This window comes from Dermacentor variabilis, chromosome 1 (assembly GCF_050947875.1).
Source record: "Dermacentor variabilis isolate Ectoservices chromosome 1, ASM5094787v1, whole genome shotgun sequence".
Classification (NCBI taxonomy): Eukaryota; Metazoa; Arthropoda; class Arachnida; order Ixodida; family Ixodidae; genus Dermacentor; species Dermacentor variabilis.
In genome coordinates this window covers 286,843,636-286,987,814 of record NC_134568.1, presented here as the reverse complement: position 1 = coordinate 286,987,814, position 144,179 = coordinate 286,843,636, and the positions used below count along the sequence as shown (strand labels likewise).

The 144,179-nt window shown below is 46.8% G+C and overlaps 1 protein-coding gene across 2 annotated transcripts; it reads left to right on the top strand.

The window, feature by feature from the left end:
• The first annotated feature begins 39,400 nt into the window (after nucleotides 1–39,400).
• Nucleotides 39,401–142,499, top strand: LOC142573864 (uncharacterized). 2 transcript variants are annotated; one of them, XM_075683087.1, is made up of 3 exons: nucleotides 39,401–39,802; nucleotides 138,277–139,191; nucleotides 142,362–142,499. In XM_075683087.1, exons 2-3 carry the CDS (start codon nucleotides 138,303–138,305, stop codon nucleotides 142,403–142,405), a joined length of 933 nt encoding a protein of 310 aa, XP_075539202.1. In that variant the 5' UTR covers nucleotides 39,401–39,802; nucleotides 138,277–138,302; the 3' UTR covers nucleotides 142,406–142,499. The 2 variants fall into 2 exon arrangements, with proteins under 2 accessions (XP_075539202.1, XP_075539198.1); XM_075683083.1 differs by lacking the exon at nucleotides 142,362–142,499 and having other exon boundaries at nucleotides 138,277–139,447.
• The last annotated feature ends 1,680 nt before the right edge of the window (nucleotides 142,500–144,179 follow it).

Below are 144,179 nucleotides of genomic sequence, written 5' to 3'. Positions count from 1 at the left end.
GTGAAGCGTAGACGGTACTTTTTATGTCTGGTTTTGTCCCCGTTGACTTGGAAAAAGACTATACTAGATCAATTGCCTCCCGTGCTGATCCACGTGTGGTTCTTGTTTGCTCATTCGATATTATGTGCCAGATATGATTCCTGAGTGGTCGATAGATTGCTGTTTTTTACTTCTAAAGTTTTGTGCGCGACTCGGCGTGAATAACCTACATAAGGCAGGCTTGCTGCGAAAATAAACTTAGTTGTGAGTGGCGCCGGTTCTGTCGTTTGTGTTCTTCTTCTTCAGTCCTGGTCTTCTGCGCCTTGCCTTTACTTCATCTCTTAAGGAAAAAGTTTTAGGCGTATTCGTAAGTTAGGCGCCTTTATTTTGATATTCATCGCTACCGCCTTAATTCATTCTTTTTTATATCTTGAAACTAGAATTTAACATATTGCTGTTTCCTTGAGAGCAAAAAAAAAAAAGAAAGAAAGAAAGAAAAGAAGAATAGAATAAAAAAAAAAGTAACGCAACATAAAATAAAAAGAAAGAAACGGGATATTCTTCAATATAAATTTCCGGATGTCTTGAGCCGAGCTAGCGAAGTGTCTGTTGCTGGTCCTAGCAATCACTCCCAAATATGCGTATCACAGCATCATCACTAGTAACTCGGCTAGCGTAATATATGGAAGCGATTACACGACCGCGAATGTCTTCAACGAGCGCTGCCGGTTTTGTACTCCAATACAAGCGTTCTTCCCCTCTCTCAACAAGTTGGGCAACCACCCACCGTGAGAACAGTGTTCTAGGGAAGTGGGGCCCAATTCGCAAAACTTTTCGGTTTTGTTCGTAAGAGCTTTTTGGGGGATTTTTAATTCAGAAGGATTTGTTCCCGCAGGGCATAAGAAAAGAAGACGAAACAAAAGAAAATTATATAAATAGTGCAGCTCTGCGTCATGCAAGAACTGCTGCAGCGCCATTAAAAACTTGCTGCCCGTAACCCAACGGTTGTATTTGTCTGGTGCATCCGGCTTTAATTCGGTCATTTAATAATAATAATACGGCACGTGGGACACGTTCCTTTTGGTTGGGTGTTGTCGATCTCCACGTCCAGGTAAGGGATGGTATTCGAGTTGCTCCAACCTGAAGCCTGCGAAGAAATACTTCCTCTGCCCGGGTGAGGTAGGGTGAAGGAAGAACCGGCCGGAAATTCGCTAGATATGTCCAACATCACGATTGACTGGCACAGTTTCTTACAAACAGTTATAACACAAGAACTTTTAAACATGTGGCCGTCCTTTGCGCAAATCTCGACTATGGAGAGTTAGCCAGCGCCACTCAGGGCCATGACGGTGAATCAAGAACATACTCTTAACCACAGCCTTCAAGTACGTGAACTTATGAGAAGGCAATTGACCAATAGACCATTAATTGTGTGTTATTTCATAGCACCAAGGCTTTCGGTCAAAAATAACGGTTCATTTCCCGTATGCTTTCTCTGCCTTCATCGTCTGTTTGCTCCTATGACTTAATTATAATAACGTGTCGAAGGTAGAAGGTAAACAGAAATGTATTCTAAGCTATTTGCACGATATTTCGAACTATACACGCAAAATCGAAGGTCGTTAGCTTGCGCAGACTTAACATCGTCTTCTTCGTTCTGCATAACAATATACGTAAAGAAATGTTTCAAGTCTGTTACGAAGCGAAAGCGCGTGTTTTTGAACACGCAGGAGACCTTCATTTTCTTCAGAGTTAAAAACTTACTAATGTGAATGATTTTCCGTGCACCCATCGCTCCTCGCTTTTCCACTAATGAATTGAACCTCGCACAGAAAACTTGAGTGCTCGAACATCTGGTGCCGCCTAAGCGTTCATGCGTCCTAGGCAGTATAGTTGAACGTTATCCGATGTCAAAACAGCGTTCAAACAAACAATTGAGGAAATAAAGTTACTTGTGCGTGCTTACTCCTATACGTCGCTGTTTTGTTAAACCTATAAGCTACCCCGTGAGAATACCTCGTGCGCAAGCTTCCAGAATATGAACGCCAACGCTGGAAGCGATCGAATCTAATTGTGGCCAAATGCAAGAGCATCTGTTCTGAAAAACTTTTAATCGCCGTCATTAGTCGTCCGTGTACGGCCCACGCGTTTAATTTAATCAGAAGAACCGCTGTTTCAATTGAATTTCCCGATATGCGCAAGTGTCTTTTTTCTTCTTTTTTTTTAGCACTATGCACGTAAATAGGTTTAGCGAAAGAAGAAAGAACAAGTGAACAAAAAAAGAAAACGAAGCATTTTTTGGTAGCTAATCAGTTAAAAAATATATTAAACGGTAACCTCGTTATCAACCTTTGTATTTGTGCGACACGTGCGCTTTCCTACAATTGGGAAAACAAATCGATACTCTTCACCGTTTCTGTATGCAGATGAATATACTATGAAATATCCGAACTTCCATGGGCATTACTTTGCGTGCATAAATCGCGACAAAGAAAGGAGTTTCACGTGAGGTGAACCCGAAGCGACGGCACATGCATCCAGCGATTTTCTGGTGCAATGCCACAATAGTTGCTCACTCAGGAAAAAAAAAAATGCGGCAGAACCGAACTCAGGATGAATGTCGACGTTAATGCGATTAGCATCGAATCAATGTAGCGACACACCCTAATGCCACTGCAAGACGCTTCATGTATGAGGCGTCTATGCAGCCGGGCTCCTCCTCTCTTTGTGCTTCCCTCTGAAAAGACGCGCTTCGTCATTCAGCAGCGCTGCCATGAAGCCCGCGGGTGGCGCATGTGTGAATATACACTAAGGCAAGTTTGTCTGATTAGAACATTCGACAGAACTCGTCTCACTATGACTATCGACGGGAATGTTTTAAAATTGAATTTATATATACAGTGACACAACGTATTGTCACCATGGAAACGAGTTATGTGTGAGTCGTGTGCTTCAGTGGGAAACCACCGTGACGCTTCCCTAAGAACACTCGGTGCCGTTTAGCGCTGCCGCTGCGAAGCCCGGGGTGGAAGACGAAATGCATGGCGCACCGGTGCGTGCGAACGCTTAGAAATGCATCATGCGGCAACCGAACTCAGGTCGCGCTTGATGATGGTGGTGAATTATTGGAATTCTCTTTGAAATGGGCGGTGACAAACCGTCACCTAGCCTGCTTGCAAGTTACTCATGTATGCAATACGTTCTTTTCATTCTGGCATTTTTGTATACATCTCTTCAATTTTTTCTTCCTCAAAACTCTATCTACCTTGTACCTATGCCTGTAACGGATCCGATCGTATCAGTCTTTTCCCTGTTTTTTTTTTGTTTACACCAATACTCTAAACGTCTCTTGTTTATCTAGACTGCTGAACGGTTGATGCTTCCGTCCACTTTCAATCCAAGCGCTTCTGGAAGGTGTACGTTACTTACGAGTATGACTGGGTGAATCTCTTCGCATTCCGTTAGGATGTGCTGAGGGGTCTCCGGATTTTCGCTGCAGCATACACGTGCCTCATCTTATCGCGAATATTTTTTCCGGTATGTTTTCGTCCTTAGGCAACCAGCTCGAGTCTCAAATGGCAAGGTACTTCCCTTCGTTGTTAACACACAGATTTTCCTTTCTAATTTCTTCCAATTCTTGTAAATCTCCATGATCATTTTTGTTTCCATTCTTTGCATGCAATTCACTGTCTTTGTTTCTCTCCCTTTCTCTTTGATGACTCCTGGTTGTCTCTTTACACTTTCAATTACTCTGCACTTGGCTGCCAACTTTCTTCCTCTTCCTCCATTCTGTGTCCACGCTTTTCAGGTACACATACTTGTGCACTTCAGCCAACCAGTTATTTTGATTCATGTTCCTGAGTTTCTCTTCAAAATTTAGTTTCGGACTGTTCGGACTTCACACGTGACCCATCCCATGTCCCCCTGCACTGCCTCATTTGTCGTTTTGTCGTGGGCTCCCAAAGCCAACCGGCCTACCGAGCTTTCGTTAGCTTCGAATCGCGACAAGATATCCGATTTTAAGCGCAGAGTGGCATTTGCGAACGTTAGCGCTGGTACGATTACTCGTTTCCAGATTCCTCGCACCACCTCATATTTATTGTGGCTTCTTTCCGAGACGCTGCGCCATCTAGTGGAGCTTCCTAGAAGTCTGCGTGTGGCCTCCAAGACGAGAAGCGTGGCGCGACGGTGACTGCGAACCCTGAGAATTCTTCCCTCGCTTGCCGCACACTCAGTGGCACATACTCAGTGACCGAAGTTGACGAGAGGTTCATTGAAGAGCGGCACATACCCACTGCATGCATGGCGCAGCTCGCTAAAACGTTGGCGTGAAAGGCGTTCGCTGAAAGCGGCATCCACCCACTGCATTTGTGGCACAGCCTGCTAATACGTCCGGTTGCTGTCCTTGAGGAACCCTTCTGAGGTAGGTTTGATTCCGCTCAGCATGGGAGAAATTTACAGGATCTTTTTTCGTCATTATAGAGCGAGTGGCACATTCCCAGTCGTACATACGTAGTTACCCAAGTTGGCGCCAAAGGCTTTCATTGAAGCGCGGCACAAACCTACTGACCCAGTGACTCAAGTTGGCATCAAAGAGGTTCATTCAAGACCAGCGGGGACCGAGTGGTTCATGCCCAGTGCTCCAAGTCGGCGTCAAAGAGTTTCTTCGAACAGCGGTGCCTGCCCATTCCCGCATCTACCGTGACCTATGTCGGCGCGAAAGAGCTTCGTTGAAGAGAGGAACGTGGGTACAAGTTCGTGTATACTCAGTGACCCAAGTTGATCCGATGAATGGTTTCGAACCCTGCTACGTCAGCACAGCAGCCCGATGCGCTAACCATTCGACCATGGGCCAGCCAGTGGCTCAGGTAGGCAGGAAAATGGTTAGATACAAACATACATAGATACATAGATACAAACAAGCACACATAGATAAATAGATAGCCTCCCGAAAGTGCGGGAAGTACCCTAAGAATGCAAACGCATTACAACTCTTCAGCTTCACACGCACATGGCATAAAGGGGGGTATGCTTAGAATGATGGGATCCGTGATATTCGTATATTGCTTAATGGACACCGAAAACAAAGACAAAAGCAACTGATACAAAGGGTAAGCAAAGTTCATAAATTTCACAGACTATTTAATAGAAAGATGTGTGAAGTATTGTGCAAATTAATATAGCTGTTGGGTTCACTCCCCTGGCCATTTTGATGGCCGCCGGTGCCGTCACTGGAATCTCGAAATCCTTTGCGAAAACATTCCAACGAAAGAAAAAAATTCTCATTGTGCCGCGAGGATTCCAACTTACGACCAGTAGACTGGCAGCCCAGAATTCTACATCTCAGCCACTCTCACAATCTTACAACAGTGGAGAATAGCGATCCTGGAGATCCCGATCGCGCAAACAGCTGTCATGACTGGCTAACACCCGCTCAAGATCTGTGTACTTGAGAGAGCTGGCGTTTGCGCCTTCTTCGTGTTCTGTCAGGTGGCCTTCAAAGTTAGGGAGGCGGTCCTAGATTATGTTTTTTTCAATACGTAATGCCATGACTGAGCGCGTCTACTTCGCCTTCATTAGTCCTCTTTTTCTAGTGCTCAGCTCCTTCTAATGTTTACCGGATGGCGCTGATGTCGTCTTTTCTTTTTCCTTTCTTTTTTTTCAAGGATTGCATGAGACCTATTGATTCGAGAAAATTCGAGAAAAGTCGAACGAGTTCAACAGTAACAACTTAAAGGGTTGGCTTAGTAGAGATCAGTGGCTAAGCCTAGATAGGTAACAGGAACAAGAAAATACGAGTCTATACATACAATACGAGTCTTTCACTACCGGGAAGAACAATTTCCACGAACTAATACGACCCACACTTCTTTTACTTTTCGGATTAAGATTGCTCACGCAACTGTAAAAGATCACCACAACAGTCAAAGGCTTATTGCGCCTTATATTTTTCCAGATACTGCGTCACTGCTCGATGTTACGGCAAAACTGTAATAAAGAAAAACTTCAATAGATTTTAGAGAAACGTTTTCTGCAAGCGGGCGAAATTTCTCGCTATGCGGCAATTAGGCCCATACTGTGCAACTCGCATATCTCAGCGCGAAAATATTGACACGCGTACTTGTTTACCTTTTTCAGGCGACCACTTTTCACCGTCTAACAAATGTTATGGCTCAGCGTGGGACGCGCTCGCATGTGTCGGAAGTTTCTCGAATGTTATCGATGGTTCTTCCTGCTGTCTGTTGTCACCGAAGCTTGCGTAATCTGACTGCGTGTGCGACGCGAATTGTGCAGAACTTTCTGGAAGACGCGCGGGCACCAGCGATTACTCTGGAACCTTCGATGACGCCTGTATAAAAGCCGACGACGCGCTTGATCGGCAGATCGTATTTCGACGATCGCCTACCGTGTTCGCCGATATCGCTGTGCCATGCTGTGCTTTGAGTGTAACCTAATCTTGTGGGCCCAAGTTCCCCAATAAGAAGTTAGTTTCATCATTCACAGTTTTGCCGCTGTACTATTCACCGTCACTACTACGAGACAATATTTAGAAAGGGCTTGAAAGCGTGTAGCCAGTACTTCATTTGCATTTCTCTTTATTTACTTCATTCGTTGGCATGTAAGATAGGACCGCGCATGTTTAGACAAGCGCTGTAAAATTTTGTCCCTTCTCTGTTGCCGGCGGTACATCGAAGTAAGCACAGACACAAGCGTGGCTCAGCAAGTCAGAAGAACCAAATTACTTGTAGCAGTACTTAGTAAAAATTTTGTCAACAGCGCTCGGGAAACTATGGGAATTCAGTAATGTTATGCTTTTGCTCATAATTCATATGTGTTATTAATTTGGAGAGAGTAATCGCAAATGCGTGTACAGTCAGCTTACGAATAAAAGCTCCTTTGGAAAGATTAAAAAAAAAAACACTGTAGCCCTATGTTAAGCTTGACATTGGCCAAACTAAAATGACGACTGTCATACGGTAAACACAACCTGTTCCTCCAACAATTCCAGATGGGGGTCGTACGTGATTTTATCGGGAAGCGATTTGAGTTCGACTAAATATGCGAGATCGTACGGGTGAGCATTTTTCTTTATGCCTTGGCAAGCACGCAACGCTAAAAGGGCACATTGTGGAATGTTTAAATAGGACTGTTTACTTTAAACAAGAAAACATGCAGGGGCGGCGTGCTTTTAAGCCTGCCAGGCACGCAATGTCCAAATCAGAGTGATCGATGCGCGAACGGTTGTTGTATATGCAGGGGTTCGCCGCAGCGTTGCTCGCAAGGTTACCGCAGCCAACATTCGCGACACGCGCAACGTGGTCTGTTTGCTGTGCGAGTATGGTATCGGTATGACGCAAAGCGAGCGTTAAATTTGGATTCTGACAAGCCGACGCAAAATAAACAAAGAAAGCATGGCGTCATGGAGGCTTTCCCATTTCGACAGTCTGCAGCTGACTGGCGTCATTAAAGAGCAGATGGGAACGCCATACAGTCGCGACGGCTGCGGTATGATAACGCTCCCTCAGTGCAACGCGGTCATATTGCGTGAGCTCTGGCGTTCGTTTAGCGTTCTGACAAGGTGATTGTAACCTCGAGTGGGACTCTGGAATAGCAGGCGAAGGCTGAAAGGCTAAAACGGTGTGCCACTGACAACGTGGTTAACCAGTCATTCGCACGAGAGACGAGCATTGAAACGAGCGAGTGCGCGCTTGATTCAGCCATGCATGCAGTGAGTGCTGTTGCGGCACTAACTAGCAAAATAAGGTAAACGTAACTTTGGCTGGTTTCCCAATTCACACTTTTCCTATAGGCATGGCGATGATGGACTTATTATACATGCAACATTTTGTCTAAAGTGAAAAGGAAATTAACTTATGGTAAATTTGGATGGCCCATACAGTCCTCCGCGTCGGATTGCCAGACGCTCCAGAACCAAATAGAAAGCACACCGCACCCGAATGGCGAGTCACTTTACGGAGCAATGAGAGGGAAGGAAGGGGAACTTCCGCTGATGTCCGACTGAACATTGCTGCATCACATAGCGTCATAGCATGACGAATAGCAGACAAAATATTGTGGGCTACAAAAAGTGACCACTACAGTGGTCGTCGCTTGGAAGACAGTCCTACGCAAACACAGCAAGTTTTGAGCACTACGATGAAGATGGTATGAATGCTTGCCTCTAGACACAAAGGAAAAACTGAAGGCACCGCTATTCAACGCAATCGTTGCCGTTTCGCTATCGTCGGCCCGACGCGCACAAAGCGCGACAGCGCAATTACGAAACCGCCTGAACGGCCGAGCCGGTATACCAGCAAAAGCGCGCTGACGGAAGCTGTATAGCACTCACGTGACCGGAAACCGGCCGGATCTAGCATTTGCTCCGACGTCGTCGGTGGGAGCACTTCTGGTGAGAGCACTTCTCAAAGCCCGATTTCAGCAATCTAAAGGAACCAACCGGAACTAGTCGACCATGTAGTCCCAATGTAGTCGACTTTTCTCTACCACCCGAACAAGACTGCCTCTGCAGCGCTCCCAATCGACCACCCGAACATACCATTATTCTTCCTTATTCTGCTGCTCCGATAGTCCTGGATAAACCTCATGTGGGAAAGTAGGACTTCATGTTGAAATATGAAGGAGTGCGTACGTTGCACCTTACTTCATGTGATCAACAGGTTATCACAGATAAGATCGATGTTGTACAAATGTAAACGCTCGACTTGCCACTTTTCTGTAACATGTTAATGTATACCAGTCGATGAAAAGCAGTTTTTGATGACGCGTTTCCTTAAGCACATCAAACATGTTTTTTTTGCCACGCCACTCCGCCAACACACACATGAGCAAACATAGATTTTTGCGAAGTGCAACGACCGTGGTTAACCTGCATGTCGAGCCATTGTTTAAAACCTGAAATTCTCGTCGCCATATTCTACAGAAGCTGAGAAAGATGCAAATACAACGCTCGTCTATCAAGTAAAGCTTTTTTCTTTGGCTCTGGCAGTCATGAAAACTCACCAGCCTACATAGGGCGTAAATATTTCGCCGAAGTGGGGGTTGGGGCATGTCATCGATGCATCGTAGCATTTTGCGCTAAACACTTATGAGCCCTGACGTAACAATACTTGTTGCTGGGATATAGTTGGTTCATCTTTCTCCACGAAGTTAAGACGCAACCAAGTGCGGAAAGAAGCTTTAGGACCGGAAAGAGGCTCACTTGCAACTGGTTTATTGAAAGCAGACCGGATCATATTTATAGGCGAAGGTGGCCATGTACGCACATACGCTTGCGCGCAATACTCGAACAAGTTTGCATCATTATTCAACCATACAGTGAAGAAACTGTCATTCAGTGCTGTTCCACGGATGTATCGCTGACACAGACATCGCGTTTCATGTTCAATGAAACGTGTCTTCGGACATCGCCCTGCAAATGTGTGAAGGCAACGAAGCCACCATTCCGACGGCGATTTGTCGCGTTTGGGGGCATCTTCTGGGAAACATGATGTCTTTCGCCCCTGTATACATGTGCACGCGCTCAAGCGAGTGTCCAGGGTCCGCAGCGACCTCTTTTCCGCGTGAAAAAAATTGTCCCATCTTGTGTCCGATGATGGACTGGTGCGCCATATTTGGGGCCGTGCCGGCACACTGTTATGGCAGATGGTCCCAGTCAACGCTGTCGTTCTGCTCAATACCTTCTGCCTCTCAACAGACCGGAGATGACTCAATAGGCAAGTCTCAACAGCCTAAGGACATCGAACCACACAATCTTACAAAATAGTGCACATAAACCTCAAGGAAAGGCAACGACTTCGGCTTTCAGCGTGCAGAGTAATGCTAGTTATTTATTTCACAACAAAAGACGGACAGCAGTACCTTTTACTAAGCAAACACGCGACAAATAACTATCCCGCGAAAGACCTCGTCTCATCCTATATAGGTGCAAGACAGCTGAACAAAAATTAGCAGGAAAATACGCACCGGAGTTTCAGGTACACAACAGCTGATTTGACGAACAATAGACCACGCTTGGGCCGGCATACGCTGGACGGGTTTCGAGGTGAGAGCGCCGGCTAACTGCAGTGGTAAGCGCAAGTGATGGTTTGAAATTTTGAAGCGAAGATGGATGCCCGCGGTAGCAGAAACCCATGCGTTATACTTCCTACGTGTTTCCGTGCCTTTCACGGCAGGCGCCACTAAGCCACTACTCGTTACCACGTACCAAACAAACACAAATGGTCCGGCAACAATGTGGGCCTATTCCTACCCAAAAAGCATCGCGCGCAAGGCCCCGCCCAGGTGACACTCCCTCCTAGTTTTTTTTCCTTCATCAATGGAGGGTGCAGAGAAAGAAAAAAAGGGACAGAGAAAATATATGCAGATCAAAATAACGTGTTTGAATCGAAGCGTTAATTATCGAAGTGGCTAATTAAATGCTATGGAACCCCATGTAATGCGCACAAGTGTTATTTTCATCCTATGCAACTTCCTATCTCCTGAAATCTTCATATTTCTGCCCCGCACAGGTCACAACTCTAAGGTCACGCATAGTTTATGCACTACACCGTTCACAAGAGAGAGAGAGGAATATAGGAAGGCAGGGATGTTAACCAGTCAAGGGTCTGGTTGGCTACCCTACGCTGGGGGAAGGGAGAAGGGGAAGAGAGAGAAGGGAGAGAGAAGGTGTAGAGACGTGTACGGACAGTACTTGAGTTAAAGCCGCTCGCCCAAACCAGACGTTCTGAGAAAGCACAAAAGTGCCTTCACTGCCTTCTGAGCCGATGATCGATGAGGACGGTGCTATAGTACTGTCTGTTCACTCAGAGGACGATCATCTAATTTCCTCGATGTGTTGGACAAAGACAATGTGTTGTCTTTGTGCTTGAAATTGAGGACAATGGCACAATAAGTGGTCAATGTTGTCCTCGCATCCGCAAACATCACATGCAGGACTATCAGCCATTCCATTTAGTGCTGAGTAGGCATTCGTGAAGGCAACTCCAAGCCACAACCGACACAGAAGAGACACTTCGCGCCGGTGCAGACCGTCCGGAGGTCTGAGTTGCAGTGACGGGTTTAGTCTGTGCAGTCTTGTGCGCCTTGTATGGGCGGTATTCCACTATGCTAAGGAGATCGTGCGAGCTAGACTGCGAAGTTGTCTCGCGGCGTCAGTCCTTGAGATAGGAATGGGGAACGCAGCGGTCTTCCTGGTTTGACGTCCGAGCAGGCTTATCTGCGTCATCATTTCCTATGATACCGCAATGACCTGGTATCCATTAAAAATAGATATCATGGCCTTTTTTTCTTAAGTGATGGAGAAGTTCCATGATTCCATGACAAATTGTAACCGGTGAGGTATAACAAGCACGCATATGGTTGCATGGGAATTGTGTTAGTAAATGATGCCATTGGGGAGGCATGATATGACAGCTGATATGTGAATGCTTAAGGAGAAATAAGGGCTCGAGGGAAGCGCGATGACGACGTTCCTATGCAGACATGGTGTCCTTGGGTTGTGTGGAAACTGTCAGAAACAACGAAAATCTCGCCTGTGTAGGGACTCAGCTTCTCGTAAGCCGATGGAAATCTCTGGATTGGAGTGAAAACTTTGCTTCATGCTACAGTCCTGATTCTTCTAGACTCGAAGGAGCCTCGGATGGCATTTAGACCTATAGTACGGCCGCGCAGCCATGCCCTGTCCACGAGTACGTATCGGCGACGGGGGTGTGACTTTCTCAGTGCACCCAACAGGGATGTCGCCGGAAGTGGGAGCGCCTTCCCTAAACTCCCCCGCCCTCCATATTTGTGAGAAGGTGCGCACGAATGAACTCAATCTCGAAGCTTCTTCCCAGGGTTCTGGAGCGATATGAAAAAGAAAACTCCAAAGTGACGACAATGCTAATGTTTGCTGGATTTTCAGGTAAAGTTAAAATAGCGTTCCGCGAGTGTCGCAAGCTTTGTGTCATAGCGCTGACAGTTCCTGCGTCAAGTGCTACATTCTCGGGCCTAGGTCGGCTCAAGACGTACCTGCGAAACAATGTCCGACGAAAGGCTCATGACTCTGGCACTTCTCGCAGCGGAAAAAGCCAGAGCAAGATCTCTGGACCTGAGTGACATTGCCGACGCCTTTGACTCTACGCTCTTAACGATGTACGGACCGCTGTAGATACCTCCAAACAGTTGTAGCCTTTATTTTATAGGTGTCTGGCAATATTCCAAAGGGTTCAAGGCTTTAGTCGTTATTTAAACGTTACGATAGACGGTTCTTCGAATGCAGATTGAATTTTCATGGCTACATTCACTGCCGCCACAACCTCTAAAGGTAATCTTTATCCTTGAATTGTTACCTCTTACTCTCTGTCTTGGGGATGAGAGAAAGGCACGGCCGTTCAACAATACGAACAAAACGCGATGTCACATAACTTATTTTTCGTGCCAGAACCGCCGCATCGGTTGGGCGCTGAGAACAGCGGAACCGGTGTGCGCAACGCAGGACGTTTTATTTCGTTTTTCGTGCGCTTTTGCGACTGTTCGGAACCTATCACCGACCAGCTTTTACAACACCTCCGGTAGAACAAGGTGTACATAACTTTGTACTTCAAAAGGAAGATAGCAGAGCGTGTAAAACTGAACGCGCATCTCTTTCAGACCTGATGTATTCAAACTTTAGAACCCTGCGTTGCGTTTTTCAGGCCGCTATGGCGGCGATGACCAACGAGGATGTTTTTGGTGTGGCTCGGGTCCGGTGCAAGCAAGACGAGTGTGACTGTATAGGTTGCCCCGCTGAAGCTGCTTCGCTTTGCACTGAATCGCCGCAAATAAATGTTTTTATTGTGAATATGCACCAACCGCACCCGGAAATCTCAATCCCTTGTGTAAGTTGACGAGTAAAATTATTTAATTGACCGCTAATATAAGCTTTATCTTTTCTATCTCGCACGGTTTTTTCCATTAAAGCCTTCATATCAAATAAAAGCTACTATCCTTTACATTTCGTTCACGTATAAACACTGCAACTATAAAATAAGAACATTGAAGCTTCAGCGCAGGAAAACATAGACGGAAAGGTACCCAGCACTGTATCTTGTCCTCTGAAACGTCCTTGAGACTATCCGCAACTTATCGCTTAACATTTTCGCGCAAACAGCGAAACGCAAGAAGATTTTCACATTCTTGTTTCCTTCTTTGCATCGCTATACATATTTGTTCGCCGGCCACTTAGACAGGCCGAGGCAAAGGCTTCTCAATCATTTGATGCCGCTCTTATAACTTGTCCAACGCATCATCGTCGTCGTCGTCATCATCATCATCATCATCATAATCATGATGATCATTATCACCATCATTGCCATCGTTATCGTAATCATTATTATCATCATTATCATTGTTATCATTATTATCATTCTCCTCTTCACTTGCCTCATGTCAGTGAATGGGCAAGAAATGAGGCCGAAAAACTAAGTCCGGCTCGGGGTTTCTTGCGCAGACATAATCCCGTGGATTCACGACGGCATGTGCAACGTCCGCGTTTTGACTGCCACACGCTCCAGATTCGAGATTACCACGAGGTCAAGAGGTGGCCTCCGATAAGTGCTCCCTTGTCGCTTCCACGCGCAAAGCAATGAAACCGTACGTTGTCAGAATTAATGGAGGGCCTATTACCTACGAGAAGACGCACCGGTTTCTAGGAGTGATATAAGATCTAGACTTCTCCTGGAGTCCTCATGTCTCCTACCTAAAAAGGAAACTAGTCATAATAACCCACGTGCTCAGATTTCTTGCAGGAAAGTGATGGGGTGCGTCTGTGAGTGCGATGCTCCAACTCTGTAACGCACTGTTCCTGGGTCTCCTACGCTATGGCTTACCTGTACTGGGTGGGACCGGTAAGATTAACCTCCGTGCCCTCCAGTCTGCACAAGTTCAAGCTCTGCGATATTGTCTTGGCCTTCCCAGATGTGCATCCACGGCAGCAACAATAGCCATCGCGCATGACCACCGCATCAATACGTATATTCAAGTCGACGCTTTAAGGATGCACATCAGGCACTTCGCCCGACTTCCATCGCATCATCCCACCTCCCTTCCTGCCGCTAGACCTCGTTCAGCGTTTAGCAGTATTATTGCCGCCAACCATGGAACTTTACCGTCAACCTTCACGCCTGCAACACGACCATCTATACCGCTGTGGCGCCTCCATCCACTCCAGGCTCTTCTTGTCATTCCCGGCATCAAAAAGAAAACGGAGATGTCACCTTTCGCCCTCAAACAAACCGTACTTTCATTCCTACATGACAAGCACAAAGAACGCATCAACGTTTACACGGACAGTTCTGTCTCCCCTAAAAGTTCAGCTGGAGCAGTGGTAATTTGCGCAGAGTCGGTCACCATCAAATTCAGGACGTCTCACATTACATCGTCGACGGCTGCAGAACTCGCAGCTGTCCGTGCTGCTCTGGAGTTTATTGGTCATAAATCATCACATTCATGGTCCATCTTTTGTGACTCGAAGGCAGCTCTCCTGTGTCTGCTGTCCCCTTTCAACCAAGCACCTAATGTGCAATTAGTCGCAGACATCCGACTACTCCACCATCACCCAATCGAGAAGGGGCACAACATCATCTACCAGTGGATACCGGGTCACTGCAGAATTTCAAGAAATCACAGTGCGGATGACGCTGCCCGATCGGCCCACGATGGTGCCCATATTATACCAATACCACTGTCAAGAACAGATGCAGCCACAAGTCTTCGCTCCCTCGAACGCGAGCTTACGCAGAATTTGTGGAACACCAGTGAATTCACGAACGCATGTCTCCACAGATTGGATCCACGTTTGCAACTCAGTTTTCCAGCAGGGTTACCACGAGCGGAAGCAACACTTCAGTGCGGCCTGTGGCTCGGCGTGGCATTCGCGAACTCCTATTCCTGGCCGACAACCCTACTTGCGACATCTTCGGCTGCGAGGAGACGATCGAGGACCTCATTTGTGACTGTCCCCGTTACCATGTGCCAAGAAAAGTGCTCGTGACCGCGCTCGAAAAACTGGGCAATCGCCCCTTCACAGAAGAAGAAAGTCCTAAAACACTGGTCCAGACGGGTTTCGCCACTCAAGGCCTTAAGGGCTTTGCTGAAGTTTTTAAGGACATGCGAATTGTGCGACCGTCTTCGAATGTAGTGGCGCGTAGCATCGCGTTACTGTGGAAATTTTTCTCTTTCCTTTTTTTCTTCTTCTTTCTCCTTTTATTCTCTTTGCCCCTTTCCCCAGCGCAGGGTAGCCAGCGGGTACTTACACTGGCTAACCTCCTTGTCTTTCGCATGGCCGTAGAGTTGGCAGACGATAGAGACAATGCGTGCTCTTTCACGTTTCCTAGGCGACACGGGCCTGGACTCGCGCTTGTGATAACATTGATGCAATGTGCCCTTCACCTCGTTCCTCCCATTATCATTCCCCGTTACGACCCTTTTTCTTCCCCTCTTCCCCTTCCCTTACGTAGAGTAGCAGGTCAGATACTCCATTTTCCGGCCGACCTGTCTACATTTTCCAATGATTAAACTACTTCTTCTTCTCCTTGTCCTTCCTCCCCTTTTGTCTCTCTCTCTCTCTTTCCTCTTCCCTCCCCTCCTTACTATCTTCCATTTCTATGTTTCTGTCTCCTTTCCGAAGAGTAGGCAGGCGTTGCGCCCCTTTCGGTGGCAGTTGCCAGCCTCCTCCTCGGTTTCCATTTCCTTCAAGCGTATATATGTTTTCAAAAAAAAAAATAATAATTAATCATCAGAAGTGCAAGAACGACAAAACTCTTCAAAGCAACGCAGAAAGAAACTGAGTAATATGAGTTTTGTTTTCGGTTGCGCGACTGAAGCTTACATGACAATCTCAGATTTTTGTTGGTAGCCTGCTATTTAGGTTTCTTGGCAGTCTAGCCATGGCAGCAGTTTTAATTTTTGAGCTACAATCAATGACTTTTTTCCTCGCAACGAGCCATTTTACATCTGTATACGCCGCACAAGTCCTTCAGTAGCTTTTCTTTTTTTTTTTGTACAAGTTATGATCTCTTTTCGGCATATATTTATCTAGCTTTTTTGAAAGCTGGTTGCGATGCACAACTGTTTTGCAGTTTTTCCCCAGTGCTTTTTCTAGGAGCTATTTAACGCCCCTCCTGCAAGGACCCACACCTTGGGCCTGGAGTATTGTAAAAATTTACTCTAAATACATGCGGATGCGTTTGACTATTCAATGTGCGATACGGTATTTCATATGTACCACTAGTATTCGATTCGTGTTCGAAAAAGTTGATATTCGCCCACCTCTGCTCAAAACCCGTTGCTTGGGAATCCTTATCGCTCTTCGGTGTAATGTCCAAAGGCGTGAACGTGAGCGCGTTGTTTATGGTGTGTCCCCCAGCTACGCACGCGCACACGCACACGCAAGCATGGATATACTTTTCTGTATGTTTCAGGACGGCGGCGGTAGTCGGGCCACTCGCGATGTCCTCGCTGCACCTCTGTGCCTCGAGGTAAACAATCTTGGGCTGAAAAGGTTCGCCGAAGCGTCTTGCTTCATTCTTCAAGCAGCCTGCTACACGTCGTGGACATCTGCGCTTTCCTTTGAGCGCATCCCGCCGTGTGGTCTTGCCCTTTTCTTTTGCAATTGTTGAGCTCGCCTTTATAAAGCTTGCGTACTGCGCGCCGGCCTCGAGGCTCTAAGTCCACGACACGTTTCTCTTTCTTTCCTTTTCCGCTAAGAAAAAAAAAACGACAGCACATTTGTTTGAAACAAAAGAGCAAGCATCGAGCTAAGAGGGACGGTTGCTGAGCCTTTTCGTAGGGCACACAGTGCTCTATTCCTCTATAAAGACAGAGCACGAGTAAAGAAAGCGGAGGAGGCAGGGACGAAAGCTTATTCCGGCATATCTTGGCATTTTTATTTCCGTATGTTATCCTTGCGACATTTAACTTTGGCCACAACTATCGCCACAAAATCGTGCATTGCTCTTGTAGCCTGTGAGGGGATGGGGGGGGGGGGGGGCAAATTCGCGAAAAGCATGTTCTCTTTATATCGTAGCTTAGCCGTTTCCGTAATTGCTTTTGTTGACTCCTGAAGCTCTTTTAGGCTCCAAGGGTGCTGCTCACTGCTGCCAGCACGTATAAGATCTACGCCTTCTAAGCCAGTTAGAAAGGGGAGAAAAAAAGTAGCCCTGCAATTTGCTCGCTTTTTCGTTCCTTGGGAAGGGTGCTATTTTTGCCTGGAAACGTACGGCGCTGTAAGAGCCCGCAAAGTATAACGGCTCTCAGAAATCTGCTTTTCCAGGACGGAACCTAGTCAGGCCATTCCGCTTCGCTTTGTGCCGCACTCGGAGGGAACTGGTGGCGCCCGGGATTCTCGAGGGTAGGCTGGCCTCCGAGGGTACTCCTGGCCGTTCAAACAAGATTCACCGTTCGCTGGCCCTCCGTTCGATTCATCTTATTTTTGCCAATAATTCTCCCTCTTTCTTGGAGCACGTACTGTTGCAATATGGTTCCAAACACAGAAAGCACGTCAGTTTTACGTCGTGTGATTCTCAGAAGCGTGGCAAATGTACGGCTTTGATATCCGCCCCGCCCCCTTCAATATACGTCGGGAAAGGCTGAATATATTACAAATAATAAAACTGTTTGTTTATAAATGTTTTGCAGTACCTTTCTCGAGGCCAGAGTTAAAGGTTAAAGAGGTGTGGCTCGTAATTCTTTCGTAACATGGATTGTATTTGCTCCTAACTTCGTTATTTTCACCCTCAACATCTCCGTACGTTCTTCTAATCTCTTCTTTCTTTTCTTTTTCTTTCAGTTCGTATTATCTCACCCCTTCTGCCTCTGCAAGCTCTGGTTGACCTCGCTGCTTTTCTATAACTTGTCTCTCTCTCTTTCAGCACTACTCGCAACGCAGTTTAAACGACCACAACGGAATGCCACACTACTTACGGGTCTTCTCTGATGAGAGAAAAAACTCAACTTGGTCCTAGTATGCAATTTTGAACAGTCACTAAACTAGCGTGGCCTAAATAGTATTCAGGCTTCATTCAGGACAGCATGTGAAAGTGGTCGGCATGATTCATGGAGAATTCGAAGCGGTTGCGAGAATTCGGTAGAAATCATCTCATGATGGCTGTCGACGCTAATGCGATTAGAATGGAAGCAATCCAGACAGACAGACGGACAGATGGACAGACGGACAGACAGACGGACATTGCGTGAAGCATTCTAAGAATGTTAATCGCATAATAGAGTCACACTTTCGTTACACATACAACGATTTCTGCTAGATTGTTGGCAAAAGAACAACATTTTATCTATAACTCTGCGATATCAACGTGTCACGGCCACGTGTCAGCGTATGTCCTGCTAAGTAAGCCTGGGAGACAACGAGAAAAATGTTTGGAGGTACGAGAATATCCACTTGCTGAAAAGACGAAATGGCTTTACCACATAAATAGTAATGGCGAGGTGAAGTCCGATTTCAAGGAGAGCGAAGCAGGGGAGAAGGTTTCGCATGAGCACGCGTTGTTCACAGAAGTTGAACTCATGAACACATGAAGCAAAATCCCAGTGGTGAAATTATGTTTGGTGATACCACAGCAAAATGATAATAATGCAAATACAATGCACACGTTGGAATCTATGTGAAGCGACGCAGTTAAATGCTTTACAACCAACGGCGATGCATACAATTCTGTTTACTTTCATCCTATACAACGTGAAATCTCATGCTGTCAGGTGATCATTGCTCCAGTTGTATGATGAACTTTTCGTACGCTACCTGCGATACATCTTATCGATCATCACCAACATTCACTCTTTCTACCTACGTACATCAGAGAGCTTACAAGCTCAAGCGTTGCGAAGAGGCCTAGGTCTGCCACGCTGAACCTCAAGCAATGGCACGATTGTGCAAGCACCCCCCTGCGAAATATATGCTTACCGCTCCTGTGAACCTATAAGAGTGCATCATCCACTATTGACCCGTCATGAACGTCACCCTCTATTGTTGTTTTGCGTTTCGCGTTCAGACAGCTCTTTTTTAAAGATCTTTTTCACATCATGAGAGTGCCGTTTTCTCAGGTTTTGCTCGGACAAAAGTAGCGAGCATACCAGCGCGGATTTTCCCAAGCCAGTGGTGTATCTCTCTATTAAGAGAGTTACTAAAGAAAGAACGTATATCCTGACGTGGCCTTTGGCAATTTACACTATCACATATCTCTCTAGAGTCTATGCACGTACATACTGCCCGGTCGGTGTTTCCAACTGCTTTCACTATGGCATCCGTAACAGCAACTTTGACGATCAGTAAGCGCTTCCGCCCTCGACCACCAAACTGCGTCAACGGTGGCGGAGACACCCATCCTGAGGCAGACAGTTTTATATTGATGAAACCACCTCAGGTCTGGACTGTATTTTGTGACGCGAAACCAGTGATACAAGTGATTGACTCTGCCCTAAAGAAGCTGTGATAGAAACACACGATTTCGCCCAGAGAACTGGCCAGCGTATGATGTTTCAATGAATGGCAGGGCAATGTGACCTTATACGGAGATGAGCCCGCCTACGAGGAGACTAAGATGGCCTGAATAATGCCGCACAAGTGTCCATCCCATTCTCTCGACCAGACGCTAATGCCCTACTGTATACACTATAGTGCATGAAAATAGTGCAACATACTGGCCGCTACCTAATCACCATCATCGCCACCTTCCCGGACTTGATCCAGACATACATGTTAACTTACCGCCCACCACCGAAAGAAATAATGCAAGCTTGTTGTACAGGCTACGAGTAGGTGTGGCGTTCACTCGGCACTGCCTACTCCTTATCGGCAATGCAGACAGTCCGCACTGCGAGGAGTGCGATCTACCCGAGACAACAGAACATGCTTTATGCACCTGCCCGCGAAATACTCTGCAAAGGCCTCTTAATCATTGGCACAGCATTTGTTCCAGTTCATCTATTAACCATTATCCAAAAAGGTCTATCGTCGGCGTGATGTTGTAAATGCTCTCATAAAATTCTTGCAAGGGAGTGGTCTGCATTTGAAACGTTGAAAAGCATTCGTTGTTCCAAGGTCTTTACCACCGTAAAATTCTTGCAAGGAAGTGGTCTACATTTGAAACGTTGAAAAGTATTCGTTGTTCCAAGGTCTTTACCATCGTATTCGTCTCCATCATTAACCCTTTTTTCTCTGTTTCTTTTTAGCCCCATTCCTCTTCCCCAATGCTGAGCCGCCGGTCAGAATTTTGATTCAGGCCGATGTGTCATCAGACCATCATAAATGTCTATCTCTCTTTCATGCCATGTGTATGTTTATCCACCACAAAGGTCACAACTTTATACTCTTGCAACTTTTATGCTTGAGCACTGCATCACTCACAAGTTATGCCTACCTGCAACCACCAAATCAGACGTCTACGCAGCGATGTCACGAGGACGAAAGCGATGTATGATACCCTTACCTCCTTTCTCCAGCACAGAGTAGCCAGCCGGTTTGATGACTGGCTAACCTCCCTGTTTTTCTGGTCATTCCTGCTTACTTCCTTCATATCGAGGAAGGATGGCGATGACAGGTGCATGCACGCAGAAGTACGGCACATATTTTAGCTACATTTGAGGAATGTGTCCGTCCCTCTTGAGCCACAGTGGAGCGTGAGCATTCTGGAAGATTGGCCAAGAATGGGCACAAAACGAATGACATATATCGCATGCCGGCTAGATCAAAGAAAATCAAGTAACTCAATAAATTCGCTCAATAGAATACGCTGTTTAATTAAGAGATCGCTACACTTGAGCAATACCTGTAAGCCTACATTATATGTTCAGGTTCTATGTAAGAATTAATTTCTTTTGTTACCCAGAACAGCATACAAGGACTATATAAGCCCGTTCTTTGGTACTTGCATTCGGCGCACACATAACCTTTGCATATATATATATATCCTCCCAAATAATGACTGAACCAGCAGCAGACAGCGGTCACGCGGAACCCGGGAGGGTAGGCAAAGAAAGCTTCACTTTAAAAAAGCACGGAGAATATATTACATTAAATGCAAAGAATACTTGTAGAAGTTACACTAAAGATGTTCGCGATCACTGGGCTGCCTTCGGAGCATGCTAAACTGAAGCCTTGAGGTAGCGAGAGAAGAAAGAACCTCATAGAATCAGGACAAAGCTTGAAATTGAAAAAAAAAGAAAAATAATAGACAGATAGACTCGTAAGTCGTGCATGGAAGCATAAAAATAAGCAGTGGTTTTATAGATAGCCTGGGGCAACTAAAGGTGCCTTTATTCCTTGCTTATGATATAGGCAAAAGAAAGCCGACTTTACCCTTCAAAATCTTGTGAGCTTGCAAAATATAGCTTAGGGTGTGTTTGGAACTGGGGAGAGCTTTAGTTAAGAAAACTATACTATACTTTAAAGAAAGGCAAACACAGAAACAAAAATTCACCGACGATTATGATAATCTCTTATGCGAAATTTGAGCGCAGCTCTATAAGTGTTTTCATTTCTTGATATATTGGCTGGTGCGGCATTTTGCAAACGGAGCGAAGTGTGGCGCGACTGCTTCGCTAATCGGGAGATCGCGAGAGACAACACGTGGGTGACGCGCGGGCGCTGTTCACAGCAGCCGCCACAGATAGACCTCCGCTCATGCAGCGCTTTGTTTCCACATATGGTATCGGTGGCGTCATCGGTGAACAGATGACGCGCGCTACTCTGGCGCCATCTCGTATCCATCGTCGCCGCAGAGCTCATCTTGCGCGGCACTACTCTTTTCTTCTCAGGCTTTCGCCATGCCCTTTTCCTCCACTTTCCGCCTCACGGTTCCGCTGCACCCTCCCCTCAGCCGCCACAGATAGACCTCCGCTCATGCAGCGCTTTGTTTCCACATATGGTATCGGTGGCGTCATCGGTGAACAGACGATGCGCGCTACTCTGGCGCCATCTCGTATCCATCGTCGCCACAGAGCCCATCTTGCGCGGCACTACGCTTTTCTTCTCAGGCTTTCGCCATGCCCTTTTCCTCCGCTTTCCGCCTCACGGTTCCCGCTGCACCCTCCCCTCCGCTTTCCTCCTCGCGCTCTCGCCGTCTTTCACTCCCCGCGGCACTCCGCGTTCGCTCTTTGATCCTTCGCTGTGCTCGTTCGCTCGGTTACGCGGAGGACGACGAGGGACGCCGACGCCTACACTCGCCACAGGAGCGGGCGCGTAAGAGCTGCGCTCTAAAAAATAAAGCGTGTCGCTTCCGCAACCACAAGAGGTATTCATAAACATGAAACGGTTGTTAGCACTATCCCCAACGTGAATTCTATAAATTGTTCTGTGGTTCGCGGTAAGTGTCCCACGCAGGGTTGGGGCTCATAGGGAAAGAGTCTGCATTATTGTCGCGCTCTTCCCTCAGTGATTGAGAGTAGACAGGCATGCTGTTGTCGCCGTCGTTTCAGAGCCAATATCTTCGCAATATGTTCACTATTCACAAAGTCCAGCGTGGCTATACGCCATGCGAAAAGCGCCGACAACACCGCCTGTCGCCAAGGCTGCGAAGCGTAGGCGGGCTTGGGCGAGCACTGTTTCCGTCAACGCCTATGCGCGTGCTGTCACGTTTGTGTTCTTGATGGGGATTTAACGCTTCTCTCAGGCTTCAGCGATGTCTTGAAATAACTATTTCGTAGTTGAGTGCTTTAAAACGTACAAAAACTCGCGAGGGGCACACTTAGATTCCGGTGCTGGTTCATGAGAAAGAGCCACGGTCTCTCGCGGCTGTTCAACGGGGAAGATAAACAATCGCGCTTTGGTTACGGCAGTTTTAGAGCGACTGCTATGTTTTTATTCTAGCTTGATGTCCCTGCGCTTTTAGTGAATGCTTCCACATATAAAGTTAGATTATATTTTTAGATTATGGGGTTTTACGTGCCAGAACCGCGATCTGATTATGGGGCACGTCGTAGTGGGGGACTCTGGAAATTTGGACCACCCGGGGTTCTTTAACGTGCACCTAAATCCTAGTACATGTATGTTTTCACATGTCACTCTCATCGAAATGTGGCCACCGTAGTCGGGATTCGATCCCGCGACCTCATGCTTAGGAGCCCAACACCATAGCCACTAAATAACCACGGCGGGTCGTTTAAACTTGGTCGCCTGGTGTACAGTCAAGAAGATACAATAAACATTAGGCTGTTGTTACTGATGAGACGGGATACCCCCCATTGGATGGATGGGTGGATGCAAAACTTTGATGAAAGTCCTGAGGTGCGCGACTCAGCGCGCTGCGGGCCGCTCCCACGTTGGGACACTCAGGCCGTGCCCGACCGCCGCATCGTGTGCCCTCTAGACAGCACATAGCTGCGCCCCGGCATAGGGGCTCTTGATAGCGGAGAGCCACTTGTTCTCATTGATTTGTTCCGTGCCTCGCAACGAGGGGCAACGCCAGAGCATATGGTCTAGGCTAGCAAAGTCATTGTAGTGCCTGCAAGAGGAGAGGAGGAGACAAAGGAGAGGAAAGACAGGGAGGTTAGCCAGTGTAAGTACCGGCTGGCTACCCTGTGCTGGGGAAAGGGGTAAAGGGAATAAAAGGAGAAAGAAGAAGAGAGAAAAAAAAGGAAAAAAAAAGAGAAAATTCACACAGTAACGCGAAACTACGCGCTACAACGTTCAAAGGCGGTCGCACAATTCGCAGTTCCTTAAAAACTTCAACAAAGCCCTTAAGGCCTTGAGTGCCGAAGCCCGTCTGGACCAATGTCCTAGAGCTTTAAATTACTGGCATAAGTGTCGCGATAAAGTTGTGGAATAAAGCCGGGCTGGGATACGAGCCTGTTTGTAATAATCTGACGGTCAATGCCTGCGCTGTATTTAACTTCTTGTGAGGAAGGGAAACTCTCTTCTGCCGAGTTAAAAGTGCTGCGTAATTTCATTGTATGTGGTCGGTTGATCTCTGTTATCCATCACTGCGGGTCGGTCCCCATTGAAAAAGAAAGCATAAAAGAAGCGAAAAGCTAAGCCAGAGAATGCGGAGCGAAACTGTGGGGAGAGAGAGGAAAGGCAGGGAGGTTAACCAGAGGCGAGTTTCCGCTTTGCTGTCCTGCACTGGGGTAGGGGAGGGTTTGTAAAGACGACAAAGAGCGAAAGGTGAAAAACGAAGTAGAGAAAAGAAGGAAAAAGGAAGACCGGTAACATAAAAGGTGTTCGAATCACAGGCGTTCACACAGGCCGGTCGATTTCAAGAAGCGAAGTAGCGCTTACACGGCCTTCTGATGCAATGTTAAGTCGCGTCGATTTTGTAAAATTATTTCTTCCGACAGAGGCTGGTCGTCCAACTGGTTCAGCACGACGGAAAGCGATTGTCTCTGCACACTGCGCTGCCGGCACTGGCGTAGAACATGACGAATGGCGAACATGGCGAAGCTGCGAAGCTCTCATTGTGTTTAGACGCTTTGAACAAAGGCCTCCGTATTAAAAAAGCAGGTTACAACGCCTTCAAAAAATCGTCACGCAAACTCCCATGCGTTTCACGGAATCGGCTGTTGCTCTACCTATCGATGACACTTAAATGCGACCTGCGGCGTAGAACGTTCGGTGTACGCTCGCATCAGCTATCTGCATATTGAGTGTACAACCTGACGTCTGTGAGCATTAAAAGCTTTTGACAGGGCATTCAACCTCGTCTTGAATGCATATTAATATCACTTCGCGCTATTGAGAAACACCTGAACTTCAAAGCCCTGATGTCTGCAGCTAATGCAGAGTCACTTTAACCAAGCTTTGTCATGCGTTGTGATCAATTCTGAAAGCTTCATGTCTATTTTTTTTCTTGCGAGTGGTGCTAGCGAATGCTTGTTCTCTTTTTCTACTTTAGCATGAGATGGGTCAATATATGTTCACGTTGCTTCCGTGCAGTTGTTTCTGCTTTGAAAATGATTTCAATGTAGCACGAGGTTTACAAGAATTATTTAATGCAGTGCTTTGTATTTGCTTTCAAACAGTTATTATTGTGTCGATGTACTCTTTCAACTAACTAAAAAGGCGCTGCATTGGCTATTCCTGCTCGGGGCACTACAACCGGCGATACAACATACTGTTTAATTCTGTATTTGGGTGCAAAGATGATACTAGTAAAAATGGTTATGACACTAAGAAGTAACATAAAATATAAAAGCATTATGCTCTTGACTAACCAGGCAGGAAAATTTTCAGCTATGGCCTCTTCCAATATCTCACTCGCGTGCTCCCGTGAAATCATTGAAATGGTCTGCTTGTTTAACAATGGAACATGTGAAATACTGTGGGTCGCCAGGATGTCGTCTATACAGTTACTAACTGGGGCAAGTTCCGACAGCTGATCTCAGAGGCACCATCTCAAGACAGCCTATTTAAACTTATGAGTGAGTGCTTACATAAACAGTACAACAACGACGGAATGTCGGCAAACCAAATCCCGATCTAAAGCTGTTGCGGTTCCGCGCATGTCGACAGCGCGCATATAGACGGGCACAGCGCTCTAAACTACGCACCGACTGGACTATATACAATCGCATTGATGCAGCCATACGGCGGCATAAAAAACAGCTTCGTCGCAAGAGCTGGAAAGCTTCGTGTAGTTCGTTGCATACTGGAAGTGGTTTTGGAAATGTATGGCGCATACATATGGCGCATACTGAAGGCTCTCCGCACTACTGAAATCTGCAAGAATCCTACGGCTACATTGAGCATAGCGACTGGCCAGTCACCAAAAGTAATAGCAGAGGCATGTGCAGACATTTTCGTCTCTCCTGCATCCAGTGACACCACAATTAGCGACCTTCCTTCTTTGACAAGTCAAGTCACAGCACCGTAACCGCTTCCTACGGTCCAGCCTGCCAGATGGACGAGGCAGATTTCACTCTTGAGGAGCTGCGACACGCGCTGAGCCTCTCCAAACGCTGCACTGCTCCAGACGCAGATGGTGTGACGTACCAAGCATTGCGGAACGTTGATAAGAGTTTCCATGACCGTATATTCGACGAGTATAATGAAGTATGGAGAACCGGTGTAATCCCTGCTGAGTGGAAATCGTCCGTGGTAATACCAATTTTAAAACCCGGGCGTCCTGCAAGGCACCTCAAGTCCTACCGACCAATATCCCTAACTTCAAACATCATCAAGTTAATGGAGCGAATGGTCTTGTTTCGCTTAGATGTCAGGCTAGAGGAGCTGAATTTTTTCCCTGATGTCACGAGTCTCTTTCGTCGCCGCCGTTCGGCTCTGGACAGGATATCAGACCTTGTCTCAGCACTCGAATTTGCTAAAGAAAACAAGCATTCCGCCTACATGCTCTTCCTAGACATACAGCAAGTTTTCGATTCAGTTCCGCATGAGGAGATTATTTTCTCTCTTGCAACCGCGGGAATTTCGGGTCGTCTGCTCGAATTTGTGCATAATTTTCTATCGGAGCGCCGGATGAAAGTGCGTGCATGTCGGAGGAGTAACTAGTGAATATCGAGATGTGAAGTGCGGTGTCCCACAGGGCAGCGTATTATCACCGCTTTTGTTTAAAGCGGTACTCGCCACGCTTCCAAGTCGTTTGCCTCGAGACACTGACTTCCCTGTGAGCATAGCTGTCTACGCATATGACATTGCTCTGTGGATAAGCGGCCCTTCGCACCTTGGTCCGCGGATTTGTGCAAGCTTGCAAAGAGCTCTCAACGCTACCTCGGAGTACTTGGGTGAAGTTGGCCTGCTTATATCACCTGCTAAGTCGGCTGCAATAGTATATCACCCTAAACAACGCGCTCGTCGAACAATGAGCCGACTGTATCTTGACGAAACGCCTATAAACTGGGTGCGACAACACCGTTATTCGGGGTTAATTGTGGATGATCGCATCTCTTGGCGTCCTGCCGTTTGATGGCCCAACTGGAGCGAGATCATCGCGTCGCCCTTCGACTAATGCTTGGATTACCTCGTGAGGCGCAATCTATTGCATTACTTACTGAAGCGCATCAGTTACCCCTGAGGCTGCAAGCAGATCAGAGAATTCTGTATCATATTGAGCGTCTGCACCGCGCATCGAATGGTCAATCGCTCCTTGATCGTCTGATTCACCGCCCGTTATCTCGCATGGGAAAAATGGCGGCATTATTTATGGATATCACTACCATTTCTGAACATGCTGCTTCAGATACGTCTCCGCCTCCAAAAGGTATCACGAAACACGTATTCCCCATTCACCTCACAATCCCTGACATGCACAAAAAGTCTGATATGGCTGTTTCGGCAATATTCCAATTGGCTCAGTCTCACTTGTTCGAAAAGTTTCCAGATTATCTTCAAGTTTTCACAGATACATCTTTACACAACGACGGTCAAGGCGCCTCTGCAGCTTTTTACTGCCCTTCAACTCAAGTACGACGTATCTTTCAAATACCTCATCCAACTTCGTCAACAACTGCGCAACTAGCGGCGATCAATGTTGCACTGAAATACGTGCAAGAGGAGTTAATTATATCGAAGGTTCTCATCTTTACGGACTCCCGTGCTGCCCTTAGCAGGTTACAACGCATTGAGCTTGATTGTCCACTTGTGCGCAGCATTACTGACTCTGCGAGCAAAATTACATCACGTGGGGTATCTCTCGTTGCTCAATGAATACCTTCACACGTAGGAATCGCCGGAAATGAAGAGGCTGATCGGCTCGCTTCGAGTTGCGTTCATAACAACTGTGACTGCCCAGAAATTTTGTGCAAGCTTGATGACGCTCGTCTGCTGATTCGTCGCCACCTACTCAAGCAGCATCCAGATCAGCGCGTCGCAAATGGAACGTTCCCGCCCCGTGTTTGCGGTCGAGGCTTGCCTCGTCGCACTAGAGCACAACTGCTCAAGCTGAGGGTTGGTTGCGTGAACGTGCACGAACGTTTATACAGACAAGGGCGTGTGGAAAGTCCATTGTGTACGTCTTGTGGCTGCTACGAGACACTTCAGCACCTTATATTTGAGTGTCCCCCTTTCAGGGCGCAGCGCATGTCGCTAGTGAGAAACTATCATCTCCTTGGCGTGCGGTGTGCGACACTCGAGAAATGTTTATACCCCAGTGGTTGTGCATCTAAACGTGATCAGGCCCATCGCGCCCTACTAACCTTTATAGAGTTAACAAACTTAGGTTCACGTTTGTAGCATGAACATTCAACATTCTGTAGTAAGCGTGACCTTCAGTGACCGGCCCTACTGTGGGTGATCAGTAGTGTGCCCTAACGCTTCTTCCTTCGAAGATGGGAGGTGGCCCGTTCAAACACCTTGTAGTGTATATTGTGAACCGACTACCGGTGAAACGGTGATTACGTGCAGCTGTACTTGGCGTCTCATCGTGGAGAACACAATTAGCCGCATAGCGAACTAGCCATGGATGTGGTTGATAATTGTGGAGGCTTTTCGACGCGGCGTCACTTTAATTCCGGCTGCAGAGTTCTACTTTAGTCTTTAGATTTGTCCTGTTGCTCTCCCTTTCCTCTTTCCTTTTTCCTCCCCTCCTTCCTATCTTCCATTTCTGTGTTGCTGTCACCTCCCTTCAGAAGAGTAGGCAGGCGTTGTGCCCCTTCCGGTGGCAGTTGCCAGCCTGCTCCTCGCTTTCCCTTTCCTGTTAACTGTGTATATGTGTTCAAAACAAATAATAATAATAATAATAATAATAATAATAATAATAATAATAATAATAATAATAATAATAATAATAATAATAATAATAATAATAAATACATGCTGTGCAGAAAGTGGTAAGACGCAAACATGAAAACAATCAACCCTTAATTATTTCCGGAGTCCTACATGTGAGATTTTTCTCAAGCTCACTGTGCTGGTTTGCAAGCTTTACCGTCGCTGGCTTCTCATGTGGCCGAACCTGTGCGAACCATTCGCAGGCGCGACGGCGCTCCCTCAACCTACTATAAACAAAGCACGGCATGTAAACGAAGCAAGTGTGTGCATAAAGAACGTTGGTTCACGGGCCAACAAATCAAGCCATTAGCGGCCGGGGCGTTATAATGAAAGCGGCACACTGGCGATGAGCTCCACTTCGTTGGCTTGTTGATGCGCATCTGCGGCAAACACTTGGTGCGTAAGGAGACAATGTCGTCCCAGATAGCCGTGAAGTCGGACACATGCCCACTATTGCACAGTGTGATTGCTTTGCGCACACTGACACTGCAGAAGTAACTGTCTGGGACGCGCACAGGCGGCGAATCGCACGCACACACTTCAGTAGCGCCTGCAGTGAAATTAGGCGTCTCCGGCACGAGGCCCTCCTGCGGTTCGAACGGGCGCCGCTAAGCGGGTTTCAGTGGCGCCCCTATAGGTGCTGCGCATGGCGTAATATCGCAGACTGCCACAGATAAAAAAAGAAGGCATACACAGATTGTGTTGACTGCTATAAAATTCCGTTTGGTGGAATCGAATGTGTCATGGTGCATGGATCTCTGACTCTGGCTGCTCAAGACATCCATTGGCTAACAAGTGAACAACTCACTCGCTTAAAATTATTGTAACCAGAAAAGGTGGCAAACACACAATAAGAGATGTTAAATTACCGAGAAAAAAACATTACCTAGCATACTGGTCATAGGATTTGGGCATCGGCAGACTACTGAATCCGAAGGTTGCTGGAAAAATGTAGGGTTTTTTCTCGCGCAGTGACATAAGCAAAATGGGCAAGTTCGGGCGCAGACAAAACTGTGCGGTGAGCAGTGGATCACGGGGGTTTGCAATCAGCTATGTATAGATCCCGCGCTTGTGAAGAAGCACTAGGAAAGTCCTTTATAGGTCACGGTTGTCGAGACTTGTGTGGTGCGCAAGCGTAGAGCACGTGCCTCGCTCTACGAAATGATCACGTGACGAAATGCTTGGCAAGAACTATGCGGTAGTAGCGGCTAGAATGTATCGCCGTGCCGGTCAAACGTATTGTTTGACCGGCGGGGCCAAGAAACAGCAGATAAGTTCTTAACAGAGATACTCGGTAGTCTTCGCCGGCCACGGCGGCCGCATTTCGATGGGGGCGAAATGCGAAAACACCCGTGTGCTTAGATTTAGGTGCACGTTAAAGAACCCCAGGTGGTCAAAATTTCCGGAGTCCTCCACTACGGCGTGCCTCATAATCAGAAAGTGGTTTTGGCACGTAAAACCCCAAATATTATTATTATTATCGGTAGTCTTCGACAAGCATGCTGTACGCGGTACACGAAGTGGTAGCCACGATAACAGAGCTAAGAGCAACATCAAATCACCCATTTTTACTTTCGAAAGCGCAAGCATACACAAAACTGCTCACAAAACTGTTACGGTGTTTAACAGGAAAACAATGCTTTCGTTGCAATGGCTACTTTATTGCGTGTGAAGCTTTCAGTTTTGAGGAATTATAAAAATTTCAAGCTGATCGACCAAGAAGGCGTAAACACCTCTCAGATTTATTATTTCTTTCTTTTTTTGCGGCGTCGTTCTTATTATAGTGTTTTATTTAAACATCAAGGCTCGCTGACCTTTACGTCATGACCTCGGCACTTCCGAGACCGTTCCCACGTGACAAGCACTGTCGGCACCATGGTCCTTGCACGTCGAGAGGGTAACGCTCCTCAAGTCTGCCCTGCTTCCTGCAACTTTTCTTCTTTTTTTGTTTTCTGTTGTGCGCGTTTTCTGTTTTGCTTGCCTTTTGATTCCACCTTGTCACTCCCCCTTTTTTTCCCCGCGGATCGCTATTGATTTGTCAGGAGAACGGTGACAGTCCTGCGATGAACCAAAAATGGAAACGAGTCGTTCTTGACGCCATATGGTTTTCTCGCACGCCAAAGCTGTCTGGCCGAATCGGTGGAAAGATGTTCGCGGGTGCCTTTTTGTGGGGCCACACGTTGCAGTGTGCTTTCGCAGGTACGCTACGGCGAGCTTGTGAGCCATTACGCCTGACTCCATCGACGTAAACGCTCTTCTCCAATACCAATACCATACCAACAAGCCCCTATAGCTATTCTCATCGACTTCATTTCTCGTTCAACGGGCTCTTTCGTACGCGTACTCCGAGATCCTTGCGGTTAGCGCTGTGTGTGTCAAATGTGCCTTTATGTTGTCCTTGTTCAGCTTGCCCTATAACAAAATAAGATATACCGTACCAACAAGCCCCTTTAGCTATCTCCATCGACTTCATTTCTCGTTCAACGGGCTCTTTTGCACTCGTCTCAGCGCCTCGAAAACATGTAATTCTCAAAATTAAAATACGGAAAAGTAATAAAGAATTGTGGAAATGCATAGGCGGGCCAGATTTGCTTTGAACGAATAGATGTTTCTACTGAAAATTGTTTGCACCGTCATATTACGAAGAAGAAATGCAAGGCGCATATAGTTCTTGTTACAACACAAGAACACCCAGGGGCATCTGCAGAAATGCACACATGCTTTGTGTTTCGGGGGACGTTACAATATCCTACGAAATGAAAGCGCCAAGGCGCTTTCGGGCGCATGAGTGTGATGTAACAGTCTTGGTTCTGAATAATGTTAGGGATCTTGCGCTTTGTCTTTTCGATTGGTAGAATTTTCTGGACCTTCAATAAAAGTTGCACAAAAACGACGCTTATGCCTTCCCCCTAAGCTTCGAGTTTATAAGAAGATCGATTGGCTGGATCAGCTGCGCTGCATTTGTTGCGCAACAGTTCTGAGCTGCATGCTTGCTTTTGCTGCTCGAGTGCAGTATTATCCTATTTTTGTCCTCTTCGTCTAAACAAGCCCGGTCTGTTATTTTTTCTGTTGGTCCGCAGAAGCGTACTGGCTCACGGAATCGGATCGGCCGGACGGGTGACCAGTTTCCGCTAGGGAATCCTTGCTGGCTTCAAGTACTCGCGAAGCCTTAGAAGAAACCTTTCTCTTATTTAAAGGCTGTTGGAACACGAATCTCAAGTCAATGGAGCTAATATGCGTGATCTGCATGCGCGCACTCGTCGTAGCGCTTACGTCAGCAGAATTATAACGAAGTGCTTTGGAGAAAAACGCAATAATTCTGCCATTTTCACAGCTTCAGGCTATGGGAAAGGTAAAAACCGTGATGCCTCTTTTAGTGCTCTTGAGGGAGAGCTTGTGTGATAATATTCGTACCGATGCTCCAGAATGTACGCATGTTCTCACGCCAGAGCTGCCATCTCTATAGAAGATTCCAGTAATGTGCACTTCTGTGCCGCCGATGCGAAAAGACTGCGCCGAAACTTGTGTGAGGTGGGTCACCATTGATACTGTTGAATGTTCTACTGTAAACGCGAGACGCGAGAGAGAAACAATGCAGTGGCTTGTCATGCGCACCGTTGACGAGTTAACACTACTGTGACCTATAAACCGGGGAGGCGTGAGCGAGGTGTGCAGCAGTTCGTGCAGGGTTCATTCACAATGATTCAACTCGCATAGAAACTTGGGCCGCCACTGTCAACAAAGTTCCTTCTGGAGCAGGTTCATACTGCCTTAAAAGATTTGAACTCCCAAACTCCCAATTCAGAGAAACCAAGCATTCATGCTTTTTTTGCCATTCAGACGGCTTCACGATAATTGGGTAAAGTCAGAGTGAACGTGCCCCATCGGGCGGTACCGGAATTTGGAAAATAAACATAAAAATTGAACACGCAGTCACTCACGTATAAAGGAGTCCAGCACTCCCTCGTTTTCAGAACGTATATGCGCATTGAGGTCGAGCACTGCGACCACTGGCTAGTGTATCGTGGATCAAGAGAGAGAGAGAGAAATGATGCATAGAAAGGCAGGGAAGTTAACGAGAGGTAGTTCCGGTTGGCTACTCTGCACGGGGGGAAGGGTTAAGGGGAATAAAGAAGGAAAGCGAGTGGAAGGGGGAGATATATAGAGAGAAAGAGAGACTAACACAAACAAACCGCGTACACTAGGGAGCGGTAGGGGGCGGCGTTCTTAAAGTCTATCGTGAAGCCTCGTAGACCACAGGAGTGTTAATAACGCTAGTAAGGCCTTCAGCGCGGATGTTCTTTGGGAGCACTGAACTAAAGATTTTAGTTCTGATAGGGGACGATTGTCCACTTGGTTTAGCACTCTGCACATCACTTGCCTCTAGGCACTATATCACGTGCATACACAGATAATGTGTGCGAGCGTCTCATCGCTGCTACATGTGTCGCACGTGGGGCTGTTGGCCATTCCAATAAGGAAAGCATATGAGTTTGTAAATGGAACGCCTAGCCACAGATGGTGCAGCATGGTCTGTTCACGTCGTGTTAACCCAGGTGATAGATGCATCCGTATATCCGGAGACAAACCGGGCTACCAGATTTATTCACTCTTCATACTCATACGACGTTAACATATCATCTCTGAAATTGCAATCAGGTTTCTGTGATCTTTCTGCTCGCCGTCGCATTGCCAGTCTTGTTTTGTATCACAAGTTCTTTTATTCGCCCTTAAGACAAGAACCCTACATCTGCGCACCCCCACCACGCAGATCCCATCGCATCGGTCACCCTCTTCAAGTTTCGCGTCCACGAGCCCGTACTACTACCTTCATGAACTCATTTTTTTCACGAACGGCAACTGACTGGAACGGCCTTCCCCACCATATCGGTGCCATAGCCTTTCCATCCACATTTTCGACTTCTGCAAACGCCTGCATCTTGTAAACCCCACCCCTTATGTAACACCCCAAAAGGGGTCTTGAAGCTAAATAAAGTGCTGTGATGTGATGTGACGTGATGTGACGATGAACGGAAACGACACAGGGTGAAAACGTTAGAATTTCACAGGGGCAAAGTACATTCATTGGCCATGAATCGCAGCCCAGCCGCAGCGTCTGTTCGCGAAAGTGGAACCGAGGAAACTGCACCATTTTCATGGGCAGATCGGGCGGCTTCGTCGGCGTGGTCATTCTCGTTGATGTTACACTCCCCTGGAAGCCATTGAAAGAGTATGTTGTGTCCCTCATCATGGCTGTGATGATACATCTGTCGAATTATTAGGCCAGTTGTTCATTGGGCCCGTGGCGCATTGGGCTTTGCATGCACTGAGGGGCTGCCTTGGAATCACCAAAGATTGTCCATTGTTTTGGTGATTCCTGATTAATGAAATCAATTGCAGCATGGAGTTCCGCAAGTTCTGCACTCATCGAGGTGGTAACACATGAAGTCTTCAACCTGATTTCTTCAGATTTTGCCGGGACGATGACTGCAGCAGCAGATCTGTTAAGTTTCACTGACTCATCTGTGTAGACATGTTGCCGGAATTTGTGCACGTTGTAACTGTGTTCCAAAGTTGCTTGCTTAAAAACTTGCAACGGCGCTCCAGCTTTCTTTATGATGCTAGGAACTGTCAATTGCACTTGCGGCCGGTGCAGACACCACAATGGGTCTGATAATCGAGTAGCAGGCGTGAATTGTGAGGGTAATTAGGATTGATGTCTTACAACACTTTTGGTAAATGTTGAATGTGGCCTCTTTGCTGGCAAGCAAGGTGGTGTGAGGTAATCCTAGTAAGGTGTGAGATTTGTGCTCTCAGGACATCTGCAAATGTAGACTGACATCTGTAGCAATGCAGACTGTGAAATGAGCGTCTCTGGCGATTGCCACTATCGCAATCGATGAAAAAGTTTTTGGGAGACCAAGACAAGTTCTGAGTGCTTGGACTTGCACACTCTGGAGTCCGCGGATATTGGTAGCGCAAATATTTCCTAGTACAGGTAAGCTGTACCACAGGAAGCCCAAAAATAGTGCTTCATATAGTTGCAACGTTCATAGTACGGTTGCGCCCCAGGACTTCCCGCCTAGAAACGCGAGAAGGTCCACAATGTCGGTCAAACAATTTGTCATGTACGAGACTTGAGCGCTCCAAGAGAAGTCTCTATCAATGATGACACCAAGAAATCGGTGCGTTCGTCTGTATGGCACATTTTGGTCATTGATCGGCAAAGCATACGGGGCCATCGCTTTGCGAGTAAAAGCAACGAGTGCACACTACTCTGGTGAAAGCTCCAGGCCTCGCCTTTTAGGTATGTTGAAATGGAATTCTGAAGTCGCGCGCGGATTTGGACGCGTGTCACTCCTGAAGCCCATATGCAAATGTCGTCTGCCTATACGGAGAGCTGTACGGTTTGAGGTAACGAATCGGCGAGACCAACGAGCACCAGGTTGAAAAGGGTAGGGCTGAGTACTCCGCCTTGCGGTACACCATGACTGGTACACCAGACGGCGTTGGTCCGTCTTCAGTCAAAATAAAGAAAGATCTTCCATTCAAATAGCTGCGTATCCAGCGAAAGACGTGTTCACCAACCCTACAGCTTCTAAGGCGTCCATAATTGCATGATGATCTACGTTGTCGTAGGCACCTTTAACGTCAAGGAATACGGCCACCGAAATTCTTTTCCGGTGTTTCTGGTGCTGTACATACGTTGCACGATCAATAACACTATCTATTGACGAGCGTCCGCGTAGAAAGTAAGCCATTACCTCTGCATAGATGTTGTAAAATTCCAAGTACCAATCTAGCCGTGTAAGCATCATTCTCCCCATTACCCCGCCGACGCAGCTGGTCAGTGCTATTGGACGGTAAGACGACAATTTCAACGGATATTTGCCAGGCTTAAGGAGTGGAACTAGACGACTGGACTTCCACGTCGTAGGCATCAAGCCGTCACGCCTTGCTGTGTTGTATAGGCCAAGAAGCGCATGCCTGGCCTCTTGACCAAGGTCAAGAGAGATGCTGCTTTAGTGATGCAGTATCTAAATAAAGCATCAGCTGTCACGGTTGATTCCTTTGCACCTGCCCTCCACTGTGGGCGTATTGTAATTACTTCTCACCAACTCGCAAAGCACGCGGGTCTTGTTGAACGGCGCTAGCAGATGCTGTAGAATTTGAAGCATCAACTCATATCGCTTGACCACTCACTAATCATTACCGCGGTGTTGCGCGAAAGCGGGTGAAGCATGAGCGGGATATTTTCTTGTCAGTAAACAATAATTAGCCCGGATCATTGACGCATCGATGTAACTCAAGAATGCTGACCGCGAAGAGGGCCCCATTTCGTATAGGTTCTTTTTCAGGGGTAAAAATAGTTGCGTCAATAGTGACCTGTATTTGTGCGCGATAAGTGATGGCACGTATGTAACGCCGCACACTTCGAGCAGGTTTAGTGTACTTAGGGTGGCCAGAACAGATGCACTGATGGAGAAATTTTTTTTCTGCATCGTTTACCCCATGACTTCAAATATATTGGATACTTGGAAGACCACGAAAATAATATTAATCCGTAAGAAATGAGACGTTAAGAATGATGCAATTATGGGCACACGAGCTTGATTTCTGGATTGTATAAAATTAAAAAAAAAACACGATTTTTTGGGGGGAATCTGCTATCAGGAATCTGTTACTAAATTTAAACTAGTTCAATGTCGCATAGATATGGGAGTAGAAGGCATGCCATCTCCTTACGAACTAAGCTCGCTCCTTCGAGGTTTATGATTTGCTCCACACACACGTTTATAAGTTCCCTTGTTTGTACGTAGTCAAGTAGATTTGCCTGTTCGATATTGAGGCGCTGGCAGAACCAAATGAAGTGTTCCACGTCACCAATTTCCTGACATACTGCGCATAGCGGAGAGGTATCTAGCCAACTTTTGAGCGCCGATGGTAGATTGCAATCCTATCCTGCTATTCTATATATTAGAGTGGCCTCCGATCTCTTAAGCCCCTTCACTACACTCGGCTGATGTGGCCGCGTTAAAAGTGACCGAAAGTGGTTGCGAATTACATCTCTTGGGAAAGAGTGGGTTATCGGTGCTCCTACTATTGGTGGTCTTGAGAGCGCTTCATTAACAATGGCGTCCGCTCTTTCATTTCCAGAGATAACAACATCGGAATATATCCACTGGAAGACAACATTAAACCACTTGCTTCTCAAATTCTTTATTAAACTCAACCAATTCCGGCAAAATTTGTGAGGAGGATCGCCTATGTACGACGTTTAGAATGACATCGAGAATCAGATGAAGTTTCTTTTTTTTTGCTAGCGTGAGTGCAGCTTCTATAGATCAAAACTCCGCGTAATCGAAAGGCACGGTATGTCTGCAGCCGCGGCTGATTCACGTCAACTTTGGTTGCCCAATTTAGTAACCTGTTTTATGAAGTGGCCTTAGACATACCATTGTAGGGAGCACTGAACATGTTTACCACATGCTACCGCTGAAGCGCTAAATGGTAAACGCCGTAAGCTTAGGCAAAACTCTCTTAAACCAATGGTTATGTCTGAACACTGCCAAGGGCATTACTAGACGTTTACGACGAGGCAACCCCTTTTTATTCATCAGCGCCTATCCAGAAGTCCAGAAGTCAACGCAGCTTTGACGCCAACGGTTGACGGGTCAACAAAAGACCCCTCTACCTGCACCTGACAGCTTGAACTAATGACGAAAAGGGCCAACGTCGAATGCTAACGTGGGAACGGCTTCGACCTCGGGTTCCCAGATTGCTAAATATGCGGCCGCATATTTAGCAACATCGGAGGCGCAGTTCGGCAGAACGGTGCGATATCATGGGCGGGATATTGCGACCGATTCGACGATTGGGATTGGCCGCGATACCGTCATCAGAGTTTCTAGTCTTGTCGTCTAGGGAAGACGACGGTATTAAAAAGCGGAAACTTTTGGTGCAGTGAGTGGCTGACGTCCCCTGATATGAACTCAGATGTTTAATATGCCCCTCCATCGAGTGGGCTTACGTATATGGAGCCAGTGTAACTAATGTAAAACCCTTTTTCGTTCATTCCTACTACCGGACGTACCGCCAATGGGCTTGGTAGATTCCTGGCCCAGACACCCCCACGACCCGCAACAGAATGTTTACATGCAAGTAATAATTTAGTTTTCTCACTGCGATGAGCTTTCGGCCATCCACACTGGCATAGTTAATGATCTCGTGCTTGCAAAGTGTGCCGTGTTATTGCGGCTCGCACTCGTCGCGGTAGCCCAGTGGCCATGGCGTTTCCCTGCTGACCTCGAGGTCAAGGGTTCGATTTCGGCAGCGGCGGTCGCATTTAGATGGGGCTAAACGAAAAAACGCTCGTGTAATTTGATTTACGTGCACATTAAAGAACCCCAGGTGACCAACATTAATCCGGAGTCCGCTACTACAGCGTGCCTCATAATCGTATCGTGGTTTTGGCACGTAAAACTCCCGAATTTAGTTTGATATCGGCCCGTGCGAGCTTGATTCAGACGAGAACCCGTGCAAGCTCCTGCTCACGAAGATTAAACTAATCGGCACTGAGAAATATATCTAAAAGAAACGTTTTATAACAAATATAACAACAAATATAACAAACAAACGTAGTCTCTTAATTACGTATATTATACATTGCCTTGTATGGCTTCGGCGCACTATGATGAACTAAGTTCATGGCACTCAGAAATGGCTAAAAATTGGCCCATAGCCTCACGGTATTTTAAGGCACTGTTTGACTAAACTATCGTTGTTCAAGTTTACAATGCGATTTTGTGCACACTGTCTGTAAGTACTGATAAGCAGGGCATCATGAAACAACAAGCAAACTACTAGGCACTTTATACGCTACGAATTTTATTCTTACCGGTTTCACTCTACATACTTTTTATTCCCCTTTGCGAGACGCGGCAGGCTTGCCTGTTTTTATTGTTTGTGCAAAAGCGCAAGCTTCACCGATTTTCGCAGGGAAAAAGAAAGAGGAAATGGGAAGGAACTACTGCGTCCCACTGCGGGAAATTGGCGCAGAATTGATGGTATCTCCAACGGTAACTCCCAGAAACTAGCCGCCGCTGTTCTGGCGGACAGCGAACGCCGTATGTGCATAATGATGCATCCTGGTCCTCCTTCGCATGACTCTGCCGCCAGACGATTGAGCGCTGCTAGAAAGCGCTTCAGTTGGCGCAACGATATCCGGAGGCAGAATGAAGATGGTAGCGGATCACTGCACCCCACAGCGAACCCGATTACCCTTTCCCGCTGTAAACAGAGCGCGTTAGAAGGGCGATCTGCTTTTCCGTTCTTCTTTTTTTTTCTCTTTTAACTCGCCGCGCACCGCTCTGCTGGCGATACGGGTGTCTCAAGCTGCAAGCACTAAAGGGAAACTAATGCGAGCGCTGTGTTCGATAGGAGGCACTGCCTGAACTGTACTGCACAGCGACGGCGCGTCCAGCGAAGCAAAAAAAAAAAAAGAAAGGACGCCGGGCCGATCTTCGTCCACGATAAGCAGAATGCGAAGGAGGCGTGCGCGCGCGCGCGCCGGGGGCGGGTTCGGCCCCTGTTTCCGAAACTCCGGCCTCGCCGCTTCCCGGTACTCGCTCGACCCGCGCGCTCACATCGGCAGCGACAGGCGATCCAGGACCGGCGGCGGCCCGGGGCGCTTCCGCGGCTCGTCTCACACGCGCCGCACGCCGCGCTCGCGACTGACGGTCGTCGACGGCCCCCGCTACGGCACGCGCCGCCGCACGCGATTCGTTTTCGTCGTGGATGGGAACGCGCGTACCCACGTGGACTACGGCTCCTGTTCTGAGAAACTGAAAAAAAAAAGAAGCGTTGGTCGTCCCTGTTTCTCCTCCGATGACATGAGCGACGACTCTTCCAAGTGTTCGGCTCGAGCTGGCAGTGAATCCGGGAATACGGCCGCGCGGGAAGTGACGCGAAGGCTGTGCAACCCCTTTTAGACAAACTTGCCTCGCAGCCACCTTCTTTCTACACCGACAGCGGCGGATCTAACCGAAGGCCCAGACTGCGAAGCGCGACGGCTCCGTGCGCCAACTTCCCACTGACACCTGTTGACGAGCGGTAAGTTTGCGCTGACGTCGACGCGTCCAGGCTGACAGCGGAGGAGGGCGCAGCGCAAGTGTTGACGTGACTTGCTGCGAGAACTGCACGGAGGTGACGCGATAATTTCTTCTGGAAACGTATCGTGCCATCTCCGCGGGAGATTTCTCACATTTGTCTCATTCGCCCGATTCTTGGCACTTCTTGCCCTTGCGAGAGAAAAGGCAGCGTCCTGCTTCGTTTATGTCATACGGCCTAAGAAAAAAAAAAACGCACGAAGAAACTCGCGGGAACTGCGCAGTTAAGAAGGGTCGGTTGCCTTTATGGCCACTTTTACTTGCCGTTCACCCGTAAGTAGACAGTACCTTTAGTGTGTCGACTGGGTGAGGCCAGCATCGCGAAGCAGGCGACAGACACTAGTGGGTTTCTCGCCTCCTTCGCAGCGAAGTTTTCAGGTTGCTAACTACTCGTAACGTAAATTAAAGAGCCTAGTAATAAATGTTACAGAGTTAATTCACATAGTTCTGTTTTTCCCTGAATTTGTGCTTCCAGAAAAAGAAATAGCATCCTGTATCAAGGCCTTGAGGAAAGTGACTTGAGACACACTGATGATGGCCTTCTTGTGCGGATATGCTATTTTCAATTAGCGACTAAATCAAAGGCACGTAATCACGCTGTTTCCTAGAATGCCCTCTTTTACCCCACTACAGCAATTCATAAATATATTATCTGGGTAATAAGGGCATTCTTCAATGAATATCATTCATCACTTATTCCCTCACTGAAAGCATGCTAATTTTTTTTCTCGTTTCTTTGATTTTCATGGATATATGGTTCACTGAATAACGCCAGCTTCGGATCAATGGCAACCGCAACTTCTGTAGGCAGCGCCTCTTAGCCATGGCCTGTATCACTCTGGTTGCTTGCAACGTCGAATATGGACGCGCCTATATATATGATCACCGGTTTGTTAATAGTACGGGACTGCTTCATATCTGTTTTTTACTTAGAACTGACTAAAACAATGTATGAAGTGAAAGGCCCTTACTGCTGGCGTAAAGCGTTAAAAACTGCATATCCGGGTTGACCGGGTACGAAAGTTGCACACAAGCAATGGGCACATAGGCACGAAGAACGCCTGGAGGTGGCTTATATTAAGGAATATGGTGAAGAATGGGTCAATGATATAGTATTTCTTTGTATGCCTCCGTATGGCGCATCTTTGGAATCAGATTTGTGATACCACTATGCCTCACTTCGTATCGCTTCTTGCGCCTTTCTTGTACAAAGCACGCATGCGCCCACTTCACATACAAGATGACTTTCTGTTCTAAATTAAAAAAAAATGGCGCTTATTCGAGTCCGTGCGTTTGTTGCTTGTGCGTAATCCTTGCACCGTGGTATGAAAGCAACAATTCAACCAACAAGTTTTGCACATGCGGTATTTTGCGAAGCCGCACCTGGAGCAGTTTAAGGCTACGCTCGGAATAATGGCGCCGTAACCATATCAGAATTGCACTTCATTCCCATTAGCTATCTTTATGTGATGACTTATGTGTAAATAACACTGGCATCATTGCCTATACTAGCTACTGACCTTTTATTCACTATGCATCAGTTATCATCACCTAAATTACAGGTCCAGGGAGACAGCCCTCATTTATTCGACATTGTGCTGGCAAAAACGTACCACAAATGGAAGGAAATCGAACTCAACTGATCTTAGAAAGCTTTCAAGCATAGCTGAAACTCATTCGTTGTAATATTTAGGCAGAATGAAGTACTTTCTGCCTAAATGTTTTAGGTGTGGTTAGGTGTAGTTGGGGCCATGCTCGGAATGACGCTTTCGAACATACATGTTAATAAAATCAGTGAGAATTGCGATAAATGGTAGCCATATTTTTCTACGTCATGAGTATATGACGTTCAATTCACCCCGTGTGTACTGCCGGTGTTACGTGCGTGGCGGCCACCAGCCACAAACGTAACAAGCTTTTCTCGAGCATACAATTAAGTGTATGACAAGAATCCGTTTATGAAACTAATAGAAGGTTCAGCAGCAGGGGACTAAATCACAAATTTGAAATTGTTGAGGCGAATTGGAGGCAATCCTCATGCTGGACATATCATTAGCGAAGGCGGCAATACAATACAAAGAACACTTACGAACGAAAAGGCGTGTGAGTTTAACCCCGGAGTTTTAGCGCCCGCATTCGTAAGTGCCAATTATACGCTAATATTTTATCTTTCGTGTCCCCTCTAGTGCGCCAAGTGACTGTGCTATTTGTTTTCTCGCTGTTACTGCAAACGCGCTGAACCGTGGGTCGCACTTTGCAAGAATTATTTTTCTTTGATTTTATTCACTTCTCATTCACGTCCTGCCGTTCGGCCGATCATGGCGAGTGCGGTGGCGCGGTTTCAAGTGAGCCGATAACGCACGGTGAAAATAATGTAAAGTGAGTTGAAACGTTACAAAATACCTTCCCGGACGTAAAGTCCTTATAATGTTCATTAAACGTCAGTCCCAATAATTCGTAGTTCATGCTCAGTTGCCATGATAAAAGCAAGCAAATGCCGTTCGATTCCAAGAACATATTCCCGATTGCCTCGGTACCGTTCTGAAGAAGTTGTGCAACACGATGGCTGTACTACTGCTGGGCACTGCTGTCAGCATTGTAGTACAAGTATCAACTATCAGTACAACTATGAGCAGTGCATAGTGCTCGACTTGCCTTTTCAGGGAGTAAGTATTTTTGATTGTAATTGTTGTTTTCACGTGGTATACATCAAACAAGCGTGCAATGTTCGGTATTCCGAGGTCAAAATACTCCTGTATAATGGAATAAGACAACGAATTTGTAACTTTCATCCCCTTACAGCAAGTGCAAGTACTAAAAAATGAACACGAGAAAAAAGTGCAACAAATGTGCCAGCGTTCTTCATTAGAAAATATTCGTAAATAATGAGAAACAGCCCGTTAAGTTAGTTGGAATTCTTCACTTTCCGAAATAAAGTACAACACCGTGTGGTTCATAGCTGTTGTTTCCATCGCATACTTTCGGCGTTTGCAGCAGGAAAAAAACTGAGAGAGAGAGAGAGAGCCTCTTTGCCTGAAAACATTTTCGAAATTCCTGACGGCTTAAATTTTTTTCTGACGTGCATTAAAGGAAAACGGCGTATTTTAGTGTCTCGGGCAGGCATACTTATGAGAGGTTGTCTGGTACGCTTTTCGCGGATTTGTTGCTTAAAATGACTCCTGTCATTTTTTTAAGTTTATTGCCTCACTTTAATGGTTTAATGTCCATATTAGTTTTTCAACCATTCGATGCAGAAGAGCAGGCGGTGCTTCTAGATTTTGCCAGTCTACCTTTCTAAATTCCTTTCCTTTCTAAAATATGTTGAACAATTATTACTTTTGCCATGCTGACTGCTGCACGCCGAGGCGAACGGCTATGACAGTCATGCTCTTCGCTTGCGGGACAGAAATTCACCGCATGTTGCCGACCTTCACTGACCACTCATAAGCGAATAAAATGCACCTTCCCAGATGCTTAGTCCACATTCTGCGTTTTGCACTAGTAAAGCCAAGCACGAATTCGACTTGTCGCAGCTAGTGAAATTTACTTCGGCACTAAAGATGGCGCAGTTTTGGAGATTTGATGCGTTGGTACAGAACTTTGATTAAGCGCTTTTGCTCGTTTAATCATTTTTATTTCATCCGTTAGCTATTCAACTATAATTATTGATAAAAGCAACGCCATACCCAAAAATGAAGCGCGAACTAAGTGCGCTGAAGAAGTTTCTGCAAAGTGTGAGACATTGCCTTTCGAGAATGCATTGCACTGCGCTCTGTCCCATACAATGTCACGCTCGCCCTCACGTCCCTCTTAATACAGTAAAAAGAAGAAAAGTGACGTTGTGATTACTTTCCAAGAAAGGAAGGAAAGATATGCGATTGAAATTCAGTAGACTGTTCGTCTCAAAGAGATGCGTCCGGAGCAATTTTCTCATAAAATTATGCAGCAAGTTCACACTAAGTGCAATAGCTGTCTGTACATGAATGCGACAGTATAACGTATCGCATCATTTTCCAAGTGCGTCGCATTACCGCCAATGGGAATGGTTCACCACGGGAAAACTCATCGCGTTACTGTACCAGCCGGAGGTAGCTTGAGTCGATGAAGTCGCCTCTAACGAATTCATGTAAGGAAATAGCGCCCGCTAATAAATACGCTATCGCACGAAGGTTAATGTCCTAAATGATGGCGCATTGCACTGTTATGCATTAGGACGTGCGATACGCTACTGTCGCATGCACGTAAACAGGGCTAACTGGAACGCACTGGAATGTAACTGGAATCTAAGAGCACGCCCCACACAGCATTATCGCTCCACTCGCAGACGCAACCCACCATGTAGGATGAACATGATGTTAGGAGCAGCTATCTTTAACTTTGATCTTCCCATTCAGTCCAATTATTACCATCGGTTGGTATCAAAGCTCAAAGGTGCCAATTCTAAACCGACAGTCCCACATGCCAAAGAAGTAACACAAAGAAATGTGAGCTTGATTTCCCTCGTCTATCGCTGTCCCGACAAACAACATCATCCTATGGTCAGCTTCATGAGCTTTGCATTAGCGTCGCGTTCCTGGCGATCAGTTCTTGAGAAGTGTAACCGACATACGACAACTTGTACCGCCACTGAAATTTAAATGCGACCAACTGGGAAACGCACGCGCGCTAACTGCGTGCCTTTCGGGCTTGATATTGTTATATCAAATTTTGCTCCCTTCTTCCCAATGTGGGCCTGCCCGTGCTTTGTCATCTCTCTCTCTCTCTCTCTCTCTCTCTCAAGCTCTCATTCTACAATGCTGAAAATAGGTTTAATAGCAGCTGAAAAAAAATATTGGAAGCAAACTAAAGCTTTATTGTTCTAGGCAATGCGCAAATCCAGTGGTTCCGTCACTCGGATATGAAGCCATTTTGAATGCTGCACATGCGGACGCTCAAAGAAGACACAAGCGAGGTAACAAAGATGTGCATGGTGCCGAAACACCGAAACGTAATTGCGTGCCACATGATGCGTGACTTGCATTTGCCGGCGTGACTACTCTGGTACACACGAGGTACCTTCGGGTCCATTATGCCTTTGTACGTGATGGGCGCTGAGCTCGCGTTTCAAACAACAAGCCCTCGTCGCTGTTTTTGTTCCTCGTTTATTACGTTTGAGAGCTTTGTCACCATCTCGTTAATCGCAGTTCACTTTGCACACTTTCCCCTTTTATTTGTTGCCGTATATACGCTGCTAATGAGACTTGCGCCTAGTAAGGAGGTCACTTGAATAAACGAACGCCTAGGATCGTTCATTCTCATGGTCACCATGAAACTGCCTAGCTCTTCCAGCACTACCAGCAAACTACCTGTGCGTTGAGCATCAAGCACACTAATCATCTCAACATCACTGATTCTACTCGCTCTTGGCTGCCTTTGAGAGGTTAAGGCATTGTTTGCCTCATCTACTCCACGTAGTATACGATGTTTACAGCTGGCAGGAAACGAAAACAGCAAAAAGAAAGAAAGAAGGCTACACAGGCGGTAACTTCACGGATCTCTTGCATAAGTTCACCCCACCAGTCAATAACATCGAGTATGCATTGAAGACCTTGCCACATCGTTACAAGAATACGCCCACATGCTATTGGTTCAGCTGACAGTTTTTGCATCACTTCTCGCATTTTACGTAAATGAGTCTTGCGCTGATAAACCATCTATAAAGTGTACAGATATATGATAGAATTTTTGAAAGAACATCAGTTAGTCTTAGCCAAATTTGAATAGGTCAACCTGGTTTAATGAAAACACTAAGGAATCAATTCTTTACAAAGTGGACCCTCAACTCAAATACCAGCTGGATGTAGAACTTTCGAAAAGTACCGAGACACTCATTCATCGGCTGCGCCTTGGAACAGCATAGACCAAACATTTCCTATATATCGCATAAAACGGGCTCCTTCCCCGCCTTGCTCCTGTGGCCACGACGATGAGGATGTCCTCAAATGTCCTCCTCTCCTCAAATGTCCTCCTACTCCTCGAATGTCCCATATACGCGATGCAAAGACGGAAGCTAGAAAAAGAGCAACACTCCATTTGTCCTCACCGGCCTGTTTCACTACCAAATTTGCTGGGCCCATAGGCATCGAAAATAGCACAGCGAAAAGCATTGACCGCACTTGACTAGTACTAGAACGCACAAGTAGTGGATATTGCACTGAATAGTCACATGACGTTACTATAACTTGCTTCTATTATTTGTAATTATTAATGCTTGTATATTACCTGTTACACTTTTTTTTTAATTCTGTGGGTGCATTATTTTCAATCTGTGTCATTCCTCATCTGTTTATATGCTCATCGCAGTCTACATCACGGCCGTTTGTGTGTGTTTGTAACTCACACAAACTCACACATACTCATTGTGGCGCAACTTGCATTGACTTTTATATTGTTATGTGCATGGGTATATAGGACTGTGTGTTGTGGATTTCTGACCCTATGACGTGGTTTCTTTTCAATTTCTTACATATATCATTCTTATTTTGTTGTTTCCGCTATGCGAAAAGGAGCAGCCGTCACCATTATAATATGACTACGTCTCTTTCTTTTAATTTCAATAAAAAAAATAAAAAAAGGTAGTCCCCATTTCCGCTTTCATTTGCGTGCCCTCTTTGCGCGACTATCTTGGCAGGACTTAGTTCTTCGGATGGAGAGCGGAAGTGCGGAAGTGCCACGATTCAATAATCAGAAAACAATAAAAAAGTGAGACGATTATTACTGAAATAACGAAGGCAAGTCTTCAAGCTTCCGAGGAAAAGATAATGCAATAGTGCCGGCTTTATATGAATTTTATACGAACGTCCTATGCATCCACGAAAACAAGTTATCGATTATATATGTGAACCTGTAACCTTCTATATTCTCGCGTGTTCTATAGAAGACCGCGCAAGTAACCCGCAGCAGTCGGCGTTCGAGGCTCTGCACGTTACGGAACTATATTTGTCGAGACGCAAGCATGGCTGAGCATAAACATAAACGCAAGGAAGTGGTGCGCTTGCGCGTAGCATTTAACCTTTCACCATATATCACTCGCGCCATCTTTAAAACCTATTTTGTTATGATCTGTACGGAGTAACATTGGACACATTAGCGCCTAATGGAACGTGCCAAAGTATTGAGTTGAACTTACTCTATTAGCAATATATGGATCAATTAGCGCAAGAGCTATAAATGTGAATTAAGGGATTATCTCGGCAAACGCTGAATTCCTATTTATACAACGTAGCTGTTCCACAGGACTCTGTGTTTCCGGTGTTCTTTTTTTTTTAACAAAAGAAAAAGTGCGTGAACTTCGTGCAGACTGTCCTGCCATCTGCTGGCCTGTCGCCTTTGTCGTGTCTCTGAGGACGTGCTCTGCATGAATGAAGCGCGATCCAAGCGTGGCAGCACTTATTTACCTTAACAGTGCCCCATTGCAAACTGTAACCTCTTATTCTTACTGTGGTGTTCACATTACCAACACCCTTTCTTGGAAAATACACATAGAACATACAACACCGAAAGGTTTTGCTACATTCGCATACTTTCGTAGGAACTTATCTTTAGCGCCCTGATTCTTGAAACTACTATTTAAACCACCTATGTTCGCCCACAGCTTGAATTTGCAGCATCCATCTGGGACCCAGGTCCCACTAGCCTTATTCAACGCTTTGAAGCTGCGCAATATCGCTCAACTTGATTCATCATCACTACCCCAGGACCGCCAGTGTCACAGAAATGAAGCGAATTTTGCACCTCCCTTCGTTAGCCTCTCGAAGCAAACTATCCCGTCCTTCCCTTTTTTTCATAATCTTTTCTACCACAACAGTACCCTGGGTTCACGTTGTATTCAGCCGGCGTCATTTAATTCTTCACGGTTGAACCATCCCCACAAAGTCGCCATACCGCATTGTAACACCCAGTCACGTACTCGCATTCATTTTTTTCCTAAAACACGTAAAGAATGGAACAACTTGTCACTATCGTTAGTGGACATAACACATGCTGTCCTATTTAGGACCAAAATATAAAGCATAATTTAGTGATTATGCCCTAACAACTCAATGTTGTAATTATATTATGGTGCGTTTATGTTTAAATTTATATTAGTATGCACCTGTTAAGCTCCTTTACCTTGTGTGTTAATTTTTAAGTGTTTTTCTTTTGTTATGCATTCTAATGCAGCAACTGTTGTAACCTTGTCCCTTTTTGCTTATGTCCCTCCCCTCTGCAATGTACCTTGAGGGCATCACAAATGAATAAATAAATAAATAAATAAATAAATAAATAAATAAATAAATAAATAGTGTGACGCTTCGCGCGACAATACGTTTAAATTTTAAGCACACACGTGTAGTTCATGGAAGTGGTTGAAGATACGTCACAACATTGCTGTGGAGGAAAGAGCGCAAAGCGGGCGGTCATACCAGCAAGAAAAAATTTCACTGAGCAGATGATACTCCAGCCGCGATGTAACGTAGTTTGTTTAGCGCAACGCATTTTTGGCGACGGCGGATATCAAGGAACGCGTGGATTGTCCTAAATAGCAGCCTAAACTGATACTCACAAATAGGTTTTGTTGCTTATATATCTCTGAAGCATGGGTTGTAATTTCCGAGTTCAGTTGACTGATTGGGCTTAACGTTCCATAGAGAGAGAGAGAGAGAGAAGTGAAAAGAAAAACGCAGCGAGGTCAACAAGGCTGAGCTCATTTAGCTAGCTTACACTGGGGGACGGGAGAGAGAGATAAGAATAGAGGAGAACTATAAAAACATAAAGAAAAAACATAAATCTTTATGTGTAGATAAAATTCAGTTCAATTCGAAGAAAGGCGGGGAGGTTAACCATGGTCGCGTCCGTTTAGCTTCGTATGAGCGCCACTCCTGTGTACTTCTCTGTCTTCTGTTGCCGTTATTTTCGACCTGCTTGCACTGTGAAGATCAACCAACTCGCTCAGTTTTCCACACTGCTGCAGTTTCCCTACACATGGGGAAGGCAACAGGGGAAATCTTAGAAAGTAGAAGGAAAGTCAGTGTGCACACACCTTCAGTTGAAAATTCAAGGGGGGAAGCGGAGAGAGTCAAATGTGCCAAAGCAACCTTGGAGCAATTTCAGTTTGTTAATGTACAACTAAAACTCTGTGTGTGAAGGTTTTTCGGACCCAGACCTCGTTGTCGGGGGCAGAATGCCATAGCCACTGAGCCACGGCTGGTAATACAGTGTGTTTCAGCGAACACTGTCGAAAATTTTAAAAAATTGCCCCTGGCAGATAACACAATCCTAGGCCATGAGCTGGTCTCCTCGAAGAGGCGGGCATTACTTGCACAAAAACGTGAAATGCATAATCGAATAAATAATAGAAATGCAGTAATTAAATTTTCAACTAATTAACTTAGGTTGTATATTGCAATGTACAAATTCTAGCCGGGGAGTTCGGCGGATCCGCTTGGAACGAGTTCTCAGCATGACACCAGTTTCGATATATGAATTCCCCAACTTTGCGGATAAGTGCATTGGTGTTCCAGTTACTTTTGTGCTTCATTGCATAAAACGACGTTTTGTCAAGAAAGTAAATGAAACGACAGTGCATTTTCACCGCCAGTTTGACGGTGTAATAACGGAGGGTTCGATAACGGGGGAAGTTGCGAGGAAGCGAAAGACCGCGCAACGGGCGACAAAATGTAAAATTATAAGCGTATCGTTGATAGGAAAACGGCAGTATGGATTAGAGATTAAACGCAGTTGGATGATTTTCTGATTTATATAGCCAAAGAGAACTTGGGCAGTCCATATAGCGCGTTGAATAAATAAACGGCTGCCAATTAGACTTTTCGTATCCCGACCAAGGGAAGCAAAAACGCAGTCGAGGGTGGCGGAGGATCACGCGGAGGGAGAAGATTAGGAAACTTCCAAGCACACAGGATGGGTATAGGGATGACGCGAAAAGGGAGTGGGGGTATCGCTACAGGAAAGGCCTTCGTACTGCAGTGGTCCTACCACTTGCTGATCATGATGATGGGGTAGTGGTATTGGTGATGAAGATTGGTAAGCCGAAAGCCACACATGTGAGCTCCGGCAGAGCCGCATCGTGTGTGGTTCTAACAAAATAAGTGCATAGTGATACACTCCATGACTTCTCAATGCTCAGGTCGCGACGCGGCTGTTTAATATGCTCTCCTGCAACCACCGTCAGCACCAGTCAGCTGTACAATGACGTTCCCCAAGATGCCTTTCTCGCCCCTTAATGTAAACAGAAAGCGATCTAACTTTTCTTTTCGAGGAGTCCGCTTCCCATGGGCAGTCTGCTCGGGGCTATGAAACCGTAAGCAACTCAATAAACGTTTCTCTTCTGCCTTCTAATGCTGCCTTCGCGATCTACGACAATGGCGATGGTATATTAAGGATGAGAATAACTGGTCGCGTTGATAGTTACGGTAATGGTGGCGATGGTGATGATCACAGCCCGCCTTGGTTTGTGTTTACCGCCTGCAACGCAGCACGCCTGAAAGGCACTGCACTTGAGGCATAATTTCGTGCTTCGTTTGCCTGCTCCACGTTTCCCTAGGTAAATCAGAGGGACCAACACCAAGGTGTGAAATAGTACACAGCAGCAATTTATTTGCGCTATTCTGTGCGAGAAAAAATGTCACGTTTGGGTATCTTGCTTTTTATGACGTCGCGTGTCTCCGGCGACGCGTCCCCATTAGGCCTCAGGGCGCTCAAAATTACGGTTGTTCATCAAACAAAAAAGAATTACACGTTTCATCCCTCAAACTTCGTTGTCAAGGCGAGATGAGCGAATTCGAAAGCCTTTTACCCTTTTCATTTGTTGTGAGCGTATAGGACGCTCAGCATATTACCGAAGATAATGTATGGCGATGAAAACGCAATGGGTTGCGCCATGTTCTCTGACGTAATTGGCACTGCGCGCGCGCTATTTCTTGACTTCTGGATTTGGGTTTGGTGCAAACGCAAGAACCAAAATGTGTTTTGCATTGTGTCCTGGTGCAATATCGACCAGCTATTGCAGCGTTATTATGTGTAGGGCCACTATATTATTGCATGGCTCTATTTATTTTCGCCTTTTGCCGGTGGTGAGAGCGCTGCTTCGCCAATACTTTATCGTCATGATCTTTCGCTTGTGAGTGATGGGTGATTAGAAAAGAATAAAACCAAGCAAAATGAATCCTTATACAGTATACCGGCCAGGATATCCTGATACTTCGCACTCACTTATTGTAGCGACGTCTTCGACTGCGACCTTGCAGCGTGAGGCATCTACTAAGCAGTCGCCTGCTCCAAAAGACCATTTTCCCCTTCGTAGGTTCCAGTAATGAATGTCACACACCTTCTGCTTAGGTTACATGCAGCTGTAGGTAAATATTCACTAGGGAAGCAGGAATAGCTGCCGTCGTAGTACAATTGACAAAACACCGCCGGCAGCCCGTGGTGCCCGCGGGTTCGACTTTCGCCGGCGAAAACTGCATTTTCGTATGCAATTAGTTTAATTGTTCATTTCGTTTACCACAAACACGAAAAAGAAAAAGAATTAGCTATGTCACATAATCAGTCGACACTTTGGTTATTTAAAAAATGACTCTGCTAGCGGCTGATGAGTGTGAGCTAATTGACGTAGACTGCCAGACATTCTCCGACTCCGCTGATTAGAGTGGTAGCATTATGCTCCGAACAGTACAGTGAAATAACCTTGCTCGCAAAATGCCGACGAATGTTGTTCAGAAAAAATTGGGTGCCTAACAAGGTGTCCTATTGTAGTAGTAGTAGTAGTAGTAGTAGTAAACGACTTTATTGGGGTCCTGAGGAGCTAAGCGGGGGCCTGCAGGTCCCTACCCAGCCGTTGGTTAGTCCCATGTCGGAACAGAGAGGCATGGCCTCTCTGCTCGTTCACGGGCCCTCTGGACAGTCAGGATCTGGACGTCTTGTTCCGGGTCTGTGATGGCCTTCGTCCAGTCTTCTTCTCGGTTAAAATCCTGTAACACAGGGTACTGCCAGAGCATGAGCTTTAATGAGCTAAATTCAGTGCCACAATCTGGGCAGAGTGAATCAGTGTCCGGGTGGAGCATGTTCAGAAAGCCCCTAGAGGGGTAGGACCCCGTCTGGAGCATGCGGAGCGCGCTAGCTTGTGGCCTGTTGAGATGGGGGAAAGGAAAACTCTGCCTGTTCCCTTTGTAATGAGACGTGATTTCATGAAAAGTAACTAGTGGACCACTGTGGACGAGCTCTTCCGAACTCACCCGATACACCATCCCGTCGCGGCATACGAAACCTCGCGCACGGTCGGGGGCTATCTCATTGGGGTTCAGTTGACCCGGTAATACGTCTGGTCCCATGTGAGCTGGGAACCAGACTATGTGGTGAACAATGTCAGAGGGCTGTTTGCCGTTCAGAATCCTGGCTGCTTCTTTGGCTATCAGTCCCAATGCGGACGCTCTAACGGCTGCTCGGGAGTCCGTGTATACCGTAGTGCGTTTTGAGACAAGTAATGCGATAGCTATAGCAGCCTGTTCCGCCACATCGACCGAGGAGGTCTTCAGCGAGGCTACCGAGATGAGTTCTCCCCTGTCATTGACTATGGCTACGGAGAACTTGTTGGCATTGACGTGTCGCGTCGCGTCAACAAAGGTCTCTGTTCCGGATATGTTCTTTAAGAAAGTTCTAGCCCTCGCCAACCTTCGAACTTTATTGTGTTGGGGGTGGACATTTCTTGGAAAATGCAATACAATAAAGGAGTTCCTTATTTGAGTATCAAGTTGCGTGGTATTTCCCTGATTGAAGCTAGGACGGAGGCCTGCCACATCCAGCAGTCTTCTGCCTGCTTTGAAGTTTGATAATCTAATAATTTGTGCTGATCTTTGTGTTTCTATTAATTCCGAAGTTGTGTTGTGTACTCCCAATGTCATTAGTTTCTCTGTGATAGCCGTGATTGGCACGCCGATCCTTTTGATACTTTTGCGCATAAGCGTGTCTAACTTATCCATTTCCGTTTTCGTCCAATTGAGGGCCGCGACTATGTAAATGACATGGGTGATGAGGAAAGCATGGTGAGCCCTAAGGCGTATATCCTCGCCTATGCCGCCTTTCTTGTTGGACACTCTCATAATTAATCTAATAATGTTCTCAGTTTTCGTGGTGAGTTGGGCTATAGTCTTAGCGTTGCATCCCTTTGAGTTTATTGAAAGCCCTAGTATTTTGATAGTCTACTCTCGGGATGGTGTGCCCATCTCTGGTACGAACGCTAATGGGCACCCGATCGAGTGGGGTGAGTCCCCTAGCACCTCGTCTAGCCTGTCTGTACAGCAGGAGTTCCGACTTTCCAGGCGAGAGTGCCAGTCCCGTACCTTCCAAGAATGACTCTGTAACATCCAGAGCCTCCTGTAGAGCTCGTTCGACCGTAGCCTCCGATCCTCCAGGACACCAGATTGTAATATTGTCAAGCATATAATGCATGTCCTACGTAAGGAATTGCTGCAAGGCTTTCCGACAACTTGCGCATGGCTATATTTAAACAGAAGGGGTGAGATAAGTGCCTCTTGGGGAGTTACCCTTCTTCCCAGTGTGAAAATTTTCCGAGAGTGATTGCCTCAACTTTGTGGCCGCCTTCCTGCTCTCGAGGAAGGATGCAACGAAGGAGAAGAATTTAACTCCTAAGTTCAAGGCCGATATCTCTTGAAGAATATAGTCATGTGCAATTGCATCGAATACATTGGATAGATCCAGTGCGAGGACCCCTTTTACATCTTTGCTTTCAGAGTCGATTATTTGCGTTTTGGGGAGCAGGAGCATGACATCCTGCGTTGAAAGTAAGGGCCTGAAACCAACCATATTATATGGGAATAGTTCATTGCGCTCAATATGTCTCGATATCCTGTTATGCACTTCATGTTCCACTACTTTGCTAGTGCAAGAAGTAAGGGAGATAGGACGGAGGTTCTCCAAGCTGGGTCCCATTGTATCTGCATTTTCCGCTGCTTTTGTCATCTGCGTGATTTAAACACTCGTGCACTTAGCTGGTGAAGCATGTTCAATAACCCCAGGTTTTCAATATAAATCCGGAGCCCGCCACTACGGACTTCCCATTGTGAAGTTCATAATAAAAAAAATCGTTATTCTCATATTTAAAGAACTTTCGACTTACTCTATAGCTAATTAAATTAATTAAATTCTGGGATCTTACGTGCCAAAACAACGTCATGAATATGAGGCACGCCATAGTGGGAGACTCCGGACTAATTATGGCCACATGGAGTTCTTTAAAGTGCACCTAAATCTAAGTACGCGAGCGTTTTTTGTTATTTTTCACCGACCGAAATGCGGCTGCGGCTTCCGGGATCGAACACGGGACCTCGAGCCTAGCAGCGCAACGCCATAACCACTGGCGGGTGTCGGTTTATATGTATTCTGAGAACCTCGCCAGCGACGTATGCGAACGACAGCGTTCCTTTCGTTGGAACAATTAACCTGGCAGCGCATGCGTACAAAGCATAACAGTGATGAAGGAGAGCGAGCAGACCGGATGGACAGCTATCGAGAGAAGTAATTGGGCTTGCTCGGTATTCGCGCTGAAAACTTTCTGCGTAAACACTTCTTTGCCTTTCAAAGAGGCAGTTGGGCAAATAGCTCTCGGTGAAGTCGTGTTGCTCTTAAGCGTCTAAGGAACCCTGATTTACGGAGCACTTAATCAGATGCAGGCTGCGGCTCGTTAATATACTCCTAGAAGAAAGAAAGTGCCAAATTAGCGAACGCGTTAAGGGAAGGAAAATTTATGTAAAACCTTAATTGAGCCACCTACAGGCTACCCCGCTGCTCTAAAGCGTTGCTCGTTCCACAAAGAGAAAGGAAAACAAGGAGGCAGGCGAGGAAGGAGCGGACAAAAGAGACCCGATGAATTCGTTATAGCAGCGTTAGCCTTCCGTGATAAATAGCTGCCGTCTTTTTCGGCCATGTTGAAAAGGACGCACACGAAGCCCCTGAATACATGAAGAGCTTCCATATTCGCGGAGGGACAAGGAAAGCGAAATATTTGGGTGTTCGTGGAACTAGGAATACGAACTGGTTGCTCGTTCACATAGCGACAGACAGGAATGATCGCGCTTTGTTTTGATGCCTTAGGATCTCGCATTTCGATATTTTGAGCCACCTATTAAGACTACGTCAATCACGCCAGTTCTGGCCCTATGCGGGAGCTTATTCCGGCCATTCTTGGAACTCGTGATGCTAAGAACAGGTTCAATTTTAATTAATGAACGATCGAACCATCTGCTATGCTTTCAAAATCGTGTGGTTTGCATTGCACAAGCTTTTTGCACCGTGTCGCATCAGTTACTCAGGAACGGTAATGCTGTGCACACACGAGAATCCATTGATCTGTTACTCTAGCACTCCTGTTTAGAGAAAAACCCACATGACGCACCCCGCCCCTCCCGCCGCCTTTTTTTTTCACTTTGTTACTAGAGTTCTGTAGGCTAGAGCACGATGTATGAGGACTGAGGGATAAATTGAAACGTCTGCCGGTGCTGTTCGAAAGCCAGGAAACATATTCTAATAAAATGTGGCATATTTATCTGATTATAGTTCCTCCATGAATGTGTTATGCCAACCAACTAGGTTCAGAGCCCCCACATGCTGGTAACAAATATTAGCAATCGCCAACCGTTATATTCGAATAAACAAAATCTGGGATCAGTAAGCGCATACCAAGACGGTAAAGTGAAATGCCCCTGGCACCATAATGCCCGGACCAGCACGGCAATAAAATTAGCTGCGTGCCTAAAGTTTAAGGCTTCATGCATTTGGAGCATCTCAACACTTCTGAAATTAGCCTACATGTAGTCTGAGTGTGTATCCGCAATACGCATAAGTGGGTTACGATTATAAAATTGGACCCGCCGTGGTTGCCCAGTGGCTATGGTATTGGGCCGCTGAGCACGAGGTCGCGGGATCGAATCCCGGCCACGGTGGTCGCATTTCGATGGGGGCGAGATGCGCAAACACCCGTGTACTTAGGTTTAGGTGCACCTTAAAGAAACCCAGGTGGTCGAAATTTCCGGAGTTCCCCACTACGGCGTGCCTCATAATCAGAAAGTGGTTTCGGCACGTAAAACCCCACAATTTTAAGCTATAAAATTGGGTAACTGAGGGAACGGCACTACAAGGGTGTGCGTTCTGCGACAAAGCTAAACTATTGGATAAATGCCGCTGATAGGGCCCTTTCTCCGCTTATGCAGCCATCTCTAGAATCCCTTGAAAAAGGAGAAACCAGCAGCTCGGAGGGATTTTTGGGGGGTGACGAGGTTTGACACGTCCGCTTGCGTTTGTAATCTTTGATAACGGTTATAGGTCGACAGGCTAGTTTCGCACAATGTTTTTCGAGAAGAAGGTGGACATATATTTGAATAATTACAGCAATTTCCTTCGGCCCAATATATACGAGGCAGTGCCAGAGATCCAGGAAGCACTGCTATTTTAAAGCCGTCAGTGGAAGATTATTACGCAAATGTTAAGTAAGCAGAAGCTGGAGAATGCCGGAGAAAGGTGATGTATATTTATTGGGGTGTAAAGGAAGTTACGTCACATAAGTTCTCCTCTATATCAAGGTGACACCTGTCACCAGCTCGATGCAATGGGGCGGCAGCTAAATATGGCTTTCGCTTGCCGCAGTGCGGCGAATGAAGCGCCGCGATTTCAGTTTTAAGAATGCTAGAGCGGTGACTTCAAATATGTGAGAGATCCCTCAACAGGCTTGTCTTATCCAAGAATGAGGTCACATTATGCTACATAACAAACTTGGATACGGCAGAAAGCTTAGTGACAGGCAATAATTTTTAACGGACGCTGGGTAATGCATACATTTGCTTATTCCAGCATGGCTAAAGCATTTAACATCATGTAATCGTAACCCACAAAATGGGCAGTAGCAATTGAGTGTGCCAATAAGCAAAAACAAAGAGAGAGAGAGAAAGGGGGAGGGGCAGGCTATAAGTTATCATGAATTGTGTTAATGAGATGTTATTTATATAAGTGGAGGTATACCAACGCCAGTTTAAGAGTAATCGCATTTTAGCAGTGCACAATTTTGAGTCTACGCAGAGAGAGAAAGAGAGCGGTTTTTCCAGGCTAAAGATGAGAGTAACGACGCGAGCGTCCTAATTTAATACGCAGGCCTACAGAAACTTTCCGGGGTTTGTTAGGTAACTGACTCGTTATTGCGAGAAGTGGGCGTCCATTATTTAGCGAAAAGCGCGAATTCCAGAGGCGCGCGCAGTTTCTCGCAAGTGACCCAAGGAGGAACACGTTTCGAAATTCAGTGATGCAATTTGTCCCAATGTGATATTGCCGCTGTATAAGCACGTACGTGACCTTCGATACCATGGATGCTTGGCCTACGCTTCATTGGTAACTTCATTACTTCAACCATCGCTGTCCATTACCGATTGCGTGCTGCAGCGGAATAAATTTTCGTTTCTCCCGTCGACTTTTTTTCCGGCAGCCTGGCCCGCGTCTGAAGTGGGCGAGCACTTCGGCAAAGCTTTAATCGTGCTGGAGTTTTGACCAGCCCGGGACACAAAACGCATGGCAACAATTTATGTGGCGCATTTGACTGTGTAAGTGAATAAAAGAGGTGGACAGAGGCATGATGCTCTCAAGCAAATGTTGGCAATGCTTTGCTGTATTTCTCCTGTGACGTGAATGTCAGAGAGAGAGAGAGCAAATAATAAAGGAAAGGTACGGAGGTTAACCAGGATAGAGCCCGGTTGGCTACCCTACACTATAGAAAGGGAAAAAGGGACGGAAAGATTAAAAGAAGAAGAGAAAGTGTACTGGGGATATCGTTCGGTCACTCAGTCCGGATCACAGACGCTGTCTCAGTCCGGCTTTCAAATATTGCAGCAGCGCTTTTGTGGCCTTTTGTAGCTGCGATATGCGAGGCCATGGTCCCAAGATCTTGTTCAAGGTGAACGGTGTTCTATCTAGCTGAATGAGAGCTGTGCAGAGGTCATGTCTTTCGTTTTCAAAAGATGGGCAGTAGCACAGTAGATGTTCTATAGTTTCCTCGACACCGCAGGCATCGCAGTTGGCGCCATCAGCTATTCCAATCAAAAACATATATGCAGTGGTGAATGCGACGCCCAAGCATAAGCGGCACAGTATTGTTTCCTCATTTCGCGGAAGCCCTGGTAACAGCCGCAGTTGCATAGAGAGCTCATGCATGCCAGAGGTCACATTATGAAAGTGGCGGCAAAATTTGTTACTAGTAAAGAACGCTCTTGGGTTAGTTGGTGCATTGTATTTAAGAAAAAAAACAGCCAAAAAACACGCACACAGGAAACATAAAAGAAGACAGGAAAGAGGCTGGACTACCAACTGTTTATTCGGCAGAACGGGTCTCTAATTTATGAAAGGCACTCTGTCCCGTGACCATCGCACAATCGCCTTATCGCAACCGACCGTCAAGAAAACACCAATGAATTCCATAAGCCGCATGCACCTTCTATCTTTCAAGGGATCTCACCTCCATCTTTGCCTAAGTCCAGTGATGTTAGCTAGCTAGCTAGTTAGTTAGCTAGCTTACGCTAGAACTGTTCGTAAGAGCAGGCGCCAGCCAATCGTGATGTTGGACATATTATTAGCCAAGGTCAATGGAAAAGAGTATTTACGAACCGTAGTGGCGACTATATACGGAATAATTTATACCACTTGGGATTCTTTAATGTGCATCTAAATCTAAGTACACCGGTGTTCTCGCATGGCCGCCCCCATCGAAATGCGGCCGCCGTGGCCGGGATTTGGTCCCGCGATTTCGTGCTTAGCAGCCCAACACCATAGCCACTAAGCAACCGTGGCGGGTGGCCCCTTTGTACCCCGGCATGCAGATGTAAACGCCGTACCAAGTCATTTAACAGTTTCACCTTAGAGGGAGAAATTCAACGCTCATGCTGAACAAGCGCCTGCCCCCTCAGATGGCGTGGGGTGCGTCAACGTACACAATCCGTTATTTCGATAATCCGGGTGTCAAACTTTCGAGTTCGCTCACAAGCGCCGACGGGTGACCTTGTTGGCGTGCTTTGTATAGGCCGCTTTTTCTCGGCGCCTGCCGCTCTCAAACATTATCATTTTGCCGCGTCGTATAGACAGTAGGATAACAGCGCGACCACTTGGCCTGATTGCTGTGCCAGGCCCGCAGGAGCGCGACCGGCGGCGCACCGAGTTTAGGGAATTTCTTGCATGCCGTCGTCGCCGCTGCTGCTGCTGCTGGCGCAGCATGAGCTCGCGTACGGGCGGCGGAGAGGACGACGTTGCATGATTCAAGACGCGCGCCCCGGAGCCGCTCGCTGATGGCAAAAACGCGTACGCGCCACGCTCGAGTAAACCGCGCGCTTGCTCGAGCCTTTCTAGTACCTCGGCGCGACAGTGGCCCTTGTGCCTGGGGAGCATGCCGGGTTGCCGAAGCATGCGCCAAGTCTGCACGCATTCCAGCCCGCATATAGTATGTGGTGTAAACAGAATCTTGCGCCATAGAACATGCTCGCAGTATGTTGCGGCTTAGCTTCCTTTCTTTTGTTCTTTGTATCTCGCAGAATACCGTCACTGAACCGAGCTAGCACATACTTTTTCTGCAGTGAGCAGCAGATAAACACGTAGTCTAAGTTCACGCGACCCTTACTAGCTACCTTAATCCACAGAAGCCTTGTTTTATGTCTTTCCTAAGTTAGAAGTCTTTCTGTTAGCTCAGGGATTTGTATGTGAAAGATTAGAATTTGCGCCTCGACACTGTTAGCTTCCTAAGGTGCTGCGAAGTAGGCATTGACTGATCTCATGCGTCTTGACTTGTCTACAATTTGGCTGGAACTACAAGGTGTGTAGGCGGATAGCGACCAAGTATATGAAAAGGGTTCAGCGTCTCTTTTTTCTTATTCTCGTCCTCGTGTTTGTCCAACCTGCTTGCTCTCAGGACGTGTACTGTGGGACCACTTCTCGGCATTCCTTATTGGCGCCCGACATAATTATTTCCTTAGAACAGCGGACAGCTTTTCTTGCTGCGCGAGAAGGACTAGAATAGGAATAAAACCACTGCATTATTCCAGCCCAGGGTTCTTCAAAAAAAGAAAGACATATCTTACTCTTGATCACGCGCGCTAAGCTAACGGAGCACAGAAGCGTTCCCTTACATTTTTTCATTCTGCTCCTCTTTCATTCGTGCGCGAATTTATAAAAGTACTGGTGCTAATTCTCAAATCCTTTCAATCATAAGAGTCGTTCGCGTTTAATTGACCGGCCGCTTTCTCTAGTGTGTTCAACGCTACGATTGGCTGCAACCATGCATTCATGAACAGTTGTGGCATACGAATTTTCTTTTCTTCTGGATACGGGCCCTAGAATTATTATGGATAGGCTACATGTCGAGAGATTGACGAATAAAATATCTCGGCTACTCTAATGAAAGCGAAAAATCGTGATCCACCCGAGTGTAGCACGAAGCTGCAAAAGACGCCTATACGGGTGTCTCAGAAAGGAAGCTTGGAAGTTGAAAAAAAAAGTCGTCGTAGATGTCGTGATGGAAGCTGGTGCCAGTGCCTTTTCGGGCCTGTCACTCTATTCTACGTACATGAGCTAACCAGGATGCTCAGATTCCAGAGCGAGGCCGGAGGTCCGGTCCCTGACAGTTTATTCCTTTTCGTGAAACTTCCTCCCTCGCATTTCCACAGTTCCCTGTTCTACAGAAACAAAATAATGATACTAAAGATCATTACAATAAAGGCCAGGCTACACGACGTACGGCGTAAGCCTTACGTTTACAATGCAACAGCACTTATTAAAACGATCAATCTAACTCTGCGTACTTTAAGAATCATATTGAGATGTTTGTAGTTTCCATCAGTTTGTCTGTTTTTGCAGTTCTGGTATTTTTAACATCGTACAAGGAAACAGCTGCAGTCCTTACAACAGCTTGAATCGAGGCTGCGCTGGATGTTTGTTTTGCTCGTTGGCTCGATTCTTACGCTCGCACGCCAGGGAGCGAGAGGCACTGTATTCTTGACGCAATAAGGCGTGCATAACTACATTTTTGTACTAATTTGCTTAATTCTCGGCTTAAGAAATTGCTGCGTTATCCGATGCTCAAATTGACTCGTTAAAGAAAAGAAACAAAGCACAGCGTGGATGTACAGTATAAGTTGGTCAAGATATGTAGCGCAAGATAACAAAAATAAAGAAAAAGTTATAAATCGAACATCATATTGCTCCACATAACGAATCACGCCATCGTGTCTAAGAACCCACTGCGTGCATCAGAGACTCGCCTTCGCCGTTGCACGAGGTTAGATTTACCCAAGAAAGAGAACTCGGGCCGTTTCTGTCAATTTAGGCTAGCGATAAATCGATGATATATCTAGCGGCAAGTACTCACCGATCGTATTCAGCTGTGGAGACGTACGCACAACGTTCGCCGAGACAACGCTATGAGTGACCCTCCCCAACGAATGGCAGTGGCAGCGAACAGACACTATTACCGTAGGGAAAAGAGGCGCGCATTGGGGAGGAAGGGAGAGGCCGAAACAAATGAGCTGGTCACTCGGTCGGCCACTGCTCTTCCCGCATTCTCACTCTTCCTTTTCTACTCCTCCTCCTCCTGGGTTCTGTATACGCGCGGGGAAACGCTGATTCTTTTGGTTCGAGAGTGATGTCCCTAAGAGCTTCTGCTTGTGTTCTCTTGCTTCTCGTCCTCCTGCATCTGTTCTTCAAGACTGCTTGAGACAGACGGCAGTTTTCCTTCTGTTGGCGCTTTACTCCGGCATACGGCTGCTCGCACAGCGTCGTGGTATTTCAAGCATCTGACCGCGTTCCCCTCTGCCATTCCCGGCCAGCCCTGCTTCTGCGCATTTTCTTTTCTGCCACGAATCGCAATGCGAAGCCCAGCTAGCCACCGCACACCTGTATAACTACAGCTGTAAGCCAAACGGACGGTGAAAACTTTGCGCCCGCGCTGGTCAGAAGAGTTAGCGGCATGTCTGCTTCGGCTCCTGGCGATCTTAATTTCTGTGTTTTAATTTTCTATTCATTTTTCTTTGTGTCGCAAAGGAACTCTAATTAATGACGCTGTAGCAGAAATTGGGATTGGGAAATTAGCTTTGGTCAAGTGTTTCCTGAGCAGGATAACGTAGTTGGAGGCGGTAGTGTACCAGATGTAGTGATGAGACTGGGAAATCTAGGAGCACTGAGCATAACGTAGGGCGCAGTAAGTGGAGAACATCAGTGGTTGGCGAGCTTTGAAACAGAGGACTTTCTACTGCAGTGAAAAGCGGGGGGAGTGGAGGGATGCATCAAAGGGCTAGTGTTGGGAGGAACGGGTAACTATTTGTACCGTATTTATCGTTGATTTTCCCGGCCAAACTCATCTGGCAGCGGAACGTCGCCTTGAATATCAGCTATAGGCGCCCTGGCAAGCCGGTTAGTCCTTCAATATAAGTAAACTGTACGACTCACGCGAAAATTGTTTCAGTAAGGTAAGAATAGGGCAACCAAGAGGGCACTTCGCCGACTGCCAGCTCAATCCCTGTATGACTGACACTTCAAAATCTTATTTCCATTTTTCATTGCTTGATAAGCAAAATAAAGGAATTCAGTTGATTTAACAGTACTCGGACAGTGGAGGCAGTAAAACACTGAGAATTGAACCCCCATTGTCCACCCTGTAATAACGGCCAAGCGAAAAACGGGCTGCATGCTGTGCCCGCGGACTCAGGTTCGATACCGGTCAGTGCGAAGTTTTATAAGTATTCTTTTTAATTATTTATTTGAAAGATCGCCGTAGAGAAGAGGCTAGAAACGCGATACAAACCACAAAGCGGGGGAAGCAGGCTCAGAATGCTAATTGCACTAACACTGGCACATAACCACGGTTCAAATTAGGAAGTATTTGCAACAGTGGCGCAGTTAGTGTGCGTTTGCGAACACGTAGCCACGAGATCACAAACGCTGAAAGAGCACACTTTTCGGCGGAATGGCTTCGATTGAACATACTTGTACCTAGCTTTGTAGCACTTACTAAGAAAGAGAGAGAGGAACGAAAGGAAAACATCATTTAGATCTAGGCCTCGGGAAACTGCTTTAGATGTTTAAAGACCACTCCTAGTGAGCGATAGGGACATTAAATATCACGCTATTTGTGTTAATTTGATCTGCCTTTGCACACATGCTGTGTAAGTATCAACTCATTTGTTTTACCCTCGGATGCCTACTAATTATTCCTAGCTTTTTGCCTAACTCTGCCTTCCATGCGTATTGTCCCTAGGCTTGTTTACCACTCGAGCTAATTCATTTTAACCAGCGCCTGACAAACCTGCTCGAAAGTTATCGGCGCAGAACTCCCAAACTATACTTTCTGGCGCCCATTTGTCGCCATAGGTTCCCCAGCACCACAAGTCTGTACGAGTGATTCCGATCTACAAATGTTCCCCCTAAACGTCCCCACCGCGCAATCCTTTCCGTGCACTCTCAATATCGCTGAAACAGTCAACCATGCACTGCTCACCCGAAAGGACTGCAATCGCGTCCGTATACATGCCATGGACGGTGAGAGTGCGCCGCGACCAAAGGTCACCGCGCACTGCACCGCCCGAGGGAGTCTTTAGTTGTTGTTCCCGCGTCTGGAAGCCTGCCTTTGTTCCCGTTGCCGTTCTCTTGTTTTCGTACCGCAGGAAGATTAGCATATTTATTGGGCGGATCACTGCCGATCACCTAGTGCCCACGACAGCTCTCGTTCGTTCCTCTTTTTCATTTCCGGCCACTTGGCGCTTTGCGTGCTGTCCGTCCGCGTTTGCGCAGCGCATGAGGTAATTTCTCCTGTCTTGTTGCCAAAGATGAGCAAGGGCGCTGCGCTATTTATTTCTGCCACCGTTTATTTCCAACTGCATGGGCGATAAGACAGACACGAGAAACTTAAAAAGCAGTGCGCCTTTATGCGCGGACACTCACATGGACAAGCCCTTATCAAATAACGTATTCTGTGGGCAATAGGCACTGACAGAGACACTAGAGCGAGACATACAATGCGGAGAAATGCCGTGAGCAAGCAAATGCTGGCATAGGAAAGTTCCAAAGCTGCGAGAGTGCGGCTTGCATAAGGCATACGACCCTTTTGTTATGGTTATTCGCTGTTCTGCGCGCGCGTTTGCTTTAAAGGCCGTTTCGTAAACCCTGTCATGTTAAATGAGAAAAAAGGTAGTCTCAAAGCACATCTTTTGTTTCTTGGACACAGCAAAAGCAGAAAGGAAAGAAGAGCGTGGAAAATCCGAATTTGTTGCCTCTTTGTAAGGGTGTTTCTTATGTAAGAGATATCGGATTGAAGCTAGGGCCAGGGTAGGATTGAAGAGGTATAAATTCACACTCGTATCACGTGATGGGTTTTAAAGAAGCACAGCGTTATTTTAGAGCTTCTCAGTCAAACTGAACTGGATATACACATAGGACCGAAAGTGAATGGAGAACCTGTTTCACTTTTCCTGGACAGCAAAGGGCTGAATTTTTCTCACCGCGCAGGCGAACCTTTTGTGATTCATGTTTTGTGATTCATGAGTTTCAAGGCCGCGCGTACACCCGTCTACACCTGAATGAACACTGCCATATTCGACAGAATGAAACGATTTGAAGGGTACCATCGGCCAAAGCAACTCGAACGTGTCACTATATGCCTGCTGAAAGTTATAACTATGAAGTCGTTGCGCTTATCAAGAAAGTTATCGCACTGTTGAGCTCGAGCTCACGGGCTCGATCGCGGTAGTGGCGGCCGCATTTCGATGGGGGCGAACTGCAAAACCGCCCGCGTATTTAGATTCAGGTGTACGTTTAATAGCTTCAGGTGGGCAGAATTATACAGGAGTTCCCCTCTACGATGTGTCTCGTAATCAAATCGTGGTTTCGGCACGTAAAACCCCAGAACTAATTAGTCTTTTTTTTTGTCAGAAAAGGTCGTTCATGATAATCGTGACGCCTCTAATCATGCTTCACGTTTTTAAAGCCGGGAATCGAAAGCTACCATGAAAGACACAACGCTCGCTGTACTTGGATAAAAGTGGAACGTTCGGCATGAGCGCTGGTTAAGGGAAATAGTGCTCTTTAATCTAGGCATTATGTACAAAGTGTTAACCACGCAGCTAACTAAACAGGTCCAGTACGTCACACAGGTTAAAGAAAGGGGGAACGCTGGGCGTTTTGCCATGTGCCTTGTTATTAAAGCAAGAGGTACGCCGGTGAAATACTTTCCGGACTAGACTGCCAGGCTAAACCCGCCTGCAGCTGCCACCGCCACAACCATACGAAAAATAAGCGCTCGCACAAGATCGTTACGGGTCGGAAAATGGAATCTTGTATAGCAACGTTTGTGGACAGTACCTTCGACTTTCGTAGCATGAACGCGGTGAGCCTTTTTTGATACCTCCTCTGCTGCGCATGGGCATCAGCGCCATTCCATCCTGTCGAGATTTCCCAACGCTACTTAATCGCGGTTTTGTTTGTCCGTCATTTGCAGTACATGAAATGTTTGCGTTCACAATAACAGTTGTTCTTCAAAGTACAATGTAATTTGTGCAGTCGCTTAAGCTACACACATCAATACAGCCCCGAGTACCATTTCTTACGTAACGAACGAAGCATCTACGAAGAACGGAGATGGCACAGCAGCTCGTACTGACTACAGCGAATCGCAGAGCTGGGCTAATAGAAGGCGTGAGCGAAAACGCCACCACTTAATTTCTCGCCTGTGTTTTTGCAGTATAAAATGGCGAGTCAACAATAATTGGTGCAATTTACTACAGTCGTCTGATACACGGTTCGAAAAGGAGGTGGCACGACCGCGCTTTAGCGCAGTTCAGTGCAGGTGGCATAAGTGGCGAGTTTCCATCAAAGTGTCTTGCTGTCCCGCGCAGAACGCGTAACATAAGAAAGAAGAAAAAAAAGCGAAGCACGAACGAATGTAAAGGTGCACGCGCCGCTTTTCAAAGTTTTGTCTTGTTACAAGGCGTAAGCGGTGAGCTTGCTGAGACTCTCGGTTCGTGCGTTAAATGCCAGAGGGTGGCCTGTCCGTCGGTCACCGCGGCTGTCGAATAGCCGCGTGGCCGAGTCTCGCGGCCTTGCTCCTCAGACCGAACGAAGCATCGGCACAAGCTCCGACGAGCAGTCTGTCCTTTAAACTGGGCCCGGCGGCACTCTGTAGCACGCAGATTCGTCGAGTTTCCTGCCAGCCCTCTGTACAGCCTACACGATCAGCGCGCGAAGCCATGTAATATGCCTGTACTCCATGGCCGCCAAATCTGGCCTGTGTAAAAAAATAAAAATAAAAAAGAAAGAACGAACAGAAGAGTGTGGCAAGGCCGACTGAAGAGAGAAGGAATAAGAAGAGGAAGAATAAAGAGAATAGACATGTGGGGGGATGCGGTTGTTTTCCGGGGCTTATGGAAATGAGGTCCTGTGTGGCGCGTACGGTGATTGCGCGGCGACTCGCTTGTTTTCGTTCAGCGCGGCGTGGAATTTCCGTTCACTCTTATTGCTAACAGTGTTCCGTATCCCGGTCTGATATCTGCACCTGCGTGCAAAAATTGCGTCGTCCCATACGTTACGGTACGCCTGCGGTATACACAGGTCCAAAGCGTCCGCATCGGTAGCTTCGCGCGGCAGCACTGCATCCGCACGCGCCTGGCTCGCTGGGGTGGCTAATTTATAGGCTTCCGCACCCGTAAGCCAATACCGAGCGCGGCCTGCGCCTATTCACGCATTGTACCCCTCTTTGTCTCGTCACTTGCTCATCTATACAAAGCAGACAGCCAGGCTAGCTGTATTAAGGGCCGGAGTGTTGCTGAAGAGTTTGGTAACTTGCAAAGCAGTTGTTTTCTTTTGCCACGGCCGTAGATTTCGCCCGCTCTGATAGGATGACTCTGAGGAAGTTCATTCCAGACCAGCACTTCATTCAGCAGATGAGTTTCTTTACTCGCACACTACAGTCGCCGGGACAAAGCGAGACGCTATTTCTGCAAGCTTGGTAAAGTTCATTGTTAGGCATGGAATTGCTGCAGGTGGTGTGTCTGCAAAGCTGCACACCAAACATTGCAGGGTCATCGTGAAAATTGGTAAGGGTAATCGGGAGCATGCTTTATAAACCAGATAAGTTAATAAATTTTTATCTGGCGAAATTTCTGAATGGTGCCTCTGGCTGCCGAGCAGCGTTGAACTCTACTCACATTTCTTTTTTTTTTTTTGCACGATGTTATATAAGACTGAATAACCGCTGCGTAAATGCTTTCACGCTAACATGAAAGTGAACTGTGATTACTCCCTCACTGGCGCTGCAATTTGAGCTGATTAACTGCTGTTGTACATAGCGTTTGAATAAGTGCGTTCGAAATTCCTTAGACATAGGGAAGATGCGAAAATTAGGCGATATCTTTGAAATTGTTTTCACCAGATAGGCAAACATATTAAGGCCACTTCAAGTAGTTATTAGGCAGGTAAGTATAAGAACTTGGCTAATTAATAATCTAGCCGAATGAGCCAGACTTTTGATTCTAATGAAATAATCGAAGCTCGTTATCCGATGAATTCATCATCCGTACCAGATATGCAAGAAGCTGACGGTGTTAATTTCTGCTACAGAATGAATCCAAGCCAATTTCACTCGAATAAACCAAATTGGGCTCCTACAAGGCCCACTTGTCAGGCATTCAACAGGCACTCAAGCGTTAAGTGACTGTTTACGCCTCGCCATCGGGCGAGCGTAAACAGCAAGCAAGATCGGGCAAGCAAGATTGCGGCTTGATAAGGACGTCATTTGGGCGTTAAAAATGTAAGTATACCGCACAAGACGGCTTAAAGATTTCTGAAACCTAGCTACTCCAAGCTGCGCGTAAACAAGTGCGATCCGTATGAAATCACCCATGTGTCTTGCGTGTCCTTGTGCAATGGGAAACTGCAGCTCAAACGCCTTCCACCCACCGGTATATTGCGTAGCGCTGCTGAGCATTAGGTCACGGTTTCGATCCCCAACGGGGCGGCCGCGTTCCAGTGGAGCGTACTCAAGCGTTCCAAGAACGCTTGAGTACCGTGCATGGGGGGCACGTTAAAGAATCCCGGGTGGTCAAAATCAACCCGGATTCCCCCACTACGACGTGCCTCATAATCAGATCGTCGTTTTGGCATGCAAAGCTCAACTGTCTAATTAATTTAGATACTCCTTAACAGCTCTAGTCTATGAGCAAGTGTTGAAAGTGAGAAATTTGCTCAGAATGGCGAAAAGGGGAGCCTGTTTTCTCCTCAGACTGCTTTGACGCATGAGAAGACAGGGAGTTCTAGAACGAAAACAACAAATCTAATAGGGTTTTGGATTGTATACATGGGCCTGATACCCCATTTCAGAGACAGCTCTTCATAGGCGGTAATATTAGCTACCGATCTGAGCGACACATCCCGAAATGCTTTGTCATCGCTGGGCAGTCATGTTATTTTGACCGCTTTTTTCTGGATTTGAAAAGACAATGAGAAAATACGAGATAAATTTATTCAGTCAGAGCGCTAGGGAGAACAAAGACACAAGGAAAACAAGAACGGAGATCGCTCAACGTGGGTGATCTATTATTCGAGAGAGAGAGAAACGAAGAGGGAAAGGTAGGGGTTAACTAAGCACGTGCCCGGTTGGTTACCCTGCACTTGGTTCGAAATACCACATAAAGGTTATGGTCTGTGCATGCTAAATGCAAGACAGAGTTTCAGACTAAGGATACTATAGAGGAAAATATGCCTGCTATATGGTGTCTACGAGCACCGCCAATAGAGCGCTCCATGCAGAATGGAAATGATGTGCAGCGCATGGATTTTTCTAAACATCGCCCTCGTGGCTTCGACCAACTTTCTGATTTCGGATTTACTATCACAAATATGGCGCTTGGCAACGATTACCCTCATCGAGCCTCTGATTTCTGCCTTCGTACACATATCAGAACCCTCCCCCCCCCCCCCCCCCCCCCAGACTGTTAAGGTACCAAAAAAAGAAAAAAAGTGACCCGCCATCCCGGTCCTGCGAAAGTGGATGTACAGCGAAGCTGTTGCAAAACCATCACTACAACTGCTGAGGGGGCTGTGCAATGCTTTATTGATGGTTTGGATGCTTGTTTTGAGCTTGTTCTTTATTGAAATGTAGGCTGTTCTGCGTGTTGTATTGGTGATTTCAATGAATGCATGCACCGTTCGCTTTACTTCGGTGCGCGCTTGTAGCTCAGCATTTCTTGCTTGCATAGGGGCGTATGAGCCATTGCTGTTCATGACGATTTCAACGCGATAGTGTTGTGTTTAGAAAAAAAGTTTATTTCAAGAACACACGATACGCACACTGCGTGACAATCACGGCACAATCCCACCAGGACGATAAGATATACGAGCCAGTAGCGCAGAAAATCCGGTGTTGGCGACGAGCATCGCTACGGCTAAAGTATTTTCCAACCACACATATCCTGGCCTTCCACGTGACGCAAGGAATTCACTGAACTAATTGAATTTCTCAAATTCAAATGCGTGGGAAAATCGTAAACTATGACTTACGCACAACTTACAGACATGATGGCTCTCGGATTGTAATTTGAATTTAGGAGAAAACATAATTTTCTTACGCGAAAACTCAAACCTCTTTTCGAGCGTTTGTACAATGCATAGACCGAACACGACGGCCACCATGTGCCCACGCCGGCGCGTAAATATCTCGGTCCACGGAGCGGCGCGCCCGCTTCCTTGAAACAGTTCCAGCTGGCGCTAACCTCCGCCGCATCGCGGGGCGGAGGCGAGGTTTGTGGCAGGCGGACGTGTTTTTCTCGGGCTCCGTGGCGGCGACGAAAACACAAGTTTTTACAGCGAAGCTGTATACTTCTGCAGAAGGGCAGCGGATTGGGCGAGTTGGTGTTCCATGGTAACAATAAAATTCAAACAGCGCTAGGCGACAGGACCAGAAAGAGGAGGAGACAAACACGGCGCTGAATTTCTTCAATTTGTCAAATTTCAGCGCCGTGTTTGTCTCCTCCTATTTCTGGTCCTGTCGTCTAGCGATGTTTGACTTTTATTGTTACCATGTATACCTCTACCGTCCAAGGAAATTTTCGTGTCGTTGTAAGCAAAAAAAAAAAAAGAAAAATACTCCCCATGTGTGCGCCGATCCCGGAGATAGTGCAATACCGGGCCGGCCCGCCGCGGAGGTGAAGCAGGCGTTAAGCACTCCCCATATGTGGGCCGATCCTGAAGATAGTGAAATACCGGGCCGACCCGCGGCCCAGGTGCACTTCGCCATGAAGGGGCGCAGATACACAGCTTCGCAGGTCATCCTTCCGCACGGAGTGGAAGAGCACTGAATTGTTTTTTTTTTTGTGCATGCTTTCAGCTTGCTTATGTTTTTGATTTGCTGTTTTTTTAGCCTTTAAGTAATAATTGGCTACCTTTCTTTCTTCTTTTTTTTTTTCGTGTGCGCGGGTGTGTTTCGTGCATATTTGGTTTTGCAGGGTAGTCGGAGTGTCCTTTCACGCTACGTGTTTCAGCGCGTGCAACCGTGTGGGACGTTAAGTCATTATAGCCTTTAAATAGTAGTTTGGAAGTGGCAAGACTTATAGCTATTAGTGATTTTTCTGTGTGTGCATTGGTATCGGGAATATTGCTTCGGTTGGACAGTGAGAGCGTGGCCGTGTGGTTGTACACGTGCGAACACGTGTCATATACCTTAAGTCTGCGCGGCATTTATTGCTTCTAAAACATTGTTGATAATCACTTTGCGGCATTTTAAAGATTTAGATTCTGTGCGTATCGGCTTTTGCAAAAAGGCACGTGCGCTGAAAGCTTCGGCGTTTGCATTAGAAAAAGCTAAGTGCAACACATGGCAAAAAAGACGGCAAAGCGTGAAGTGTGTGGGGTTCCCTCAAGGTAGACGAAGGGAAAGGATGAGAATGAAGAAGAAATCCAGTCAATCGGCAGACACTGTGATGTCGATGCAAGGCTGAAGAAAATGGAGAATTTCCAGGATGAGCTTGTGAAACAGGTCGAAGAGCTCAAAAATGACCTAAATATGGAGCGTGAAGCACGGAAGGCGGTGGAAAAAAGACTTCAACTAGTCGAGGAAAAGCTGAAGAGGGCCGCCATCGTGAACGAAAATGGTCGCGACAATGGAACGCAGTCTACCGACGTGACAGGAGAGGGAGTGTCAACAAAGCACATGGAATGCGTACAACGTGGGGAGGGGGTAGCTGGAAAGAGCTGCACCTTCCTTGATGTGGCCACAAAAGAAGAGCAGGAACGCAGGGGTCACGGCCCCTTGTCAAGTCCAAATTACACAGAAAAGCATGATAAAGGGAAGCAGGGAGAGGCCTCGGCTGTAGGAGAAAGTGAAAGGGTGATTATCGCCGGTGACTCAAACCTGGCTAGGTGCTCAGAGGCAATTCTAGAGAGGGTGGAAGGTGACAAAAGAGTGGCGGTAGGTACATTTCCAGGACGGACATTGGGCACTGTCTTAGAGCGATCAAAATCAAAGCTCGCGGAAAATGCCCACGCACGCAGCCTTGCCGTAGTAGTAGGTGGGCTAAATGACGTCCTAAATAAAGAATGGACAGGACTAGCCCAACGCTTGTCGAATGGGGTAGACGACTTGCGCGAGTTGTCGCCTCAGGTGCAGATCGTGGTGTGCATGGTGCCGGAGGTGCCTCTACGTGGCAGTAACGCACAAAGAGCCGTTGTGGCTGCTAATGAGGCTATATGGATAATGAGCCGAGGGAAAGGTTTCGAGGTTATCGAAGTAAACAGGGAAGTGAGAAGGTGTGGTTGTTTTGCACGAGATGGGCTTGGACGAGAAGTGGGCTAGCCACTTGCTGGTCTCGCGGTTGCTTTTTTAGAAGACCCAGGGCGCTCAGGAGGCCAGTGTGGGTAGTAATGAAAAAAGTCCCCTAGGGTAACCTCAGAACAGCATCGCCGTCAATAACAAAAAAGCAGGAAATCCAGAAAGAGAGTTCGCCATGCTTAAGCTACATAAACATGCAGGGCGGCAGAAGAAAGGAAAAGTGTGCAGATATTGAGGAGCAGTTAAATAGCAAATAGGGGTGTATATGCGGTTACAGAAACGAACCTTAGAGACTCGGAAGAGCCGCCAGTGATTGACAATTATGTTTGGGAAGGGTGCAACAGAACTAAATCGGAAAGAAAGGGGGGAGGGGGGAGTCGGAATGCTCATCCATCAGGGAGGCAAATGTAAAAGAATAAATTGAAAATGTCAAGAGCATATTTGGTTATCAGGTACAATGAGTGGGAAAAAAACTTGGCTGGCCGTAAGGTATTTCTGGGCCCGAAATAATCGCACAGACAAGAATGAAGAGCTAGTGGAATGCCTAAGTGCTGGTGTTAAGGGTTTCGGAAATGATGCCGAAATTATCCTGTTAGGTGACATGAATGCCCACATACAGGATCTAGATGGCTATACCGACAACAACGGGTAGTCAATGCTAGATCTTTGTGAGTAACATAACCTCGTTATTGTGAATACAGGGCCTAAGTGTGACGGGCAGACCACGTGGCAAGTGGGAGGCTGGCAGTCGACCATTGATTACTGTCTGATGAGAGAAGGAATTCATGATAAGTTGAGAAAAATGGTCATTGACGAGGAAGGGTATGGCAGCATAGGGAGTGACCATAAACGCATGATTTTGAAAATGGGATATGCAGTTGGGAAAGAGAGCAAGGAGTGCAACATGGCCCCTCCAAATTTGAACACTGAACAAATAACAAATATAGTCACAAGAGTTGAGGAAGAACTTGGCAAATGACCAAGCAAAGAGTGGGAATATAGTGAGCTTCTAGTGTAAGAACGAAAGAAATACGGAAAGAGAAGCAACATGTTCGTTGGAAAGGAAAAAAGAAACCAAAAAGATGGTGGAACAGGGAGATACGAGAAGCGACCGCTGAATGACAGAAACATCCCGAGAGCACAGGCACGCAAAAAAAGCTGTTGCCGCAGGATGAAGTAGCCAGAAAATGGGACATATACAGGGAGAAAAAAATCTATGGTTCAACTACTGGTGCAAGCAAAGATAAAAGGTGAAAGTGAACGTTGGTTGTCAGAAATACGTGAAAAAAAAGAAGGCCGCACCTAGAATAGTTTGGAACCATGTAAAATTGTTAGGCAGGAAGTCTGGAACAATACAACAACCTATCCTAGACGAAGATGGAAACAAACTGGAAGGAAACAAGGCATTCAATTACATCCGAAAAATAACAGCCGAATCTTTTCAAGGCAGTGACGAGGTTCTCGTTGAGGGGAAAAGGGGCATGAAAGAGAACCAGATGGAAAAGGAACTGGTGCTGACAAATTTCAACTGGAAGAAAGCCGAAGAGAAAATTCCTAAGCGCACATCCACAGGGCTAGATGAGGTTCCAGTTAGACTGATTAATGAACTAGGACCAAAAAGTAAAGAATCTCTGTTGAAAGCAGTAGAAAAAAAGTCTTTTTTAAAAAGATAGACGAATACCATACAGTTGGCGACAAAGTAGAATGAATTTAATTTATAAAGGTAAGGGGGAGAAAGATAGAATTCACTCGTATAGACCGTTGACCATTACATCGGTAATATACAGGTTAGCAATGCAGTCAGTTAAGGCTGCAAGCATGGGCAGAGAATAATGACATTTTGGGAGAACTTCAGAATGACTTCAGAATAGGTAGCAGTTTGGATGATAACTTATTCGTTCTTACTCAGTGTATTGAAATATCAAGAGTAGAGAGGAGGCCATTATATGTGGCCTTTTTAGACATTACAGGAGCGTATAACAACGCAGACGGCCACATTTTGTGGGATATTCTGGAAAATAAAGGCTTAGGCGGCCATCATACCTTGCTGGTGAAGCAGCGCACTGACACGGACAAGGTGAAGACACACAAGAAAAGACGACACTCGCTGCACTCGCAACTATTTTATTTTCGAACACATACTTCATATTTACATACCTGCGCACACTCAGGCGTCAAAGATAATCAAGGCAAGATTAAAGGCATTTTTTAAATTCATTTGCCCGCTCATACTCGGGCGTCGAAGATATGGCACCTGTCTATCATGGGGTGCAATCCTATCGTATTTGTTGCACCCCTCACAAACATTTTTTATTACACAATTTTTTTCATCCTTTAGTGTTCTTCCAAAAAAGGGAACCTCACCATGGCTTAGAAGTACAGATGGCTGACTGATACAACCGTCTCCCCTCTTGTGAATGTGAAAGGCTTCGATTATTTCCCTGGTCAGCTGATCCGTATGGTGCGATAAAACTGTAGTATCAATGTAAAGCGGCCAGCACCCATGTTGTGAGCAGTGCCCTTTAACTTGGGAATGAGTGTTTCCCCCCAGTGACCTTTTGTGCTCCAAAAGTCTTGTGTTTGCACACCGACCCGTTTGCCCGATGTATACTTTTCCACACGATGTGGGCAAACAGTAGAAAACGGATGACCTGCACTTGACAACTTTTTCCTTATGCTTGACCGTGCACTTATGACCATTTACTTTTATTTTTGTTGAAACTCTACGATCCACTCCGGCACATATCTTTCCGAGTTTGTTAGGTGCTGAAAAAAACTACTTGTAGACCATATCTGCCACCTACGTTTTTTAAGCTATGCGAAATCTTGTGTGCATATGGTATTGACACAATGGAAAAGTATACATTGGCCAAACGGGGCGGTGTTTAAACACAAGGCTTTTGGAGCACAAAAGGTCCACTGGGGGGAAACACTCATTCCCACGTTAAAGGGCACTGCTCACAACGTGGGTGCTGGCAGCTTTACAATGAAACTACAGTTTTATCGCACCATACGGATCAGCTGGCCAGGGAAATAATCGAAGCCTTTCACATTCACAAGAGGGGAGAGGGTTGTATCAGTTAGCCATCCGTACTTCTCAGCCATGGTGAGGTTGCCTTTTTGGAAGAACACTAAAGGATGAAAAAAATTGTGTAATAAAAAATGTTTGTTAGGGGTGCAACAAATACGATAGGATTGCACACCATGATAGACAGGTGCCATATCTTCGACGCCAGAGTATGCGCGGGCAAATGAATTTAAAAAATGCCTTTAATCTTGCCTTGATTATCTTTGACGCCTGAGTGTGCGCAGGTATATAAATATGAAGTATGTGTTCTGAAATAAAATAGTTACGAGTGCAGCGAGTGTCGTCTTTTCTTGTGTGTCTTCACCGTGTCCGTGTCAGTGCGCTGCTTCACCAGCAAGGTATGATGATTAATCACCAAATAGCCCAACATTCCACATTACTGAGCTTTGGCGACGATTCTCTACAGCTTTTGAGGGAGATTTACCTAGAAAATACCATTTGCGTTGAATGGGAAGGGATCAGGAGTGACGGGAAAGTTGATATCAACATGGGACTGAGGCAGGGGTGCCTTTTATCCCCACTGCTATTTATGATGCACCTGGTGAGGATGGAAAGGGCGCTAGAAGGAAGCAAGATCGGGTTTTATTTCTCATACAAGCAGGCGGGTATAGTAGTAGAGCAGCAGCTTCCAGATTTGTTTTATGCGGACGACATTGTGCTGCTAGCAAACAAGCAGAGTGATATGCAACGGATGGCTAATATCTGTGGACAGGAAAGCGATAAGTTAGGTCTGAAATTTAGCGTTTAAAAAAAAAATCTGGTGATATCGTATTGAATGAAAACCGCGAACAGACAGTGACAATATAGGGCCAGGAAATACCTCGCGTACAAGAATATACATACCATATGGATAAATAAAGGCAACAGATATGTGGAAACACAGGAAAAAACAAGACCAGTAAAGGGGAGACAAATGTGGCCATAATGAAACACATAGCGGTACGGGGATACCATAGGCACAAGCTAGAATGGGCTTGTTGGTTTTTCATCCTGGTGTTAATAGCGCAAAACGTTGGCGGGACACGAGAGGAGCTTTTGGTGTCGTCTTCTCATCTCGTGTCCCGTCTACGTTTCGCGTTAACACCACAATAGGTGCGAGGTGCTCCGAGGTATGTGGAAAGGTGTAATGGTTCCAGGACTTGCATTTGAAACTGCGGTTGTTTGCTTGGAACCAGGTGTATAATCAGGACTCGATGGCAACCAAAGGTCAGTGGGATGCCTCGCATTGGGCGCTCACAGGAAGACTGCAAAGGAAGCTGTGCAGGGTGATATGGGCTGGACAAGTTTTGAAGTGAGGGAAGCTCACAGTAAAATTAATTATGATGAACGACTGACGAATATGGAAGAAAGTAAATGGGCTGTGAGAATGTTCAGATATTTGTACAAGAATAACATCAATTCACAGTGGAGGAAAAGAAGTAGGAACTTGCCAGCAAGTATGCGGCCTGTATGGTGAGCAACACAGCAATGATGAACGTCAAGCGGAAAGTCAGAGAGGCTGAGATAATTTCATGGGTGGCGACAGTGAAAAAGAAACCTGCCATGAGTATCTACTTGAGAGGAAAAAACGAAATCACGACAGAAACAATTATGATAACTCAAAGGGAAGCTCATTATTTTTCGAAGCGAGATCAGGATGCCTTAGAACACGCACTTATAAAGCGAGATATAAGAAGGGAGAACAAGCATGTGCTTGCTCTGGTAAAGCTTAGGGAAACGATGGAGCATGTTTTGTTAGAATGTGAATATATCTGCCCAGCGGTCGATTTAACAATCACTGGCCTCCGAGCAGGGGGAAGGTAAATATGTCCGCAATAGTGATTAGTAAGAGGTGATTGGAAGATTGATGGAAGAAAAGTAGGGAAACGACAAACAGCGGAAGCGTACAAGAACAGTTCACAATAAAGGTTCAAAAACTTTGCTTATGGGAATTCAGCCTGTTCTTTTTCGTTTTCTGTGTTTCTTTTTTAACATGAGTAGGACGTTAGGCAGTATAATAGCAAGAGCCTGGTGGCGCGACCCACTGCCCCGTTCCAAAAAAAAAAAATTACCACTTTCTGATTATGAGGCACGCCGTAGTGGGGGACTCCGGAAATTTAGACCATCTGGGGTTCTTTAACGTGCACCTAAATCTAAGTCCACGGGTGTTTTCGCATTTCGCCCCCATCGAAATGCGGCCGCCGTGGCCGGGATTCGATCCCGCGACCTCGTGCTCAGCAGCCCAACACCATAGCCACTGAGCAACCACGGCGTTCCAAAGCAAGCGTTCCAAAGGAGGCGCTCATAACATACATACATACATACATACATACATACATACATACATACATACATACATACATACATACATACATACATACATACATACATACATACATACATACATACATACATGCATGCATGCATGCATGCATGCATGCATACATACATACATTCACACATACATACATACATACATACATACATACATACATACATACATGCATGCATGCATGCATGCATACATACATACATACATACATACATACATACATACATACATACATACATACATACATACATACATACATACATACATACATACATGCCCGCCCGCCCGCCCGCCCGCCCGCGGCCCATGCAAGAGGCCGCGTCTCTACCAGAAAGCACGCTTTCGTGCACAGCGTTCACTGCGAGCGTTTCCCGGTAACCATTACGGTTACATACGCTGCAGTTGCCGGGAAGCGTGAGAAACAGTCTGGGATCTTTGGATGCTATTGCGTTCCACTCTTAAAGGCGAAGCTTAAGCGTCCTCCAAATTTTTGTTCACTGAAGGACACGGAAAATGCCGATCACTGAGTGGCCAACAGCTTCGCTGTAAAAATAATCGCCAACGGCGAGTGCAACTGCTAAAATTTCATCTGCAACCGGCGACACGCATATTCAAGAAGTGACGATTCATTATGTTCTCGAAAGTACGTGATTTAATGAATTAGCTGTGAACGCAATGCTCTCATTTAGTCTAAAGAAATGTGCGGCTGCAGGGTGACGAAGCTGAATTGCAAGGAGCAATAAGATAAGCTACAGTGTGGTCTTTTAGTGGAACCAGCCAAATCACGGAAAAATTTTTGCGCTACATATCATTCCCACAGTGTTTCAACGAGTGCTGAGCCAGGTTTCTTTCAAGTATTTCCTAATGTCACAGCCTATAGGGCAAATTTAAACAAGACAAGTGTTGTGACGAAAATGGAGAACTGAAGTAATCAACACTGGTAGAACAAAGGATCGGTTCGGATGGAGCCAACCTTTCGAGAAAGAGCGTTGCCCTCGTTAGGCTCTGACAAAGACAAGTCCCCTTGTCGAAATGATGACTCGGACCTGAAACAGCCATAGATAGACCACTGCAGGTGACTGCATGGGCTGGCCGCCGTCTAAGGGAGGGGCGTGAGAGAGGCTGTCTCCCACCCCGCTGGCCGCCGTTGACCCCATCAAAGGCTTAACAGAAAGTTGTTTTTCTCGCTATATAGGACAAGGTAGCGTTACTTTGACTCCCTCAATTTGAGGCATCTGCATTATTTCTCACAGAACCCCCGTTTGAGTTTGTCTCATAACTAGCTACGAATGCACACCCGGACGAATACGGTAAAAAGCATACCATTCACGCTCCCGTTCAAATTGCGGATGCAAGAGGGACGTTTCTCTGGAAATGAGCATGGTGATCATCAAATGGGACCAGGGCCAGTATGCATGCGTATGGCACTATCGAAAGAGATGGTACTCCCAACTCTTGCCTAAATGTGCCCCAAAACGTGCGAAATGTTTCATCCAACCGCCTATTTAGAATGCTTTCTGGTGTCACTATTATTTCGTACATTACATTTGCACGCAGGTTTTGGGTCGTTGAGTTCGTTAATCAACATCCCAGAAAGTGTGTCAGAAGCTCGCTGCCGTCATTTATTATGGCCGCTGTTACGTTGCTCTTCTCGTTTCCAGCTGTAGCTGGGCATATAAATGAATGTGCCAGTCCACACTTTAGCAAAAAATGGGTCGCTCGGAAAGTCTCATGACAGAGAGAAGCGCACTTTAAATTATCTTCTTTTTTTTTTAAAGCGCGGTAAAGCAACAAGCGAGTGCGGGGTAACAATGAGTCCAAACCTGCTTAAGGGAAGCTCGTCAGCCTGGTTTAAGTGAGAAACCATCGGCGAGTGTTGCGCTGCTTCTATTTACAAACACGCATTGTTTAGGAAAGAATGTTTGCCTTTCTTTTCTCTCTCCGGGATAGCATAAGCTAGCCGTAAGGATTAAAAGAAATTTGCAATAATGACTAGCGAAGTATATTCAACATATAATCCTGAAGCAACGTTTCAAAATAACATGTGAAAATTGCACTTTAGAAATTGAATTTTAATCCTGGCAATGTACCTCCTCTTCTTTTACCGTGGAAAGATACATTTAAATGAAGGGATGCAACTAGCGAGGAGCAAGCCCCGAGAGTCTTGGAGCAATATCACTGAAAATATTGCAACGTTTGGAAGATAATTTCAGTAATCACAACATTGGCAACAACAACAAATGAGCATTTACTTCGCTGACAGTGGAGCGTGCCTCTGTTTGCGCTGTAAGTATCGTGAGCCCTGTGTGAACTCATAGGATCGTCTATGCTGCAAGGTTAATTAATGAAGGGGAGCGAAACACAGGAATTCATTTGCCTTTGATGTGCATTTTCGTGACAGTTGTTTTTGAGAGTCCTGCAATAGTGACCATGTACCGAACGATTATGATAAAAATTTCTTGTACCTGTGATTTAATATGGACAGCGTTCGTGGAGCAGTGCCCAAATTAGCGTAGACTAGTTCATGGGCATTTACCTGCGAATTTTGTTGTGAGTAACCGGTATGTTATAAAATGAATGTAGTGTGTCGATGGCCTAGCGTATAAACAAATGCGCATATCTGCTATTTAATCATTACATATGTCTTAACCATATGGTATCATGTTTGATGCTGACTAGTTTTCTCCTCTTAACAATAACATTATTTAAGTGGTTTTCTTTCTTTGTGCAGGTTATTCACGTTGTACAAGCATTCAGAAATTTTTTTTCCATTTCTTGCTTGCCATGCAAGTATCTCAAACGGAATAAGAAAACTTGGCTACTCAACGTATTCTAAAATTAGGTTTTATTTCTAACAAGATTGAATCATTCTACTGTGTCTCGATGTACAAGAAAATAGAAAGGAAAAATGCTATTGTGATGATAAACGATGGCAATTGATTTACGCTATGGGCCATGGAACGGCGCGTATTAAAAAGCAGGGAAGAGACTGATACGACCGACTCCATTACAGGCATAGGTAGCGGTACAGCGTAGAGAAGATTAAAGAGATGTATACAGGAATACTAGAAGGGGAAGATCATTGATAGCGCATCTGAGTGACTCAAGCAGGCAAGGGGATGACTTGTACCCGCCCCGCGCCAAAGGGGACGCTAACAAATCATCATCATCTTCATTTTCATCAGCGTAAATAAACAGACTGGCGTGGCACCGACAGTCACGCTCGGTTATCCAGGCAACAAAGAGAGAGAGATAAACGGGTTGGAAAAGGCAGGGAGGTTAACCCGTAAAGATTCTGGTTTGCTGCCCTACATTGGGGGAAGGGGAAACGAAAGACGGAAATAATAGGGCGGAGAGAAAAACAAAGACACGGGAAAAAAAAAGTGGAGGAGGTTGGGAACGTTCGTGATAACTATAGGCAAGCTGGTCGTTTGTGCTAGCGAGCACGTTATAATTGCTAACAAAAACTTTCTCGCAGTTTGCTATGCAACCTCCAATTTAGAGCTACTTTGCGCCTATGTATTTTGCTGCTGTAGTGCATCCTTCTAGTACAATGTACAGAGTTCCCATTGTTTTGTACGGCTTTGTGGGTGATGGTTAAGTACAACATATGGTTTGCGCAGCAGGGAAATACAATTTATTTTGCCGAAACATTGAAAGCGCCGTCTCTTCAGCACGTCACTGTCCCGTGGGACCTCATTTGAAAGATTCAGTTTGACTTCTTGCGCCTCAGGTAGCTTGATTAGTTTCTCGATACTGTTATATAGAAAAAAATTTCCTGGCGCTATACTTACTACGTGTTGCGGAACCCTCCTCAATATTGTCTTTGCGAGAAATTTCAAGAGGTTAAAGCGCAAATGCCGCTGAATCAACAAGTATAGTACTTCAGTGCACAGAAGCCATTATCTATTACAACGAACGCTCCTATAAGTATTGAAGCCATTGCAGCGCAACGAAACACGCGTAAACAAGAAAAAGAAATGCGAGAACACCCGTGCACTTAGATTTAGGTGCATGTTAAAGAGGCCCAGGTGGTCCAAATTATTCCGAAGTCCCTCACTACGGCGTGCCTCATAATCAAATCGTGCTTGTGGCACGTAAAGCCCCATAATTTAATATTTATTTTTATAAAGGAAGAGGACAGGACACCATGGGCGCTAACTCACAATTGGTTTATTGGGTGGTCGCCCAAGAGAAAAAGGAAAGAAAGAACAGATATCTATTCTTTATTTCTTTTTTTCTCTGGGGCGACCCAATAAACCAGTCGTGGGTAAGCATCCGTGGTGTCCTGTCCTCTTCTTTGTCCGTGTTTCCTTGCGCTCCTATGCAATGGCTTCAATACATATCTTCCAACTCCCCTGAGGAGTTTTACTTCTACAAGGGCCGGAGAACAAAAAGAAGGAAAGTCTCAAAGCCAGAAATGAAATGAAACATGCCGACAATACTCTGAGTGCCAACCCAGGGTGATTACGCTTAAAAATAATAGTCGCATTTATATTACAACGAACATTAGTGAGCGATGCCCACAGAGAGCTGATTAAGTTGTTCACATGCGGCTCCGACAGTGCAAGTGCTAGCCTTTATTCTACTCCATTCGTCAAGATTTCTTGAGCAGAAAGGCTAAAAATATGGTAGACCCAGCTACACTGACAGGACAGCTGGTCATTTTGGTTGTGCTTATACGAACTTCACTGTGCGAACCACATGCGGCTGTTGTAATCCCAACAGATTAAGTAACAGTGCGTGCACCTCAAACGTGGCTCTCGTTCAGATACGTTTAGTCTCGGCCCCTGAGTTGACTCCAGACGCTCTGCCTGAAGGCTTCCCAGTGACATTCCAGTGCATTCCCTCCCATGTCATCGCCGCCGAAAAATGACTCAGCGGATCACTTGGTGCAGAAGGCTGTGACCCGTGCAGTTTCCTATTAAAATTATTAGAAGGAACTCTGGCGCTGTGATCGCTAGGCTAGCATGGGAATGATGGTTAAGGCATGGATTTGTCTCATCTTGTGCAAGTGGTTTCAAACGCTTTTGCGGCTTTATTGACTGCACTTACCTGCATTTATCATCAGAAATAACGAAGGAATCCGACATATCTAAATACAGAAGGCAACAAACCTTGGTGCGCATGCAAAATTATTGCGAAATGTTGCTCTTAAAGTGCAATATTTCTTTTTTATTTTTTGAACATGAACAATTTGTAAAGTCACAAATCCCGTTAAAGCCAGAAAAACAAAGTTTAGGCAAACTTATGTTATACTAACCATCATTCCATTGCTGGCAGAAGCGCTGTGCTTGCAGCTCTCGCATGCACTAGCGCCAGAGTTCCCGCTATTAGAAGCGAGAGAGAGCAAATTATAAATGAGAGGTAGGGAGGTTAACCAGGACTGAGCCCGGTTGGCTTCCCTACCCTGGGGAAAGAGAAAAGGAGACAGAAAGATTAGTAGAAGAGTAGGAATTTGGCCTGGCTGGTTCATAATTACGAGCAGAAAACAGCGCTAAACAACCGGACGATCGAAGAGAGGGTTCAGAGACAACAGCGCTGTGGTCTGTGTCCCTCTCTTCGTCCTGTTCTTAAACGCTGTTTATGGCTCCCTCTAGTAATTTTTATGTGAAACTCTATTCCGTGACCAGCCCCGCGTCAGTGGTCGATTTATCTTCGTTGCATTTCGGCATTCTTCGCTTGTTCTAATTTCACAAGCGGTATGTGTCAGCAAATACGCCTTCTACGAGAGAAAGTGATCTCCTTCCACCGTGTACGCACCAACTGCGCTGATAGAACAGCTTGGCTACATTAGATTTGATGTGCACAATCGCCCCAGTCCTCTAAATTCAACGTCCGGTGGGGTTGTTGGGGACCTATTTATACAGCTTGCCCATTTCAAGGACGAGCGCCAAAATTTCGCGTGGAGGCTGAGGCGGTGCAACGTACGTTCCTTTAGACTGCACTGGAAGTGTAGTGTTCGCTCGTGGCTCACGAGTCGAGAGGCGCGTGCTGGCACACCCATTGCTATAGCATTCAAGCGACACTGCTATTTTAGGCGTATGCTAAGCTACACAGAACTGCAATGCGAAGCTCAAGGTGATGGTAGATAAACTTTATTAAAAAGTGGCCTCAGGGCTATCTTCCGGCTCCATCTCTTATACAACCTAGAATCCAAGCCAAACTCCATGACGTCGGAGAGGAGCGAGTGATGGTGAGGCCGTGATCTTACGCTCGTGGAGTGAACTCACGCAATACGCTCTGAAGGCTGTAATTACCTGTTTTTGCAAGAAACCAACTGATTAACTATCAGTGGGTCTAATGTCATACTTATTTTCCGCATTTACGGCCTGTGTCATGCGATAATTTGTAAAGCGTGCGTTAATGCGTCGCTCCGCGATGAGACAACATCATTTACATTGACATCTCCTTGATAATAAATAAAAAAAAATTGGCGCTTGATCCTGCTCCCTATGTATCGTTTCTAACCACACGTAGCACGCGTCACCATCAACCCGGTTCACTAACCCCTTACCTTGCTCGCACTGACGCATGCAAATTTTACTTTTTCCCGCGTAGGATTAGAGAGTGGAATTCGCCCACACAATAACCGACAACGCATTGTGATGCTCCGTGTTTTTGTTGCTGTTGTTTTTACTTGCTACCTTTGACTCCACGTTATCAGGTTCAGATTCAGATTCAGATTTATTGGTTCCTAAAGAAGAAATAATTACAACATGACAAATATACAGACGAGGGTCCCAAAGTGAAAGAACTGTAGTGGGACCCTCGGTTAATAATAACAACATTGATGGTGATATCAATAGTTAGCAAATTAGCGTTATTATAAACAACATCTACAGATCTAATACATCATTAGACATATCATTTACAATCAAACATGAAAAAGCACGTTATAGAAGAAAGTCGGAAAAAAGCATGGATGAAATACAAGAAATGACATGTGAGAGAAAAGTCAAAGGTACACCGCCAGTTCGTAGTTAAGTTGTCGCAGGAAATGATGCTTAAGGTGATTTTTAAAAATTTCAAGAGAAGTACACGATTTTGTAGTTGATGGCAATTCATTCCAAAGAGAAATTGCAGCGAAGGAAGATGTTTTTTTTTGCCGTAATTGGTATGAACCATGGGTAACAAGAAATTGTTGTTAGCCGCAAATCTGGTTATATTTTTATTAAAATAAAAATTATATTATGGGGTTTTACGTGCCAAAACCACTTTATGATTATGAGGCACGCCGTAGTGGAGGACTCCGGAAATTTTGACCACCCGGGGTTCTTTCACGTGCACCTAAATCTAAGTACCACGGGTGTTTTCGCATTTCGCCCCCATCGAAATGCGGCCGCCGTGGCCGGGATTCAATCCCGCGACCTTGTGCTCAGGTTATATTTTTATTCTGCAAAAGTTCAACTGTAATGAACGGAAACGTAAGGTTATTATGAAGCAACTTGTGGAGTAAGACGAGTATGTTAAACTGGAACAAGTTATTAGTAGGCAGGATATTATACGCTAAATTATATTATAGATATTATACGCAGATAAATTTCTGTATTTAATCTGCCTAGATCTGTAACATGGTCTGCAGTGTGAAATAAATAAAAAAAAATAAGTCTGAGCAGTTTGCGATGCAGTCTTTGTCATAAATCGGTCAATTTTCTCGGTGCTTTAGAGAAGCGGCACGGTCAGCACTGCGACTGGTCACCTACATTTCTGAGCGCACTTCATTGTAGATTAGCCAGAAAGAAAAAAAAAAGGAACTGAAAGTACAGTCCCGTTCGGTTGGCAACGACATAAACATAGAAAACGGCTAGACCTACCAGATTTGCAAGCTAAATGTCGCGTGCTGAGGCCCGGTTGCGATACGCCAACATTGCGCGACGACCTAGTAATAGTAGCACTGAGGTCTCTCTGCATGCTTATAGTCTTTCTGTGAGAAAGAGGCGTATTATAACACAAAAAAGGCTCAAACTTCCCAGCTTCCTTACAGATTGCCCGTTTCCTCATGCTGAACAAAGTACATGCACGCTGTGTTTCAGTAAACATTGAAAACTAATTCAGCTGAAGGGTAGTGCATCGAAGCGTGGAGAGACGAGAAAGCTTGAATATTACTTGGCCTTTCCCCGCTATCCCCTTTCGCAATTGTCCACGCGCTTTCAGTTGTCCATTTGAGTGCGTTTAAAGCAGGGCCCCCACGCTGCTTTGACTAACGAAACTTCAGCGAGGAGCAGTAGCTACAACTGCAAGTCTGGAAAGTTGCGTAGCCTGGTTCTTTTCTCTCTTTTTTTCTTTTTCGTGCCCCCTTTGTTCTCCTAAATAACCTCTGCGGGCTTTCCGGATAAATGGGATGCGTAAAAATTGTTTAGAACTAGTTACGCAATATTTCTCCCGAAAGGAAATGTTGAACCCTTTTCATCCAGCATTGACCGTAAGTATGCAGCAAAGCCGTTAATTTATATTTCATGCACAGGAGAGGAGATGAAATAACGATGCAGCAGCATAATGACCCTCCGTGTGCAGTAGAGAGCGAGAAATAAGAATATTGAGATGAAAAGCAGGGAGGTCAACCAGCGTAACTGTCGGGTTGGCTAGGCTGCCCTACGGGGAAGGGATAGAGAAAAAAAAAGCACTAAAAGAAACGGAGATATGAAAAATTATATGTCCGTGCAAACACAATGAAGGCGTCTGACAACTACTACAGTATTTAATACCGTCTCAGTGCCTTTAGCAAAACACATCAGCGCTTTGAAAGAAGCTCGGGCTGCCGTCGGCTGCCACCAGGATTCAAGGATTCCACTTTCAGCAAGGGGACGGTTGCCAAGTTTGTCGAGCGTTGTGCAGAGCGCTGTCCTTTGTGCTATAATCGAACACATTCGGAGAGAAGGTTCGCAATCGTCTGTTTGAACCCACAAACTTCATAGCCGGGAATGCTAGCCATTCCAATGAAGAAGTAGGAATCGATACTACTTATTTATGTGACTCGAGCAGAAATAAACGAAGAAAAGGAAACCGGCACACTTGTGCGGCCTTCTTGAATCGCAACCCAAGTCCCTCTGAAGCAGAGTGGGAAATATGTATCTTAGAAGAATTTCTTGTTGGGCGAGTTGGTGCATATTAGCGAACAGTCTGTGCCTGTACTTGTGTGCTCTCTCTCTGTGGACATTTGTTTGCGCAGTCATAAAGCTATTTGCAGAGTGGGAAAGAAAGGTCCAGGCACCTGGTGTGCTTCTTGTTGCAGACTCGGAGTGTTTTTCAGGCGAAGAGGTCTTAACATTTCCTACCGCACTTTTCCGCAGCCGTCGTTCATTTTCCTTATTACCTCGCCCCGCCTCGCTCCCCTGCAGTAGTCGCGCAGGCGCCTGCAGCCTTGAGTGACCGGCGACTGCGAAGTACGTTTTTAAATTAACACTTCAGAACGTATGCAGACATTTTCAATGCTTAGTTCTTAGTAAAAAGTGTGCAAACATTCAAGCACGAATATTGAGCCTTTAGCTTACAGTGTTTGCTTTTCCAAATATCAGTTCCAAATTCTGGCGGCGGTTGCGTGTGGCGCGGCCGAGCGCAGCCGTGCAAGCCCCATCTTGAAAGCGACCTGCGATGGGGACACGGTGCGCCGAGTGCAGACAGCTTCGTGTGCGCTATGTTCTCGCCGCTTAGTTCCCGTTGAAGCGAGAGGCAGCACGCAAGTCAATTCGCTCGCTGCTGCTGCCGCACTTCCTCACGCCAGGGTCTTGGCAGCGAATGTCCGCGGTCATCGAGTGAGGTATGTTCATGTTTGCTTGTGTGCACGCGTAAAACGATGCTTGTTAATTTAGTTAGTAAGCGAATGTTTACAAGTTTATGCGTCCGATAAAACTACTGTCGTTACTTCGTATAGCTGTCAAATAAATGCGAGACGCGTGCTTCATACCAATAGTGGAGCGTCGTGGCGTTTTTCTGTTTTTCTTTCCCCCGCACAGCCGCCGCTGCCGCGGAACCGCGTGGGTCTTTCGCTGTGTTTGGTTGGCCTACTCGGCTAGAGAACAGCCACGCCGCAGCGCCCACGGTCACGAAAATCCGGCGAGGTTCGCAAAGAGAAGCTTCGCTTTTATGCGTCCTCTCTTCGCGCCTCCGAGGCGCGATGGAAAGGGTTTCGAAGGAATGACGATGGACACCTCGCTGCGGAGTTTGAAGCACAGAGTCCCGTGCGAGTAGTGTATGGGTTGTAAGGTTTTGGCTTTCATCCTAATCACGAAGGTCATGACATGACCATACCCTACAGCGTTGGCGTGAGAAGCGAGGTAGATTATCGCCTAATATCGTTGGTTTATTATCCCTCCTCTTGAGTGATCGGTCATCCCTTCCTCCCTTTCTCTTTTATCTATGTAACGCGCGTACCGCATGGACTGAACGTCGGCGCTGTTGCTGTCATCTCAACGCATGTCACGTCTGTGCACTGGTCATGCTACGAAAGAATACTACGCGCTATATGAGAATTCGCCACTGTGACGTTTATGCCCTAATTTTTTTATTGCTGATTTGTGACCATTGCAATGCATAGGAGATGAAGCGTTTCGTCGTATGTTACAGTATAGAAGGGTTTGGGCGCGAGCTAGTTGGTACAGATCATTCATTTTAAACAGCCTCAAAAAACACGCGGACAAGGAAGAGCACAGGGCCAGCGCTAACTGCCAACAACATCTTTATTGAAGCCTGTACAAATGTATACTATTCGCAACCCGCATTTAGATGGAGGCGAAATGCGAATCCACCCGTGTGGTGCACATTTTGGTGCACGTTAAAGAATCCCAGGTGGTCAAAATTTCCAGAGTCCTCCACTAGGGCGTGCCTCATAATCAGAAAGTGGTTTTGGCACGTAAAACCACATAATTTTTTTTTGCTATTCGCAACGGCCTGAAAGAGAGAAAGGAAGAAAGGGGAGAGCGAGTCATCGTCAATGAACTCTTGCTGCGCATGCGTCCCAAACGTAAATCTATAGAAATGTAAAATACACAATATGGACACAATCGAAACTGATTAACCTTTAAGCAAATCAAGTTGCTTATCGCAAAGAGCTATAGAATGGGTGTTTACGCAAGTGGCTCCTAACTCACAAATTGAAAAGGCCTCAAAGATTTCCCTGGCCATCTGACAGCTGTGCCTTCTAAGCACACGTGTGTCTTCTATAGGCGGGGTGAACAGCCACACTATGCACAATGAACAGCTAGATTACTATCAGTCTTAAACTTGACACTGTGCGCACGCTAACGTAAATGTTCATTAAGGTAGCATCCTGTTTGCCCTATGTAAGTGCAGCCGCAAGAGGGGGGAATGGCATAAACTACACCGGTTTTGCAATCTACAGGCTTGGCGGTATGTCGCTTACTACACAGTCCACCAACCGTAAGCCAGCTATCGTTCACTTTCTCGCACAACCTTCCCAACTTGTTAGGTACGGTAAGCACCACCTTAACACCGGCCCGGCCCGCGGCTTTCTTGATGCGGTGGGACACACAATGTACATACGGGATCGCAACAGACTGCGTTAAGTCATTTGCCACTTCGCGCGGTTTCACGGAGGAATGAACCTCTTGCAGTAAGACTTCCGTCAAGGAAGACAGCAGTTGTAGCGGATAGCCACTTGCCTTAAGCCGATGGACTTGGTTGGCGAAGCAGCTGGACATCAAGTGGGGCAACAGCATTTCTGGGAACCCCTATGGCTATGGAACCACTCACAACTTTTGAATGTTTGGAAGTGTAAGGGATAAGGTGTTTCTTGGAACGTGGGGCATACATACACCACGTGTGCTTCTCCTGGAGGTGCAGTGCAAGGTCAAGGAAGTGGATTGGGCTTTCTTCAGACAATTCCCTTGTGAGCGTCAACCCTCGAAAAATGCTCTTGAATTTTTCAAGAACATGGTCGAACAAAGATATGGCTTCATTTGGGTGCGAAGAAAGGATCACCGAAAAAGCGTCAACGTAAGGAAACACTTTCACAGGATCTACTGTGCTGAGGTGATCCTGGAGGAGACTATCGTAGACAGAATAGGAAGCAATTTCTTTCCTTTCACTGAAATGTTATAAGTTGCTGCCTAAACTTCTTTAAGAACGCATGTAAACATCCTCAGATTGATTTCTTTTTCAAAACCATTGTTTGTTTTAAGATGCAGTTACTGACCGCCAGTTCATATCGTGTCCTGCGCTTAACGTTTCGTGTTCCGTGAGAAGGACATAGGAGATGGTTCAAACTTCCTGAGGTACAACATGTTAGAGTACCAGCAGAACACAATTTTTCCGTCTCCGTGGAGAAGCGCAAGAGCCTGAAAGGCGAAGAAACTGCCAATATTGCCCAACCATCTTGAAAGTTCTTCGCGCTTGGGAAACATGTGTTGCAGATGCAGCAGGAGCAGATCGCATTCTACTTACTTTGCCACCACTTTGCTTTTCTTTCGACCTGCCTACATTTTTTGCTTGTAGTCATCCTCTCGTCATCTTGTCTGCCCTCAGCGCGCACCATATTCGTTGAGAATATTCCTTGCCGGTTTCTTTCCGTTTTTTTTTTGTATATAGATAAGACACGAGTGGAGAAGCTTCAACAGTTCACCCGGGCGTAGGAGCCCAGGGAGGCGAGGAGTGGGGAGCCTAGGGAATAAAAGATAAATGGGCAGAAAGGCGACGAGGGTGAACGTCGGGAACGCCCGAGCGTGGTGCGCATCACTCTGCATCCCTATTAACGAGGCAGGCGTGTATCCGACGCGTACGCACGGGTCCGGAAATGCCAAAGGCTGATGAGCTCCCTCCAGGTTATTCCTGGGCCTCCCGTCGCGCGAATGTCCTGGCGACGACGCACGCTTAGCTTGCTTGCGCCCCCCTCCCCCACCCACTTCTCACGTTTTTACTTGCTTGCACGCTTTCCAGCTGGCTTCCTCTGTGGTAGCAGTGTGAGAAGAAGAGCACAATTCACTTGAGCGTATCCGGGGCTGCAGCGAATGACGACAAGTTCGCCACACACGTTATTTTCTTAATTAAAGCTGTGCGTTTCTATAATCAATACAGCTTGACAGCAATTAGCGGACGCCGCTGTTTTCTTTTTCTTTTTTCTCTCTCTCTTCTCACGTTTACTGCCTGAGAGAGCATGCATCGTTGAGCTTTCAACAGGCGTCTCTACCAAAAAGATACTTAGATACCGTTACCCTTCGCTGCGTTTTAGACGCTGCCGTTCTGACCTGATTAGCACCGAGGCGCTGTTTTGGAATAGTTATGGTTTATGCCTCCTCTCACGCACCCCTCACCACCTTTCTTTTTTTATTTTTTTGCCTTTGCCTACTCGTTCTTGCTGTAGTGGCTGTTTACCCTCGTTGAGCCGCCTGTTTGGACAGGAAGGCGAATAAATAGCATTTCTGCCTCTTGGCTGGCGCGGCGCAGCCTCCGGCCTTTCGCCCCATAAGCGCCTTTCGAGAGCGCGCGTCTTAATCGGACGCGGCTTTCGTGAGGAAGTCACGTTGGCCAGCTTGGCAACGCTGGTTCCCCTGCTCATACTGGCCGGTCCACCCTTCACAGCTGGGCCCACTGTTGTCTTTGCTATGATTATTATCCCTGATGGCGGCCGTCTCAACTGTTCGCACTTTCTTCTGTCTCCCTCTTGCTTTTCTTTTTTTTTCGCAAGAGCGCTGACTTGAAGCGGGAGTTACACACGCTTCGGGTGGCGATGAGTCCTCTTTTCTTCTCGCTGTAGGACGGCACCACGGCATTCCTCGCGGGCCCCTTCCGAGCGCTGGGTTATTATCGTCTCTTGTCTTATTTTTTTCCCCCAGGAAGTCAAAGCTAGAGGAGGCGCTGCGCGCGAGTTCTTCGCGTGTGACTTGGTGCGTCGGGCGTCCCATGCATGTCCTCAATGAGGAGCATTAATTCCCGGCATTGTTCTGGCTTGGTTCTTTTCCAAACTTGCCTGGAGAAGAAAACAATCGATCAAGAATCCGCGAATCTGGAGTGAGCACACTACTATTTTTTTTTTTTTTTGCTTGAGCCTATTCTTGCGTCTTTCCTGCGCATCTTTGCCCGTTTTCTTATCATACACGTCTTTATGCCTCCACCGCCTTCGGCCTCTCCCCCGGCGCAGCGCTCTTGTCTTGCACAGAAGAGTGGGCCGCATCTTCATTAACATACCATGAATACGTGATTGAGCGGTGGCAAGCACCCGGGGCTTTCCTTGCAGCCTTGTGGCTTCGCACTGCACTATGGGAGAGGGTACAGCTCACAGCACTGCTCTACTAATGGGCGCGCCTAGAATGATAGTCTCTGCAGCGAGCGCGGCTTGATCTCTGTGTGCAATGACGCGTTGACCAATTCTGACCGACTATATATAAATGTTTATCGTAATAAACGCAAGACAGTTGCTTAAGCGCCGGCAGTGTTTATCGGCAGCTTATCGTTCGCGCTCACCATGGTTTCTAATGCCATTCTTTCACTGCTTGATAGGTTACGAGGCTGTTTGACGAAACTGACGCGCTCGCAATCGTAGTATGTCTTGCATCACGGGTGCGGTTACTAAACGCCTTGATGGCTTTCTGCTTAGGGGGTGTAGCGTTGAAAGATATAGTAATATCGTATCATGGAGTCGTTGGTCTCTAGATTGTTGGCTAACTGCGACCACACGTGCGACGTTAAGTAAATAAACGTTATCAGACTAATGAAAAGGCATGACGTTACTAAACATTATGAAGGTAAGTTCAAGGTCAGTCAACTTATATTTGGCTCGATGGAAAGTTCGAGAGCTACCTAGCGTGTCCTGCGGTTTGTGATGTGTATATGTGTGTGATGTGTGATGTGTGTGTTCGCCATAAATGTTGTCACACGGTATTTAATTCAAATTTCCTTTGAGAATACAGAAAATTACTGGAAGTTTTGCACACTCGGGCTCTCAAATGCCTTATGAATGAACCACGAAATTTTTACTCCATATCGCCGCCTTGGCTGTGATCATAGGAAAAAGGGCACAGCGCAAAAAAGACAAGGACACGAGAGAGCGACACGTGCACAGCGATGACTTACAACAGTTTATTCATAAAGCAATGAAGAAATAAATATATAAGGTGCTACCATGTGCAATATCTGTATGATCGGTAAAAACCTGGAATATCATTTGCAGTGCTGCTAATGATAGCCACGTACCTACAGAGCACACGAAATTCTTGCCATTCAAACCCTGTCAAGATACGCCATTTATCGAGATGAAAGTGCAATCGAAGGAGAACTGACGCACGAGCTATCAAACTTCATAATGAAATCTGCCTCAATGATTTCACGTGTCAGCTGTGAACTATGTTTAGCCAGCACTTCGCTTTCTTCAAAGTAGGGTTCACCAACAAGCCCAAGCTTCGCTTCATGTGATCATAGCCTTTAAACGTTGACTGTACGTTTTCCCCTGGGCCCGCAAGATTTCCTGTGGAGGACGCCTCCGCGCTCTCTCCAGTGGCTTCTTGAGCGTCTTAATGAAGGAGGGGGGCGGGGTGGAGGGTACTTGAGTGTAGCGCGCTCGAGATTCCGGGGGTGCCATTTTGAGGCAGATTATAGCATGCATGTTACTGCCCTTCCACACTACTTTTCCGGTGTCGAATTGGTGGAGACTATGTAGGATGTGTGATTTATTTTAAGCTGTTCAAGTTTGCTTCCAACTCAATCAACGAGCTGAAAAAATCACCAATTTGTCTAAAAAACGTAGACGGATATTGTCTACGCTTACTTTGTGGCTGTAGTAATATTTCATTTAATATGGAACATTCTGAGGAGGAAGAAGTGTAACTGCAGCAAGGCTAGTCAGGCACAAGAGTGGTACCTTGAAAATTTTTACGCCTTCGAGGACAACATCAGCGGCGGTCACTGATACCGGTGAGTGTCGCGACGGTACCAAACTCTGTCGTTCAACTGCCACCGTGGCAAGGCAGCAACGGGGATGTGCGAGCGTGGCAAGGGCCGCCATTACCGCAGCATGGCTTCGGAACCGACGAGCTTGTGAGCCAACCTGGAGGGTCTTGAGGGTCTTAGGGCCTTCAGGGTCTCCTACATTCGACCGCCAACACTCGTCCTAGAAGCGACGAGGAAAACTGAGAGCATGTCAGACGAAGCATCGACCTACTCCCTCAGCGAAGAAGAAGACATTGAATGTGATGAGGAGAACAATTCTTTCCCTCTTGTGACTTATAAAAAAAGAAGGTTTGAAGGAGCTCCTGTGGTACTCCGACCAATTGAAAAAATGAAAACGTTTTGGAAAGTAAACCCAAATGTTGTAGCCTCAGATATCGTTGCGCTAGCAAAAGAGAAAGTAGGTTCTTTCCGAGTGAACAAAGATCGAAGTTTCTCAGTCACTGTGAATTCACTCGCCTCAGCCAAGAGTTTGTTGTCATGTGTACAGGTGGTTGGCTCACTAGTGAATCCACTTATTACGGAGCCACACAAACGAAATGTTGGCAAAATCAGAAACGTACCTCTACAATACACAGAAGAACAGTTAACAGAACATTTAAGAGAGGCAGGAGTGACATCAGCTAGACGCCAGACCCTTTACATACGTCAAAAAGATGGCACCGTGGAATCTCGCTCTGTGAGATTTGTAATTTTGCAATTTCGCTATGACCGACCAATCCCACAGCGAGTGTATCTTGGCTTCACTAGCCATGCAGTCGAGGAATATCTGGGGCCAGCCAGACGCTGCTACAACTGCCAGAAATTTGGTCATTTAGCGAAAAACTGCCTAGAAACAAGGCGCTGCAAAATATGTGCAGAAGACCACCATCACAAAGACTGCAAATCTATAAGACAACCTAAGTGCGCGAATTGCAACGGGCCTCACACTGCATCATTTTCTGGATGCCCGCAGAACAAAGCGGCCTCTCTTCAATACCAACATGACATTATCTGTGGTCGCACACAACAGTGCGGTGCACCAGAACTAAACATGAATACAATGAACCCAGCGCAACCATTTCGACCACAAGCGCCTAAGCGTCAGGACACTTCAGTGCAATATGCAAAAATCGCAAGGGGACAACAACACCGAGTGCAAAGTTTTGGGACATCGCCAAGCCAACATCAAGCTCGACAAGAAGTTCAGGAGGGATCTCGTCAGAAGAGCAACCACATGGCTAACATGCGACAGAATACAAGCACACCGCGACCAGTAAGTGTAACGAAACAGATGAACTCCTCTGCGTCTATTGCTGAACATGTAATACCGATGTTGTTTTCTGCTTTAAAAGCCATACTTGCCACGATCTCGCAGGCTAATAACCTCCCTGAGGTCCACGCCGTATTGTCGATGGAACAAGTGATATTGCAAAACACTACATGAATCACTGCGCAGGCGGGGCATGAATAATTGCTATGAAAATGTCGCCATATTCTAGTGGAACGCGAATAGTCTTCGCTCTAAGTGTGCGGACTTTAGAAAACTGGTGGCTCAGTTCTCCTTTCCAGTGTTATGTATTACATAGGCCAGTGTAGACAATGCTTTAGGCTAGCTAACTACGTTGTTTATACGCCCTCTAGATCTTCAGGACTAAGCAGAGCGATGATATGTGTTCGAAGAGACCTGCCGTCAGCCTTATTAAGTGCCGCAGCGTCAGACGTCCCAGAATACGTAGCGTGTGAACTTCGGTTTGGCCGAGTAAATATCAGTCTTGTCAGTGTTTATTTACAACCATCTACAAATATTTCACTTTCCACATTGACGGGCCTCTTTCAGAAATACACAAAAAGTAATATTTTACGGGGATTTCAATGCGCACCATGTCATGTGGGGAAGCGCCTACTGTGACCGTCGTGGAAATGACCTAGAAAAGGCAATTCAGAAGAGTGGTCTGTGTTTGTTGAATGACGACGCAGCGACGTTCCTAAGGGGCTTTAATTATCCCAGCTGCCTGGACCTCACGCTATGCTCAAACGATATTGCATGGGGAGCAACCTGGAGAAGAGACATTGAAACAAGGGATAGCGGTCATTTTCATATTCTAATACAACACTCGAGACTACGATTTTCAACTTATCGTCGCTCTGCAAAGATAACAAACTGGCAGGCATTTCGATATCACATTACAAGTCACGCTGATGCGGTCAGTGATATAGATAGTCTATTATCGCTTATAGAAGAGAAATTAAGCCTTTCTTCAAAGTTATTAAACCTGAAGGTTACGCTGGTGTAGACTCTGAATACGAAAGGCTCAGAGCTATACGCCGCCGAGCTGAAAGAAAATACCGACGCGCAGGCCTTATTGAAGATCACCGAGAATGTCAAAAGATGTATTATCGTATGGGTTGGCAGCTGGAGCGCCTAGGTACAAAGCGCTGGCAGGAACTATGCCCTTTACTTACTCCCCTTACACCTAAATAAAAATTATGGAATGTTCTGCGCGCTTTGAATTGGCCAGTAGCGCACCAACAACCATTCAGAGCTCTAGCTTTAGTTAGAAAAGTATCACAAACGACCATTGCAAACGACTTCTGTCAGCTTATTACACGCCCAAGTGCAGTAGTAAGCACACCTGAATACAGTAGGTCTGTCGAAGAAGTCAAAGCATCGATTAATTTATCTATCAGTAGCCATCATCGTGAACTAGATCAGCCGTTTTCATTAGAAATGAATAACGCACTTGTATCATGCCGACAGAAGAGAGCGGCTGGCCCTGGCGAAGTCACATATGCTGCACAGAAAAACCTGGGTGCCGTGGCCACAAAAAACAAAACAAAAAAAACGCTAAAATTATTGAACGATGCGTGGATATCGGAATGTCTTCCTCCTTCCTAGAAAATTTCATGCGTTGTTCCGATACTAAAGCCGGGTGAAACTGCTTTATCGCTTGATTCTTTCCGCCCTGTCAGTATGACATGTTGCCTATGTAAACTTATGGAAAAGATGATAGACGCTAGGCTCCAGTGGTGGACAGAATGCACCAACGCACTACCCGAAAATATGGCGGGCTTCCGCAGACGCCGGTGTACGATGGATGCTATTTCAGACCTTGTTACATACGTAGATCAAGAGAAGAGCTACGGAAGAATCACTATTGCAGTGTTTCTAGACATAAAGCGTGCATTTGACACAGCCAGCCACACTCACGTACTACATGGGTTAATTCAGTTGGCCATAGTTGGCCGAACACTGAGATGGATTGCTGATTTCTTAAAAGACAGGAAAGCCATTTATTGAAACTGCTGATGGCAAAAGCACAGAGCATAAAGTGAATCAAGGTGTACCGCAGGGTAGCGTACTCAGTCCATTTCTATTTAACTGTGTTATGGCTGAATTACCCCATATCCTGCCTGCTACCTTGAATTACTCACTATATACAGACGACTTGTGCATATTGGCATCTGACTCGAGTACTCAAGCCGTTCAGCAAAAGCTACAAGCTGGGCTAACACTAATTCATGATTTTTTTAAAAGCAGAGGTATGATTATTTCACATGAGAAAACTGCTGTAGCTCATTTTACAACGAAATGCCTAAAAAGATTCATTAGACAAAGGATAACATACTCTGCTCCTGTGCTACATGGAATATCCTGTAATCTAGAGCGAAAAATTCAAAGATTGCTGTCCAGAAGCCTTCGCATATGTCTTGGTGCTCCGCGTGCATCTGCCAGTGCTTTGGTAATTGCTGAGTCCCGCCAACCAGCTTTTCCTGCACTAAGATTTACAGAAACTTGTCACCACTTTTATCGTTTGGCTACACAACATACTAATCATCCACTCTGCCAAGACCTTCAGGATAGAACTGCTGCACGCATACATGAAGAAATGCGGCGGTGCAGGAACTTACTGCCTGCTTACGAATACTGACTTACTTGCGCAAGTTATCCCCCATGGCGACTAGCAATTCCAGAAATAAACACTTCAATTCCTGGAGTAGATCGCATATGTGATATGCCCGCAATTGCGATAAAGCAATTAACTTTACACATCGTTACAATAAGTACGTAGATCGCATACACGTGTATACCGATGGATAAACGAAGCTCCACATCTGCGTTTTGTATACCTCCATACCAAGAAAAAAGAGTTTATAAGCTTTGCCACTTTACCACGTCCACAACGACTGAGCTTTACGCAATACTTTCTGCTTTACGTTACATATGTCAACAGTCAGAACCAATTCGCTGGGTCATTCTGAGTGACTCACAAGCCTCATTGCTGTGCTTAAATCAAATCAGCTTAAGAAAAGCAAACAGCCCACTGACATAAAATACAGAAGACATACGCCATAACGAAAGATCTACAACAAGACATAACTTTCCTGTGGATCCCAAGTCACTGTGAAATCATAGGAAAGGGAACAGCTGATCACATGGCACGTGCAGCACATCAAGAGAATGAATTAGCACTACTTCCTGTATCGGCGAGTGATGCGCGCTGTCTATTGAACAAACTATGTGGTAGATTGTCCAAAAAAACATGGTTCATAAATGAAGCGCAGAATTCTCAATTATATAATACAGATCCTGGAATAGAATTCAATATTCCGTTGAAAATTAGTCGATCGAAATAACAGCTCATAGGCTTCGACTAGGCACTGCTTATACTAAAAGCTTTCTGCATAGGGTAAGAAAAACCAACAGTGCTACATGCTCCTAGGAGGACGCTGAAGAAGACATGGAGCACCTTCTTCTACACTGTGAAAATCGCGATGCTCCCCGCAAGAACCTTTCGAAAAAGTGCATGGCTTGGATACATGGCCACTACCCTTAGGAAAGATTTTAGGTCCATGGCCAACAGAAGAACTTCAAACCATCGCTGCGCGCGCCTTAGTACATTTTTTGGAGGAATCAAAAATATCACAAAGCTACTAAGTCATACAATAGTTATTGCCCGCATTATTATTAACAGACTCCCTTAATTACATGTTCATTGTGTCTTCGTGTTCATGTAGCTTGTGTATTTGTTGCATTCTGAGTGCGGCAGTTAAGCGTCCAGCATCTTCTTGTGAACATCTTGGTTTTGTGAACATTTATGCTGTGTGAACTCGTGTTGCGTGTGGACATTTGGGTTTTGTGAGTATTTATGCTATGTGAACTCTTCTGTTGCGCGAACATTTATTTATATTGCAGTACTGAGACTTAGTACCTGAGTGTTTATTAGTCCAGTTTGGTGATTGTTGACAGCTTTCCAACGATAACTATCATGTAAGAGAAGAAGAATAGACGGCGCCACACATAGGCACCAACCTCTCCTCAAAAAAATTTCATTAAAAAAAAAGGAAACGAAACGAGATAAAAGTTCACGGGAAGATGGAGGTTAGAAGGGATTTAACTGTTCGAACCAGAAATGTCGCTAGGGCAAACTTTTCGACAAGTCCTCTTGTCGAAATGTTGGTTCCACGGATATTTTTTGTTCGACCGCTGTTGACTGTTTATTAGAAAACTCACTCAGTAATATACGTGATTTTCGGATCACTGATGTGACACGATTACTAAGTAGCGTCGCCCACGTTGTGTCCTCATTAATTATATAGATCCTATTACTAGGCTCCTTGGCCGTTTTTCCGTAGAGAAACGTACAATCAACTAGTTGAAAAGCCAGATCGCAAAGTCAAAAAGATACTAACAATCCATGTACTTTTTCTGTGCAAGAATTGTTTGACAATTTTTGCAAGACTTGTGTATTTTTCTGCCCATGTAGTGCCAATATAGGTGACAGCGAGCGTCTTAGTTTCCTTATGTCTATATGACATTCGCTATGACGCGTTCTCTTACAAAAGATGCTTGTTTTCCAATTGCCTAAATTTTCAACAAACGGAGACGCTGGCACTTACAGAAATTCAAATTCCCGCATTCTTTAGTTTCCCGTTGAGCCCCGTGTTACGAAACCAAGTGAGTCAGCTCCCTAACGCACGACATCGACCGAAAGGCCTCCCGTTTCCTTCCCCCGAAAGCAAGGCATCTACCGCATTCAATCAGGCCTCAAAATCACGAAATGCGCTTTTAATTAGATTCCACTGCCTGGCCCTTCTGCAGTGTTGCGAAACGTTTCGAAGCTGCGCGACGCCTGCAGCTGACTCGACGATCGGAAACCGCGCGAAATGCCCGCGCCGAGGGCATTCCGCCGAGCCTCCCGCCACTCCGGCAGGGTCGTGGCTGAATGCCCACTCGCTCACCGGATGCGGTCGGCGGATCCTAGCCACACCTGCGCGGCGCCAGCGAAATGCGCGAAGCGCCGCGGTCGCGGCAATGGTGTGTGCGCGCGTACAAGTGCGACGGCAGCCACTCGAATCCCACGCGGGATGGCGATAAGGCACGCCACAAATCCGGGCTCCGCGTTTATCAGATTACGTAAACACACCGCGCGCAGGGCGTGCAAACATGTCACGTTGGCGGCGGCGCACCGTTCCGAAGGCTCTCGACAGCCGCCAACCTGCCGTAGGCCGCCGGCTCGGCACGGACGAACGACGGGGAAATAAAGGGCCGCGGCGTTTGTTCGCCGGCCGAGGAGGAAAGCCGCTTCGGGATGCGATTGGGGAGCTGCCCCGCGGGCTAATGTCACCCCTTCGGAGGCAATTGGCCCCGGCAGATTCTCGCGCCTTCGGTGTGCGCGGCTGCACGCACGGACGTCGCGGCGCATAGGAACACGCGCGCTACCGCCATGCCGCCTTTTCCCTAGTTTTGATCCCGCAGCGCCTCTCACTGCGCGTGTCTTGTTCGAGCGGACGCGTGGTCGTGGCAAAAGCAAACGAGACGTGTTGGCTCTAATGGTGACAGATGGGCCAACGTGCAGTGCAGTGTATAGCACTCGGAGTGGCTTCCTCGTGAGCTGAACAACGAGGCACGTTCCTTCTCGCAACAACGAAATAATACTTGTGCCTCCAGTGACGTCACTTAGCTCCATTTATTCGCTTTTTATTTAGCTACATTTTTTTTTTGAAGTCGCAATTTTCAGTTGGGTTAGAGCTCAGCGGGAGGGGGCCTCGAAGAGTGCATGTAAGTCACGTTACAAACAGATCAGATACGGCGTTGTGTCCATAAGTTACTGCATCACACATCACAGAGAGGCTGCGTAGCCGCGCTGCATTTCCAGCATCATAAGTTTAGCACAAATTTGGCTGCCTGTGCGAACGTTAGAGCCTTTGAAGAGCATTTCTTTTCCTGTAATTTACCTTGGCCACACGCGAACAATGCGCACTTTAGAACTTCTTGCATCCCGCTATTCATTTTCGTCTTTAACATATAGAACGGCGGCCGTATTTTGTAACGATTCATCAATTTTTCTATTCTCTTTTCATCTTCACGCCGAGTGGCCGATGCCGGTGATCATGGCGATGAGGTAGCGTCCGAGCCACGGATGAAAGGCGAAAATAAGGAGAAATAAAATGGATAGTTACATAACGCGGTTAAATGTGTGCTTCTGATATGTAATAGTACCAGCGTTAAGTCAATATCACAATGAATATCGAAAGCGTGTAGAACAGTGGCGAAATCCATGCAGTCTTTAAAACGGTGTTCATGGAGCAGACCATGACAGTCATTGAGAAAGTTAGATCATCAATATAATAGAGGCTTGCCAGTGTTTTGGTTTCTATCTTACATTGTCGAGATGTACACTGGCCCATAAACGACACACGCAGAGGCACGAGAAGAACGAGACCTCTGTTGAATCCCTCCAAATGCGTAAGCATTTCTATGCCTACCCGACGAGCAGACCCCTCCGTCCGTTCATCACGAAAGACGATCGCTTTCAAGATATAGGGCCCGCAGCAGTGAGCGAATTGACCTTTGTGCTGTCTCTCGCTTCAATGCGAACTAAGCGGCGAGAACACAACGCAAACGAAGCTATCTTCCCGCGGCGCACTGCCCCTCCATCGCAAATCGCTTTCAAGATGGGACCAGGAGAGGCCGCGTCATACGCAGCCGCCGCCGGAGTACGGTTCATCACGGTTGACAATGGTTCGTGTCGCCACAGCGCTGTCATTTATACTGGTCGGATCAAGTTTCATAACATTGATAATGACACTGGGCTGCGTGATGATGGGCAAGTGGCTCAATTCTGCTTACGCATACTTAGACGACTCCCAGATGAGTTTCTGTATGAATTTTTTTGAGCGCAGCTTTAATGGCCAGTTCCCGCGGCGAACTATACAGTCAGTTACTGCGGCGAACTATGGGACTATACACTCTTAAGCAAAATTACACCCTTTTGCCACACAACGGTAATCGTCATCTGTCTTGTTCACATTTCCTTTCTCTAACGCGGTGAGCCCGGTACTTACCAGCAACGAACGGCATGCGCGTTATCAGCATGACGTAGGATTCCCGACAGGAAAGTAGCGGGCGCGGCTTTTTCAAGAAAGGAAACGCAAGCAAGGCAGATGACGATTATCGTTGTGTGGCAGAGATACAGCCCAAAGGGTGTAACATCGCCTAAGAGTGTAGATAGCAAGAGATGCAGTTGAGGTCTGCAGCGTTGTTTTGAATGCAAGGACTTTGCTGAATGTTTGGGAATCACTTCGCCATTGAACACAACCTTACACGAAAAAAGTCACGATCTTAGAAGCAGAGCGCAGAAAAGTATATATATATTTTTTCCAACAAAGTAGTATAAAAAAAACTCGAGCGCTTTTCAAATAAAGCGATTGTTGGCAATTTTTATGTTCTTAGCTTAAATTAAACTTCGGATAAACGTAACATATTTTTCTATCCCTCCTGGTTCCGTTTAAGCGGAGTCTACTGCCTAAATATTCCTTTATTTGCACTTTTTGATATTATTGAGCATGTGAACTGCCGTCATTGCTGCTCACCCACAAGTGAGCGACGAAAAGCGGACACTGTAAGCTATCACGTCAAACTTGCAGTTTACTTGGAACGTAAAATAACGTGAACTTCATGTTCGCTTTAGCAAATCATATAGATGAGAACAAGGAGAGAGGGTGAGTATTTCGCAGCGTCTTCCTGGGAACATTTTGGCGCTATTACTAATACCATACCATTAATACCGTAATCGCAAATTCAGCTACGTTCACATTTGATTACTTTATGTGATTGGTCTTTAGTCTGATGGCCGCTGATATCTCCGTCGGAGAGCCAGTATGAACGACTTCAGGTCATCCATAGGAGGGCTCTACTCTTGTCTTTGGGTGTTTCTCAGCCAGCGTAAAAGAACAAAGTTGTGCATGAGGCTACCGCTTAGCCTTTCGGCCTCTCAAGCGCTGTTGACCCAGCTCCTTCGACTCGGCGAGTCCCTCTTTGGCAAAGCCTTTCTCCGGAGGATTAATATTATGCCACATTGTAAATTTTTTGTTGCACAACAAACTCTACGCAACGTCGGTGCCAGCCATTTGAAACACAGAAAACGAACTGGTCCCCTTGGTTGCTGGAGGACATTGTGAACTCAACATTTCTGGGTTGTGCTCTAAGAACTTCACACCTTCTTCAGAGGCACGCTTTTGGGTGTTTTAGTACCTAGACGCAACTACGCTGTCCGACCCGTCCGTGTACTCTCGACGGATCGGCCAGCGCGGCGGAAGGCGTCTGCGCCGCTTCGTTTTGGATCCCTTTCCTTCCGGTTGCATAGTGAGGCCTGTTACACCGCCTGATGTCATCGACGATTACAGAGAGGGCTGTTACTACAGCGGCGCTCCGCAGGCTCAGACGGTGTCCTGCACGGAACGTCGTCGTATTAAAGGACTCGATGCCTGGGCCGAGATAATGTAACCTACAATTCTATTTTGATGCTATTTCTTTTGGTGTTTACTTCCGTGGGCCAAGTGGCGCTTCGCTCACATTATCATTGGCATCGGCCGGCCGTGAACGGGGGGTGATAAGAAAGGAATAGAAGCGAGCGATAGGAATCGCTACGATATACCAGCCATGCACTTAACGACCCTGGCGTGGCAATCCTATACCAATAAATTTTGCCGGAAGTCTCTGCCAATCAAGGATTTGAGAAGGAAAGGATATAATATTGTCTTCCAGTGTATAACTTCCGATGCTGGTATCATTGGGAATGAAAGACCGGATAACATATTTCAAAAGAAGCGATCTCCAGGTCACCAACAGTCATAGCACCCATCATACACCGGTTCCCGAAGGACGCAATTCGCAGCCACTTTCGGTCGCCCATGGCATCCGCAACATGAGCCCTGTAATTGACCGATTGTAGGGCACTATAATGCATAGAATCAGAACAAGATCGGCCTACACTCCAGCATGGGCATTCAAAAATGGGCGAGCTGCCTCTCATTTTATGCACAGAATGACAACAGATTGGCGAAGTAAACCACTTCATTTGATCGCCGGCGATTCAATGTCTAAAGCAAAATTCTTGACCAGCGTAAGAGGCTTAGAATATATGCTCTGGCGGTGTTCTGCGTTAAGCAGCGACAAGGACGAGAGGCTAGGCCTTTTTGTCCCGACGTGGGAGCGGCCCACTTCGCGCTATAGCAATCTAGCGCGATCTGAAGGACCTGAATAAAGTTTTTCATACCATACCATACCTGCAAACCATATGTGCAAGAGTTAACGATCCTCGAAGAGCCGAGAATAGTGTGAAAGGAGACCTCACGCCTTCTACACTCGTATATCCGGTCAGGTCAGTTTATTTTCTTAAATGCCCCTTTATCAGTTGCATTACGTAAGAGGGTGGGGTACAAATAATGATCAGTTTTACGTAAGAACTTTGATGCATAGAAAGCAATGACGGTGCACTTCAAAAAAAAAAAAGAAAGAGAGGTTACAATAAAAGGCAAATACACATGTTCCATGATGCCTTCAAAAAAGTACGGACAATTGATTTGGCAATACTGATGAAACATCACCAATGGACAAAGGGCCACAAGTAATAGCGTCAACATGCGACTACGCAGCACTGAACTTTTCGACATGTGGCAGCAAATTCCCGAACAGCGAAAGAGACCTGCATGCGGAGCAATTGCCGGCTTGGACTGTCAGTTTTACCAAGCCTGTATAGCAAATACCTTAACCAACCTACCTACCTTGTGCGACTTGGAATCACTTTTCGTTCATTTGCTTTTCATAATTCGAAAGTTCAAATGCCGCTGCCTCACTGTAGGCCACTTCATGCAATTAGTCATACATGTATTAACGATAATTATACACATAATGCTCACTTATGTAATTAGTGCGTAGAATGCTGACATTAGGTAATGGTGAGCGTAGTTAAACTGCAGCGTTATTCAAACGAGACCGAAGTACACCCTCGACCCCGCTGCGCCCATTCCAGCCCCACCCCCTCCTAAGAACAATACGAAAACAAGCCTTTGGGGAACCGATTGGGACTGCGTGTCAGGCGTAAGTGCCGCGATCAAACGGATCAATACTAGAGCTGCCAGTGCCACTGAGCCCTCGTTCAGACTTATACGTCTACCAAAAATACACCTAACCGAAGCATTCAGTTGAGCCAGGGAAAAGTTTTTAAAGTGATCGGCCGGAACACCTTGTAGTAGTAGCAATCCTTTATTTGTTTTCTGAACATATTTACATTGTATAATAATTTACAGAACAGGAGGTTTCCTATCAAGGTCATCAGGGAGACTCGCGAGCTCTTTTTTGCTTAAACACTCGCTAACGTTCCTTTGTACGGAAGTTACGACAGCTACTTAATCTTCACGTGGCAATCTGTGACTCAGTCACGATTGCCTTAACCGGAAATTGCATCTGTCTGAACCACGCAATCGTGGTCTCAAAGTTCAACTCTGTTGTTGGGTTAAGACCATAGCGTTTGTTTTTCCTGCTAAAAACTAAAGAAGTCAATGTTACTGGCTACAAGCGCCATTTTAAAACCGTTTCGAAACCTTTCCTTAAAGTTTCGTCATGCAAATCGTATATATATATATAAAAAAGATATACGATATAAAAACAAGAAATAAATCATTGTACATGCAACAAGATATATAAGCCTATTAAGAAGTTTAACTGTTTAGTTTTCCTTTACGTTTGTATAAATGGACGTTGTAGCCTGAGTGGTCAAGGCTGTTAAATTGTTCGATGATTACACTAGACTCAAACATAAAACAAATTTTATTTCAATAAACCCTGTACGGCTTGCTTACCGAAAAATGGCATAACTCCGCAAATATACCCCAGTGTCTGTGTCGCAATCATTTCTCACTGCCGCGCTTTGAGCACGCCAGAAATTCGGACACCAAAGTTCATTGACTTGGAATTGTGATTTCCGCTGCTAAGATATAGGCGAGAATACTATCCTCCCTCCCATAAAAAAAATGTAACACGAAAGACTGCACTGATAAATTTTTATGAGCGCAATCTACTGTAGTCGAACCTTCAATAATCCTTTAAAGCAGGTCACGTGTCATCGAAAAAACATACTAAACCCATTGTTGATGAAAACTGCCCGAATGTTGCGGTGCACCCCATAGTTTTACGGCGATAAGTTTCGAACAGACAAAGCGTGCTTAAAGTTGGCTTTCGCCCCTCTTTCACTCTCTCTCTCTCCTATTTCCTCTCTTTCTCTCTTTTTATCTCCCTACACCTTCCCCCCGTGCAGAGCAGCCGCGGAACTACTTCTGGTTAGCCTCCCTGCTTTCTATGCAACCTTTTTTTCTCTCTCTTTTTTTTTCATGTGCCTCCAAAAGCTAGGAAACCCTTGTTAAAGCGAGGCTACCCTAATGTCGGAAGGTCGCATGCGTGCACCACAGCCCCGTCCTCCACGAACCGTCCCGGCACATCTCCGAGCGGTCAACCTCCGGAGCTCCAAGAGCGCGGTCGGCGATCCCCGCGGCCTCCTCCCCCCGCCTTGCGCAGACACGCGGAGTCCGGTGGTCTCCTCGGCGCGCCGTCGTCGCCGCCGCTTTCGGAAGCCATTTGGCGTTGGCCGCCGCGGCATCGTATAAGGATGATGCGCGCTGTCGCGATGACGGATACTTGGCGGGCATCCCGCCGCGGCTCTCCCGAACTTTATGTGCGTGGGCCCCACTTGTTGGATTTATTAGTTGGCCGCAGGCGGGGGCGACGGGGCAGCCCTGGCGTCGCCGGCGTTAACTGCCTTTATTGGGCCCGCTGGCGGGACAACCCGCTCTCCATAAAGGCAGAGGAGGTGGCGGCCAACGCCGCCTTTGTTTTTCTAGTGGTCCCCGGCCGCCAATGTTTGCTCGGGCTCGGGAAGTGCAACGCGGTCGGACAATCGGAAAAGTGCATTGTCGGCCTAGATGAGCCACGGGAAATTGCGGCTCCGAGAGAACGTCGCGAAAAGTGTATAGCGGCCCTGCGGTCGGGGTCTTCTTTTTCCTCTGCCTTTCATATCTCGAGCCACTTCTCTTGTAGCCGCTCTTTCTCTGTTTGTCTCGGACGAGGGATGGCGTGTTCAGGTCCGATCAATATGCCACCACAATGTCGACGTGGTTTGTTCACCTTCACCCGATGTGCCATTTCAACAAGCTTCTCGCAGGGAGCTGAGGTCGCAGCGGTACGTGTGGCGACGTGTCATCCAGCTGCCGAGAACGTCATGCAAATCAGCCTGAAATGGCACGTTCAATACCAGCACTCATATCAAATGAGTTGCTTCATCGACCTTCTTGACCCTCGAGACCTTATCCAACCCTGTGTTCTGTTGCTCGAAGGCATCATATAAAAAGTGGCCGAATCCGTTCGGAGTCATTTATTAAATGCAACGCTACCGATAGCGCCCGATGTCACAAGTGCTGTTCCTACTTTTTTTGTGTGTGAGCCTGAGGCCACGAACTTGATGCCTGACCGCGGCAGCTCCATCTCGATGGGGGCAGAATGCAAGTAACGCTTTGTCCACGGTGCTTTTGGCGCACGTTAAAGAAAACTAGGTGGTCTAAGTTTATTCTGAGCACTGCAATACGGTGTCCCTCCTGGCCCGTGAGTTGCTTTGAGACAGTAAAACGCGGAATGCATTTTTTAGTTCCTGATTTACAGAAGCAAGTAGTATCGGCACGGCGGATAGAACGTGGCAGCGACGCTGAAAACCGGTTTGCAGCAAAACACGCGCAAGAAGAACGATATTTTGTTGGCGAAAATACGTGCTGCCTTGGAGTCAACGTCACGGAGCGACTTACAGGTGGAACTATTCATTGAAAAAACGAAAAAAAAGCTCGTATGCTCCAAAGAGGACCGGAAAAGCTACAAAACATCGACGCAGTGAAATGTTAAACTGTAGAAAACGTTCTACCTCCGCAAGTGTATTATGATAAGCACCTAGAGAAGTATCGTATGTCAGATAAACTACGGGACAAAAGCGAAAGGTAGTGAATAACAACAACGACGGTGTACCACATGCTGCATTCTATGACGCAAAACAACAGCAACATGTAGTCAAGACTATATATAGGAGACGACGTGGAGTGCGAGTTGCCACCACAGGACAGTTCAGCAGATGAATCAGTGACAGCGGAGACCACTAATGTGTGGGAAGCTTAGGCTCCTGTAATGTGTTGGCACCCGCCGCGGTGGCTCAGTGGCTATGACGCTATGACTGCTAAACGCGAGGTCGCTGATTCGATTCCCGGCCAAGAAGCCCGCACTCCGATGGGAGGGCATGCAAAAGCTTTCGGCTACCTGGCGTTTGTTATACTGTAAAGGACTCCGGGCAGGCAAGATTAATCCGGAGCCCTTCCGCTACGGCGTCACTCCTTGATCGCTGTGTAACTCAGTTTCTGCGGACAGCAATTATGAGCCACCGTCTCCATCCTGCATAAGTTTAGACATCTACGTGACCATGAGAGAAAACCCCAGGACCCCTGGTAAACAGTGAGAGATCTCCAGTGCCAAAGCAAGAACTGGATACGTCTCGGCAACGCCATAACGCTCCGCCGTAGTGTGAAGAAGCCTGCAGCTCAGATGCAGCATCCTGCGCACGCGTGCGGGCTGCAGAGCCAGCAATTCCCAAGTAGGACATGTGAGTCCTCCGCGAGGTGGCCTTTAGGGAGTACCGTCTGATTCTTGACCAATCTCCTAAATCGGATATACGTCACTTGTAGATGGAAAGCACATCAAGTCAAATCAAATCACCGCGTCTCAATGAATGCGCAGTGCCCGATTTTGTATAGTAGAGCCTTGTGGTAAGTTGCACAAGATGATCTCTGCAGAAGAGCGTCGGCGTTTGCTAGCGCTCAATGCAAATATTATCCGTTCGCGTGCGCAAAGTGGCCGTGCAGTAGTGGTTAGTCTGCTTGGCTTATAAAAACACAAGTGGGTTGGTTCGCGTCGAATGCCCTTTTTCAGGTAAACATTGCGCCGTGACTGCATCGAAGCGACAAGAGCGAATGAACGCGATCAGCCCACTTGCCTGCTCATAACATATGCTGGTCACAGTAAATAAGGCGGCAAACCTGGAACACTAATTTGCATCTCGACTACATGCACCTCAACCCATGCAGCGTATTTCGAGTATAGAAGGAGATAGAGAGAGAGAAACGGGGTGAGAAAGGCAAGGAGGTTAACCGGAAGAGATTCCGGTTTGATACCGTGCACTGGGGGAAGGATAAGGGGAAATGAAAGACGCAAGGAATAGGGCGAAGTATAGTCGCTCAATGATGGTAATCGATTTCAGGGCTTGGTTTATAGTATAGCCAAGGGGAAAGTGAATACTGCATCTACTGCAAAAGCAGTTAACAGCTCATAACTGAGTTTGCAGTGTCTATTATTTCCCTAAACACTGGCCTCGTCGTCGCCGTCGTCGTCAGGGCACCTCCTTATGCTCTATTTCAGCCTCACCACGTGGCGAAGAAGCAGAAATCCTCACCCTCAGCCTCGACAGGCGATCGAATTCATGCTCCTCCGTCAATTTGCAGTTAGGAGCCGGACAAGCTAACCACTGAGCTATTGGGAAATACTCGTTTGGAAGCTTGTACGGGTTCTCTTGTGTCACCCAGAGCGGGGTCGTCTGTGCATGTATTTCCGAGGCCACGGCATTCAATACTCGTCTTGTAGCGGAGTTGGACGACGCTTCGCGCATCGCACACAAGTTGTTCCAGGGAAGCTAAGGGACAAAAACTGGGCTAGTTGGTGTGAGTATTCGGCCGTATTTACAGCGCTGAAAGAAAAATTGACACACAACATGAATGTTGAGCGAAACGAGAACAAGGTGAAAGCAGGAGCCAACGTTTCTACAAGTGGACTTTTCTTCAAGTCACAACAAGACAAGTCCACTTGTCGAAACGTTGGCTCCTGCTTTCACCTTGTTCTCGTTTTGCGCATCGTCTTGAATTTCCAACTCCCGCCTTCAACACGAATGTTGTACGCCACCTCGTGCACCCGTCCTGTCTTATTTATGTTATGTGACCGTCTTTATAAGCGCACCCGCCAAGATAGTTTAGTGGCTATAGCGTGACGTTGCTGATCTCAAGGTTCTATCCCGGTCGCGACGGCCACATTTCGATCGGGGCGAAATGCAAAGACGCTCCAGTGCTTACATTTAGGTGCACGTAAAAGTACCCTGGTGGTCAAAATTAATCCAGAGTCCCCCGTTACGGCGTGCCTTATAATCAGATCGTGGTTTCCTCACGTTAAACCCTAGAATTCATTTCTTTTAATGCTTTAGTTTTCTAGGGCCATAAATATCTTAAGATTGTTCTTGAGAATGGGATGGTGTCCCTTGTGAAGGTCTGCTGCTGTCGATGTAATTTAGTTCAAAGCCGGAGGAATTGCTGCAGCATGGTGTTATTTTTTCTTGCTTTCTTTTTTGTGGGGAGGGGGGCTATTTTTTGGTCACACAAAATTCAGTGAAACAAAATCCGTGGTGTGCACTGTGAGTGTTTCCTGAGGTTTTCTTTCCATCTTTTCTTATTTTTTACGGGAAAATAATCTTCACCTATGCCTCTTCCCTTCAGATATCGTCCGGTTATAAACGATGCCGATGCAAAGTACTGTATTTTTTGCCACTGCGTACGTAAACCAGTGCAGAACGCAGCAAACGCGTTGCACGCCTATGTGCGAAGTGCCATGCGTATAGCGTCAAATTCATAGGGGAAGTAAACATACTCCCGCTGCATGTAAACCTTTGGCAGTGAAAAACGCTACCTAAAACAGACGCTTCATTGCGGCGCTGACGATTTCATCCCCATTAGCACGAATCTAGCCGGCGGCAACGCATTTGGAAGCCGTGTATATTTCTGCTGTCCTCGTGTCACATTAAGTCAATAAAAAAAAGAAGACTATCGTTTGTGTCGCAACTCACGCGTCGTAACGCTTTATACGCGAGGAAGAAATTAATTCCAGCTCCACATGTTTTCCGTCCCGAATGTTGCGATGGCTTTTTAAACTCTTTATGGCTGAATGTTCTTCCTGCCACCGAATCAAACGTCGCAAAAACCAGGCAAACATCGCCAAGCTTTCAGTCAAAGTGACATTATATTCTGGAAGGAAATATACATCGTCTCATATAATGCATGAAATCGTTTGACTGCGAAATACCGAAACGAACAGTAGCACAGACAAGGGGGGGAGGGGGAGGGGGAGGGGGGAGTGACGTCTCGTCGTCTTATGTGAGGAATTGACTCCATGACGAAACAGAGCAACATCAGGTCAGGCGTGTTAAAAATAAGAGAACCACGGAGGCAACCCGGAATCATTTTTTTCCCTATGCTATATAGCTATAAGCTCGAAATCCGGCTATTTCTTAACGTTGCGCTAAAAAATTTCGCCAACGTAAACCAAATAAAAAAAAAAGTGCTATTCCACGGAATGTGGGAATCGGTGGCCGCGAAGCTTCTTCATGTTAATGCTAAACGTGTTGACGTTATGGGATGTTATAGTTATTTAGATACTGTGTAACCTTGTGTAGATGTAATATTGACGTTCTGTAATGTTATCTTAATGTCATGAATGTGATCACATTGCTTGCACTGAAAGAATATATATAAATGAGCTTGGTTGACTTGATCGGTTGAGCCAATTAAATGATCATCACTGCTTCATATTCGAGTATATCCATGCCCGTAACACCTTCCATTACACCGAGACGCTGTTCTTCTGGCGGTGCGGAGGTAATAATAAAAACGTAATAAATTTTACCTCCCAATTGAGACATTGGTAAACGTTCTTTTGGGTCTCATTAAACTATATGAACGCCATTTGTGACATATAAATAGGCATCATTCCGCAATTACTTCCTCTCCGAACTCCTCCACGCTAACGTTAGAGCTGCTTTCCATAAGCGCGCCTCAGATCGTTGGGAGATCTACGTCTACTTGGCGAGACACGATAATCCAATAAAAGACGAGGTGCTTATCATGAATCACGTCTCATTAGTATTATTCCATCGTTCCATTTCGGTTTTACCAATTCACCTCTAGTTTCCTCCACAATAAAGGTTGTAAAAGGAAGCTCATGCTAGCCTCTACTGCTCAAAATAACCGAGGCTGCTCGGAGAGGCGGACGGACGGACGGACGGACGTACCGACGGACCAATAGATAGATAGATAGATAGATAGATAGATAGATAGATAGATAGATAGATAGATAGATAGATAGATAGATAGAAAATACACTCGAGATGTCACTGTATTTCACTTCTATTATGGGCTAAAACGCAATGAGGGATTAAAATTACTCGAAAAGAGTGCTGATTATCTTGGAAAAGAAAAAGAAAAACAACCGAATAGCTGATAACGTGATTTCACAATCGCACGCGCTATTGGAGCAACTCGTAGCTGGGCCTGTTGAGGGAGCGGCACGTGGCTCGAAGCGAGACGGCCCCCCTTCCACCCTTGGCTGGCGACGAGCCATTGAACGCGGATACATCTGCGCGATTAGAAGCAGTCTGGGGGCCGGTCCCGCGATTCTCTGAGCAGCAGCGCCGACTGCTCCCAAGGGCCCATGGGCCGTGCGTTGACCGCGCGTCGACAGGGAGCTGCAGTCGGCCAGGGGTGGTGTAGCCCCCTCTCTCAATCTCCTCCGGCAAGCTGTCGGTTGTTTTCGGTGGCGCCCCCCAACGGGACGAACACACCCTGCCGCGCTCTGACCTCTGTCGCAAGTCGGTGGTCTCAAGGAGCATAGAACGCGCCAGCCATTAATCTCTCAGAAGAAATTTTAAAATTACCGAGGTAGCAGTATAGAGATACATTGTGTCGATGATATTATGCGCGCAGGTATTGATGAAAGGGAAAAATGAACGATACCGATAGCTTCACGATGTTCTCGCTATTCGGTTCCGCGATTTCGTGGATGTGCTTTCCTCACGCCACTCGTAGTCACAGCGTCACCTTGTTATCCTCAGCGAGTCACAGAAGATCGTACGTTCAAGCTGCCTACTGGAGTAGTCAGTCTCCTGAGATCTTATTGCTCTACCCAAACAATACATGAAGTTCAGCTTGAACAAGCACTAATGCCTCCTAGGCGTTTGTTGCTTGTTTGGTAGTAAAATACTGACGCTTGTCCACCACGGAGCACCGTCCAATAAGCCGGCGACAGTTAGAAGGGGTCGGGGGGAGGTAAATGCTTAGAAGAGGGGCTAAGGCGACTAGAAAATGGGTGGAAACACAGTAACTAATATTAAATAACAGTTTCGGCTGCTGCTCTTTCATCGCCTTTCAAAAGCTAGAAAGCGTTGGGATATGGACTTGTTATTATATTTTAGAAAAGTTTACAACAGCACAGGTCGGCGTATATGCAGGGTGTTTCGCCCATCTTGGACCAAGCATTAAAAAATAAAGGCACAGGCGCTACGCGTCTCGAATTGTTCTGAGCCATATGGAACACGTCATAATATATTTCCCGATCCTCCACGCTGGGTAATTAACAATGATTGCTTAATTAACTTTATTGAATAGTAACTCCAGCGAAAAATCTTCAATACAAGAGTTGTAGCACTTGTTAAGAAACATCTAATTATTTCATCTATGCTAAGACAGCTACCCTGCTAAATTTTTTTCCAGCCTTTCTTTTAAATCCGCGAAATTTTAAAAAAATACCACGTGACTGCTGGCTAACGCGCCGCGTTTTTAGTGCCGTCAAATGTAAGTCGAACGAATCAGCAAAGGCTGCTCTGCGCGAAGAGATCGATTGAACAGGCTGTCGGTGACTGCAATGGACGTTAAGTGACACAAGGGGCGTTTTAAGAAAAAAAAAATTCAATAATAAAGCGGCTTCCGCATACCACTGCGATATGGGACCGGAAGCAGCATTTGACGCAGCGCGGGCATTTTTTTTTTTTCTTTTCGGACCAATGAAGAAACGCGACGGAGGGGCCGATCGAGGCTGATGGTGTAATGAAGGACGGAGATAAAAACCATGCTGCCTCCGGTCCCATATCGCATTCGCATGTGGCGGCCGCGTTTTCGTTGAAGAATTTTCTTTCTTAGAACGGTACGCCTCTTCTGTCACTTGACGTCCATCACAGTCACCGACAGCCTCTTCAATCGATTTCTGTGCCCGGAGCAGCCTTTGCTAATTCGTTCAACTTACATTTGAGGGCACTAAAAGCGCGGCGCGTTAACCGGCAGTCACGTGGTATTCTTTTTAAATTTCGTGCACTTTAATGAAATGCTCGAAAAAAAATTAAACGGGGCAGTTATCTTAGCATAGATATAATACAATGTTTCTGAACAAGCGCTACAACTTCTGTATTGAAGAGTTTTCGCTGCAGTTACTATTTAAAAAAGTTAATTGAACAATTCTTGTTAATTACCCGGCTTGGCGGATTGGAAAAAAAATATGACCTGCTTCATATGGCTCAGAACAATAATGAGCCAATTCGACATGCGTAGTGCCTATGCTTTTCTTTTCTTTTTTAATACTTGACACAAGTTAGCTGGAACACCCTGTATATTTTTATTATATTTTTTGCATCATTTGAAAGAGTCGCCATGTGTTAGTATGGTTGTCATGTGTTGCCTGTTATCATATGTTAGTATGGCATCAATCGCGCTGTCCAGCAAGAAACTGCATATATTGAGCTAGATAACGTTTTTTTCTTTTCATAAGTTACAATTTCGTCCTTTGCTTACTAATCGTGCTTTACATCTTTAGATCGCTTTGATGTAAGATGGTATGCATTTGGTCCCTTTCCAGGATAAATAATTTTTAGCCCTGTATTCATGAGTTTTGCGTGCTTTTGTCCTGTCTTTTGCTGTTAGTATAACTATGACCTTAAAACCATTGCCGAGTTTCGTAACACTGATGACCTTGGATCAGCTAGAACTTATTCGCAAACAATTTTACGAAGTGAAGAAGTAAGATGGAAATCTGAAAGAAAGACGGCATTTTCTCTTATAAGGTCGAGATTATGAAAATAATTAGAGATGACACGCGCGCGAAAGAGCGCGAGTGTACTTCTCTAGCATGCGCTTGCGCGTAACGACTGCATGGCCGAACGCCTGCTCTCACAAGCCGTTGTCAGTGCTCGAACTGTTTTTCAAATACGATCCCTGATCAGTGAGAGTCTCTCAGGCTCACACCGAATGAGCCCAGCTGGAAACTCATTGGGATATACGTATCTCCGTTATACGGCGGTCAACTGGCATCAGTGCCAGTACTTTCGAATGTTCCTCACACAAGCACCGTTGTAGAACGTGGCCGGTACGTGCACGGCACGGACTCAAACTGGCGCTCAGATTGGCGTGTGTCGTCGCGAGTGGTATGCTTCGGTATTGTCGCCACTCGCTGCAGCGATATGACGTCGCCTACGCTCAGAAAAGGAAGCACGCCCAGCACGTCCGCACGCAGCGCGGTGCAGGCGTCTATCATGCACACGTGTCCAAGCGGATATGGTAATCCTTGCTCTCAGCTCACCAATAATAAACAAAATTTCCGGCTACACGGAGAAACGGAACGGTATCGCAGGTACTCCAAGCAATTTCGATGCTTCTTTGCGTAGGCGTTTCCATTAGGGCTTTTCGTCCACATGTTCTAAGTGCACGCTAAACTACGGCGAGTTTTTTTCCCTCTGCAGGGCGTTAGTTCGATGGAAGGCGTCGGGTTTCTGTCTACTGCTCTTAAGCCCAGATTAGAACTCGGCAAAAGCCTGGTCCACGGCTATTATTACGTAAGAGAAGGCGCCTTCCCTTTCCTAGCCTGTAAAATAGATTGACCAGAAATAATGTAGGATGAGGCTGTCCCACATGACCTTACCGATAATTATATTTTCTTTCCATCAGTAGGGTTCTTTGAGTTTCTCAGGTCGGAAAGATTAGATGTGATGACCACCACTGCTACATTTTCCTCTGTTTTGTTCGTGCAGCACATCGCTGGGAAAGTCAGGTATACCTGACTTTCCTATAGCGACAAGTTCGAGAAATTCAAGTAAGGATGAGGTGGCTCCTTCTTTTTCTTCCTCTTCCTTCTTGTTTGTTTGTAAAAAGCCGGATGTTTATATGCCTCGTCAAGCAGGCTTTAGTTTAATACAGTTCTTGTTCACTGCAGTAGTCGTTTCCGAATGTCACCATTCTCATCCATGTTGCACAACTATGTACGCCAGATACCGCGCACGATCGGCCATCAAGTATTGAAGCAAAGCAAATAAAGTTTGCACCACTGGCGCACATACATTCGAACTCTCTGCTTCCCGATTCGCGAAGCCAGCGCTTTATTGACGTTTGCGCCAGAAGGTGTCACTGTGAAAGTAGTATGATGTTCATTACCTGGAGTTCTATTGCGATAGCAGTTCTATTGACACTCCAGGCGCATTTCTGCCGTCGCCGCCGTCGTCGTGAGGTTCCGTATGAAGTCCGAGGGCGACAACACCGTCGCCGGGCGCCGTATGCTGTATGTGCGAGTTAAAGCTTGCTAGGGTGAGCCGAGGATCGCGGCTCAATCTCGCGCACGCAAGGAACCGGGGGGAGTGGAGGTATAGAGGCGAGCGTTATACTTCCGCAGCAATTGCGTGCGGTTGCGCGGGCTATATCTTGAAAGCGATCTGCTCTGGAGGTAGAGTCTAGGTGGACCGATGGCTCGTAGCTTTGCGTGGGCTGTGTTCTCGCCGTTCAGTTTGCGTTGAAGCCATACACAGCACTAAGGTCACGTCTCTCACTGCTGCAGCCGCGCTTCCTCACGCCAGCGACTTGACAGTGAGTGTCCGCGGTCATCGAGTCTGATGTGTTTATGCTTGCTTGTGCACTCGTGACACCATGCTTGTTAATTTAGTTAGTAAGCGAGTGTTTACGAGTTTATGCAGCCGATAAAGGTACTATATCCTTACTTAATATGGCTGTGTACTAATTTGCTATCGCAATCGATGCTTCGCCTTTCGTGCGAAACGGCGACCTTTTGTTTGTTTGCTTGTTTTCGTGTTTTGTCTCTTATTCCTCTTGCGTTACACAATATAACTGGTAAAGGATTTTGGTTTTGTTGGTCGTTTCAATGTGAAGAGAGGAACAAAAGTGTAATACACGATAACTTTTCTTCTTGGACAGGTTGGTTGATTCTTGGTGAAACCATTGCAGCTGTCATATCAGGAATAGAGGCGCAGATTGCGTGCGCGATACTTCTGTGTGTCTCTGTGAAAGCTAGATGCGCCTTTTCTGAAGCGAAGATTTCTTTGCCTCTTCATCTTTTCCACTGCTGCTGCTGCTGTTGCCTTGCATGCCGCGTCGGAGGGCGGTTGAGAGCTCACGGCAGTAGTGCGGGAGACGAGATAGGAGACTTCAACGACGTTTCGGTATAGAGCGGGGTCTCAATTCCCTCCTATGCGCCCTAGGGGACGCAACAATGCCCTCTAGATGCCGTAATTAGGCGTGACTCCCGCAAAAGGATTGCTGGGGCTACCGCGCTTGCCTCCGTGCCCACGCGCAACAGCAACGACAGTCTTAGGAGGAGGTAGGAATGATGTCAAAGAGAGAGAGCGGAAAGAGAGGTTGCAGGGAATTGGTGCAACCGAATCCCGTAGCGACGCATTCAAGAAATGGGGGATTAACCTTACCCCTCTGCTCTCGTGGCAGTTCACCTAACATGACACGGGAGAAAGAAAATCCGTCGTCAGAAAGCATTGCTCCTTTGGATTCTCTTCAGTAAAGGAATGAGTGAATGAATAAGTTGTCTCTCTGTGTTCTTTGCCAAATTAAGCATTGGAAAACGCTACATAAATACAGCCAAAAGAGATGTCTCTGACGGCTTAATCAACTGCATTGTCGGCTTACTAAGGTACATCGAAACTAGCGAGAACGGCGACCCACAAAGTCTGTGGCTCGAGTTTCCTAACGCGTCACTGGTTATCGTCGCAAAGACCAAGGCAACACACGCCAGGGTCCACCAGGCTGCAGTACGACTCCAGTGGGTGCGCGTAGACAAGCGCAATGTGCCAACCTTTGTACAAGCGCGATAACGTTACTTGCAAGAGGATTAACTTTTCTCTCGTTCAGGTTAAAGCAACGACCATACACAAATCACAGGGTGGCACGCATGCGCAGGTTGTGTACGACTACGATAAGAGGCACCCTTTGCGTCTTACGCAGGTCACACTATCGCATCCGACCGCTGTTGTAGCCTTGTAACTAAGAAATATAGACGATGATTTCACATTTAAGCGTCGCGTTGGTATCGCGGATCTAACTCTGCATGATGATGGTTCTGCTGAATAAGCAGAAATTAAACGCTTGTTTTGATCACACGATCGACAGGCTGGAACAAACCGCAAGGAGACGTCTCAATCATATCCTTCAATGTTCAAAGTCTACACGCCTGCGCGTCGGACATTGAAGCGGATTGCGTAATGCCGAAAGCAGACAACATCGCCTTGTCGGAGGCGTATACAGCGCCGCCCCCGCAACAGAGCGCCGGTTTACAACGAGTTTGCCACTGGAAGCGACAGCCTGTCAGGTGCGCCGGAGTGGCCATTTACAAGAATAAAATGGCTGCCCATCTATCCATTGGACCGGCAATGTTGCCCTTAATTACTACCAGATTGCGAAGCCAGGTGCGCACTGGTTGACGGCGTTGCTGACGCATGCGTTGTGCAACTCAAGTACGGCGACATCGACGTTGCATTGGCCGCTGTCTACATTAGTGCCTCGGCGACACAAGAAAAAATCAGACTTCCTTGCGCTCAGGTTCGCTCAATATGCACCCGCGGCATTGATCCCTGGTTGTGACAGTACCAGTGTAAATACGATGCCGCTGGTGTTCAACAGGGACTTCAACGTCGATTTGAGGACACCCGAAAACCGCTGTCTGTCAACGTTTATGGAGGAGGTCTTGGGTATACGCCTCGCTAGCTGGGACTGCAACACACCATTACCAACTTCCAGAACTGGTGGTGCAATTGATAACGTTTTTGCAAGGGGAATTCAGACAGTCAACTTTCAACACTATACGTTCCGGACTTATCCGTTCACGCGCCCTTGCTTGCCATTCTATCGACGTCGCATTATCAGGAAGACACTACGCAAGTGGCTATTTAATGTACATGAACACTTCTGCTACGATGTGATGCGCGGGGTAATCCAATCACAGCGTTAACCTTCTCGTTGGCTACGAACCATGGCGCACAACAACGCCTCAATCAAACACGTCCATCTGTGTGTTCAGTGTACTAGGTGGACAAACCACAAGTGGTGCAGGCAGGGTAACATTTACGTACCACCTAGACTGTCAAATGCCGTCCACATCCCCACCAAATACAGTCAATGAACGCAAACAGCTCAGAAAGCTTCACTTGCGTCGATTCCCACAGTGCGTGGGATCTGCATGTTTATTTAAATTATTTTTCTTTGCCGCGAGGAACCTGTGCGTATGCGAAATTATTTTACGTTTCCCCTGGTCTTCTAGGGGGCTGTTATAAACCAGCTGTGAGTATAAAGTCAGCATACTCACTTGGAGTACCATTACTCATACTCGCCCCACACTCATTTCACAGGCGGGAGATAGAGCGTTGGCGAGGGACGACGGCTGTGAGTGTACGTGAGTATATGAACGGGAGTGAGCGTCGGTGAATTTGAGTGGACGTCAGTGTGAACAGAAGTGAGTGCCGGTTAACGTTTGTGGCAGTTAAATTCAGTGACAGTTATTTTTTGAGCGATCGTGAGCATCAACTTCAGTGAGTGTCGGTGAGTGCGAGTGGCTGCTGGCAAATGTGAATGGAAGTGACTATGAACGTGAGTGAACGTGAGTACGAACGTGAGTGAGTGTTCATCAATCTGAGCACATGTGAGTGTGAACGAGTACGTCGTCTGCGAATATATTGGCGAGTGAGTGAGTACCCGCTTATTCTGCCAACCTCAGGTCGCGAGTGTAGCGCCCGTGTTTTGCAGTCGTGTTCTTTTCACTGTTTCTTTTATTTACACTACAATGACTTCATCAAACCAGTCATACCAGCGCCACCTTGCCAATGCAGGAATATTGAAGAAATAATTTCTCACGCGTGTTATAATCACAGGTACCGTATCCCTTGAGGATGTGAAGCTAGCGCGAAACAACAAGAACAGAGAGGTAGAATGAAAACCACAGCGCTTGCTCGCAACTAACAGTTTATTCAACTAAACCGTGTCATAGTGCCGAAAATGGCAACTGCGATTAGAAAACAACGGCGTGCAGCAAGTTCAATGCATGCTTTTTTCTTATTTGGGAGTGTCGCATGCTTTGAACGGTCGCATAGTCATTATGCATGCTAGTTGACGTTTCGCTCGCCTCATTTGAAGGCCTACTTTCCCAGGAACGTGACAGGGGTTCCCCCCCCCCCCTTTTTTTTTCTTTTTTTTCCTTTTTTTCTGCTTCTATTTCTTTTCTTTTCTCCCCGCGTGCCCACTCTCACGCTCTTGTCCCCTCGTCTTGAGAATGAAGCTCACAGACGTCGGACGACAGCGCTTGTTTCCTCTTGTAATCTCTCTCTTTAAAACCAGCCGCCAGCGACAACACCCGCACGTGACGTCACTGCACTAACCCTTAAAACTGACACGCCGAGGATGACGAGGCCGCCTTTGACGAAGATAGGTCCTCCTATCGAAACGTTGGCCAGCCTGTCTGAGGCACTTCATCCCTGTTTACAAACTTTATACCACAGTGTGCTTGCTATTCCATCTGTCAGCCCCTTTCTTGTTTTTGGGGTGTACCATTGTATCAGTGTGACGGTTCCGGATGTTGGCATCTCTAGCTCTCACGGGGATTGGGTCGTTCGTACCTTTGTTCGTCTCCAAGGCTCGAAATCGTTGCATGCGGAGATGTGAAGTTTACAAATTTTCCGGTGGATCTTCCTGTGCAATTCGTGTTTTCTCTAGCTCTACAGTCAACGCGTGGCCGAAGATTTTTTCTTTCGAGGCTGTGTGCCATGTCTTTTGCGTGACAGCAAATTGTGCTTTTGCGCTGTCAATGCTCCTGGTGAAAGTAAGTCAGTGTAAAATCTTAAGCTTGAGAAGTAACTGTTTTCCTTGCGCAGGTCACGTAATGATGTTGATTACTGGGTATCCCTTCGTATTTATTTTTGAAATATTAAAATGAAACTATAAAAAAGGTTACCTAATCACACTAGAAAGGTTAATTTTGCGCCTTTTCTAGAAGAGTTTAAGAATTTAAAAGTAGAATTTAAAAGTAGAATGAATTAATGAACTTTAAGAATACGACGAAAAGACAGAAAGAGGTATAATCTTTGATGTCTGCTACTTTAATTTCTTCACAAAATATAACTGTTCCCATTAGTGGTTCTAGATCTTTCCCAGGAGTTTCTCAAGTTCTTCCGGTAAGATTGCGTTATCTTATCTTCTGGAGTGACCACTCAGGTCATATTGCTTCTTCCCCATTAGTACGACCTCCGCTATTGTCTGTAGGCTACTGTAATTTTGCTTGCAATTCCGCAATCCGTGTGTTTCGAGGAAGATTCGAAGAAATTTGCTATTCACTGACTCTACAATTTCTTTAACTAAATGGTTATCAAGTCGTGCTCGAGTACGGCAGACTGTACATAACTGCGCTTATGCATTACTTGTGCTAGGTGTCGGGCTGTGTCGGCCCCGGCCGTTATCTCTGTACCTTAGAAGAAACACTTTTTCGTGTGACGAGGGCATGCGGATGGAAGGCACTGTAGCGTCAGTGCAGCTGAGTGTTCACTGTAATACGATTTCTCGTTTCGGGGCGTTTTTGTTTGTTTGTTTGTTTGTTTGTTTGCTTGTTTGTTTGTTTGTTTGTTTGTTTGTTTGTTTGTTTGTTTGTTTGTTTGTTTGTTTGTTTGTTTGTTTGTTTGTTTGGTCACCGCGTCGCATGGAGCCTTTGATTCCGACACCATTGCCTCTATCTGACGTCCATCATCGAAATCACTGTATTTATGTGTCTGTGTGTTCCTGTTCCATGCGTTACGCTCGATTAACATTTGTTCATGACTATGCTTGGGGGACAACTCCATTATCGGAATGATCGTCAAGGTTTCCTTCATTTTCTTTAATTTTTACCAGTAACACAAAGGAAAGATTGACGACTCGGGGCAAGCAGAAAGAAATGCTGCTCTTGCTTTGGCTTCCTATTCCATACTATAAGGTATGTCGTTAGTGAAACTTTAAACATGTTCTTTTTTACCCGGAGATTGTTTCAGAGAAAGAGAGAAGGAAAGAAAGAACGAGAGAAAGAGAAAGGGCGAAGTCCCAACAAAACCGTACCCAGGCCAAAGTAGTGCGGCGGCCAAACTGCACAATGCCGTTGGAGAAAGCAACGCTGCTTACATTTCTCTTAAATCCTTTTGCCAGGATAAAACGCGCGGCCTGGAGCTCGTGACGCCGCTTGGTTTCAAGAAACGCGCGCGCGACTCCACTCTCGTTTCTCTTCTTTCACGGCGTTCGCTTCACAGCATTGCACCGCGGGCTCTATCATTTAGCTTAATTCGATTCCGCGCCTCATTGAGACGGCGGCTCCGGTGCGGTAGGGTGGGAGACGCCCTTTCGAGAGTGCACGAGCCCTGTGCGCCTCGTGAATTATGAGCAGGTTTCGCGTTGCTTGAGCAGCGCGCGCGCTTTCTTTCGTCGGCGCTAGTGGAGCGGCCATTTGCGAACACCGGCTGACCTAGTTTAGGCTGGTGGCCATCAGCCGGCCTCAGGTGAGGGCAGGCGCGCTCGAGTGTGCCTGGGCCAGAGGGGAGACACACTGGCCGGCGCACTCCAATAAACAACAAACAGCGGAGTCGTCTCTGGAGCGCGCCTGCGCGTCTAAGGCGCTCCATCAGGCGGAGACAGACACAAAAAAAAAAAAAAAAAAAGAAGAACGTCCTCGCTCAATGACAACAGCTCGTCGCAGTAATACATTTACGCACCGTTTCATGTTTCGGCCGAGAGGGCTCACGACCCGAGCCAAGAGGAGCTACGGTTTCACTGCACGTCTCCGTTGCGCGGTGCAGTATAGTGGGACTTCGCGCGAGTGAGAAGCCGTCCGTTCGAAAGCCTTTGTCGCCAACAAGACCGGCGGGAGAAGCAAGACAAAGGGGTCGGGAGAAGCGAGAGGATCTGCGAAGGGGTGGACAGTTAGCGAGGCTCGTCCGGAAGCGTGCCGCCGCTTTGTTCCAACATGAGACACGAGGCGCCACTTCTGCCGCCGGCACGCGCGCGCAGTTCCGGCGCGCACTCGCGGCGCATACAAAATGCAGCGACAACGAGCTCCGCCGCGAGGACGGTGCCCGTGACGCTGCGTGGAAGACGTGCCACGCTGAACGTTGTTGCGTCTCTTCCTTCGCAGCCCTTCACACGCGGGGCAGCCGCAGTTGCCGCGGAGAGGCGGCGAGCAGCACAAATTCGGCGCGCTGCATGCCGCCGCCGCCGCCGCCGCTGCCGGCAGCAGCGAAAGCGTTCGTCGCATATCAGGGACCCGGCTGAAAGCGCACAAAGCGTGAAGAGTCTCCCAAGTCGAAGAGAGGATCAAGTAACTCCTTTTCGCGCGGACGGGCGGTGGCGCGCGCTTCCCAAGGCGCGCGCAGGACGGCGTTGGTGTTCAACCCTTCCCAAAAAGCGGTTTACGCCCGCGGGCAGCCTGATCCGGGCGGCTTTTCGAGGGGCGCGCGCAACTAGCGCGCCTGAACCCGCCTCGGGGCGGTGTAAACAAGTGGCGCGCCAGCCCGCAGCGACGGCGCAGTATTTAGAGGCCGAGGACAGGTGAAATATTCATCGGTCTGGCCAGAGGCCCGAAAGAAGAGCGCAGCCGCACTAATTAACTAAATATGCGTCGTCGCTGGAGCGGTCACTTTGCTTGATCAAGGCCGCAGGCGTCTCCGGGAGCGCGCCCGTTGCGTCCGGCTGCCGCACGGATGCGCAGAAGCCTTGCGGTCGAGCAGTGCGCGAGCGCTTCCTCCGCCGGCTATCTCGACTCCTCTCGCGGCGCTCGTCTCGCTGATTACTGCCATTTTTGCGGAGAGCAGAGACGGGCGGAAAAACAAATGGCGAAAAGCGGAATAATAATTTTAAAAAATGCTATACCGAGCTCTGCTAGAACGTAGCAAGTATAAGTATGCAGTGCGCGAATAAGAAGATAGGCGCATGAATGCGCCTGTGTATTGCGGCTGATTGCACGATCAGCCCTTAGCAGTCACCGGCTAAGCGAGACTGAGGGCGGCGCGTTAAATTGAATGCAGAGCAGCACCTCGGCGCAAAGAGATGGCATAAAAAAAAAGGGCAACTGTTATTAGACTAACTTTAGATAACCGTAATCACGACAGCCCTGCAGGAAGTATAGAGAAGGATTATTAAATTACGAATGCATGATGGTCATTTATTAAAGAGGTGCACATGTTTTGCCCGGTTCTATATGTTTCTGGAGGGACAAATGGTGAATGGAGCAGCAGTCTCTGGTGCTTCGATAATACTTCCAACGGTCAGTAATTGCGACGTGCTGACGGTGAATATCTAAGCCCTTGTAAACAGTACGTACACGGTATGTTTACTTATCCTGTGTCCATAGAATATGCAGCGGCGGCGACCGCGTACTAGCGGAAATTCTCCGTTCCTCTATAAGCCTTGCACAGGAGAGTTGTAAAATTGGGCAAGGGTTTCAGAATTCATGACGAATTGTTTGCTGGTTTCATCGCTTAATATTGCGAAAATCATGAGCGACTCCGGACTGGAAGTCTCAAAATAAAATGTATCCCTAGTTCTTACAAATGTACAGAATCTGACAGGCTATTAATCTCACCGTGCATGTTTGTATCATGCTTACGCAGCCCACGATTCGTAACTGCCCTTACGGTGCCGCTGCACTGCCATTTTGTTCATTTGTCCGTGGTAAGAGAGAAATTAAAATATGCATTCTGCGAATTAAGAAACACACCCGTGTGCTTAGATTTAGGCGCACGTTAAAGAACCCCAGGTGGTCAAAATTTCCGGAGTCCTCCACTACGGCGTGCCTCATAATCAGAAAGTGGTTTTGGCACGTAAAACCCCAAATATTATTATTATTATTAAGAAACGACAGAAGGAGAGATGAACATTCTTAAATAGATGCCAGAGATATTTGCCATGTCATATTCACTGTAGTATTCTACTCCAGATGACTAGCGCGACGTATGAAAGGACGTATTCATACATGCACACGCGCATAACATACACAAGCACACACAGCAGCAAGTAACTGAAGTGTCTAGTCCGCACCAGTATATCGTAGGAAGGTTAACAGCGCCTTCGCTGCGCGCAAACCACTACCAGCGGTACTCCACGGTGCAATTCTAAGGAACTGTCCCTTACATTTAAAGCAGGTTTTTGAGTGTACCCCTTTAAGCCGCATAGCGGACGCATGCACATAAAAGAGGAGCATACAAAGTGAGACCAAATGAAGGAACGGCACTAAAGGTTTTGAATTATCGTGTACCTCGGCTTAGTGGGTGTAGAGCCACAAACTTATTTTGTGAGTGGGAACAAAATGTCTGGAAGCTCTATCGTACATCGTGTTGCGTAGGGAATGGTAGTAGTGTTGCGACTCGGGGTCCGAAGATGTGGTATATCCTTTCATCGTGGAGGAGTAAGGGAACGTAGGGCTGGGCCCGATATCCAAGACCTTTTACACACGCGTTTATATTACATATTTACAAGAGTTTCAAAGAAGTACAGAAAAATAAGTTCATGAAGAAGTGGTAGCAGCCGATCACTCCAGACGTCCGTCGCCATAGCTGCGTGCTCATTGTTCAGTCGCCTCCCCCAATCCGGCGTCAGGAAAAGGATGACATCAGGTCCCACCAATCCGGAGGTTTGTTGCACTTTCCTTTCAAAGGGAGCTTGTCGGAAACACGCGCATCACTGGGCACAAACAGGAGATAGGGCATAGCACACTGAGCCCGTCTCCGGCGTAGACGCACCAGTTTGGGCGGATGACAGGTGAAGGATCGTCGCCTCACTAATTGCCCAAACCTCGACTGACAGAGGTACTCCAATGATGGCCATAAATCATCCCATTTGAGCACAATTTTGACGAGGCCGTCGGCCATTTCCTTATCATAGCGGTATCCGTGACCGGCGGTTGTCGCGGGGTGAAAGGCCGATCACAACAGTAGCAACTGTACTTTTAATGGTTGGGATTCAGGACGTCTCCTACAACAGACGCCATAAATGACTACACATGTGTCTGTAGTTCCGCACATTACTAAAGGAAGGCATTCACAAAGGAGAGTACAAGGACACTAAGAGACAAACACAGTTTACGTAGTGATGCGGTTGCGTTAGCATTCGACTCTCGGCAGCATTTGTCGCATCTGAGGCTGGCCCGGTACGCGAATGTTTGGTATGCCATCCTGACTCTATCTGTGCATAGTCTGTAAATGTATCGTGCATGCACATACTGTATCCCAGTTACATATTGGTGAAGGAGGTGGATATCGCCTCTCCACAGCGGGCGTCGCTTCGCTGCCCTCATTACGATAGATGGCGTGACATCTGATCAACGTCTCCCTTGATCAAAAAATGCAACTATTGACCCGACGAATTCTTATGAAGTGGATTGCCGTCGCTGCAGAGTACACGACGCGCTACGCGATCACAAGAGCATTGCCAACTAGTTTCCCCATTGTCGTCGGGGGCTTTTTTCTTCTGCATGACGTCATCTTCCGCCACTGCGCGCCACGCCAGCTGCGGACCGCATGCTCTTTTCTGTCAAGAATTTCGATCACCTTCTTTGATCTAGCTCTACAGAGCACAAGCTGTCCACCACTTATCACATGCAAATGAAGGGCCTCACTGAGCGGCTCAATTGCGCGATCATGCAATGTATAGCTCCAGTAATCAGAGACTGGGATCACGCTGGCCTATGCAACCCTTAAATATATACTAATTAGTCACGACATAACACTGCGGCGTATTCACCTTCTTTCCTTTTGCCTGGTCGCCACCTTACCTTGTCATTTGACGCCATCCTGCCTTCCGCGCCACCCGAATATACTCATGATACTATGGATCGGGCACACGCGGCTCACCAGATCGCCGGACATTATCACTTCACCTTGCAGGAATTACAAAAGGTGCGCTGTGACCGCTGCCAGCGAAGCGCCATCTTCCCTCCAGGCTTCTTGGTTAACCTTTGGTCTTGATGTCTCAGTGTTGATCGGCCTATCCAGGAAACTTCTATCGCGTCATACGGAACGGAACCAAACCTTACACCAAGTTAATGACGCGAATTATGCGAGACTGCACCACTACAGGCCCAAATCACCCTTAGTCCAGCCCCTGTTGAACTGTTCATGTTTTCCGGCTCAAGTTATACTTCTCTACCAACTCCTCGCAGCCTTGCGACAAGACGGTGCTTCAGCGTACGGGAGCCCTGTTGCTAGTTGTGCCACCATTCGCCTGACTGAAAAAGACGACGATCTGGGGCGGGCCTAGTGTGCGAATGTGTACATGTACAACTGCTCCAACCATCTTCCTTACTTCATCAACACTATAGTTATGATTTGAACGCGCATGAATTTGCCGTGTGCGGCGTTCAGCACTAACGTAATATCGAAACTTGACATTTTATTGGTCTGTTGCAGTTTCGATGCCACGGTGTGTATTTGGTTTTCTCGTGTACATGCACTATACTTGAAAAGCATTACCGGTTGGTTATCCAGTCTGCTGTTTCATTCAATGCCTGGAGGTCATGTAAAAATGAAGAAGGGCCTTGTTGACACCCCGTGATATATCTAGCGACACCAGAACTGGTGGTGCAGTCTGTGACACAATTATCCAGTATTAAATGGCAGAGCAAAGGCGGGAGCAGTTCTAAATACGGTTCCTACTTTATTCTGAATCAGAGAAGAGGTGTCATACTGCTGTACCCTGGCTTCAATAGAAAAAGAGCGAAAAAGAAACACGGGAGCGTATACAAGAGTTGCTCGCTTATGCATCATCCGTGGAAAGCACACACGACAGCTGTCATCAACGTCCTCTATAAAACTGCGTTCTTCTCTTCCACCCGTGAGCCTAAAATCTATGTTGCGAAACTGCCTTACCACTGGAGCAGCTAGTCTATCGTTAGGCGTCAGCACTCCGCGGAATTCCTGTCATTTTGCGTATTCTGTAACCTTAGTAGGGTGACTGAGGTCGCGCTCACTTTCTCCGCGCATGAGCGAGAAGAGGAAACACACAAATCAATGCTGGAACCTAAATGACGCGAAGCTAGTTTGAATCAGCGAGATAGCAGCAGTAGCGGATGATACGAACACAATTTTTAATCGATGCGCACTCGTTCGGTTGCTCTACCGTGGCTTTGCCTGCAGAGCGGGAACACTAAAACCAACCTGGAGCGCTCGGACGTTTGCCTTCAATAGTGTTGCGCAAGGATCCCTCCTATTCTATAGTTATCATTGCGATAGCAATTATATGGAGACTCCAGGCGCAGTTCTGCCGTCGGCGTAGCCGTGAGGTTCCGTATGAGTGAAAAGCGTGTGGGGTTAAGCCAGCGAACGCGGTTCAATCTCGCGTGCGCGAGCCAGGAACGCGGCCATGACGTGTGCCCTCTCTTGTGGCTCGCGAGGCAGGGGGGTGAGGCGAGGAAAGAGGAGCGTTCTTCTCCGGCGGCTGCTACGGTGCCTTGATGTCTTCCTCGACCGCCGCTCCGTACAGCCGCGGCGTCTACTACGTAGTTGGCCGCGCGAATCGCGGACGCCCTAGTCGACGCTTTCGAGGACGCCGCAGGGACGCGTTGCCGGCGCCTGTGTGTCTTGAAAGCGATCTGCCACGTGGCTGAAGTGCGCGCCCGCGCGGGCCTCATCTTCAAAGCGATCTGTGATGTTTGAAGAGTGCGCGTAGTACCGGTAGCTTCGTATGCGCTGTGCTTTCGACATTTTTTCTTTCCTCTATACGATGCCAGATGTCTTCTTTTCTTCGTTCTTATTTGATCGAACAGTTTCTTTTTAAATATCAAGGGGCATATATAATGCCATTCGACCTGTAAAGGTGGACTACCTAAAAACGCGGACATTTGTTGCACGATGCAAATCGCGGTGTCCTAATAGCTAATTGAAAAGATTCACTGGCAGGTATTTAAATTTATTTATTTAATTGCGGGCAGTTGTTGCAATTGCAAAATTGAAGCCGGTCAGTATTCAAGTCATGTCGGATTAGGAATACTCAGACTTTATTGCACCACTTCTGAGATGTCCTTCCCCAAAACTTTTGAGTAATGCATTGGCGTTCCAGTTAGGGTCATCGCGAACTGCTATAAAAGGACTTTTTGAGGAAGCTGTTAAATGAAATACCTGTTCCTTTTTTCATGGCATATCTGAAAGACCCATATCTCGAAAACTTAGTGCTATGGTCCTATGGGATTTCTGCGAAGGAGGCACGACTTCATTAGTGTTCGATTTCAGCTCAACACAGAGCTGAGAAACGGCGAAAGGGCCGCTCTCTTGGCTTTTCAGCCTCAAGCTGACGATATAGTCGTCAGGCGGGTTCAGTTGTCTCCACTGTCCCTTCGCCACTTCCTCACCCGGCGCCCGCGTTTCGGGCACTGCGCAGACTCAGCCTAATAATTCGTCCTGGCGCGCTCGCGCGCATCGGTTAGCCGCGTTCCACTTACTCGCCCGTGAGGGCGGGAAGGCCGCGGCGAATGTTTCTTCCCCTTTCTCCACCGGGTAAGGATATAAACTTTCGCAGTGGGCTTTGTTTTTTGGGCACGGCCCCAGACGCCTCCCATAAGTGGACGCGCCGGTGAGCTAGCGGTCCTCCTATACACTCCCGACTAAATGCGCGCGCGCAGCCAGGAAGTTAGCGCGAGCGGCGAAAGCTGGCCGGTTCCCGAGTGGGCCCGCATTTCCATCAGCCGCTTATTACCGAGAGCCTTCCCGTGCACTCTACGCTCCCGGGTCCTCGGCTCCGTGCCGAGGCGCGCAACTCGGCACCCCCAGCGTATTGCCGGGGGTGCCGCAAGCTGACTGAAGAGGGCAGGGAGGAAAATGTTTAGGCCTATAGCTGGCACTCGAGCTCAATTCCGCGCTATGTCGGCAACTGAAACAGGACTGCGTCGGCGACTGGCGGCAATGATTGCCGCAACGGAATCGTGTTTGTCTTTGACACGCAGCACCGCTGGCCGCCGTGGCACGCTGCCCAGCGTAGAAAAATGGGGAGCGCTCGCAGCTGCGATGCGGGAGCCGAGATGAATTTTCTTGAGGCTCGAAAATAGCGTTTGTATAGAGAGGGTGACGGACCGGAAGGGCTGCTTGGCGTTGCGGCCCTGTCTTCAGACGCATGCTGTCAGCGTTCCTTCAGGGCCATCCTTGGGAACAAGCGTCTCAAGAAGACACAGCGTCACAGATTATAGACAAAGAATAGTTTCTTCAAGGTCACTTCATCTTGGGCGAGTTGATGTTTACTGTAAGACATGATTTTTGAAGCGAAAAACTCAGAAAAGGAAATATAAATGAAAGAGCCGACAGAAAGACAGTGGTAGAAACGTTGTCACAGAAGCTCAAAGGGAGCGAGAAAACCAATAAGGGCGAAGAAGTCGAGCGCAATGCTCGAAATAAAGCACAAACTGTGCTATACGTATGTACGAGGTTAGCCACAACCTTAATAATGCGGCGAACAGGTATGGGGATAGGTGAAGTCCCCCCCCCCCCCCCCCCCCCCCCCGAACAAACTCGCCCGTCCCTATCCCCGAATCACGGGATGCGCTGTGCAAGGGTACGCAGTGAAGCACGTCAACCTCTATATAAGTGCATGCAGTATTCTGCAGGAGTGGTATAACAAATACCACTAAGCTGTAGTAGAATCTACTTCCGGAAGACTGGCCGCTGCGTCAACGATCGAATGAGGGAGCATGCGAACAGTTTTGGAGACGGATTTGAGTGCGATTCTTTCAGCGCGTTGCCGATCTTGCCCTTGTGAACCGCGGTTTTCAGATGTGGGGCTCCTGGGCAAAAGCAAAGATAAAAGTGCGCGGGAACAGAAACTTTTCGCATTCGAATCAATGGTCACGATTGTGCTAGACAAACCTCAATTTCTTTATATGATGCCGAAATGTGACTGATAACTTCTTGCCGCTGATGGCGTCTTCTGCGCTTCATCGCCCCTCGCTATGACGCGTTTGCACTGTATATATGTAGCATGGTTTCAAAAAAAAATAATTTCTGGTGCTTTACGTGCCAGAACCACGATATGATTATGAGGCAAGCCGTAGTGTAGGACGCTGGATTAAATTTGACCACCTGAGGTTCTTTGACGGTTACCCAATTCACGGTACACGGGCGTTTTTTGCATTTCGCCTTCCATCGAAATGCGGCCGCCTTGTCTGGGATTTGATCCCACGACCTCGTTATTAGCATAGAATGGCTTGCATCGGAATGAACAGTTGTGAGTGTAGCGCCTGTTTTTTCTGTCTCCACTTTCTTTACACTGACTTTTTACTTTTCTGAATTTTCGCGTGGCTGAAATCATGTTTTATAATATTTTCTTCGTCAATCTGGGAAGACTATATGTCGTTTACTTTATCGGCGGGCCGCTCGATCTCGCGGTCTATACGGTGTGAAATCGAGCAACTGTAGTTTGTCATCTCCTCAAGTACAAACGGGTACTGATGAATACTGCATCTGGCCACCTCAACTATACTCTTATCATGTGGTGCAATGGAAGCAAAAATTACGCCGATATGGTTTCTTCCGTATTTTATGCGCACTGACCTTTCTTCATTCCCTTGCGTTGGTGGCGCCTCAAACGCGAAGCGCACCAGTTTTTTTTTTTTTTTTTTGCCAGCATAATTGCCTGCTTTCGGGGGTGAAAGAAAACAGAGGAAATAGCCTCTTTCGCAGAGGAAGGAAAAGTTATTATAGGAAGGGTAACAGTGGCCGCACGCTTTCCGCGAACATTGTTTCCCTGACCAGCGTCTACGGCCGATGGTCGCTGCACGAGGGTGGTACAGGCGCCGAAATTAGATTTCATCTGCGCGGCAGTCTTGACTTTGTTTATCCGTAATCAGGTTCCCGTTTTAAAGGAATTTTCTTTCTGCCACATTGCGGCCTTGCCGCGGACAGACTCTATGTTCTGCCGTCCATTTCTTTTCCTTCTTTGTTTTCCCCTCTAATGTAAGTTATTCTAATCTACGCAAAATCATTAACGTGTCGTAATTTTCACTTGCCTATCTTTCTAGTCTTGTGGATTTCATTTACATGCGACGGGACGTGTACAATTGGAAACTCAATTTCGTCACTCTTATATGCGTGCTTTGTCACCGGTCTCAGGCTTTAAAATTTTGACTTTTATTCGCTCAACATTTTACTGATGCTACACTGCCTATTTATTGTACGCGCGATACACTTACGAAAAAGGGGCCGCGCCACTGTGCCGGCCGAATGGTCATTCTGTATCTGCAAACTGCGACTGCAAACTTCTCGTGGGCGGTTCGCAATAACCGACCATTGTTTATGGCCACCTTTCATCATCGCGATTAATATGGGCCGATTGTTGTCATCAATAAGTGCGAGACACCTGCGCAAAAATAGACAAAGACACTGCTTATCGCACATTATAGCAGGCCAGATACCTGTAGGAAAAAGACTTGGATCAACAACGAAGCAAAAAGAATAAATAAATAAAGTGCAAATAAAGTGCTTGAAGACTTGGATCAACAACGAAGCAAAAAGAATAAATAAATCGACGTAAGTGGACGGAGAACCTGGGCTCTTTTTAATACTTTTCTGGTCACCAAGCTTGTTATTATACCAGTGTGGCGAATCGCATGGAGCAGTTGGCGGCCGGTACAAACGTTATTAGAGTCGTCGGACGATCCCACCGCTGCCACCATTTGAAGGAGTTGAAGGTCGTAGAGAGGAACTCGGTGAACAGGATTTATTTACATTTACATTTACAACTTAGACAAGACATACACCTACAGTCTAGCGTGACTCCCATATGGAGCCCGCAAGACTAACATACAGCAAACAGCCTACGAGCACACAGCTCACGAGTACATTTCTAGCATGACAACGAGCACTCAGCTCCTGACGACAAGCACCCAGCGAGCACACCCCAGCAGCCGGCAACCGCTCCTTATAAGCTCTCTGCTTGACGTCATAGTTTGACGTCATTCAAGATGACCCGCCCTTTTGGAGGATGAGGGATGTCATACACGTGCCGCACACACACACAGGTGTAAAGGTCCGGAGCCGACGTCAGAGGGGCTTCGTAGAACTCCTTCACTCGCAACGGCGACGAGGCTAGAGGTTGGCGGCGGCGTTCCAAGATGAGGTTACCACCGCTGGCGTAACTGGCTGGCAAACTTGCACTGCAGCTGGCCGTTCTTAACAACGTGTGCAGCACTGGCGACGTAAACGTCTTTACAGTTCCTCGTTACATATTCTCACAGAAGTCGGGAGACGTGGGCGAAGAACTACGCTGCGTTCAAAGTAGAAACAGCTCCAGCGTGGGTCGGAATAAACAGCGAAGAGAAAGAATTTGCGAGCAACCCGCCGAGATAGTAACTGCCGTAATGGACGGGAAAGAGAACAAGGAGCGCGCGGTTGTCAAAGTTTTTTGCTTAGCTGTGCGGCGGCAAACACGAACAAATTTGTCCGCTGATGTGGAATAGGCATACATTGCTGTTCGTTTCTTGAAATTTTCCGCACTGATTGAACTGGCTTGCAGTGATGGCGCATATTTAGTTTAGAAGGTGATGGGAGCTTGCTGTACTGTTATGATTGGATTAGAGCTTTCATGTAGAATATTTTCTTTCTGGGAAATAAAATGATTTAATTACATTTGTTTCCTTAAATAATGTCGGCAATAAAGGAAAGAAACAGAAAACACCACCTTTGTAAGCAAGTGCGCTCAGGTCATCGAGGGGCGACTCGCTGTAGGCGTAGAGCCTAAACTGCACTGACATTCTTATGCAGTGTGAAGCAGTTGCATTTTGATAACCGAGAGCGGTTATATATAGGACGAGTAGGAGAAACAATTCATTTCGCAGTCGCCACTTTACCGGATTCTGGTAATTTTTGTATAAATGGTTCAGTGCACTAATTAGACAGCAAAATAGGTACAGTTAGCTGTTTTGCGAATAGGTAGCTCTCATTCGAAGCTTGCAGCCCTCCCTTAGCGCCATAAAAGCTGTTTTTATGCAATTGCATGTACACAAGGCTAATAAGTTATCAGGCTTTTGTCCAGAGCATTAATCCACTGGACATTAATGCACACGCATTATTGTGCTGTCACAGACTGCGTGTGTATTTAGAGTTGACGACACACGCACACGCACACGCACACGCACACACGCACACGCACACGCACACACGCACACGCACACACGCACACGCACACGCACACGCACACGCACACGCACACACACACACACACACACACACACACACACACACACACACACACACACACACACACACACACACACACACACACACACACTTGATTAGTTAGTTGATGTGCGCGGTAAAATCGGCACCACGTTATATATATATATATATATATATATATATATATATATATATATATATATATATATATATGGGCGGTAACATAACTGCGCGTTACGATCGGGGGCGCGGTAGAATCGTGCAAATACGTGTATGCATTGCGCTTTACAGCTGGTTTGTGTATACCAAACGCACGCATATTTCGACATCAATCATTCGTTCGGTGTTGCATCTTTCGCGAGCTAAGTCCAGACGCGCTTTGTTTACTCAGCATATCGCGACACGCAAGCCGCCGCACGTGCCAAACTCTCTCGCGCATGGAGCCCGACATTCGACGTTCCTTCGTCCGCGGTTGCCGTTTCTGCTGCTTGAATGCAATGCTTTGGACCGTTGCATAGCAGCCTCAGTTATAACTGTTTCCTTATAAATAAGGGCATACTTTGTGGGCGGCAAGCTATCATGACTTTTGCTGTGCATCTCTTCAACAGCCAATGTTCTATATATGCTTGGAGAGCCGGAGCTGGAAAACGACGAAATAAAGAGCAGAGTGACACAGCCCTGACTAAGAAGAAACGAACTTTTAATTAAATTACGCAATCAAATGCACCGCTAAAGCACATCTGGCATGGGAAGCAAAAAATGTTATACGCAGTTAACCGCTCTCGAACGCGTAGGCCATGTGTTGGGTGAAAAAAACAATTGCTTCCTTTCCCCTATATCGCTGTTCTTTCTACAGCGAAATGCCTTTCAGCAACCCGAGCCGCGCTTTCTAAACTCGGGCAATGTGGAGAATGACAAGCATAAACACTAGCGCATCTCATTCCAAACAAACAAATTTAGCCCGCACGGGAGCGGCCGGTGGAAGGCAACGAAATGGCAGCTCTTCCTAATATTTCCGGCTTTCCCATTTTTCTTTCTCATCTCTCATCCTCATCTCTTTCTTTCTTCTTTTCCCCTTCCCGAGTACACGGTAGCCAACCGATATGCCCTCTGGTTAACGTGGCCTTACTTTTATCTTTCTGTTGCCCGTGAGATCCGCAAGTGGTATCGTTCCCCCGCGCATCGCAAGCGGCAACCCCAACGAGGATGTGATGACTAATGCGATGGTCGAGCAAACGGGCCGCTCCGCTTTGGATCACGAGGTCGTGGGTTCGGTTTCTAGCTGCGAGCACCGCTCTTTTAAGCATAGCGCTGGAGCAAAATGTAAGAAAGCTCGCGCACTTCCCGAAACACCATTATGGCGAAGGAGATGCAGCATCCACAGCCTGGGGCGATTTCCACGAACACGTAAATCCAGGGCTCCATCTGAGTCCCAAGCTCCTTAACGGCGGGAAAAGCAAATTCCGCTAAAGGGAGCCATGCTGCCCCTGTCTAGCGCTACCCTATACCTGGGCAGCCGCCTAGCGTGCACGCCGGACTGTCACGCGCCGCCGAAGTCTGTCCGGAGGTTTTCTAGCCGCTGAGTGCGAAATAAATAAAATCTGTAAGTGATAAATGCCGCATTTCTGTTCGCGCCACTGGAAAGCTATACGGAGGGTGCAGGTATTGCTCTGGCACACAAGGGAAACGTGTTCTCATCGGTCAGTAGCATTCTTTTCTTTTCTTTCTTTTTTTTTACGCAACATCCTGGACTTTGAATGGAGCTCGGCTTTGCTTTACCTCAGAAAACCGATCCGGCTGTCTACTTGGAAACGGATGACCACTTTTATGCTGACAATGTTAATAATAACGCTGACAATCATTTACCGTTGTCCTCGTCGCAGTCATGCTACTTCAGCTTTTGCGAATATTTGGGCCAATTTTCAAATCCCGAACCCGTATCCCTTTAGCCGGCACCTCAATAGTGATGAAAAGGCTGTCATTTTCACGGCACAGAAAAGAAGGGAAAGTGCGAGTTTTGCTGTATGCGTGGCCTCGACTTTCTTCAATTTGACAAGTATGTACGCCCCATAGTGCAGCTGGTGGCGAACATGGCTCCGCCATCGAGCATATCGTGAACAAATTGGGTCGAATTCACAAAGGTTATATTTCGTAAGTCTTGTTGGCCATTGGTTGGCTGCATTCTCTAATGATAAGTTGGACATCGCGATTGGCTTGCATCTTCTCTTATGAATAACTTGAGAGTAAGTTCTTCTTGCGAATGAGGGCTCAGGTCTATAAAAAAATGTCGCAAAACATAGGCCTTTAGTTGAAAAACTTCTCTTAGGTCTTTTCTTAGTGACTGGCGTTCGAGAGGCAGCCATTCATAATAGCAAACAGTGTAATAACGAGACAATCGGCATGATTGCGCCGATCGTCTCATTAGGCGAAGTTATTTGAATGCGGAGCAAGACTATCAGAAGCAGCCGTTACCTACATTTAATGCGTCTCACACATGTTAGCTGCTTTTAAAGGTCCTGAACTTATTAACACGATTCGCGGGAAAATTGCGGAGCACTCAAAATATGCAAGCTTCTTTTTCTTTGCCGTGTACCACATCTTAAGTTAAACGAAGCCGGATACATCAAGCAAGATTCATGAAAATATGCGGTCGAAGTATTTCTGCTAAAAGAAATGAACTTCTAGTTTAATATAGCCCGCATACTGAACACCCATGATGGATTTTCTTATATTAGTAAAATTTGAAATTATTAAACATTCTGGCATTCCATATTTTACTTGGTCATTTTTTATGTTTGAAACTCGATTTGATGGTCATCTAAAACAAACAACGCCAAAGGTAAACAAACAAATTATTCGCCTGCTCATTATTTTCTCGCGTGCTAAAGGGGAATTCACGAAACACTTGTGTACGCTCTAGAGACGTTCTCAAGAAAACGCAAGGGCCGGAAATGATGGCAAAGATATCATATTTGCTCGATGCTCCGACCAATCACGAAGAATTATTACAAATAATCCTTTGTAAATTTGGCTCCCTATCTTTTTATGATGAGTCACTACATTGTCGCTCTTGTGCAGAGCTACTTACGGGCATAATCATTGGCGTTTACTAACACGGGGCGAGTAAGAGCATGGATGCACTAAGTAGACTTGAAGAGTGTTGAGCCGTGAGAAAGGCCTCTATTTAACACATTTAGTGAGTGTTACCAATGGCTACACATTTTTTATCGTTATTAGATTATCGCGTTGTTTTCGTATCCTAAGGTTGCCGAGAGAGGAAAGGTTTTGCTTGTAAAGCACGGAGCAAGAAACATTTAGGAGTGGAAACTCCGCTGTTTGCGGCGACCAGAAAGAGTCACAAGCTCGCGGAGCTGTTATCGTGCTTGCAGCGCCTGGCGGCCTGGAAAGAAATTACCGCCGTTGAGAGCGCGCCGGAGCGGCCTGCCCGGGCGCTGCATTTTTTTTTTTTTCGCTGCGGCTTCTCCGACGCACCGCATGGCGCCGCCACTGCATATGGCCCCGTCGGCGCATACAACAATTGTGACCTTATCTGGTCGCCCGCGCTCGCTCGCGCTGACGGGAGTTTCCCCTCCTAAATGTCTTACTCCGTGTTGTAAAGCCACAAATTCCATTGTTAAAGGCAAGACATTACTTTGCCACACGCTCTTCCGTACTTTCGAACTTCAAAGAACGACGATGCATTGTGAAGGGACACGCCAGAGCTGACGACAGCTCTTCCTCTACCTGTAGGCCACATTCGGCTGAGTCGAACTCTGAGCCCACGAACGCACCGGAGAGTGCGAACATTGAAGCATGACCTGCATGTCAAATAAATGGACATATCACACTTCGGCGCAGTCGAACACAGCTCTGGTTTCCGACAAATTGCTTGAGAAAAACGTACAAGTCGGTAATAGCGACGTTTTACAACTTACAAATTCTAGCGAGTGAGACTGCAAAGCATATCCACTTGAAAAGAATTGTATGAATGACACCATCTACGACATACTCGGCGTCAAACTTGCGCAAAAAATTCACTGTCGTTTCACTTAATTTCTTAACAAGACGTCGTTTAACCAGAAAAGTAACTGGGGCGCCAACGCATTTCTCCGCAAAGTTCGAGAATTAATTTCTCAAAACTGGTGTCATCCTGAAAGTTCGTTCCAAGTGGATCCACCTTGGAACCGATTAGCATTTATTAATTGCAATATGCGCCTTAAGGAAATTAGTTAAAACTTAATCAGTTAATTTTTGTTAATTAGTCAATTATGCATTTCAGTTTTTTGTGCAAGTAATGTCCGCATCTTTGAGTAGACCAGCTCACTGACTAGAATTGTGCTATCTGCCACAGGCAGTTTTTAAACATTTTTGAAAGTATTCACTTAAAAACCCAGTATATTTCAAAGACAGTTATCACATGGATGATACCGAAGAAGGAAGTTTGCGCAATTCCACAGGTCTCCTTTGTCTCCGGGTGTAATTCATTATAGAGTGAAAAAAATTCACAGTTTGTGCTTTAACAGTTTGTGCGGAGCTAGCGGCTTCTTGTCGCTTAGCATCGCTAAATACGAGTGGACTCTGCTCTGCACAGGGCACTCGCCGCCACCTCTCAGCACGATGGGCGCGCTGGTCTGTCGGAGCCGAGAACCCGCCGAACCGGGCACCACCATCCTGGTGGATTCGCCCGAGCTTTGGGCCAAGCCCGCCTCGGCAGCGTCGAGGGGCCAGGCCGGCCGGCTGCCTTGGCACCGGACGCGGCGGGCCAAGCCCAGCGGCGCCGCCTCTGTGGTGTCTCCCACGGGCGACAACTGCCCGTGCTGCTGCGCGGGAGCCGCGGCCGCCGCCAAGCTGCAGCAGCCGGAGGTGGTGTCCCTCGAGAGACCCGAGTCGCCGCCGAACAAGATCAGCTTCTCGCGAAGCGCGTGGGAGACGTCCCCGGTGCTCGACAAGCCAAGCTCCGTGCGCGAGGAGCCGCTGTACGTGGAAGAGGCCGCCGACCTGCTCACGGACACCGAGCAGCAGTGCCAATTCGCCTTCTCGGGCAGCGACGACGTCACCCAGGTGGAGGAGATGACGGAGAACAGTGGCGAGCCGTGCACCTTCTGCACGCTGTACCCGGAGGGCGCGCTGACGGCGGCCACCGACGACGACCTGAAGGGCGCCGCCGAGCGACTGTGCGCGCTCTACCCGGGCACCGGCCGCCCGGCGGGTGCGGCCGACGAGCCGTGCAGCCTCTGCCTCCTGTTCCCGTCCGACGGCGTCGTGGCGCAGCGCGACGAGGAGCCCAGGGCGCTCGACGACGGCTGGTCCAACCTCGACGAAGAGGTGACCATCATGGTGGACAGGGTGTCCAGCCTCAGCTCCATCGTGGAGGAGAAGCTCCGCGTCAAGAACAAGACGAGGCAGGACGTGTGGAAAGGGACATTCGGCATCTACGTGCATCACGCCAAGGACGGCACGAAGAAGATCATCATACGCGATGGCTGGACGTCCTACCATATCCAAGGTAATGGATATGCTTATACCAAGCGAGTAGACGTCGTATATTATTGCGCAATAAGAAAAAGTCAGATTAAGAGTGCGACGTTGGGCTACGAGACTTACTGCATGGCGTACCATGCATGCATAACAAGAAGCCCTTAATTGCACGGAAGGAGCTTATTAAGCGTTGTGAAAACTTTTCGAATGGTTACTGCCGCATCAAGGTTTGATGGGCCGAAATGTGATTCCCAAGCTAACTGCAATGAACCTTGAAACCAACTTTCCACTACAATTTGTGGCTCTCTTGAGCACATAAAAAAAATTGAAAAATTCCGAGCATGCACCATGCATGCGGTCATGTGACTGAAGTTTTAACGAGCAATCAACCTTGCATCAACTATATACAGAAGATGAAGGCTGCCGCCCTGCATCATTGTGGCTCGACCAACTGGCATCATTGCCCCATCGCCTCCGTCAAAGCTTCTATAGCTTTAATATTATTTCACGTATTTCTCCTAGCATGACTCGGTTACTAAATACGGTAGAGTTCAATTAAATGTATCTTGTGGTGTCTAACCCCAATAGTTCGGCAGAATATGCTAACATATACCATCTTAAGATAGTGCGAGATAAATCTTGGAAGAGCAAGGGCCGGCCGGATCGAGACGTCGGCGGCCTGTCTGGGGCATTTTAATCCGGTTCATTCAACTTTTATCCTACAGTGGGACCTGTCGGCCCCAATCTCAACTTTGTATCTTCTAACAGTATTATTATCCAAACACGGCACTGCAATGAATGTCTGGTGTCACTTGTCAACGAAACTTTGCACGCCCACTGTGTTTCTGCCCGTTAAACAACAGGTGATGAATGCTTATATTTTATTCATAAGCATCACAAGATGCCCACAAAAATCATCAGAACAACAGCGGGGTCAAATTTATAAAGCTGTTCGTAGGGCTAGACAGTACCGAAAATACATGTATCTTCCGATACCTTTCGGATATGTCATATCTGTATAATGCGAACAGGAGGTGGTAATGAGCATTTATATTTATTACATTTTTTGTATGTGCCTTGTATCTTCAGATACCCTAAACACCTACAGGTAAGGCTTCAAGAACGGGAAGGTTTTAGGTCACCTCGAAAGGAAACGTTTGAACACCTGTCCTCCCTCACATCAGTTTTCGCCCCGCTGCCCACCTCTTACTCATCTATCGCGCACCCTTACCTCTGTCTTTATCTTTTTTTTTTTACCCCTCATACCACCATCTCCTTTGAAGACTTCTCTCGGTTCTGCCACTGCATGGGTGCCGGCCTCTAACGCTTTCCTTTCGTCCACCACTCGCGGGTTTCTGTTTGCTAGTTAATCCTCGCATTACAAGGTCAGGCTCCAATTATTTTCACAGCTATAATAAGGAGCCTAGAATGTAGACATTTTTTCTCAATGACTCGAGCAGAAGATTGGTCGCCCGTAGGGCCCTGCTATAGGCTGTCACCAAGCACCTACGGGTGCTAGGTGATAGTCGGGTACAACTTTAGAAGGCACCGGCATTTGCCCCTCAAAGGCAGATGCGCGCGAGCCTCCACAATTGGGCGCCCACTCTAGACTGACCTCATGAGCCGGACGACCGGTGACCCCGCCCACGGAGAACAGAGTAGCCCTCGCTTCGAACAGGGCGGGACTTTTGACTGGTACTTCTTTAGACGCCGAGGCAATGGGCTCGCACACTTCCGTCATCTGGGCGGGGCCTCTCTTGCCTTCTTCAGTTGTACCAGACTATAGGTGGGTCGCTTTATTGCAGGCCCGTAGAACGAGTATGAGCGGGAGAGAAGTAGCGACTCGGGGAACTTGTTCAGCCCATCCCAGCGCTATGAGTGCGTCCAGTTGCAGCGCTTTCTCGGTGCTGCGCTTGCTGGTAGATACACATAAGAAAGTATTAATTGTGGCTGATGTGTGCTGTCCTGTCAATGCGCACGCTTTTGAAAACAAGTTTTTCTCAGCTGTCTTCCCAAGGGTCTGGCGTATCCAGAATCTGGTTATCTTGTATAACCAATTCAAGCAAAAAAAAGAAAAAAAGCCCTTTCTAGCCTCCAAAGCGCCGTAACGAATCTCAAACGGTGTCGCAATGTGGGCCTCAATGAGACAAAAAGCAAGAATTGGTCGCAGAGTAGGTAAAGTTAACGGTACGGACGTAATTAGCGCTATCTGTAAGAAATTAACCACATTACGGCTATACTTCTGGAAAGGCTGCATCACCGTAGATATAAGCATGTTCAGGCAAAGCGCGGTAGGACACACTTTTGGGAAATGGAGCGAGTTCGCTTAGACTAAGCAGGGCTCGCACGAGGGAATGATGTCTGGCAGGCGGCTTCACCGGTAACCACCAGAAGCGGTAATTAGTCGCACAGTAGGCAAAATTAATGATACGGGCGTACTTAGCGCCAGTGTAGGCGAATATTAACCACATTACATCATGCATACACTATCAGCGGTATCGGCCCACCGGGCCTCTTGGTCATAAAAATAAAGGGTCGACCAAGTATCCATGCTAAAGAAGACAATATCGAAGTGACTTCGCGTGCAACAATGTACAAATAAGATACAAAATGAGTGAATAATGAAAAAGAAAGAAAGAGACGGAACAGAGAAATATAATCAACATTTATTCATATAACAAGTTCAACCACCGTGTACGTAGACCTCGTCTTCTTGAGCTTCGACACTTGGTTGACCTTCTTTCTCCCTCCCTCCCCCCCCCCCACCTCCCTGCTATATTACTGCGTGCGGTTCGGTCCCCCAGCTACCTTGGTAACGTTCTCTTTCGTTAGGTACGCCGAATTTTCAACCGCAGGAGCCAGTGGGAGTTGCTGTTTCTGTCAATGCGAGAATGTATAGTTCTGGCATCTTAGCTGTGTGGTAATGAAGCAACGTGCCGCACAGAGGCCGTTCAGAGAAGCCCAAGCAAATTCTCAAATTTCAATGTATGAAGCCGTGCGCCCCGTATCTATCGGTCATTTGTTAACAAAATTCTTTCTATTTGCGTATCCTGCACGCTTCCTTTATTTAGTTATTTTTTGGCAATACTACCGACTTTTTTCTACCATTCATCTGCGCGCTTTCTTCCTTTTCTTTTTTGTGTTGGTGGAAAGCAACCTGTCCTTGCTCCTTGCACTTTTTTACATCATTTCAAACAGGTGACCAGGGGCAGTATTCGCAGAACTTCTCTTACGCAAGATAATTTCCTGATTGACTGGCGTTCTGGTCATTCGTGGTGTCGATCGACGTTATAACGAGATGAAGAAGATAACATGGAACAAACTCTAAGAACAACATCAGTTTCGAGATACGCGCCGTCACTGTTACGGTAAAATGCACTGTTCAGTAAATTTTCTTTTTCTAACAGAACGCCTTTTTTTTTCATTGCAGAATAAAAATGACTGGAACATAGATGTATTTTGTCACACCAGTTTCGGAACGCGCATCTCGAAACTGGGCCGTGATTACTTAGAACTGTTCCAATCTGTTTTTATTTCAAATTCGCCTTAGCGCTTCATGATAGATACGGGCGGGTCCTGAGCCACCTTGACCTATCAGGGAGGGGTAAAGGCGGAATTGAAATAAAAACAGATTGAAATAGTTTTACGTTATCCCGACCCTAGTGCTACCCTCAGAATGAATTCGCTGAAAGTGGATATTTCCTGCGAACTCAGCGGCTGCAATTCATTATTTGCAATATGTGCCGTAAAGTAATTAGTTCGATAGTTAGTGAAATTTTGTTATGTGTTGACGATCCACTTTAATTTCTCAAGCAAATAATATCCACGTCTTCGAGTATAATCCATCTCAAGGAATAGAAGTGTTCTATTTACCAGGGGCAATTTTTAAATAATATTCTAACCATAAAAGAGCACCTTATATTGTAAGAGTTGAGGAGGACGTCAGGATGAAAACTTGGAGGTTTATTTACATTATTTACAGTGAGACGACCAAGAAATTACCAGTCATAGAGTCATTACGGGCCGGCAGCAACTCGGACGCTGCGGCCCGTGGCAAGAAGCTCGAAAGAGATGAATCAAGGAATGCTCTCTTGCTGCTCTCGGTCTGTCTTTTAAGCCCTTCGGTGTCTCGAAGTCACGTCACGTTCTGCCAATCGGCGAGCCCGCTCAGGTGACGCCATTTTCGGCCAATGGTAGGCGCCCGTGCGATTGTGTCACACCCGGTGGAGAGGGTCGCTTCTTGGTCCCCAATTGTGCGAGTGCTTACTTCTCTCTGCGGTCTTGCCTTCTCTGTCTGCAACTACCGTGACCAAGGCGGACGGGGGGGATTGCTGCCAGGGCTTCACGGTGCATTACACCCGTCGCCTCGCGTGCAAGAGGTCCGTGGTTTGAATCCCGGTGCCGCGCAATTTTCCACCGGATTAAAAAAAAAGAAAAAAAATCCGCGTGTTGATAAAATTGCATAAACAGGCCTGGAGTGTGGCCTGATCCCGGTGACCAGAACCGGTAACGCACTCCCTCACCAGAGCAGGATTGGCCACCCTGGTGCAGTACAAGGCCACTACCTCCTATATGAACACAACAATCAAACCCCGGCCCTCAGTCCCCAGCAGCTGCCAAGCAACTGACCACGGCGGCGGTCAGACCTGCGACGCAGCAGAGGGTGCTAAGAATACCTGGCTCCGGACAGGCCGCCATTGAAATATGAACCTGGCAACGTTTAACGCTAGAACGTTATCTAGTGAGGCGAGTCTAGCAGTGCTATTGGAGCAATTAGAGGGCAGCAAATGGGATATAATAGGGCTCAGTGAAGTTAGGAGGCCAAATAAAGCATATACAGTGCTAAAAAGCGGGCACGTCCTGTGCTACCGGGGCTTAGAGGAGAGACGAGAACTAGGAGTCGGATTCCTGATTAATAAGAATATAGCTGGTAACATACAGGAATTCTATAGCATTAACGAGAGGGTGGCAGGTCTTGTTGTGAAACTTAATGAGAGGTACAAAATGAAGGTCGCA

Bases quoted from the DNA above. Each gene is read 5' to 3' on its own strand.
- LOC142573864 (XM_075683083.1), top strand. From the start codon at position 138,303: ATGGGCGCGCTGGTCTGTCGGAGCCGAGAACCCGCCGAACCGGGCACC.